Source organism: Amphiura filiformis, chromosome 18 (genome assembly GCF_039555335.1).
Source record: "Amphiura filiformis chromosome 18, Afil_fr2py, whole genome shotgun sequence".
Classification (NCBI taxonomy): domain Eukaryota; kingdom Metazoa; phylum Echinodermata; class Ophiuroidea; order Amphilepidida; family Amphiuridae; genus Amphiura; species Amphiura filiformis.
Window position 1 is genome coordinate 57,326,776 of NC_092645.1, and position 144,179 is coordinate 57,470,954.

Consider the following 144,179-nt stretch of genomic DNA (forward strand, 5'->3'; position numbering starts at 1 on the left):
GAAAAGTATACCAAAACCACAATTTAGAAAGACGAATGTTACAAATTATAAAACACGGTTTCATCCTATCAATTAAGTAGTATTCATTTTAACATTAATAAAAGAAAGTACGCTTACATGGTTTATACTCTTAGAAAAAAAAATCAAAAGGGTTCTAAAGTATCCTCATGAGGAACCATACACTTGAAAGCTCAAAAAGTTCCTGAAATTCAAGAACCATTTAGAGAACCATACCAAAAGGTTCGTGCTCGGAGTGACCACAGATCACTCCGAGCACATAGGAAATTGGACATAGCCTATGTTTCTTAAATGTTAACAAAATATTTTGCAAAAATGATTGCCAAAAATATTTTACAAAAACATTTTTAAAATGTTGATATTGTAGTGTTTTTCATTTAAAAACGTTTTCATGGTATATATAACATGACATTTAAATCCCGGGATTTAAATGCTGTTAAAACGTTTTGACCAAAACCCAAGACATGTGTGGGGAATAGTATAGTTTGGGATTGATGGCTCTCTTTAAATAATTACACCCAGTATTATAATATTACATTACATCACAAACCATCAAAACTGCAAGTATGTTTAGGTTTAAAAACGTGTTGACAAATCAACTTTAAAGTGAAAGCCCCACTTTTGGTTCAAGTTCCTTGGGGAATTAGTCAAGGTTAAAATTTATCCATGTAAATTCTGTTCTGTCTGTCATCAAAGTAACAGGTGTATTGTCAGTTCTTCTGTGGAGAACTGGGCAAGTGGGGCTTCTTGTCTAAGAAACGTGTTTCTGACACAAACCGCTTCACAAAATGGTCTTAATAGATCTAGAAAGAATCATGTTTTGGAAGAAAAAATTGGTAATCTAAAGTCAAACGAGTTCTGTACTATTATAACATTTGTGGTTGTAGGGTTTATAATTTTTGTTTTGAAAACTACAATCCCGGTCAAAATTGTTGGAACATTTTAGCATGGGTAGGCCTACTTCAAATATGCCCCTCATTCCCCGATCAATTTTGGCAGTTGTTTTTTTGGTCATGCACCCCCAGAGACATCCAACATTGATGGTGGGGCAGGCAGGGGGGTTTGTATAGTAGGAAACGGTACACGGTCCAGACTCCACACCAAAGCACCGATTCCAAAGAAAGTATAACGGAAATAAAAACAGTTCTACTTTTACACAAATGTTCCAATTACTTTTGCGAGAAATTTGTTCTTCATCATAAAACGAAGCATACCTCTATCTAAGTCTTCTCAGGCAGATACATCTAATGGGAAAATCCCTCAATCATTAGGAAACGAATTTGGAGAAACCCTTCTGTTTAATAATAAAATACTATGCTGAGCCACCAGCCTGGGTGACTCACGCTCCAGTAATTTCAGATGATTGAGCTCAGTAATACATCAAAGAATGTCTTCCACTGAAAACAAATAGATAATCAGCTTATCGGATTAAAAGCTTAGAGGGACGGTCTTGCTGCTCAGCGAGTGTTTGTAATTATCAGAAGGTTTTCTCCAAATTCATTCTCTAATGATGGGGTCTTGACAATAGGCTAAGTTCGTATATGCTTACAAGGATAGACCTAAACCAAAGATGTGGAAGACTTATTCTTCTCATTTGTATAGAAACGTTAAAAATTATAAGTATAAAACTTTTATCATTTATAATAATATTACCTATAAGTTACATTATTATGTGGTATGTAATATTAAAGGATGACTCCAACACACAGTGTCCAATAAACAGGCGTCTAAATACATTTTAGATTGCATCTACAGATTGCATTATGTTCCCACTATATGCAGTTGAAAAAACAAAACAAATGTTTTGAAATAAAATAACAAAAGCTTAGAGTACTATAAGACGAATTATACTAGTTTTATGCCGCAATGGGCTTTATAATTCCATTTCAGTATACTAGAGTACTATTTACTTCATGGTCACGTCCGGGACATTCCACACTCGCCCACACACCTCCACCTCCAATACCGGTACGGATATGTTTGTTTGTTCGTGACTCTTTACTATTACATGGTATACATTTGTTTGCGAGATGTTTACTTCCTTGGTTTGTCCACATTGTCTTCGAATTCCTTCTTGTAGTTACCAGGAGGTTTGTAAAAACCAACCACAATAACTTTGCCTTCTTTGGTGATTGCTTTGCCGGCTCCAAACTCTTTGGAACCCTTCCACACCATCTGAGTGAATTGGCCTGTTTGGTAGGTAAGAATATATAGAAGTTAAATGATGGTCCGACTGAACGAACCTTGAGGAACTCTTGGTTATAAAATTGACGTTTTTATACGCTGGAAAGACGGACGCCAAATTCTATGGAACTCTTCCACGTTAACTCCTTATTATAAATGTTAGGTTTGTCATTGTGATCCTTCCTTCATTCCTTCCTTGTTCCATCCCTCTCTGACCCTCCCACCACTCACTCACTCTCCCTCCCTCCCTCCCCCTCTCTTCTCCATCCCTCCCCCTCTCCCTCTATCTTTCTTTCCTCTTTCTTTCTTTCTTTTTTTGTCTTTCTTTCTTATCTTTCTTATCTTTCTTATCTTTCTTATCTTTCTTATCTTTCTTTCTTTCTTTCTTTTTTTCTTATCTTTCTTATCTTTCTTATCTTTCTTTCTTTCTTTCTTTCTTTCCCTCTTTCTTTCTTTCTTTCTTTCTTTCTTTCTTTCTTTTCCTTTTCTTTCCTAACATGATATCCAGCAACCAACTAACCTGCTCCATTCGTAAATCCTGGCTTCTTGAAGTCATATTTCTCCCTTTGTTTGTACCATAATTCAGCTGCTTGCTCACCTGTGAATAACGTGAAACGTTCAAGTATATATACTTTTAACTTTGTGTGGGGAAGCGCGATGGGGTTGGCATTGTATAATGATGTTTACCGTATAAAAACCTCAATGTTATTATTTTGCCTGAGCAATACGAAAAGGTATAGAACAACAGTTAAAAATAATAATTCGAGGCCATCTGTAAAAAAGATCGTGAGCACATTACGATAATTATGCCCCCAATATAAAAATAATGGCTTTCATTTTAACCATTATTTTGTTAAACCGCTATTTTTATTTTGAGATATTAATGAATTTATCAAAACACTTTTCGGAGATCACTACCTTAATGGTCCCAACCCTTAAAATACAAGCTCATCTATAACAGATCATTTTTATCCTATACTTAAGAATTGATCTAGCCGAATCTCATTGGCTGGATCTCATTATAATTTGGTTTGAACAAAGATGTGCCTCCAAGAATATGAAAGTGGACCCATACTTATTACTTACCATAAATCAGATAATTGTTCAAAAATATTGGACACTGACATTTTCATACCGGAATCCTGCATTTTTTGGCCAAATTTAAAACAATTTCACCTCTTTATAGCATAATAATAGAAAAGGGGCCATTATTATACCAAAGGCCCCAAAATGAGGGCCATATTTGTGACACGTCCCTGTATATGGTTATTCTAAATCTTAATATCGTAACATAAAAGGAACGAGTTTGCAATCCATTCCTAATATGCAACATAAAACACGTAAACAACGCCCGCTTGATAAAACTCATATAAGTTTACCTGAAAAATCAAAGGAGGCGCTATTGTAATGCATAGCAATGTTCTCCCCAACGTCGGAATTATCACTGTTCTTGAATTCTCCCTTCTTGGCAAGATGAGCTGCCCAATCTTGTGCTCGCTCCTGCAAGTCCTTGGAGCGTTTTAGTGGTTCGGCGTTATGTTTTTCCCTGATCTTATTTTGGGCTTTTAGAAGATCTCTGCGGAATTCCCTTAGATCTTTCGGAGATACGTCAGGTTCGTCCAGCTTGAGTGCCTCAACCTGCCGTCAACATTGAAAAAAGTCAATTATTAACATAACGTATCTCTGGTATGAACGTTTCGACAGTATTTTGTGGCACATGAGAGCACATCAGACATCGAATTGAATTCTGAATACGAGGAATGTCCTTCTGATATCCAATAATTTAGATCAGTTTTTTTGAAATTCGCGATGTAATACAAATTTGATGACAAATTATTAAAATTTGATATTTTTAAAATGTTTGATATCTAACAGTCCTCGAAGTAAACTTTCTAAATCTAATGATATGTAGCTGGGATGAAAAGCTGACGATCAATTTAAAATTTTGACCTTTCATATTGAAGATATGGATTTTTCCCCCAAAAGACCTATTTTGTCTTAGTGTTTTTGGGAAAAATCCATATCCGGGGGGCACTTAACACAAATGACCATACGCGGGTATGCTCCCCCGGAAAGACCTCCCTTTTTGGATTTCGCAGCTCCGAAAGACCCCTTAAATTTGACCAACATCTGAACAATAGAGCTCCGAAAGACCCTTGATTTTAATAATTTCAGCTCTAAAAGACACCAAAATTGCTCATTCCTCATATTTTTGGTTTTTTCAGGCGATTTTCAACCAAAAAGCCAAGAAAGACCCTTGATTTTGACTGTTCGCAGCTCCAAAAGTCCCTATTTTACTTGTTCGCAGCCCGGTTCGCAGCTCCAAAAGACCCCCTTTTACCGGTACGCATTCAGCTCCCAAAGACACACCACCTCAAAATTCCGGGAGAACATACCCACCAAAATTTTTCGATGTGCCCCCCCCCCCCCGAACTTCAATACGAAAGGTCAATATTTTCAATTGATCTTCTGCTTTTCATCCCCGCTACATTCCCTTTAAGTACATATATCATTAGATTATAAAATCTACATCATACGTACATACCCCACCCCTTAACATAACTATTCCCATCCTCCCTCGAAAAAAATCCTGATACCGCAACTGACCCTAAACAAACAAACCTTAACGCTCGAAAATAATTCCTGCAATTGAACGTAGAACTGTAACACTGCAAAACGGCTGACGGATAACATTTTTAAACACGTGTTTATTTGGAGGCGTTAAGAATACGATTAAAACTAAAACACGTTTATAGCGATAGTTTAATATTTTAACATATTTTGGAGTGTTTATTACCTCTTTTTTTTGACAAATTTGACATTTTACAAAGCACTGTTTACTTTATGAACCTAAAGCAGTTGTTATTTAAAATACCGAACTTGTGTAAAATTTCACCAACCTTTTTCTAAACATTGAAAAAGTTAATTTGGGTAAGGTTTTAAAACAACAAATTTTGCCGTAATACATATACTTGATTCATACTGACAACCACATCCCCACTCCGTCCCCACCGCACCACACCACACCACACCACACCATACCCACCCACCAATTTGTTTATAAGTTTCGATATATACCTTTTTAACCGTCACCTGGATCTTCTTTTCCGTTTTGATCTTATGCTATATATATATATAGATGACAAACAAAGAAACAAACAATTATAGATACACACGAATTAAGCTACAGACAAGTACATTGTGAGGTGGAGAAACAAAACGTTACCATGGTTACGGGGTAAGAACATTAAATTGTTGACCTTGTCCCAAACATCGTCGTCATCGTCGTCGTCGTCATCATCATCATCAGACCGGTTGCCCAAAATCGACAAAAATGTCCACTTTTCAGGGTGAACATAAAAAAATTTACCCAAGAAGGTTCAAATTAGAAAGAAAAATTAACAAAAGGACCACTTTTTCATGTTAAACTGTTCAAAATAGACCGAATACCATGTAATGTAATGTAATGTAATGTAATGTAATGTAATGTATGTAATGTAAGCAAAACTAAAAAGGTCCACATTATAAATTTCGCATTCCCCTACATAAAATCCTGGCTACGGGCCTCATCATCATCATCATCATCATCATCATCATCATCATCTTCATCATCATCATCATCATCATCATCATCTGATTGGTTACATTACATACCGTAGTCTTTCTATCATCGTCACTGCTACTGCTGCTGGAGCTACTGGAGTCTCGTCGAGCACCACCGCCTTTCGAAGCTTTCTTTATATGTAACATAAAGGAAAATGAATTATAATTGATGACCGAATTAAAAAGACTACCGGTAGTTTGCGTATGACGTCAGACGCAAAATAGTCTTTTTAATTCGGTCTGCACCATATTCGGTAATTATACGCGGTCTTCAATTATAAAAAATTACAAGAAATCACAAAACCACTCGCATGAACACTCTCCTATATCAGACGCATAATGGCGTTGTTCTTTCTTTCTCTGCTTCTCAAATGTTTTCTCATATTTTGAAATTGTATTAAAAGTATATAGATAAGGCCAAACAAAATTAATTCTTTGTCTCACGTTACCCGCGCGCGTTGGTAAAATTATCGTCAAATTCCCGCAAAATTCAGATTGTTTAAAATCATTTTTTAGAAGACAACTGGAAAGCGAGTCTACATCAACATGATCGTCTCGCTCCAGTCGAGTTTTGCTTGTTTCTTTACTGTAAGGTGCGCTTCAGACTCCGTATTGTACGTGCAATATTGTATGTACAATATTTTTCGTGACGTCAAAAAGTATTGCACGTACAATAAAAAGTATGTACCGGGAAAATATATATTTTGCCACAATCATTGGTTGCTTAATTGATACGGAGTTGCCAAATTTCTAAGAGTGGTAAATTTAGTGCAGTGTTCGTGCACGGAATGATGAACATCTTTTTATGTCTTCTTGTATTCAACTGTACTTGAATTATTATATAATCAATGGGCACCTTTAAAGTTAATAATATTAATACTGATATTAATATAAAAAAATATTAAAATTGTAATGATAATATAAATGGCACATTCAGTTCTTATTCATTTATTTATTTATTTATAGATTTATTTATTTAGGCCTATTTGTTTATTTATTTATTTATTTATTTATTTATTTATTTATTTATTTATTGATTGATTGATTGATTAATTACTGATTGATTAATTGATTTAGAGATTCATTTATATTTAGTCATATATTGATTTAGTCAGTTTCTTAAGTATTATTTGTAGGCCTATGTATTTATTCTGGTTTTGATTTGATTGATATTGATATTTTTATTATTTTTTTAAGTTTTGGCATAGCATTTGTTACATTATAACACGTTGTGTTATGAATTTGCAACACCTTTTTACATGTTGATATAGGTGAGGCATGTTATGATGGTGTAGGTTATAGGCCTACCTATGATCATCACAATACATCCATAAACGTGTTAATGCAGTAACCTTAGCTTTATAGGGGCACGGGGGCCCCCCCCCCCCCCAATTGATCTGAATTTTGGAAAATCCATAGGAAAACTGCCAAAAACGGCTTGTGTCCCTCCCCTCATCAGACCCGGATGCAACGCCTTCTATACTTTTCATTAATTATAGGCCTATTAATAGTAATGCGTTGAGATTTTAAAAGTAATATCCGCCTTTATTTCTTTCTTTTTGAAATGATATACTCGTTACAAAAACAAATCAGCATGGAAAACATTTTTTTTTCGTCAGAGGCAGATATTTGGTCTAATCAGTGTAAGCTACAAAATAGACGATCTTTTAAAATCATTTTTAAATGGCTTTTTTTTCAACCTTATTGTTTGTATTTGTAATGTTCACACAATCTGACAATGTCATAACTTATACCTAATGTGAATCGTGCTTATAGGACAACGATTTTGAATTAAACATGTTAATTGTGATATCTTAATTCCCCTAGAACACCACAGTTAAGCGTCCGAAATTGTAAGTGGGTTTTCTTTTATTTTACCTCATTATTTCGTTAAAATTACTCGAAAACCCTCCTAAGAGTTGTTACTAATAAATATTTCAAAATTTTGGGCAAAGAATAGCCAAATAGTTGACAGAAATCGTATATTTGCACCAATATTTGATTGAAATCGTATATTAGCATTACCGTCCCTTCGTGGCTTTATTGCAAGCCAAAGTGCTGCTAAATGTGAAACGAGATTACTTGAAATATATATTTCAGAGTTGAAAGAGTTGAACATATTTCTGAAATATGTCTCTCTGATTGGTTGATTGTCAAGAGGATTACGGCATCCTCAAAGCCTCTTGCTGTAATTCTCTATTCGATATCTATTATAGGACCGATCTTTTGAAATCCATACAACCGTGTCAAATGAAATAGTCTCGAATCATAATTTGTGCACGATACAACGTTGATAGGCCTACCGTACGTCAGATTTCGGAATTTTATTGAAAATAGGCATAAATTACATTGAACAGGTTGAATGCTGGCAAAAGTAGACAAAATAACTATGGGTCGAATTTACATTAATCAGTGTCCTGGGCCTGGGTAACATTTAAGACTCCTTCGCATTCTAAAACAATACTTCACCAAATGTCCTTGCTTTCATTTTCTCATTTAATTTGTTTTAATTTTAATTAATTTCTTTATCCACTGGCTCTGTGGTAAATCCGGCGGTATTGCCAAATATTTCTCGTCCGTTATCCGTGTTAATCTATTTATTTATTAAAATCCTGTAATCACATGTATAGGCCTAGTGTATTTGATAACAAAGTTGTTTTTATTTTTGATTGGAATTTGGGGCTCCATAGATTTACAAGTGGTCTGTTTTTACACGATTTCATATATAAAATATGTTTGGGCATGGCGGAATTAGTATATGATTAAAAATAGACATACTCTTAGGCCCCTTTTTTAATGTTTGTACATTATTAATATTAATATTAATATTACTGTACAAAATGCAAACGAATGTATATATATTTGATTGTTTTGTAAACATTAAATTTGATGTTTACTCATAATTATGTCTGGAAAGTCAGGGATAAAACTAAGGAGTATCGGTATTTAGTTTCCTGGGAAAGTGGATCAGATGAGCAGTGAGTAAAAACATTCCCTCTAAATGTTTATTTTATTTTTATTTGTTAATGAATTTATTAGGCCTACTGGTAAAGTGCAGAAAAAAACCCAAACGCACTCTAGGATGTTTCATCAGCAGCAGTAGAAATTTCTCTTGCATAGATTTTCGGGTGACCTCGCTTGGATTTAGCAAACAATGAACCGTCAGGGTTATAGCGCGTTATTTAATCTGATTCAACTCGTCGTGGCACGTATATTTATTGGACGTGCAATACTTTTTGACGTCACGAAAAATATTGTACATACAATATTGCACGTACAATAAGGAGTCTGAAGCGCACCTAAATGTTACGCGATCACAAAATGCCATGTTAGAGGTTGATATCGTGACTAGCCTCTACACTGTAAAAAGGGTGTCTTGCAAATAAACACGTCTTAAATTTGACGTGTCTTTATCTGGTATCTTTTCCCAAGACACGTCAAACCACATAGCGTCTTCTCCCTAGACATGTCTTAATTACACATATATTATTCTGTGTCATGACTCATCATAGCAAACATGTCTTGACAGAAGACACAACACACATGTTCATTTGGAGACGCGTCTTGGACCAAGTTGCCAGTCCTACTTGATGCCTGAGATCAAGACACTAAATAAGACATGTCTATCTTTAGACATGTTGTAGATCACGTCTTAAAACCAGTGTGTCTTGAATGGAGACATATCACACGCGACCAAATGGAGACGCGTCTTGGAAGAAGTTACCAGTCCAACTTGACGCATGGATTAATGTTGTAGAACACGTCTTAAAACCAGTGTGTCTTGAATGGAGACATATCACACGCGACCAATTGGAGACGCGTCTTGGAAGAAGTTACCAGTCCAACTTGACGCATGGATTAATGTTGTAGAACACGTCTTAAAACCAGTGTGTCTTGAATGGAGACATATCACACGCGACCAATCGGAAACGCGTCTTGGAAGAAGTTACCAGTCCAACTTGACGCATGGATTAATGTTGTAGAACACGTCTTAAAACCAGTGTGTCTTGAATGGAGACATATCACACGCGACCAATTGGAGACGTGTCTTGGAAGAAGTTACCAGTCCAACTTGACGCATGAATTAATGTTGTAGAACACGTCTTAAAACCAGTGTGTCTTGAATGGAGACATATCACACGCGACCAATTGGAGACCAATTGGAGACGCGTCTTGGAAGAAGCCAATATAGGTTATCACACCAATTTTGGTAACAAATTTGGTAATAATTGGGTAACAAATAATTATTGTGAAGAGTACTAGTGTTTGGAGGACCTCCTCTAAATCCTAAATATTATACTATGTTGAAATAATAGGAAACAAAACCGTGGATGATAAAACGCAGGGCAAACGCTATTTAACACCACGGATTAAATATTTTTAAGGAAATACACAAGAATTTTCGGCACTTTCTTTTTTAAGACCATACTTTTAAAGGAAGTGTCCGGCAATCACAACATTATGTCTTATATGTTAGAAAAATAATTATCAAGCACGAATCACATGGTTTTATTTAAAACAAAGTCATATTAACCTTAAAATCGAATAAAAACAGCCATCTCTCAACACGCGATATTCAAAATTCCCGCGCCGAAATTGTCTAGAGCAATGACGTCCTAAAAATTCAATGAACCCTGACGACAAATGAGCACAAATAACCATGACGTCACTGCTCTAGAAAATTTCGGCGCGGGAATTTTGAATATCGCGTGTTGAGAGATGGCTGTTTTTATTCGTTTTTATGGTTAATATGACATTGTTTTAAATAAAACCATGTGATTCATGCTTGATAATTATTTTTCTAACATATAAGACATAATGTTGTGATTGCCGGACACTTCCTTTAAAGATAACTTTAAAGTACGTGTCACCGTGCTATCAAAATACACTTGATGGCTATTCAACACCACGATGATGAGTTGTAGTGTTCCTCTCTTAGCGCGAAGCGGGCAAGAGATGATACATAAGCTAAGACATGTCTTTTTGCAAAAGATATCTTTGGCAAAGACATGTCTTTGGGGAAGACATGATGTACCCAAGACATGTCTCTTTAATTACATGTCTCAAAACTGGCTTCACAAGACCTGTTTTGGATACAAACGTGTCTTATAAAAGTGGTGTCTTGAATGAAGACATGATGTACCCAAGACATGTCTTTATAATTACATGTCTCAAAACCGGCTTCATAAGACCTGTTTTGAATATAAACGCGTCTCAAAACCGGCTTCATAATAATAATAATAATAATGGAGCGTATTTATAACGCGCAAAAATCATCAAAAAGATCTCAGGGCGCGAAAACAAAAAAGAACCAAAGGACACACAGTGAAACACAAAAACCTTAGGAATCAGGGAAAGCATGTTGGAAAAAATGAGTTTTAGACTACATTTGAATTGAGCAAGAGAAGTGATATTGCGGATGTTGTTGGGAAGGGAATTCCAAGCTACAGGGGCAGCATAACGAAAGGAACGCATACCGGCAGATGATAAATTAACACGCGGGGTCCTGAGTAGCTTTTCAGATGATGAACGGAGGGAGCGTTGAGGAACATAAGTACAGAGAACCGCGGAGAGGTAAGACGGAAGGGTACCCTCAAAGTGCCGGTATGCAAACACACATAATTTAAACTGAATCCGGAATTTTATGGGTAGCCAATGAAGCTCATAAAGTATGGGGGTGATGTGATCATATTTACGTTTTTTAACAATGAGCCGGGCGGCAGAGTTTTGGATCCTCTGGAGGCGGAGAATTTGATCAGAAGTGATACCAGCCAAAGTGGAATTACAGAAATCAAGGCGAGACATGATAAGAGAGTTAACAAGACACGACGTCGCTTTCTCAGACAAATATGGACGGATTGTGCCAAGTTGTCTTAAAGATAAATAAAGAGAGCGACATATATCACTTATATGGTCAGACATGGACAGCGTTTGGTCCAGCCGAACACCGAGGTATTTAACAGATTGTTGGAAAGATATGTCAGAATTCAAAATCTGGATGGTATCATCTTCTTCTCTGTCAACTTGTTTTATGCGAGAGGACGTACCAAAAGTTTGTTGCTATTCATCCAACTCAAGATGGAACTAATACAGTTTTGAATGGAAGATATGGTGAGCTCAAAGTTTATTGGGGTGTCAGATTGCGAGACTTCCGTGTCGTCGGCGTACTTGTGGAAATTACATTTGTGCATTATAATGATGTCGGATAAAGGTTGAGAATAAAGAGTGAATAAAACCGGCCCAAGTACGGAACCTTGAGGGACTCCGTACTGTAATGGAAATGGGTCCGAAACCACTCCATTAATATTAACAGATTGAAACCTCTCAGTCACGTATGAAGTGAACCACTCAAGTACAACTCCTTGGACACCGAAAGTGGTCGCCAGCCGCTCAATGAGAATAGAATGGTCAAGCGTATCGAACGCGGCGCTGAGGTCAAGGAGAGCCACAAGAGAAACTTTTTCACATCGGTGTTGTTAAGAAGGCCGTCCAAGACACTCAGCACCGCGGTCTCCACGCTATGGCCTTTTCTATACGCGGATTGGTGAACTTCAATAAGATCATTGTCAAAGAGGTGTTTTTGGAGCTGTTTAAGGACGACCTTTTCAAGAACTTTAGAAATAAAAGGTAAGTTAGAAACTGGCCGAAAGTTCTTAAGACAGTTATTATCAAGACCGGACTTTTTAAGGATGGGTACAACAATAGCACGCTTAAACTGAATAGGAACAATACCACTCATAAGGGACTTATTGATAGTATAAGTAATCAAAGGAACAAGATCAACAAAGCACTGTTTCACAAGATACGTTGGAAGTGGGTCTAATAAGCAACCCTTTGTTGGCATACTATGGACCAGCTCAGAAATCTCATCTTCAGTGACAGGATCAAAGTGATCGAAAACAGGACCCTCAAAAGCAGTAAAAGATGGTGGCAAACACTGACAAGAATCAAGTTTATCCCTTAGATGCCGGATTTTGTCTGCAAAGAATTTGCAGAAGACTTGCGGGAGATCACTAGGAGCAACATTATTTGGAAGCACTGAGGTTTGAGATTTTCTGAGAAGGTCATTTGCAATTGTGAATAGCTGCTTTGTGGAAGATGCAGCTGAGTCAATTTTGTCCGCAAAGTATTGCCTCTTAGCATTAGTAACACACTTATTAGCATTATTCCTCGAACTTATGTACAATTCTTTATGAACAGTCAATTCAGTTTTCCTCCAGAGCCGTTCAGCACGCCTTTTCTCACGTCTTGCATCCCTCACTTCAGTCGTCAACCAAGGAGCCGATGCACGATCCCTCACCTGCCGAGTAGTCAGGGGTGCGTGTTGGTCAAGAACTAGTTGCAGACCAGTATTGTAGGCGTCAACAAGACCACATACATCCAAGTTGGGTGATCTGGAAAGAACACTGGCAGTCAGTCCAGCAACATCAGGCTTTAGATTGTCAAAGTTAACTGCTCGCAAATTACGCGAGGTCACCGAGCGTCTACTAGGCGTATGTCTAGAAACATCAAAGTGACCAAAAACAGCAAAATGATCGGACAAACCAGGAAACTTCAACACGTCATCGTACTTGGTAACGCATCTGTCATTCCGCACAACCACCCAGTCCAGGATACCATTGAGCTTATGAGTAGGCTTGTCGACATGCTGAGAGTAGCCAAAATCAGTTAAAATCGAAATTGTGCGTCTGACTTCAGAATCAGTTGGAACTTCATAATGGAGATTGAAGTCCCCAGTAAAGGATACATCGACCTTCAAACTAGCGTAAGATGATAAAAGGTCAGTAAATTCAGACAAGAAAGTTGGAAAGTTAACTCTAGTATGTTTAACAAGATGTTCACCAGGGTGCAGTCTATACAAGCACACACATATGATGGAAACTTGGTGAATGGACAGTTTTAGTTCCACGCTTTCAAAGGAGGTGTAATCAAGGTGAGTGAGAGTGATCATATTAGATAAAGATTCTCTCACAATGATGGCAATACCACCTCCCAGGCTCCACGAGGAAAGAATGACAGTTAAATCCGTGAGGGGTCATAAAACTCATATATGGCTCATCGCCTTTCTCATACAGCCAAGTTTCTGTTAACATTACAAGATCCAGATTATTATCAGTTATGATTTCAGCAATGTCCGTGGCTATCTGACGACATGACTGAGCATTAAAGCACATCCACTTTATGTGACGGGTGTTTGAAACCGGGGAAGCAGCAGGAGGGGAAACCAATGATATATCTTTGCGCGTACCCCCTCTCCTACCTCTGTGGGTGCGGCGACGTCTTAAGTGAAGTGATTGAATATGGTGGAGAAGCGGGGTAGAAATAGTATATGGGGGGCAGCATAGGTTTATGAGTTCGTCACGCTGGTATTTTATTGTACGATTAGTATCCAGTTCAGTAGAATCAGTTTCAGGACAACTTTCAGGACCTGGGTTTGGATTTACGTCCCCAGCCACTAAAATATCTGGCTGAAAAGTTGCCGATGTATTACTGTAGTAACAAGCATGTGATCCTGAGAACTTCAAACGATGATATAATTTAGCATTGTCCTCATAATGAACAGAGCAAGGTAGGCCTATACTCTCATGCACATTAATCAGCAGCAAGGACAACAAGATAATGTATCCCATAGCTGAGTAGTTCCAGTCAATGCAAACAATTGATGAACAATTGATGAATCAAGTACTCACAGATGATGCAAACAGGAGATTATATTGATTTGATGAAAAGGTCCAATCCAATAGTGGAGTACAGTATCCTATATGCTGTGATAGGTAATGGTTAAGCTTACAGAAGTGAGTTGAGTAATGAGGTAGAAAAGTCCAAAATGAAAAATCTATGAAGAAAATGAAGAATTTTGCAGTCCAACTTGCTCAGGATAGTCAAGATGAAATACCCAATCCTCAGGTTACAAATGTAAAATAGTCACACTGCGATAAACAGCACAAATAAGCAACAAAATACAGAGCTGGAGAGGCTGCATGTCACCATGCGCACATCATCCATCAAAGACCTGTCTTGAATATAAACGCGTCTCAAAACCGGCTTCATGAGACCTGTCTTGTTTTGTGTCTTCTGCCAAGACACAATTTTTACAGTGTACACAATGCTTCCCGTTCTCCCTACCGTCCCTTCGGCGAGAGTGACAGGCGGAAACAAGACTAATAGCGACAAGCTGAGAATACTATCTCGGGTGGATTTTAATTTTTTTTCTGCCGATTTTTTCAACTTCTTTTCCTTTTTTTGTGCCAAATATGGCGTCAGATACAGCTATATTGCGGGTTAAGATACTGTATAAAAACAATTCAATCGGATGGGTTCTGCATCGATCAGAGCAAAAGCAAATGTATACTTTTGCCGAAATTCTACAGCAAATTTTTGATGGACAAAATCCATGTGTTAAAGAATTCAAAGGATTGAACTTGAAAGTTCAGCAGCGGAATTAAAAAAAAAAAAAAAGCCTCATTCCGCATTGAATTTTTGAAGTCAAAAGTAACGTGAGACGAACAATTAATTTTCTTTGGCCTAAAATACATTGTATTTTATCTACTTTTGTATAAAATATAACTAGTTCTGTCTGTGTTTGTGTATATATTAATTATTATGCTTATGCTAATTGCTATGTCATGTATGTTTGTGTTTGAAATACGTAACACAATGTACCTTTGTTTTTGGGCTTGGTGAGCGATCACGACCACTCCTCGGGAAAACATTGTCTGCATAATCTCCGCGCATATTTCCTGGTGGTTTGTACTGGGCCACTAAAATCACTTTATTTTCTTTGGTGATGGCTTTACCTACGCCGAATTCTTTGGAACCTTTCCATACAAGCTGAGTAAAGTGGCCTGTGGATAAAAAAAGACAACAGGTGTTACTTGTTGGACCGATTGCGCGATCCTTGCGGAACACCTAATTGTTTTTAACGCTATTGAAACCGCTAAACAGCCCCTAAATATATTAACTCATTGTTTTATATATTCAATGTAACAGAGTACTCTTATGGTTCATATTATAAATGCACCATGGAGGAGAGCGGACGTCTAAATTTAATTTACATCTATTTACCTGAGTCTTGGCTAAATGCGGCCTTCTTGTAGTCGTATTTACTCGCTCCTTCGATGTACCATTGATCAGTGGCTTGCTTACCTAATAAGGGTGAAAAGTGTATTGCAATAATAATCTGCCATGCCCTTCCAAGTAAAAACACAGTTAGGAATGAAATCAAAACTCGACCGGTGGTTGGCCGTCGGTTCCGAGCGGTTCCGAGCGGTTCCGTCCACATGGAACGGAGTTCGACCGCCAATCAACCGGCGGTCGAGTTTATATTTCATACCTTAATTCATTACGCAGAGAAATGTCACGGCTCTATTATTTCACATCAGGAACAAACCTGGACTGTGCCGGGGCTCGAACTCGTATCGCCACACACCAATGCATAGGAATCGAACCCCAACCGGTTGGGCTAATTTGAGTGCATAACACAAGTCGAGCAAGTTCTAACTTGCTTTGGGTGTCCAAATGGCTCACCTAAAGAGACTCATTTAAAAGCTTCGATGATCAAGATCAGCAAATTGAGCAAAAATACTTATTAAATTCTGCGGGCAAGTTGAAATACTGACGGGCAAGTTGGAACTCATAGCGGCAAAGGTCAATTCTGTGCTATTGGGAAAGTTGATTAAAAAGCGTGATACCTAGTGGAAAGTTTGGCCAAATTAAATTAACTCCCTTCTTAAATTGTTGTATGAATGTATTATTGTCTACTTACCGGAATATTCGGTAGTTGCTGATGAATAATGCATGGCAATGTTTTCCCCGACGCCGTACGTGCCACTGGTTTTTAAAGGCTGATCTTTCGAAGCTAGTTGCTCGGCCCAGTCTTGAGCTGACTTACAAAGTTCGTCGGACATCTTCAATGCTGGTGACTAAAATATTCAAAACGATAGGTCATTCACGAGACACTTGTATAAACAGAAGCGTATACTGGGGGGACTTGGGCGCGAGCCCCCGGGATAAAAACAGGGGCAGCAAAAAGGAAGTGGTGGTAGAAGAAAAAGGGGCGGCAAAAAGAATTATTATTTTAAACATGTTAAAAAAAAATTATCAACAATTTAAAAATTGTTAAACAAATGGGATTATACATTAAACTTTTTGTAAGCTGGAATATGATCTACAATGCAATGCATGGATCTTACACAGGTGGGACAAAGGTCATGTTGACAACATGATGGAGCATACTTTAGCTGTTAGAGATCATTTAGAGAAGATTTTAACAAAGGTTAATGGATGGGTCATATTCCACCTTATTCTGGATCGACAGACTTTCAATCATTGATCAAAAATCAATCGATCACCGGTTACTTGTTCTATTTCCCCGTTTACTTGACATTTTCGTCTCTGACACTGATATTAACCTATGACCTGCTGGCGTACCTTGTGCTTCTTCCTGTAGTTATTATGATGTTCTAGAGTCTCTTTTTGGAATTTCTTGAGTTCAGATTTGCTGACTGTGGGAGCTGGAGTGTCAGCTTTCTTGTCCTTCTTTTTGAAAAGTCCGCCCTGGAAAAGGAAAATGATGACAATAATACCCGGTTCTCAACTTGAAACCGGTTTCCTATATACCTCAAATGACCGGTGTTAGGGGGAAAACTAATAAGACAGAAATAACAACAGACTCGCACATTTGCACAAAGTTACTTGCCCAAACTTGCACAAGTTGCCGAATTTCGACTTCTAACTTTTTCAATTTCTTTTCTAACTTGTGCAATTAAAGCTTTTGGTACATATTTGCGCACTTTTACGTAACTTTGTTGAAATATCAAGTTGATATAATTAAAATCTATTCAACTGGACTATTTGTTTGCTGGCGACGTTTCACATCTATCCTATCCTGGATGCTTCCTCAAGCCGTCTGATTTTTCGGCTGCGATTGGTCATGTTGGTCAGAAATCAGACGGCTTGAGGAAGCATCCAGGATAGGATGTGAAACGTCGCCAGTCAAAAAAATAGTACGGCCAGTTGACTAGATTTTAATTATATCAACTTGATATTTTATATACCTGGATGACCGAGAATATACACAAATATAACTTTGTTGACAGTTTCTGTTTTCATCCTTGCGCAACCTATATCTGCTTAAAGCAAAGTTTGTACAACTTAGGGTACCTTTGGCCGACTTAGGTAATTGTTGTCGTTTTGTGGATTTTTTTCTGTGATTTTGGGCATCTGAATATCAAAATAAACCAACTCTAATTAATATACGCACCTTCTTTTTTTTCTCGTCGTCACTGGAACTGCTAGAGTCTCGCTTTGCGCCTTTCTTAATGTCGTCACTTTTATGTATCTACACGCACGTGATGTATCGGTCAGGAAAATATGCAGGAGCAAAAAAAAATAATACAAGAACTTTCAAGCTAAATAAGAGTATATCATACAATTTAATTAAAGAGTCTTTGGGCACATTCACATAACGTGTATGAGTGTATATCGTGTCTTTTTTTTTTTTTTAAGAGACGTGTTAAAAGACGCGTCTTCAGCAATAGTAACCAAAAACTATATGGAAAGTGTCCATTGCGACACGATTATGGCACGCACGAGAGAAACATGACTTTTCGACGATAAACCAGGTTTTTTGATCGATGAACCAAGTACCTCGGTTTGAGAAGCAAAGTTTTTTGATAAACTTGGTTTCTTGGCCGAGAAACCTGGTTTTTCGATCGAAGAACCAGGTTTCTTAAAACCTTGCTTACCAAGTTAAAAAAACAAAACAAACCTTGCTAATCGAATTTGATAAACCAGATTTTTCAATTTGGAAAACTAAGTTTATTAACCCTAAGTTACCCTCCTGATACTACAAAATACTACTTGATATATGCGCTGTTCGTGCGTGCATCCCACGTGGTGTGATGACGCAATCGCCCTAAGTGATATATAGGCACGGTTTCCCTGGCCAGCGAAGCCCAAGACCCGTGGCAAAGAATCCCACCCAGAGCAAACAACTTCTTTCTTTCTTTTCTCTCTTTATTCTTTCCTTCATTCCCTTCCCGTCGCCAAAATGCCCTTAGGCGGTTAGGGTTAATAGTGAAAAGCAAGGATTTTGAAAAACTTGGTTTGTTCGTCAAGAAACCTGGTTTATCGCTCAAAAACAGTGTTTTCGGCGATAAAAATCTGTTTTTCTTTTCTATCGTGCATACGTGACACACACGAATAGACCTTAAAATGCGATTCTGATTTATCAACTTATCCGCAGTATCCATGAATCATACACAGATTTGAGGTCAAAGATCATTAAGGGGTAACTTCCAGTATAAAACCAAATACCTTCATTCCCTTCAAAAAATTTATCAGCCAAGAAAAACACAGCACAGTGACGGTATATTCACACATACATACCCAGGATATGGTTAGATCCGTTTCTGTGGTGTGGTGCACAGCTGGCCCGCCTAGATTTCAAAGTGCCCAAAAATTTTCTAAAAAATGACATTTCAATGAAAATGCTACACCGTAGTTTTGTTTAATCAAAAATTAATTTCATACATTTACGGTGCCCAACATCCTATAACAGAAGCCATGCGAACCTTTCACCTTAAACGAAGACATATTTTCTGAAGCCAGTTTTACACAATGTTCAGGAAATAACATGCGGCCCATACTATAAAAAGGACACGACCACTAATGTACGCAAAGTCACGCCTCTGTGCAATTGAGGCACATAAAAGTCACAGATGCCAATCGTTTGTAAGATGTGTTATTGAAGCCAGTGTATCTCTTGGTTAAGTTGTATCTTTAATAGATAGGGTTTTGGTTTTGGTAAATTCGTTTTAATAACATTAAATATAAAAACGTTAATTATAACGTTTTGTATGAAAATACACTACAACAACATTAATTTTTTTAAATATTGTCAAAATGTTATTTTAAAATGTTTTTTATTCAGATGTCAAAATATTTGCAGTAAGTTATCAAAAAACGCGTTTGAATGTTATGAAAACCTTTTTAACCCTTTATAGGCCTATATCCTTTATATAACCTGACATTTAAAGGTTTGCTGGCAACCTTTTCTAACTTTGTGTGAACAATATGGTAAACGTTTTTTGTTTGCTGGGTTATTGGAATTTGTTTTTGAAAGTTGGTATTAACCCTGGAATTATGGAAATTTAGAGTATATAAAAGTATATGTTCAGAATGCATAGACTTGATAAATCCATCTGTGAGGTCAAATTTGGGTAAAAATGCTCAGGTTTGGAGAAAATCCCCCAAAATCGAATTTTTTTTACCACATTTTTTCGGACAACGTAACAAAAAAATTAATGAGTAAAAACGTTAAAAAAAGACTAAACTAGATATAAATATCTAGGACCTGTTTGTTTGTTTGTTTTGTTTGACCAACTATGATTTTTTAAACCAACTTTGAGTAATTTTCACCAAAAAAATGGTTGCAAAAATGGCTCAATTTTTCAAAAAAATAATTAAAAAGCCTGATTATCATTGGTTATCATCCAAATTTCAAACATTTTTGATCAAGTAGATCAAAGTAAAAAACCCATTAGTACTAGATATTTATATGTTTTTTATATATTTTTATATGAATTTAAGAAAATTTTGCTAATAATTTTTTGTTACGATGTCTGAAAAAAATTGGGGCCCCCCCCCAAAAAAAAATCGATTTTGGGATTTTCTCTCCAAAACGGATGAGCCAACTGTTTTATGCCCGATGACTTTTTTATTGACCTATCCGTCGCTTTAAAAAACAATTTATATAAATTATACATACATTTTTTGACATTTTTGTTGGGATAAGCTATTCCAGTTGAAATATGGAAGACATGACCTTAATCTCACACACATGGAGTGTAGATTCAGGTAACACACTCTCTGTGTGGAAGATTAAGGTCATGTCTTTCATCATGGGTGTGTGGATTTCAACTACATGTACATGTACTAGTATATAGAATAGCCGTTGATACACACCTTTGCTTTCACTGCTGGGCTAGGTGGGCGGTACCCGTCATCCCGTGGAAAGACATTGCGGTCAAACTGTCCCTGGAAATTCCCTGGTGGGTTGTATTGGGCGACTACTATCACTTTGTTTTCTTTAGTGATGGCTTTGCCTATGCCGAATTCCTTTGTATTTTTCCACACCATTTGAGTAAAATAAGCTGTGAAAAAAAAGATACAGATAATTGTCGGACCGATTGCACGACCCTTGAGGTACACCGTAATCTTATAATACAATCCTAATTCTTTGCAAATTACTTGGCGTGCTCTAGGTTATGGTTTTGGCTTTGTGGAATTATATATCATTCCTTACCATCTAAGTGGAATACGCCGCGGGGAAAAGATTACAAATCAATTGTTGGACCGATTGCGTGATCCTTGAGGAACACCTCGTTATATTATAAAACACGTTATTTAAAGCTCTGTCAATAACATTTTAGGCGTCATTATTGGCGAACTTTTAGAGTAACGTTTACTCAACAAAGTTAACTATTGCATAGTACTCAACGTGGGGTAAAAAATCGTAAAATTCATGCAACGTTTTTGCGGTGTAGAAACTTGACACTTACCTGTTTTCTGTCCAAATTCTGGCTTCTTGAAGTTGTACTCACGCATCCCGGTGTACCAGGTTTCAGCGCATTCCTTACCTGAAGAGAAAGGGAGAGAAAAAACACGCAGGAGGAAGATTAAAAGTGAATAAGTTTAGAATCAAGTTTGACACCATGCAGAGATTCAGTTTTAGAGATTTTTCATCATTTTGGCAATTCTCATTATAAGTTTTCGGCCTTCATGGCCCTACAGGGCTTTATTTTAAAGTCAAGTCAGTAGCTAAAAACACCTCAAACCTACCTTCAAAGACCTATAGAATTTACCTCGGGCCTAACATCCGATCTTGAGGAACACACACAGCTCTACTTACCGGAGTATTCGGTTGATTTTTTATCGGCCCTCGTTACCCTACTGGAGATCACTTTATTTCAAAGACAAGTCAGTAACTAAAAACACCTCGCACAGATTTCCATTTATCTTCAAAGATCTAGAATTTACCTGGGGACCAACATCCGATCTTGAGGAACACACACGGCTATACTTACCAGAGTATTCGGTTGATGCAGATGAATAGTGCATGCCAACATTCTCACCGACGTCGGTTCTGCCACTGGTTTTAAATTGATTTTTCTTGGCCAGTTCTTGAGCCCATTCTTGGGCTGACTTGCAAAGGTCGTCAGACATCTTCATGGCTGATACCTACAGGTGTATATTCAACCAAATATTTTCAATGCAAGGGATATTGAGAGATTTTTTGTACCATTACATTCCGAGTACACTACTGTGATATTTTGTCCGCACGATATACTCGTGCGATACACTCTTTTCATTCACCTGTGTAGGGACACGCTTGTGCATAAAATAGGGGAACGTTTTAGCATAACAAAAGAGCAAGCTCCGAAGTCCAGTGTAAAACTACGGAGTGTGAAACTGTCTGATTTACATAACAAGGAACACATTTTTCAAAGCCAACGCCCTTTATAGCAAGTTAGTGCTCATCTGGTTTCTCATGGAACATTTTGTCAAACTGCACCACCAAGAGATCAACAAACATATAGGCCGATACGCGATTTGATCATAATATCTCATGTCTGCTTCATAAAACATTGGAATTAAATATGTGAATGTAAATTGAGTTATCCCTGCATCAACCACTAGCGTACGTAGGTTAAGCATGTTTTATAAATTGATTCGACTCGCTGGCACGATAATAAAAATATGGACGTACAGCTATATGCTTGTTTAAAAAAATGCACAAATCTGAATTTGATTAATTTTAGGGTCACGGTAGACTATGCCATAGTCGAATTTTATTAAAAATATGTTATTATTAGTCATGATGAACCCATTCCGTTGAACTCAAAATTATACTGATGTTTATTAAAATCAAAGTATTCACTAGTAAAATGGTCATAAAGAGTTAAAAATATCAGATGATTAGTGACAATAAAAGTAATTGAATGCAACATTATCTTGCATAATTATAATGGCTCACTTTAATACTGAACAATTCTGATTTTGGAATCTACCAGTTTATTGATAGCGAACCCGAAAATTCGACTATGAACTTTGAATTGTAAGCAGAACTTTACCCCTGGACTTTGCTCTCTAAAAACACACTGTCAAGCATACTTGTTTATCAGTCCATTAACCACAAGTACGCGCTAGATGTTTGATGAGAGATTAACTTTCGCGTCAACACAAAAGCGCCGCAAATACCACAGACAGTTGTGTACGGTGTAGTTAATGGTAATGGCGCGGGCCCAGAAGATTTAAACCATAGCGAGATATGGGCGACCAATCACAAGGCAGATCCATTTAAAGATGCATTACATCATGGTTAATTTTAGTTAGGCCAGAAATTGGCCTAACTCTCCATAGAGTCCCGTGTTAAAAATCTTAACCGCAAGGCAAAGTCAGTAGTCTACTTGGGAAGCTAACAAAGAGAGGGAGTAGGGTGACTGAAAAGATCAGATGTGAAAATCTATCAATTGTGCACACATTAATTAAATCAGAGTTTTAAGCTTAAATACAATATCCAGAGTATGTACAATGGGCAAGTGGACTACGGGGTAGTCTAGGGTCACGGTGTCATGGTTGGCAAATTACTGAAAATAAACCATGTATTTGGATGAATAAGATATACTCCATTTTTTTTGATATTTTACTAGCCAATTACACTGCAAATTTAGCTTGATCCAAATTATGTTGTGTCAAATAAATAATTAGGCAAAATGTAACATATTTGGGTTACAATTTATCCATCATCGGCTGGCTTGAAGCAAACAATTTGTTAACTTGTTTACTTTGTAATTTTAAACTGTTGATTTTTGACCCAACATTTGGTCATTTTTGTAAAACGATTTTGCAGTGTATATGAAGTATGCACAATTCGACTGGTTATGCCTCAATCAACCCGTATTCACTCGCAATTTATATAGTTTCTATTTTGCCGACGCTTTCCTCAAAACAAAACAAAAACACTTTGTCCTTTTTAAAGGCAATTCTTGTTGAATAAACATTTTCATTGGCAACGAGAGAAGCCACCGGGAGGAGCCTAGCCATCTGCTTGGCGAGTGTTCATAAATACTTTGGTGTGGGGAGGGGGTCGGAAATATACGGAGGGGGTCTGAACAAATTTAGCAAAGAAAATGGGTCGATTTTAGGTTTTCCTTTTCCTTGTTATACTATATGATCGCATATTATAGTATTGGAGTAAATCTCACCTTGTCCGACTATACGGACAGAAAGCCTATAATAGGGTTGATGCCTACAGGGTTGATTTTTTTTGTAAATCTTCGTATAGGGGGTTGGGGTCAGTAATATTTTGACATCAAGTTCCAGATTCTCCAAACCCCATATTTGGAACCCCCAAAGTATTTTTGAACACTCCCTATAAATGAGCGTAGGTGTTCGGCGTAGGTGGCAGTTATATTTGAATAAAGCTAATCCACCTTAATTTGTTAGTTGACCTGAATAAAATATTTGCTTTGTTCGATAAATAGACGACGAAAGTTCATGATTACACGATACAAGAGATAACATTTTGACAGACAGTGCAATAAAATACACCATAGCCCATTGGCGTAGCCAGGGGGCTGGGGGATAGAGCTCCCCCTACTTTTCAGAGATAAAATGGGGACGGCAAAGAGTTAAGATGTCCTTAAAATGAATGGGGAAGGGCATTTCGAGATATGTCCATTTGTAACCAACAGGCGAGTCAGTTAGTAAGCAATCTAGTAAGGTAGCTGGTAAGCTAGTAACATAGGCATATATGCTTATATAGGCCGATACCATTTCATGGTTAAGCAAAAGTTGATGATACCTCGGACCCAGCAAACACAAAACATTTTACAGAATATGTTTAAATGTCAGGTTAAATAAAGGTAAAGTACGGTTTTCTTAACAATTATTAGTGCGAAGTAATTATTCATCATGCACCTCGTACGGCCTGTTCTGTTATACACTTTCAAAATAGGATCAGTTCAGTTAGCTTCGCCCCATCCGTATCAGTCTCGATTTCAAAGCATTTCAAATGCTGAAATTGCTTATGGTCAATATAAATTGATATCAAGATTGATATCGTGTTAATGTAAAGTTCAAACGTTCAGAGTGAATATCTCACAGTGTTACAAATATGCAATTCATACGTGGAAAATATCACATCCTCGCACACCGACATCGCCTAGCTAGTATTACTTGGTGCGGTAGAGATACTAACATTAATACCCGGGATCGATACACGTAAATGTGCTATGCACGATTTGATATTCAGACGAAAATCTTTGGATACCGGTGTAAAAATGATGAATATCTCCCGTAATTTATTTAGTCTAAAGAAGCCAGATTTGGTTCCTTGCACTTGAATATATATGTTGAACGGATATGATAGTCGTTAGCTTGCGTCTTGAGAAAGAAGCTTGCGTCTTGAACTCAAAAACTGACAATAATTCTGATTTTATATGTGCCGAATTATTATAGCGCAGTGTAGGCCAATCGTGGAAGTAGTCTAAAAGCATATGACCTATGGCGTATGCTAACTCACACACAGCGAGGTCAGTCACCGGGCTATTGTCAGTAGCCTTAGTCAGACGTCCTTCGGCCCATTATGCGTCTCAAAACTATTAAACAGGTCGGAACAAAATGGCCATGCGTGGCTGTGGATTCAACCTACCATGGCGATTTCTGCCATGAAGATATCGGGGCGATGACACTGTGCCTCCCCTGTTTGGTTAAGTTTTTCTGCCTCCGCAGGAGGTAGTATGCTTTGAAATTTACACCTAAAATGCCGCACATTGCGCGGCATGTAGGCCGATTGTACAAATTTATATTCTGACAAGTACTCTAATTTCCGCCCAATATCGAAAGCCCAATATATATCCACCACCTCTTTGCGCCATACATAAATTCGCCTATCGCCATTTCCGAATGTTCAAAAAGGTAATCACGCTTCCTCAGCATGTGCAATAAATTAGCATTAAAATTATTAATCTTATTCTATAGGGATTCTAGAAACACCTAGCACGTGGCGCCAATGGTGCGGGTCTATCAAGCTCATGAATTATGCATTAGACTTTTTTTAAACTCATATATTGTATAATTGAAGACCGAATTAAAAAGACTAGCTTGCGTATGCCGTCCTGTCAACCAGACCAAAAATGCCATACTGCGCAGGTCAGCAACCAATCACAGCGCGCCTTTGTCCTGACGTCAGACGCAAACTAGTATTTTTTAATTCGGTATTTAATTATGGATTGTAGCCTCATCACATCAGCAATATCGTAGAAATCAAGTCGGACAACCGTTATGCTGTGTGTGGCAATGGGAATACACATTAAACAAGGTTTAATTTCATGATTACATGAAACCTGATTATCAATGGAAAAACTTTGGCTGGAGAAGTTGAAGAGCCGTTCATGGCGACACTTTGGATGTGATAATTTGACATCATGGATTGTTTTGTGCAAAATTGGAGGTATTTTTGCGGCGAGTCAGCAGACCGACTGACATGCAGGCTAGCATGCTAGGCTCGACTACTAGGCCTCAATCATCGTGTCTACATCATAATAATAGTTCACACCCGCTGGACAGCAGGAAGAATGTTTATAACTTACATTTCAATACAATCATGTTACTTTTATCTTGAACTTGGAAGAAACTGATTTCAATAACAATTTCAATATTGCAAACTCATGACCATCAGTGACAGTGACCATACATTACACTAAACAGTGAGATCCGTGCCGGTTTATGACTAGAAAGTAGAATGGATTATTTATTTCTGTTCATTTTGATATCAACATTTAAATGGTAAGTTCATGAGTTTGACCTCAATGTCAAATCTACATTGTATGTCGCACAATTATGTGTTGTGCATGACTGAGTGCATGATGCTAGCATATGACTAGTCTAGGGCTAGACCCGGTGCTAGCAAACTGATTTCAATAACAATTTCAATATTGCAAACTCATGACCATATACCATCAGTGACCATACATGACACTAAACAGTGAGATCCGTGCCGGTTTATGACTAGAAAGTAGAATGGATTATTTATTTCTGTTCATCTTGATATCAACATTTAAATGGTAAGTTCATGAGTTTGACCTCAATTAAAATACAAAACAGAACCCGTGTCAAATCTACATTGTATGTCGCACAGTTATGTGTAGTACATGACTGAGTGCATGATGCTAGCATGACTAGTAGCTACTAGTCTAGGGCTAGGCCCGGGGCTAGTCCTTTACTAGCCCTTGCCAGTTGGCAGTATCTGGAAAACACTCCTCCGACACAGCGCTAGTCCAAATCTAAAAAACACTCTGCCAGTCCGAAACTGAAAACCACTGCGCTAGTCCGAATTTGCAAAACATGGCGCTATTCCGAATCTGAATTTAGGAAACACTGCGCTAGTCCGATATTCGGACTAGCGCCGTAATTTCAGATTCGGACCAGCGCTGTGATTTTCAGATTCGGACTACCGCTTTGGTTTTCTGCAGTTTCGGACTGACGAAGTGTTTTCCAGACTCGGACTAGCGCAGTGTATTTCGGACTAGGACTGTTAAAGTGTTTTTAGATTCGGACTAGCGGTGTGTCGGACTGTTGCAGTGGTGTTCAAATTTGCCAAATGCATCCATGGGTTTTATATCTTATTTTGTAGCCTATCTGAAAATTTTACTTTGCATAATTCTTGCATATATAATTAGAAAATAAGGCCTACCTGACAACATTGCATAACAAAAATAAAAGAAAGTTGTTGCCAACGACTTGGTTTCGCTCCATTTTGACAGGCCATATTTTGGTAACCGAATATCCGATTAAAATAAAATTTTCAGTCGTGTATTAGGAGAAAATGGACTCACATATTTTAATCAGACAAAAATCTATATCCAATAGCGGTACCTTAAAAAAGATTAAAGCTAGCATTAAAAAAAAAAAAAATATAGTTGTGTTGCCCTCAACCGTCCTACCCTAAATCCTGAAAACTCAGGGTCGCAATTTTTTTTTTTTTTTTTTTTTGAATGATAATTTTTACAGATTTGTTCAAAAACTCAATGTTTTTCACTTAAAATTAATATTTTATTGTAAGACTAGTCTTTAATTGTTGTCTAACAGGTATCCAGAAGTCAAAATTGACAAATGTCCCCTAATTGAACAAGCATTATTTAATATTTGAGGGGATTTTTAAAAACTGAAGGTTTAAAAAAAAAAAAATAAAAAAAAAATAATAATCCGACCGTCCTACCCAAATTTCCCATTTTTCCACTTGAGGGCAACACAACAATATTTTTTTTGGCCTTATAAGTATCTCCTTAACTAATAACAAAAGGTGTCCACTGGTATCTTGGAGGCATTGTCTTTTTTAAAGACATTTCTTGTTTGAATCCAAGTCCATTGGCCAATGCATGTATGTTATCACATGGACCTGTATAAACTGGTCGTATAGGCCTAGTCATGAGAATCCAATACATGTGGCAATATGTTCATTCTCTGAAGCAAATAGCAATATATATTTTTTAATGGTTCAGGTATAGCCTACCTGTTAAATTATAGTCTCTCGAACAAAGCTTTAAAAACTATTAAAATAATTTTGTAGTAAAAAGTACAAATGTGCACTCATGATAAAATTAAAATCACGTAAATGATATCCGGAATGATATATAGTCTTTGCAATATATTTGTTAGGTACAGTCAATATTCTATTCCCGCCATCATTGTATAAGATGTCATTTTAAAGGAAGTAAACAATTCTTTAATTTAATTAAAATTTACATTTACATTTTCGAAGGCAACTGTCGTTTTGATGTACCCAGGCGATTTATAGTGTTGCCATATTTATAGTGACTCCACTTTGGTGACCCCACTTAATAGTGGATTTTACCACCACATTACAATTAATGAAATTCTAGTTATTATAATCATTTGATTTCAGGAGGAACTATATCTTCAAGATTTCCTTAAAGGGACATTCATAAATATATATCAATCAAAAACACCTTTAGAATATTTACGAATGATGCAATTTATACGTATCCTTTCAGTTTTCTTCATATTTTGTCGATATTTCTGATTAAGAGAAAATGGTTTAAGGGTATTATTAACCTTTTAAGCGACTTCAGACAATTTTACATATATAATTGATCCTCGTCGGATCTAAGTCCCTTTAATGCGTGAAACACCACAAAATGTTATTTGATAGCATATGCAATGTATTCTAGATGTGTAGGCAGGGGACATTTTTAAAGTGGGGTCACCAAAAACTGGGTCACCTAAGACTGACACTACTATTAATTCATTAATTAATCTTGTCTGGTGTCGTTTTCAAAACTACTCCTAATGCACATATAAATTTTATGAGCAGGAATATTTCTGTTAATATTTGGATAGATCGTTAATTCTACATTAATAATATTTTTATTCATCCTGGAAGCAGGCATTTTGTCTAGATACATGTTGCGAGCACAGCGAGTAGGAAAATTTACATAAGCGTTTCCGTAGTGTTTTCCTAAGCCTTTTCAGAGCGTTTTATTTAAATGGCGCCCCATGAATGTTTGCAAAAAATCGCTTTCCCCACTCTCGGCTTGCCAAAAATTGCTTCCCCTCCCCCCCCCCATTTCACCCTCCCCAGGGCTCATAATTATTACACAGCCCCTTAGATATAGAACAATTCAGAATTCCAGTGTCGACGTGGTACATCCCCGTGCAATTTTAAGACCCCCCCCCCCCTAGAAATTGTGCGACCAATTCTACCACATACAGAACATGTTTGAGCACCCAATTTATAAACTTTTGACATTTTTTGTGCGCGGTTTGGTGTGTCATCATAGTTCTATTGACGAGCGATTTCTTGTCAACTTTTGAGATGCATATTGTTGAAACTTTGGCAACTCTGTTTTATGTAAAAAAAAGACACGAAGAGTCATGTCAAGGCAAAGTTCAAACGTGCAGATTGTCTCGAGGAGTGCCTAAATGTTATTCATACATGTGGAATTCCATCTTTGGAATAATATGTTGGCCTTTTCTCTCACATGTTTCTTTCCCACGCATATTGCTCAAATTCGAATTTTCACATTGGCCACACGCACACAATTCATGTATGCAGTTTCGGTTTAAGTTTGAGTTTAATTGCCACATATTCACGAGTTTAAGGGGGGTACTACACCCCTGGCCAATTTTGTGCCTATTTTTGCATTTTTCTCAAAAATTATAGCGCATTGGTGACAAGTAAGATATGTATATTATAGGGGCAAGAACTACAACTGCTGCACTGAAAATTCAGCAACTCAAGTCAAGTAGTTATTGATTTATTGATCAAATATTGGTTTTCCTCATTTTTGACTGTAACTCCACAACTGTTGTCTGTGCTGAAATAAAATTTCCAGTGCAGTAGTTGTAGTCCTTGCCCCTATAATATACATATCTTACTTGTCACCAATACGCTATAATTTTTGAGAAAAATGCAAAAACAGGCACAAAATTTGGCAGGGGTGTAGTACCCCCTTAATAGAACGTAGGTGTATCATTAGCCCAATAAGAACAAAGATTACATTTCTGTTGCTCTGCAAACATGCCAAACAACTAAACTGGCTTGTCCAAAAGTAAAAACCAACAGTTATTTTCTGCAACAATAATGGGCCGCAATGCGCTAACCTTAACCCTAACCCTAGCCCTAACCCTAACCCCAACCTTAAATACCCTAAATCCTAACCAACTCAAAATCTAAAGGTTAGGTGCATTGTGGCCCATTGGTTGCAGACCCATGGTTGCAGAAAGTTTTTGCAACCATAATGGGCCACATACCCCTATACTTATAGGGTTATGGTTATCGTTTGAGTTTAGGGTTATTGTTAGGTTTATGGTTAGGATTTAGGTTATTGTTAGGGTTAGGGTTTGGATTTAGGCAGTGGCGACGGTATGGGGGCATAGGAAAGTGTACTCTCCCCCCATGCCCCCAAGTAAAATACAAAATTACGAAAATGGCAAATTTTGTGCAAAATTTGTTGATTTTGCCCCCCTCCCTTGAAATTCAATCCTCAAAAAAAAAAAACTTTTCTGGTGCCGCCACTGGGTTTAGGGTTAGGGTTAGGGCTCATAGTTAGTGTATTATATTACGGACCATTTATATGGTTGCAAAAAATACGCCCGTTGCTCTGGTCAATTTGTAAAAGCTCTATAGTTTGAAAACGGTCAACAAAGGCCTGAATAATATTTTGTTTTCAAAAACTGTCAAATAATGTAAGCCATATATTATATTTTTATGTTATACTGCATCGTGAATATTAGACGAATATTATATATTTTCTGTAAAATATTAGGCCTTTTATTGACTATAAATGTTTATATTTGTATAAACAGTAAAACAGTTCAATTACCCACATCAGATTTCCTTTACAATACTTTTAGTCGTCTCTCTTGTAATATAATACGGTTTCATATATGACTGGCTTTTTGGATCATGGGACTCTAGCTCTGTATTTAAAGGGAACATGATTTTATGTTTACATGGAGTTTGAAGTAGGCCTTTCGTGCATTGACTATACGAAGTATAAGTGAATTGGTATAATAATTACAATTCATATTTTCATTTTACAGTCACACACTTTTCATCCTGATATTTTACACCTCCATATTATTCTCAACCAGAAAAGCCGTTTGGATTTACTAAGTATGCGCTTTAGGTGTTCGATAAAGCATGGTGATTGCGTGCATACAAATAAACAAAACTCTTTACTCATTCTTTTGAAGTTTTTTGAGGTGTTGATTGTCGTGGGTGGAATTCGCTCGATGGAATCTCAATTCTATCAGCAGCAACTTCTTCTGGTTGAGTTGTGATCAGTTGATCGTATTTTGATATGTCGATTTTATTTATTAGAATCCACACTTCATATTTGAATACAATACAAAATACTTCAACGAGGTCAAATCATGTTTTGATATTTTCGAACTGAAAAAGGAAAACTTTGTTTACCAACTTATTTATATACAGACTTTGCGGTTGTAGTTTCAACATTACACATACATTTTGTATCACTTTACTACAGGGAAACTGAGCCATTCCATAAACAAAGGCGATTTTAAATACCCTATATTTTTCCCGAGAAATTCAACCACAGGGCTCTTTACAAGATAAACAAACTACAAATGAAGACCTGAGCGCAAGAAGACCGTAAGTCCACTTGGCCCCTCAACATGTATACACTAAAGTTGCGTATAGTTTCGTATATAGTTTGGTAATGTTTTATACATGTTCAGGGGCCAAAACAAATCTTTCATAACCTTTCATGATGTTTTCACCCTGGAACATGTATTAAACATTATAAAACTCTATGAAACTATACGTAACTTTAGTGTATACATGTTGAGGGGCCAAGTGGACTTACGGTCTTCTTGCGCTCAGGTCTTCAAATTTAAAATTACAATCATTTTTAAGCTACGGTAATTTTAAATGTAGGCCTACGGTTTTTTATTTTGACCATAAATTTAGCACTTTTTAGCGAAATATTAAATGTAAAATAACATGGTATACCAGATTAAAAACAAACATCAGTTCAGGCCCATACTGTACAGTTTGTCAGGAGTAATCATGAAAAAATGATCGGAAACCGAGCAAAGAACTACGAAACAAAGTAAAACAGGCAACATGAAATTCATTGCATGCACATGGCACGAAATTGCACATGACATGACATAATAGGAATACCTGGAATTCGACACTTTCTGCAAAACAAATGGAATTCTAATAATTATTGGTTATGGGAAATAAAGCTGAGAAATTCAAGCAATTCAAGCCTTTACAAAATCTGAATAAAATAACATAAATATTGGCACTTCAGAGTCAAATCGCCGGTACTTCACCATACAGTATACACTCTAAATTACAAGGATTTAAAAATAAATCCTTAAGACTGTAGTTAGGGACCAATCAATTTAAAATAAATCTTATAGATTTGAATTATAAATCTAAAAGATTTAATTTTAAATCTTAAAGATTTAGTTTTAAATCTAACACTTGATTGGTCCCTAATCACAGTCCCTTGGGATTTAGAGTGTACCCATTGTAATGGTTGGGGTTGGCATCAATTTGACAGTACTTTATAATAGCATCAGATAATGTTTTTTCCACAACTTGGTCCTTTTGATGGTTCAAGTCAGTCGAAATTTGGTAAAATGTTTCCAATATTTTAAGGCAAGTATAACGTAATGTACAAAATGTCAAGACCATTGGTGTCTTACCTTGTGTTTCTTTCGGTAATCATTGTGATGTTCAAGGCATTCCTTTTGGAATTTCTTAAGTTCAGATCGGCTGACTTTAGGCAGGCCTCCCTGGAAAATGAAAACAATAGGCTAACAATTATCAATTCTGCACACAGTAACATTACAAGTACGGTACGATCGTATGTGGCTTACACGAAGCGATATCAAAATGGGAAATCCCCATCTTTCCTGGAAGGTAAACATTTGCTCTGTTTCGGACGTGGAACATATTCATGTTTTACGCTTAAAAACGTTCGTATATTTATTTGTTTATCTGTTATTTATTTATTTATTTATTTATTCATTTATTGTTTTATTTATTTATTTATTTATTTATTTATTGATTGATTGATTGATTGATTGATTGATTGATTGATTGATTGATTGATTGATTGATTGATTTTAGTATAATTGTACCACTATTTCAATTATAGTTTCTTATAAGAACCATCTGCGCGTATAGAACATGCAAAAAATGATGCACTAGAGAATACCCTCCCATAATGGTAAAAGCAACATTGTATTGTTAACATGGGAAGCCGTACTCCAGAGGACGGAACAACCAGCATCCCATGTTCATTATCATATAATACTACATTTAATTGGGGGAAATTGTAGTTTGCACTGATTTATTAACAAAATGAGCAACCGAAGATTCATTGCATGCCAAAGATCACATTTTTTCTATTAATATTGAAGTCGAAATGTGGATATTCTAGCGAGGCCATATAAAAGGTGGTTGTGTAAAACTTCGACATATTTCAGTCACCATATCGCGTATCGTCACGTACATCATCGACAACTAATTTGTCTGACTTGCGATTGACGATCCAAAGGTTACAGGGCTTCCTTCCCGAGTAAAATCATCGCATCTGCTATGGTAATTACTAAGTAGATAATGCCTTTTACTTTAGTAGATAATGCCTTTTACTTTAGTATCGGCTTGATTAAAACATCAGAAATATCTTACTTCAAAGTTAAAACCTATATATGTTCCCGTATGTGCTATGTTATTTATTTGTAGATAGTGTAGTTTTATTATGGGAGCAGGTTGCTTAATGCTCTGCGTGCTAGCCATAGGCTTCAGCATAAAAAGCCCAAGTTTTGAGATATTTTCTTAAAATATCAAGAGCTATCACGAGAAGCACTGGACCAATGCTGGGCTTGTTTGTACTTGGTCAAGAAAATGTAAAATTCTAAAAAATCTGTAATTTTTTCATTTTTTTAAAAACTTGTCGTCTGAAGTCGACACTCGCGTGGAGAGGTTAAAAAAGTATCGGCTGTGTTATATAGATAGGGCATACTGCATTATTATTTGGGAATGCAGCAAATCCCGGGCAGCAAATAAGGGCTAATCCATTTAAAGTCCACACTCCCCCTATGAAAGATTTTGGAAATATCTTGCACAAAGGGAGTATGAATTTCAAATAGAATTAGCGCATTAGTCAACTCTATTTGAAACTCACCCTCCCTCTGTGGACACGGTGGAAGTCTGTGGAAGATTCAGGTTTAATCTTTCTCAGAGGATGTATGAAATTCAAATGGAAGTTATGGAACTGCCTAATGTGGTTATTCATTTTGAAATTCATACTCCCCCTGTGGAAGATATGTTCATACCCTTCCTCAGGAGTAGTGTTGATTTTAAATGGAATATACCAATACAACGTCGCGTTGGCGTGTGAAAACGAAATGAATGCACAATCAAGACGTGACAAATAACTTGGCATTGTGGTTCATGGTTCATTTAGTAATTCTTCAAAAAGTAGAAATATAATAAAAACAGGGCAAGTGAGTAAAGGTTAGACTAGTCTATGAAATGAAAGAACCCGATGTCTATTTATACACAAGCGATTTCGTCGTAACCATGGTAACGGGAATATGGAAACTTTAAAGGTGTGTTATGTAGGCCTATGGCTCGTCGTCGTCGTTATCACCCCCTGACGTCATCAACATCATTATCGTCATCGTCATCATCATCATCATCATCATCATCATCATCATCATCATCATCACCACCACCATCATCATCATTTAATTACGCACCTTCTTTTTGGAGTCATCATCACTACTGCTGCTGGAACTGGAATCCCTTCTAGCTTTCCTCATGTTGCTGGGTTAGCCTGTCAGGAAATTATGTTGTAAACCAATAAGTATAAAAGAAACATGTATTTGCATTCAAAAAATTATTCAAAAAACCTATACCTAAACAATGCATTACCATAGTGATCATGGTGATTCAATTAAAGAGCCTTATTAGCATGAAGATAGGAGGTATCAGTCCCTTAGCCATGATAGAAGTGGCTGTACAATTTTCCATTTTTTTCCGGCCATGAGAGGCAAAGTTAAATCGGGGGTGGGGGTCTGAAAAATTTGCATTTTATTGGCCCAAAAGATGATTTTTGGTTCTGACTGGGGAAGGGAGAAAAGCTCAAGTTTGGGGGAATGCCCCTGCGCCTCCTCCTCCCCCCTCCCAGTGCTGACACTGCACTGCCTATGTCAGCTCTTTTCGTGAAAGATGTAAGGTAACGGACTGACGGGATTCCTACTAATTTGCATTTTATTGCCCCCCAAAAGTGGCTGAAACAACGGAAATGGGACATTTTGACAAAAAGCGGCCCTCCCCCGGATTGATGCAATGAAGTTGAATCTGCCACAGGTGTCTATGATGCGCTCATGAGCGTCATAGGATTTCTCTCTTATCTGACACTTCCCCCTGCTGCTTCCCCCTCTTGCTAATAACTGGAGAACGCCACTGATGGTTTGGCATAGTATACACAATCAGCCATTGGTTCGAAGCCAGGGTTCATTTTAACGCATTGTATTGTCTATGACATTATTTGACTTGACTAATGTTATTACAATTCCATGGCAAACATGAATGAGCCTTTAAGCATGTTCGCCAAACACACCCAGCAAATATGTATACAGATATTACAAATGCTATTCCGCAATCTGCGCATCTATATGACCTGGATTGAGGACACATTTGGTTCGAACCGAATCATTAAATTTTAACAACTTACCTTTTCAGCAAGGGCGGTAATATCCAATGTTTAAATTATTCCAAAATTAATCCACACAATTCGTGTAATCAGCACCGTATCTCAAACACACCCTATCCACCCGAAACATATGGCAAAACTGCGATGTGTCGACGTAGATGACCCGACACGAGTGTTAGTGCATTTTATATATGAGTCAACATCATTTGTTGAGTATTAACCATATTCTATTATTTATCCTGGCGTAAATGACACGCACTGATTAAATAAACTGGCAGAACACGAAAAGGACTTTGGTTTATTTATTTATGGTACTGTGCACATAAGTCCAAAAGAGCTTAAGAGTATGCTGTATGCGTCTAACGTCAATGTCATGTTCATTAAGGCTATTCGGATGTAATGGGAGTAAAAGCAATTCCCCAGGGGTCTGTGTGGGTATATACGATTCGTATGCTTGTAGGGGGGTGCTTGTAAGCGGTCCCAAAAGAGGACATACAGTGTGATGCATATTTCAGAACCGTGGACATACAACAAACGAGGACGTCCACGGTTTCAGGACAGGTGCAAGGAAGTTGCAAGTAGCCAAATATTGCTATATCGAGTATGACCACCTTGAAGGTATCACCACATGTTTGGGAAGGGTGTCGGAAACAGCTTGCCCATTATTAGTCAGAAGGTCATTAGACCGAAAAGGGTCAATTTAAAGTTAGCGTTTATGGCATTTTAGGTTAGGATTAGTGCTATGGATAAGATTAGACATACTGCAGTTACTGTCCATTTTCCTATAGACGAATCCAACGAGCCAAGCCATGGTTAGGATTTGGTTGGCCAGGGACTGGGTCCCCGCAGCACCGAACTGACTGCCCAATTGGGTGGATCTAAACCGCTTAAAATTCGATGTTAGATTCTTTTGTGTTGTAAACTGTCCTCATTCTTTTGTCTACGTGTAACACGGGTGATAGAATGCAGTTTAAAATACCCTCCAAGGCCGCATCATTTCACATTTTAGGTGAGATGGAGCCGACGGGGACCCAAATATGGCTGCCATTGAGGTACTAGGAATGCGTTAAATTGGATTCGTCTATACACAATACACAGTGCTTTCACCATTGACGTTTTACCTCTACAAACAGTGTATGTTAGAGGTATAGGGCATCGCCTAGTTAACGTCACTGTGTGAAAACTAACCGGCCAATATTTGTTGTACTCTCTGAATTTCTAGAAAATATAGTTTTGTAACATGTCCTAAATTATTAACTAATTTAGATGTTTGGAAATATTCGTACTTTTGTGTTTTAGTAAGGAAGGACACGGCATGGCCTGCAAAATTCCCAGTGTAAATCTAAGTGACTATCCTCATTTTGTGGACCGCCCTCTTCCGAAGGGCATTAAAACTAAACTTGACGGATATTTTTGTACTTGCTGTCAATCAAGTATATAATGTATTACATGTAGGCTAAAAACTGAGTAGGTGGGGCATCTGCAAATGGTCGTATCCCCCTGATATGTAAATGACAGATAACAGCAAAAACAACTCCCAAATCTGTCCATAACTGTGGTCAGTGGAGAGAGTCGGGGGATTTCAAGTGGGTGATTATTGATTGGCAACTTGGCAAGTTACATTATTTGGGCATAAGTGCAGCCCACCATTCAATGTAGAGGATGGACTAGACTTTATCGATTGATTTTGCTGGAGTAATTTCCTGTTAACCAGGTTTAAGTACTGCAAAGGTCGAATCATGTTTGCTGTGCAGCATAACTACACTATGAGAAGTGGTTAAGGTTAGCATTCGGGTACGGATTAATGTTAGGAATATAGAGTGCAGTTTATAGTTAGTGTTAGGGTAATGATTATGGTTTATAACGTAAAGTTACTGGGTTTTCGCAACTTTCGGACTTACTATCGACCTGTAACGGTACGTCGATTGACTTCGGGGTGCCTTTCGGGAATTTCACGTCCACGGTTTGGTCGGGCGTGTGGGGTAGGTGTGGTGTGACGATGGGGGTAATTTGTGTGTGGCTGCAGCGGTGTGAATGCATCTCTTGACAAGTGGGGTGGGGATTTGGCCTGAATTGTCAAAAAGTGGCTTAAAAGACAAAACGGTTTACCAAGCAAATGACCAGGATTGACGCCTATGTGTGAGTGTTGCTCGCGTGTGTGGATGGGGTGGGGAATCGTTTTTATTTTCTGCAACCATATAATGGGCCGCAATACCCTCACCCTAACCCTATGAACCCTAACGCTATAAACCCTACCCTGTAAACCCTAACCCTAACCTAAACCCTAACCCTAAAGGTTATAGGTGTATTACGGCCCATTATATAGGGCTGCAGCGGCCCATATCATGTTTGCAGAAAGAAATTAAGCGATGGAAAGGCCGAAGGATGGGTGTGAATATGTGGAGTGTGTAGGCCTACGGTCACGGTAGGGGGGTGTGGGGTGGGGTGGGTGTGTGAGTGTTTGGAGGTGCGTGTTTCGTTGTGAGTTTGGGGTGTATAATAGTAGGTATGTCACAGTGGCTGCACAATAATTCTGTCATACTGTGCACGCATACATAACAGTGAATCAAAAAGCGCGCGGATCAAAGTTGGCCAATTTTTGAAAACATACATGTCAAAAACGATTTCCTCGTTATGTTTCATTGATCACAATAATTTGTCTTTTTAATATATGGTAGGTGAAACATTTCCTAAATCACTATCAACTCCGCCGAAATTAAACACTGCCTAGTATAAGAGTTAAGACCTGTTTTATGAAATTTTTTAGATCGTCCATAAATCAATAAATATAGGTCTCTCGAAATAGAGGACCTAGTACCACCGGTCTGAAATACCAGTGTTTGTTATCATGTATTTTTTTTCCTTGGACAATGAGTGAAACACTTCCCTATACACCAATCCGAGAAGCGTTGACTGTATTTGGCCCTCTATTGACGGACACACAGATGTACCAGAGCGGGAGATTTAATTCGTAATTCAATACTCATGATTGTGTATTGAAAATCACTGTTGTGTACAATTCCCGGGTACAATTCTGTATAGCACACAATAAATAATGGATGGAACCCCCGATCTCGGGACACCGCAGATTTACATCGGGGACACCGCAGTAATGGCGAAGTCGGATTGGTGTATACCAATTGAAAACTCGGTGCACTTAGGCAATTAACTGCAGTTTCTTTATTCAACATCACAGCAGGTTCATATTTGACAAAATCATGCTGTATGAATAAAACATAAATAAAACATTGAAAAAAGTAAAATTACATATGCCTAATTAACATAAGAATGGCATAAATATATAATTAGATGTAATTAGCTAATTTGCATAATTAATGACTTTTTGTGTATTTTTTGTTACCAAATGAAAGAACTTTGGGTACTTATGCGTGCAAAAAAAACCGCATCCTCATATCATGTACGGTTCTCTGTTGGCATTATTTTTGCATATTAATTAGCTGGACTTTGTCATTTTTTAAGCTTTTATTTGTCTGCAGATTGGTCAAAATGGCTACAATTGTATATTTGGTGGATTTATTACATTTATTCGAGGAGAGATTTTTTAATCTTGTTTTCTTTAACGAAGTCCGGAAAGATATGCAATTAATCTGTGATACTTAAATCAATGCTACCTTTTCAAGTAAGTGTCCGAATAAGTATTACAAATCCCAAAAATTACCATTTTGCCATTTATAGCAATTTGTGGCAGGTTTTCACCCGATTTCCGGGTATCTTCAAGTTGACGTTACATCACTTTGCATTATCCGATTTCAATTCTGTTTTTTGTTTTATGAAGCATTCATAACGATGATTCAATTAAAAGCGTCAAATAACATGTTTCTGCTGCGCTTATTTTTGGGGTGATATACCTAATAATAGGGGTGTATGAGTTGAATCCCGCTGTACACATGCGGTATATATAATGTTATGTGCAATAATTAATGTGTGCACCGCCCGGGTGGTGAATCTCCCCCTTTTCTTATAATGCCAAAAAAATACAAGATTTGGGGGAATCCCAATTAAAAACTTTAAAATGTGTCTAATCATGTGATGCGTCTGCAGCGAGCAAACAATTTCGCATATTTTGAACATTTCCTAACATCATGTTTCCAATTCAATACACCTTCTCAGCATGTTTAGGGCATAATATCGAAACGATGCGCAAATATCTGTGCCAAAAATAGCTAACTTTGAAACCCCTTCATTTGTCCTGCCAAAAATCATTGGCCCTGCCAAAAATCATTGGCCCCTTTTGTCCTGTCAAAATGTCTTTGCCCCCATTTTGGTCTCCCAAAAAATCTATGCCCCCTACCCCCTATAATTCACCATTCCTGGCGTACACATATACTTATTGCACCATTAAAGAGTGGTAAATGTCCTTTTTGTTGAAAACTACATTTTCGAGTGACTTTCATCCACATGTCCTTTATAGCGCTTTATGCCCAATAGTGACATTGGACAAGTTCGAGTGCATGATAAAATGGGTGTAAAGTGCAATTTGCTTGATAATTCATTGTAATTGATAATGTGAAAACTGCAGCCTGTTCAGCTATCTCAATCTCAATATCATTATCATGGTTAAAGTTTCTATTGTGCAGAAATTTGGGGATTCATTTCTACTGCATACTTTTAGGGCTCGGATAGCGACATTTTTTGACATTTACTCGAAGTAAATCTAATGATACTTAAAGTGTTTGTAGCTGGGAGGAAAAGCCGACCATCATATGAAAATGGTGACCTTTCGTATTGAAGATACACAGCCGTTTTCGCCAAACGTTTGTCAAACAATTGCCGAGCACAAACGTTTGTCAAACATTTTCGTAAACGCCTGTAAACGTTTGGCAAACGTTTTGATCGCTAAATGTTTGTCAAACGTTTGGCGAAAGCGGCTATGTATAGGCGTACATTTTCCCCCAAAGACCAAAATATAAATTTTAATATTTTGACATAAATTTTGTATTATATTGCGAATTTAAAAAAATTAAAATTATTTGATATCATCAGGACATCCCTCTTACACCCGTTTATGACCAAAATACACCAAATTAGTAAGAATATCATTAGAATAATTGTTCCTATTATGGTAACTTCTTAGGTAACTTTTTTACAGTGAAAACTTTCCTGCGTAAACAGATAATTCCTTTTTTGTGGCCATATGCGTAAACGAACGCTTATCCGACATCAGATCGCGCGTGTATACCAGCGCGTTGGTACGCACCAAAATATCCATGTACGCAATTAACTACGCATGGTGTCGCAGAAAAAATGCATTTTTGACCTATTTTGGTCAATTTACGCGAAAACAAGGTCCGGTACCCCCAAATTTTTTTTGCGCGATTTACAGAGCTTTTTATTTTTCATAACATATATAAAATTTAAAAAATTTTATCGATACAATTTTTTTCTACAACGCAAAAGGTTGTCTATATTGAGAAAATTGCTGATTTTGCCATTGAAGTGTACAGAGATTTTTGGATATGTACACCTCTTTTAAAACGGCTGTAGCTCAAAAGTGAGGTCCGGCACCCCCTGTTTTTTTTACTGATTTATTATCTACACATATTAATGTACAAAATATGTCAATTTAAAAAAATTTGATCGAATGGTTTAGTTACGACGGTAAACCCTTAAACAGGTTCGATTCCCTGCAGTGTCATCGAAGTGGGTCACAGGAGGCTGCCGAGGACTGGTGTTCTACCTACCTGGTCCTAAGTTAGCAGTCAGGTTATGGTTATCACTATAGAGAGGGAGGGGGAGGGGTCAGTGTAAATAGGGATTGTCAGTCACTGGACATCATCTTAAAACCATGATCATCATATATTCCACGGACTTAAATGACGCAATATAGTTCAAACCTTCATTTTGTAAGGTGTATTTTATTATCGTTTACATACATGCGAAGCAATATATACTAAAACATTCTCAATTATACTGTACTATAATAAAATAAGTACTTAATTATTGTTGGACATGTTTTTCTGTTGAAAGCTAAAATAAGAAAAACGCCAAATACCACAAGATGCTGCGCTTCCCTCCGGGTTCACACGCGCCTTTAGGATACTCTTATGCTGAGTGCCTTGAAAAGTGCTTAATGTTATCATATAGACAAATATCTAAGCTCCCCCCCCATTTCGTCAAAATTTGACACTTTTAAGAGGAAAATACCCTAAATGCGCCCAATTTATGTAAGTTGGTTGCATCATTTTTTGTGTCTGATGAAACCCACCAATAACTGGACATATGAGGGGCCATCGCTATCCAAAACTCCTGAAAATGCACCACAAAACTGCGGCACATACCCGTTACTACCAAATAGGGAGACCCCCAACCCCGGGTTCTGGCAGTTGGCCTTTTCATGTTATTAGTTCTGGCTGATACTGGTTTTAGTGCCTCTATTGTTAATTAAATCCGTGAAAAGGCGTGGTTTCCGTAATTGGGCGGGAGATGCTTTCATTTGATTGGTTAGTTGTGATATAACCCGCCCAAAAACTAATATATAAATGAATACGAATTACAATTGAGATGTTGAGATAAGACAATATAGATTTAACAACTCGGAACTTGAAAAGGCCACTACTTTTGCGGGGGAGGGGCTGTGTAACAAGATTAAATATTCTCTGAACGGAAATAAACATACTTCGTATGACTAAAATAGTACGAATATTAAGGAATGTTATAATCACTGGCACAATGACCTAAACAAAATATCTCGTCACTTTGACAAGTGTGAATATTTACAATTATTATACGACCACAAAATCATGTGCTGTGCCACAACAGAAAATAATGTGTTCCCGTGATGTATTGGTAAAATTATGCTAAATCACACGTGGAACATTGATATACTTTGCTGAATAGGATGGTAATTCTTGGAACACCAACAAAGTCAATTATCATGCATAATCAACCCATTTACCTCAAATCCCAAAGCAAGCCAATAATTTCTCAACTTTAATGTTATGTGCTGGTTTATAGAAACACTAAAAATAATGCATCAAGGGAAACTTTGATTCTCTGCTGCGGTGCTGAGCTATAATTGACCTTTTCGGCAAATCCCATAAGCCTTTGCGAGTACACCTGAGATGTCGTCATTTGACGTCCCGCCGATGCGCACATAAGTTTATCGAACATCGTTACTGCGCATTGTAAGTCGGTGTGACGTCAAATGACGATATCTCAGGTGTACTCGCAAAGGCTTCTGGGATTTACCAAAAAGTTCAATTGAAGACCGAATTAAAAATATGCGTATGACGTCCTGTCAACCAAACCAAAAATACTGTACTGCACAGGTCTGCAAACAATCACGCCGCGCCTTTTTGCCCTGACGCGTGACGTTAGACGCAAACTAGTCTTTTTAATTCTGCCTTGAATTATAATATATTTTTTGCTGAAAGACGAACTAAACCAAATAATGCCGAAATAATAAGAGCAAGCAAGAGCTATTACCAATGAGCACACAACGTATACCAATAAATACAGATACAAAATATATACCCCTGAAAATAGTATGACTATATACCGTATTATTTTACATAATAAAAGACAGAATGCTAGTGAAAATACCAGCAGTACCCGTGTTTACCTATTTTCTTTTTCAATGAGAGGAAATACGTTAATATTTCTATATTAAAGTTAAAATAATTATAAAACTTGAGAAGTAAAATCTTATTCCAAATACCAAATCTTCCCTCTTGAATGCTTTTTGCATTGGATTTAAACCAACGCTTAACACATGTTAATACCATGGTACGTACATTATAGTGTGTAATAATTAAGTTCCTTATCGGGATGTTCGGGAGCTCCGTGGATATTTACTAGATATCATAATAACCATGCACAAAACTGTTAACTTTTGATGGAGCGTTTCACCATTAATTCCCCGAACAGCCCAAGTATTCTTAAAATATTACATAATATACCCATTGAAAACCCCAGTCTCTTCCACGAGAGCGACACCATTTCTTATTTGTCACGGAAAAACACGTAACATAACCCCATTTTATACAAATTACCGACTAATAAAAAATCTACAACTTTTAATAAATAGATTTGGACATTTTATACAGATGAAAAAATTTGGCAATTAACTTAAACTTAATTATATTACTGTACTGGTTACTGTATCATTGGATTAAATTGAAGTGTTCAAATATTTTTTCCGAACAATGAACCTGATAATAAAACATGAACAAAAGAAAATTTATGTCGAAATATTATGGAATGTGGTTAAACCATTTCATTTATATCAGAGCTGAGCCAGTTACATTTTATGATTCATTACAATAATATACATATCTTTATGTAACTATAAAACATTTAAAGAATCAAATACATAATTTCTACCAATGATCAATACGCGTCCTGCACGCACGTACATGTACGTCTATTATACTTTCACACAGTGTTACACATTTCTGTTAATTAGCCATTACTTGAATTTATGTGTATATACTATATATATATTATATAGGGTAATTTTGTTAAGTCTTCGGTGTTCATCATGTTAGGCTGTGTGTTTATTTCAGATACATTTCTGCCACTTTTACCATACTAACAATTCTGGTTACATAACTCACAAAGAATGAGGTTGGTCATAAGGAAGGTAAGAGTTGCATATAGTTTCAAGCACGAAGATGTTTGTTTGTTCGTGACACTTTACTATACTAGTATAATAGTATAACTATTTGTTTGTTTGCGATATGTTTACTACTTCTCATTTTCTACATTTTCTTCAAATTGCCTCATAACGTTTCCAGCTGGTTTATAAAAGCCAACCAGAATAACCTTGCCTTCTTTGGTGATCGCTTTCCCCGCGCCAAACTCTTTGGAGTCTTTCCATACCATCTGCGTAAAATGACCTGCGTGGTGAAATATAAAGAGTTTTAAAGTTGGTCCAATTGAACGAACCCTGAGGAACTCCTGATTATGATTGATGATTAATAAATGAATATTTATTGCCTGTTATGCAAATTTGACAATGCCAAAGCGCATGCATGCGATTGGCTTTTCTGCAAAAGCGATAAAGTATAAATTTAGACTGACACAAGATGATCATAGTAAGTTAGCAAACGAGAACCAAAACAAAAGAGAAATTAATTTCTTCGTTCTTCTACTCTCTGGCTTGGTTTGTCATTTTTACTTCTTCCAAAATTTAAATTTAAAAAGTCGGTTGTGTTCATCGTTATTTCATTACTACGAAACTAGAAACTTAAGAACACTTTTCTTTAACTGCTGTTGAATTTCTTTTAAGAATAACAATAACAAACTTGACACGGCTTTGTGACAAAGAGTAAAGTCGGTTGTGTTCATCGTTATTTCATTACTACGAAACTAGAAACTTAAGAACACTTTTCTTTAACTGCTGTTGAATTTCTTTTAAGAATAACAATAACAAACTTGACACGGCTTTGTGACAAAGAGTCATCTACATACCTGCACCAGAAGTAAATCCTGGTTTCCCGAAGTCGTATTTCTCTTTTTGTTTGTACCACATTTCAGCTGTCTGGTCCCCTGTGGTAATAATGGAACAAAGAAAAGTGAATAATGTTAATGTGGATTCAGAACCGGATTCAATTGGAACCGGACCTACTACTACAACCAATATACAGTATTTCGCGTGGAATAAGATGAAATGTTTAGATTAGTTTTGTTCATTTTGAAAAAATCGCTTTCTTAAGGGATCTAGAATGAGCGTTTATTGCGTTTCGACAGTATTTTTTGTGGGACATGAGAGCACCTCAGACCTATCGAATTGCATTCTGAATACGAAGCATTTCTTTCTGATATCAAATAATTTAAATTTGTTGAAAATCACAATATAATACAAATTGTATGACAAATTATAAAAATTTGATATTTTTCAAATTTTGATCCTCGAAGTAATTATATAAATCTAATGATATATTTTAAAGTGTATGTAGCTGGGAGGAAAAGCCGACGGTCAATTGAACATTTTGACCTTTCATATTGAAGATATGGATTTTTTCCCCAAAAAGACCTAACTTTTGTTGGTGTTTTTGGAAAAAAATCCATATATTCAATACGAAAGGTCAAAATTTTCAATTGATCGTCGGCTTTTCATCCCACCTACATACACTTTAAGTATAAATCATTAGATTTATAAAGTTTACTTCAAGTACTGTTAAATATCAAAAATATCAATTTTTAATGATTTGCCATAAAATGTGTATTAAATTGCGAATTTCAAAAATCAAAATTATTTGATATCAGAAGGACATTCTTCGTATTCAGAATGCAATTCGATATGTCTGATGTGCTCTAATGTCCCAAAATAAATACTGTCCAAACGTTCATACCCATTCCCTTAAAGGTAATAATGGAAAAAGAAAAGTGAATAATATCAATGTGGATTGAGAACCAGGACTTGTATTTTTCTCATAATCCTGTAATATTTTAGGCCTGAATTATGTTCCGTTTTGAGGTTTATGAACAAAATTGATAGCCTCATCCTAAGCGTTCTATGAGCCACTGTGATACACGTTTTTGCGTCTAATGTCAAAAACCGGTGGAGCAATTTAAATCAAAACTTGGAATCAGATATAGATTTGTTTGGTGATATGCCTCAATGTAAGGAACAAAACAATCACAAACATCGGACCACCATCTTTAAAAAATGTGCCAATAGCACATTGCAGTGACTTGCACCGTACCATATCCTGAACTCGGTATTAGGTCCTATGTATACGTATTATAATCTCTTATTTTAAACACGACTGGACGGAGTAAACTAACAACAACTTTGCATAATTAAGTTTCCATTTTCTCAAAAAGCTGTCGACTATGTATTGAAATTAATGATAGCAGTAAGGACACCATCGATAAAAAGGACACTAACCTGAAAAATCAGTGGTGGCGCTATTGTAATGCATAGCGATGTTCTCTCCGACATCCGACTCGCCGCTATTTTTGAACAAGTCTTCTTTGGCAAGATGGGCGGCCCAATCCTGGGCTCTCTTTTCTAACTCCTTGGAATGTTTCAGTGGTTTGGCATTGTGTTTCTTTCTTAGCTTGTTGTGAGCTTCTAGAAGATCTTTCTGATATGTTTTTACATCTTTTGGACACAGATCGGGTTCGTCTAGTTTTACTGCATTAATCTGTTGACGAGATAGCAAAAGTAAAACTAAATGTACAACAATTTAGGAATCATTGTGAATATTATCCAAGCCGCAAATAGTTTGTGCTCATCAAACTGTTATTTTTGTATAAAGCATAATGATACAGCATTGTAGAAAACATATCCGTGTAAAGATTCATCACCTGCTACATATTCTTCTTGTTTTAAAGATTGAACATGCACGCATACACATTGTACACCTAAACACACGTTCATAACCCTATAACACACACACCCCAACTATACCCCATCACATCCTACCCTCCCCTACACCCACCCACTGCACACCCACAGCCCCGGAAACCTCCGATACAAGCTAATACACATCATACCCACCCACACCCGACCAGCAGATACTGATTTACCTTTTTGACTGTCACGTCCATCTTCTTGTCAGTTTCGCTCCTCGGTGGTTCCTCAACCACATACTGAGTTGTACGGACTACACGAGTTACCTGAAACCAACCAAAATTATCAGATTATATGACGTGAATTAATATCTTATCAGTTAAATATAAAATAAATATAAATAGTTAAATTTGAAAACAACATAATTTGGAAGGGTGCGACAAGGGTGTCTCTGAATACCGTTGCTTTTTGCAATGAGTGTCGACAAACTTCCAAGAAGCGATTCATCAGCTGAGCTGACGATACACTTCGCATCGTCGCTGTTGTTGATAAATCGTAGGAAAATATGCTCATTAAAGGCGCTATCAAACAATGAGTTGTAGGAATTGCTTACAAGTGAAAAATAAGTCAATAAAATGGTGAAGAAAACGGCATTGTTTATCCATTCAAATGCATGTAGCTACAAGTTGCAGTTCGGACAAATTCGCCCAACATTGTCCAAAATGTGACACTGACTTTAACCTTATTTTGTCGTTTTTAGTCTTATCACTTACAAGGTATGTTAGCACACCCATTTGTTTTACAAAAAGGTGAATATCTGATTTTTGATGATCATTAAGATTTTCGGATGCAGCGGAACATTGATAATGTTTTTTTCCGTTTGGTAGAAAAGTTAACATTGTCATAATTTAACTTTAGAAACGAGTGAAAAACAAACATGACAATTACAAAAGTAAATAGTTAAATAATAATTGATATCTAAATTAACGATACTAGAAATATTTTAATCTTATAAATAGGGGAATGTTGTATGTTTGTGAGTTTGTTTGTGGGTATATCCACGCAAAAGCTCCGTCAGTTTCAATCCAAATGGCGCCAAATTCATACGGGAAATCGAGGAATATACGGGAACGTGCTTAAAAAAGGGAACGTGCTTAGAACGTGCTTAGAACCAGGGCTTGAATTGATAAGGCGTGATACTTCTGGCGAGATGTCACAAGACAATTCTCAAAAAATTAATAAAATATATTTGATATTAATCCGCGATGTTATAAGGCCCACCTATTACGAGCTGATCAAACTATAACTCGCAACTACTAAATTATTGGGGAATGTCCAAAAAGACAAACCCGTATTTAGAAGGGGGTCACATTGGGTTTTCCCAGTAGATGAGTATAAAGTACGCACCTTTGATGGCGATTCTGGTGCTGGCGGAACGAACCCATCGTCCCTTGGAAAAACATTATCTTCATATTGTCCGATTACATTTCCTGGTGGTTTGTACTGCCCAACTAGTATCACTTTGTTTTCTCTAGTGATGGCCTTGCCTATGCCAAATTCTTTGGACGCTTTCCATACCATCTGAGTAAAATGACCTGCGAGAAAAGAGACAAAAGTTTTTAATTGTTGGGCCGATTGAGCGATCCCAGAGGTACACCATTATGATGCCTTCTATCGTCTAACCTTTTTGATTTGTTACCAAAGGCGCAGTCTTAACTCATGTTACATTTGACTTCCAATCCTCTTCTTCTTCTTGTCAATATATTTGAGGCCAAATGCCTAAACGGATCTAAGCCCAAACGCCTCTACAGAGAAGGCTCTATAAAGGCAATTGACATCCTACCCGTTGCCAACAAGGAGAGAAAAGAAACAATCAACAAAACTGTTCTATTACCTGTGCCGTTACTAAATCCAGGCTTCTTGAAGTCATAATTACGCAGCTCGGCATACCAGTGGTCGGAACATTCCTTACCTAAATCGGAAAAAGAATAAAATGTTTACTTATAGTAAAACACTTATGGTACTGTATGTCACGCATCAGAATCTAGAGCGCATTGCCAGCTCGATCGATAATTATCGATCGAGCTGGCAAGATGACTGTAAAATAAAAGTATACCCTTTTGGTGTAAATTTGGTGTAAATAATGACAAATGTATACATACCGGGCATAAATACACCATTCTCACATGTAGTCACCGTTTTCTTTCAATATTACAGTAAAATCGGAGCCAGAGATAAAAAAAAAGATACTAATTTGCATATGACGTCACATGGCAATCAAACTCGGAAAGGATAAAGTTTTCGTGTTGTCGTTATGATGAGTTCCTGAACGCGTCGGTATAAATATGGCATACAAACCATCTGAAAAGTTGGGTCTTGGAAATTGAAAATTTTCTTTCCTGAAGGCATGCACATGTTATGTAAAGAACGTGGTTCCTATATAGACCGAGTGGACTTTGGTCTCTTCTGCGCATTAAGCTGCGACAACTATCACAACTCTGATCGTCACATAGTGCATCCACTCTTCACCCAACTAAAGGCCATAATCATAATCTACTTACCAGAATATGCAGTAGTTGCAGATGAAAAGTGCATAGCAACGTTCTCGCCGATATCGGACCTGTCACTGTGTTCAAACAGGTCGTTTTGGGCTAGATGTTCCGCCCAACTTTGCGCCGACTTGCAAAGGTCCTCCGACATCTTCATTACTTCTACCTTTAATAGAAAAGTTAAAACAATGAAGTGGTGCTTATCTTGCGTAGATCTAAGGTTTTAAGCTCGCCGGCTTCTAAAGTTTACAAAGTTTTAAGTCCTTGTAAACTTTTTATAAGAGTACGGCGATCATTTTCTGTGTTTGGTTCTGTGCAGTAAGAATGACAAAATTAATGAATGAACACAGCTGACGAACAGTAGTACACTACGTGACGCGGAAATTAATCCAAATCATTCCTGATTTGTTGGTATATTTCCGATAACATCTTTATTTGAACAAATATGGCTTTAAAACTTTCGACGGAAACAAATGAAGAAACATTTTATAATTTACCCTGCAAATATTTTCGGTAACGACCAGTTAACCATCACGATAGGCTAGTAAATGGCTGATTGTCTTCACACACCTGGATGGTATGGTGTTTGAAGACTTTCGTAATTTTTCGAAAGATCTCGGCCTTGCCCCCACCCCAACTGGTTACGCTACTCCATATTCTCCTATATATTCCCCTTATTAAGTGAAAGCTTACCTTGTGTTTCTTGCGGTATTCATTATGGTGTTGCAGACATTCCTTCTGAAAATTCTTGACTTCATTTTTGTCGACTTTGGGAACGTCACCTTTCTTATTCTTCTTTTTGAAAAGACCACGCTAAAAATAATAATAAAAAAATAATATAAAATACAACATTTAAGTAAGATCATATATGTTTTCCAAGGGGCTATTCCAGTTGAAATCCATACCCATGGGATAGACATGACCTTAATCTCCCACACAACATGCACAAGGAGTGTGAATTTCAAATGAGTTTAATACAGGAATGGGTGACTCCATTTGAAATCTACACCCCCTGTGTGTGAGACAAAGGTCATGTCTTCTATAGGGGGTACGGTGTATGGATTTCAACTGGAATAACCCAATATTACGACGACGTTATATCTGCCTTAAGGTTGGTCTGAACCCTGGAATTATGGAAACTTTCGGGCCTCATAACTTCTAAATTGTTGGTCTAAAGTATATAAAAGTATTTAGAATGGCAAAGACTTGATAAGTTCATCTGTGAGGTCAAATTTGGCCAAAATGCCATTTTGGCCCAAAATCTAAAATAACGGTTTTGGCCCACTTTTTTCGTGCATCCTAACCAAAATATTCTTGGGCCAAAATTTTTTTTTCATTAATTTTTAAAAACTAGATCAAAATATCTAGGACCCGTTGTTTCATTTTTTTGAATTTCGACCATCTTTGAGAAATTTGCACCAAAATGGTCAAAAAATGCCGATTTTTCAAAAAAATCAGAAAAAAGCCCGATTTTGGCCCAAATTTCAAATATTTTTGGTGAAATTGGTCAAAATTCAAAAAAATGAAAAAACGGGTCCTCGATATTTTGATCTAGTTTTTAAAAATTAATTTAAAAAAAAATGTTGGCCCAAGAATTTTTTTGTTACGATGCACGAAAAGAAGTGGGCCAAAAACCGTTATTTTTGGGATTTGGGGCCAAAAATGGCATGTTGGCCCAAATTTGACCTCACAGATGAACTTATCAGTCTTTGCCAGTCTAAATATGTATACTTTTATATACTTTAGACCAACAATTTAGAAGTTATGAGGCCCGAAAGTTTCCATAATTCCAGGGTTCAGACCAACCTTAACAAATTGTGCGTTTTTTACTTCACAACTTGAATCCCTCCTGAGAGGTTCTATTTGCCTCTGAGATTGAACATAGCTAGTATAGAGGCAGTATATGAATTAGATTCCAGAATCATGGGAAATACTATTTCAACCTTTTTCAGTTTGATGAAGTCCGAGACACATCTGACAAAAGCTCGACCAAGGGATAGCAGATTGCCAGGGGCTGTAAAACCAAAAGCCCATGCTATCTACTGAAGATAGTTTTGTGTTAATTATTTCACATATATTATTTTCAGTTGTGGATTTAAGTCCATTAATAAAGCTCGTGCAATCTAATATAAATAGACATCTGATAGTAACACTAAAGCCATTGTTATCTATACTGAAGGGAGCATGTGTTGATTACAGTCAAGTCCACGCTATCTACTGAAGATATCATTGTGTTAATTACATTACAATAAAGACCAAACTATCTACTGAAGATATCATTGTGTTAATTACATTACAATAAAGACCAAACTATCTACTGAAGATATCAGTGTTAATTACATTACAATAAAGACCAAACTATCTACTGAAGATAGCATTGTGTTAATTACATTACAATAAAGATCAAGCTATCTACTGAAGATAGCATTGTGCTAATCACACGCAGTACAGCCCATTTTATACACTGTAGATAGTATTTTGTTAACTGCATTTTAAGCCAGTTGTGTTATTTACATTTATAAAGCCCACGCTATCTACCGTAGATAGTATTTTGTTAACAACATTTAAACCAATGGTGTTAATTGCATATGCACCCTCAACTGAAATATTCTCATTTTCTATACATTCTCAAATTGACCTTCAATTTCGCATCTACTAATTCCAGTTGTGCTATCTGCTGAAGATAGCATTGTAGAAATTATGCTAAACTCTATAAGCTATCTACTAAAGATAGCATTGTGCTAATTACATTTCAGCCCATTCTATCTACTGTGGATAGCATTTTGTTAACTGCATTTTAAACCAGTTGTGTTATTTACATTTATTAAGCCCACGCTATCTACCGTAGATAGCATTTTGTTTTTAAACCAATGTTAATTATTTTAAACCGTTAACTGAAATATTCTCAGTTTGACCTTCACTTTTGCATCTGTTATTACCAGGTGTGCTATCTACAGAAGACAGCACTGTAGAAATTATGCTTAACTCCAAGCTATCTACTGAAGATAGCATTTGTATTATTAACACTAACGACCAGGTTATCTATTGTGAAATGCGTGTACTAAATTTACCTTTTATGATAGATAAAAATGAATTGATTGCAAGCATACCAGACATTGCTTGAATCACTTAACAATGATATTTTAAAAAGATTGGGTCAAATGAAATCACTGTGCATGCTGTACCAAAATGATTGTTACCAAACAGTGTTCAATGTTATAAAACTATAAATTCTGGTCATTTTAAGTGGATCCAATGTTGAAATTGTAAGAAGCACCAGGATTGTCATTAATAGTACATCCAATGGGTATACAATCATGTTGATACAGCCTGGTCCCAGCCAGCCAGCGACACGAGCTATATATAATTAAAGGGACGCCAGACTGGAAATACCAGGCTGGACAATCCCTAATTTAATGATACGATGTAGAATCGTGATAATACAAAGGGGTTCTAAAACATGTAAAATGAAATGCACATACTACATGCAAGAGTCAGAACCAGAAGAGTCACTAAAGATATGGTGACCTGATCACCTGATTGTAATACATGGTGCTTTCTAACCTCACATTGAAGCCCATCACCCAAACATTCTTATTCCAAATTTTAGGTTAAATTGCTCGGTTTGGATTCTCGAAGTAACCAAGTGTATGGCTGACTGTGACCAATAGAACAGCATGACTTCCGGAGTGTTTTTAGTATACCGTCTAAACGAAACGTATTTCAAGCTTAATAATATTTCACGTGAGTGATTAGAAAAATAAAGCTTTCATTTGATACCAAAATCTGCATTTTTATGAGCTAACATAGGATGATACTGTCAATCGGGAGACATACAACATGGAATGAATGAAGTACAGATGAAGATATGCAAAAATGCAAAATTCAGGCAGATTAATGATAAGAAAAACCCAATGAATGCCATCACCATCATTGTAGTTTTAGATTATGACGAAGGATATGTCCCGGGTAGGGTTGGGATTTTCGGGTAATTTTGTGCCCGGGTACCCGTTTATTTTTCGGGCGGGTACCCGGGTACCCGAAATTTAAAAAAAAAACATTTTTTTTTTTTTTTTAAATTTCGGGTATCCGGGCATGGAATTCCTGCCCGGGTACTCGGCTACCCGGGCGGGACTCGAATTCCCGGGACTCGGTCCCTACCTTAGTCCCGGGATATGTTTAATACAGCACACTTACCAAGTTACATCAATGAATACGATGTTGTCAAGCATGATGGATGATGGGATGCATGCAAATAAATAAAACAAATGTCACATTATTTCTATACATTATATGAGAGCAATATAGCAGACATATTAGCCGAGTATAGTCGATTCAATGTCCCGGTGAATGTTACATACGCTTTTCTAAATTAGGAATCGCCAACTACAGTAATTTGGTCTAAAACACTATATATAATATACGCAGATCAATCCAAATCTAGCAGTTCATGACCATATCCAGTGTGGTCTTTGTAAAAAACATGGGGGTCTAAGTATTTTTCATGTTCAGTGGCGTATCAGTGTCAGTTGTCCGAAGGGGGCGGATACAAAAAATCTCGGTGGGCGTCATTTTGGTCCTGTGTTACTGTCAATTGTACACTATTATAGTATTGTTACCCAAAATTAAGGTGGAATATTGTGTTTACATGCATGGCCAATTTTCAAATTTACACTAGGGGATGGGTATGGGTTGAAATTTTCTTTGGGGTTTGGTTTTAGGGCAGTTGAAATTTTCTTTGGGGGGGGGGGTGAGTTAGCAAACCAACTCATTTAGGGGTTCATTCAAGCCTCCGCAAAGACCACACTGGTCATTTAATCTTATTGGCAATGTCTGACGTTCAATATGATTATCTACATGTTTGGTGAATTTACCTATTCAAATAGACGAAGTCTAATTTCATACTTCTTACAGTATTAAAAAATTAATTTACAAATTTACTTTCAAATACGCCGTACTTTGCTAATGATGTCGATTTAATTTTATGAGAACACTCAGTGACCGGAAAATGTGCGTTATAATTTATAGCCTATATAAAATGCATTCATATCATCAGTCTATACGTAAAGCACACTTTCCGGTCATTGGATATTCTCACAAAGTAAAATCATCATTTTTGTCATCGTCATAGTCGTCTCTTCCATAGGCGTAGATCCGGGGGGGGGGGGAATCCTCCCCCGAATATTTTGCAAGGGGGATGGTCCATACAATCATCCCCCCAATGTTGACGCCTGTATGTGGGTTTCTGACCAAATTAGCCTCATATTTGGACATTTTAGCCCACAAAGCCCAATTTATTCCACTTTTGCACAATATTTCATCAGTTTAGCTTCAAAATGGCAAAATTTGTCGCGCGCATTTGTACCATAAACTAATTATGTCGCCAAAATGTGCCGGATTCACTATATTTCAAGAAATGTTTTCCAACCCAATCACCCATGGCAAAAAGAAATCTACGCCGCTGGTCTCTCCTCCTCCTCCTCCTCATCATCACCATCGTCATTAACATCACCATGACCATCATCATCATCATCGTCGTCATCGTCATCATCATACGCACCTTCCCACCATCAGCACTTCCAGCACCGCCTTTCTTCATGTCGCCGCCGCCTACTGGAAATATGTTATCCTTGTACCTGCCTGCAATGTTACCTGTAACGAGCAATAAAAAAGACATAGTGTCGACAAAAGTAAACAAGAGCCAACTATATTATAATTAATTAAAAATAAAGAATCAAATTGAATGTTGTGAAATTTATTGTCATTAATAGCTGATGTCTATAGTCTCACGTTTGCATTTCACTCATTAGACTAATGAATTGAGTGTAAAGCAGTATGCAGACTCCGAGTATTAGACGTACAATATTGTATGCAACATATCTACGTTATTTAATCTATTGCCATTCTATTTCCAGTAATGTTTAAGTTCTAACGAATGTTTGATGACGTAAAATCGATAATATGTTACGTATAATATCTGGTAGAAATATATATATCGATTTTACATCATCAAACATTCGTTAGAACTTAAACATTACTGGAAATAGAATGGCAATAGATTAAATAACGTAGATATGTTACATACAATATTGTACGTCTAATAAAAAGTCTGCATACTGCTTTAGGCTGTCTGTCAGTTCAAAATACTGTAATTTCTGTACATAGTCATTAGGATAACACGACGAACGCTTTTCCAATATTACCTTCTGTATTATGATTTTATAAGAATATCCTACTTAAATTTAAAAAAAAATCCAATCCTGTATCAGACACCTTAATTATACACATACTTTTCTCTTTTCTGGCTAGTAATAAAATTGTATAAAGTGGCATGGTACAACTTTTCTTAAGTTTAGCCAAACTTTTCTTCTGTTGCCTTACACCATGTTGAACTTACCTGGTGGCTTGTAGTTACCAACGATGATTATTTTCCCTGAGTTAGTGATAGCCTTCCCAATTCCAAGCTCTTTACTGTCCTTCCAAACAACCTGAGAGAAATGACCTGTGGTGACGAGACAAAAAGTTTTACAGTTTGGGCCGACAGAACGATCCTTGTGGAACACCAAATTATTACCCCGTGAATTGGTTTATTTAAACAATGAATAATTATTTCACAAATAATATTATTTTCTCTAAACTAGTAATCTCCTTTCAAATCCAAACTCTTTACTGTCCTTCCAAACAACTTGAATGAAATGGCCTCTGGTGACGAGACAAAAAGTTTTACAGTTTGGGCCAACCGAACGAACCTTGCGGAACACCAAATTATTATCCCATTAAAGTACACATTTTGGTTTATTCAAGCAATTGTGATTCAATGAATAATTCAAATAATGGCAAATACCCTATAATATTATTTTTCCCTGAGCTAATGATCACTTTTCCAATCCCAAACTCTTTACTGTCCTTCCAAACAACTTGAAAGAAATGACCTGTGGTAACGAGACAGGAAGTTTTTTAGTTTGGGCCAACAGTACGAGCCTTGTGGAAGACCAAATCCCGTTAATTTACACATATTGACTTCTTTCAAGCAATTCGTGATTCGTTGAATAATTCTTTCACAAATAATGATGGCAAATATCATATTTATGTTTGATTATTTTCCCTGCGCTATAATAATCACCTTTCAATCCCAAACTCTTTACTGTCCTTTCAAACATCATGAATGAAATTACCTGTGGTGATGATTTAGAGAGTTTTACAATTGGGCCGACAGAACGAACCTTGCGGAACACCAAATTATTATGTAATATTGATTAATTCTTTCAAAAATAATACCAAAAATTCTACCAATACCAAACTCTTTGCTGACCTTCCGAACAACCCGAGTGAAATGATTTGATTACGAGGCGAAAAGTTATACAGTTTGGGCCAACAGAACGAACCTTGCGGAACACCAAATTATCACCCATTATAAAATATACACATTTTTGGCTTCTCTCAAACATTCATGATTCGTGCAATAATTCTTTCACAGATGAAGGCGACAATTCTGCAATATTAATGTTTGACATTTGACCTTCAAGCAAAATAGAATCAAAAACACAATTACTCATACATTTTGATGGATTTCATATGCCACGTTAAATGTTTTGTTGTTAAGAAACAAAGATCACTAACCCATTCTTTTATACTCGCAAAACAGAATTAAACTTACCAGTCCCTGATTTAAATGCTGGATTTTTGAAGTCAAACTTGGCAATTTCAGCGTACCAAAAGTCTGTAACTTCTTGACCTATAATCAGAAAGAACAAAGCAAAGCATTATAATTGATTGTTTTCCAGCATTCTGTCAATAACGTCTTGGAACTCTGAATCGCATCCCATATACATTATTATAATACACATGACACCTATTATATCTCCACGTATATTTCCTTTTGGTACACGATGATGTGAATCAGCCAGTTAATTCTTATTGATAATTCCATCTCCGTATTTTTTCCAGAGCATTCTGTCGGGATTACCGTTGCTGTTTAGGCAAACGTTATTTAGCACCTTAACCATTTGAGATGATTTGATGAAATATGCGAAACCTCTACAAGACGCAGCTGACCTACTATTTGTGTTTACATTATATTCCGACACTTGCCGAAACTCCCTGGCTGTACGTAATGTGTAGTATATAAATGTGTGCCAGTCTGAATACTTAATCGGTGGTTGTGTAGGTTTAATACCATCTATGCCTGCGAAATAGTCATCCAAAAAGGCAAACATATGAATTCCACATTTCACTTTATTGCCCAATAGGCTTTCTTTCATATAGGCCTACACCAGTTTACTCCGGAACTTTCACACCTTAAAGCTACTCTGAAAACGTCTGAAGATACGTCGCCCAGGGTATATCCATATTTGGCTCTGTGAACTCAAAATGCCATACATAAGTGCATGGTAGATCATTATATACCTCAAATTAAAAGTACATCAAAATATATCCAAAATGCTCAGTAATTCATCACAACATTTTATGTTCAGGCCACGAACAAAATGATGTTATAAAAATAGCAGAAATGGTTAAAGCAACTCTGTCGTAAAATTTGTCGCAACTCTGCCGTAAAATATATGTCATTCATCAAACCCTGTTGGATTCATCGCACAAAATAAAACAAATAGAAAATTACATGACAAATATCACATAATGAGGTCACGTGACACAATAATTGCGATAATTTGATAATTATTCCGTAAATTATCAAAATTGCATCATATTTTATTCACCAACCTTGCAGCTGTAACCACTGATGAAAATAAACATGTGTCTGTGTTGCGTCGTTCTATAGATGTGATATGTCTGTGGATGCGTAGGCTATATGAAAAGTCTCTCTCTTATATAATTCCTGTGCGAGACCCACATTTAATCAAGATTCTCCAGGGTGATGCATATCAACATCCAGTTAAGGTGGCGCTCATCAAAACATCGGTATGTCATGGGTTTTTTGGCATTCGTTTTGTGAAAGGGTATACATAAAAAAAAATATTATAAAAAAAAATGGTGATGCCACTGAGATATACATTAAAATCGTTTCACTTAAATAAAAGTAGAAGCGCAGTGCATCTCACTCGTAACATTAAGGGGTGGGGCAATGGAAATACTAGCGCATCTTGGTCCAACTTTACAACATTATCGCAGCTGCAGGGATTCGAACTTACGACATTGAGCTACCTCACGATTCGACGCCTTTTACTTCTACGTCACCAAGTTCATACACCGTAGGAGTGATTTTGGGAACAGTGGTATACATGTAACGCTGACCCCAAAACTCAAAATTCTAACTAAATACAAAAGGTTTGCATTGACGCATTTATATTAAAAGCAACATAGAAAGTTGCTGTTTGTTTTGGTAGTGGGTAGCCTATCCCGTAAAATCCATAAAAACACCAACCCTTCACCCCTCCTCCAAAAGGTCTAGTTGCTCTTTTTAAAAAAAGAAGAGCAAAACATTTAAAAAATGTACAATACAGAAAAGGCTTAAGTGATCGGTATCACTTTAATATGTTCCGGATTTGTGACGCACTTAGTAATGCGATTATTAACGTATGAACAGAGTTACAAGGTGTCCCAATTTTATAATTCCATCTACACATTGCTATCCCAGCCAATCTATAGCAAGACATGTAAATAAATACATGATTTTCTACCATCTTAAGGGAAGGGGTATGAACGTTTGGACAGTATTTATTGTGGGACATGAGAGCACATCAGACATATCGAATTGCATTCTGAATACGAAGAATGTCCTTCTGATATCAAATAATTTTGATTTTTGAAATTGCAATGTAATACATATTTTATGGCAAATCATTAAAAATTGATATTTTTGATATTTAACAATACTCAAAGTAAACTTTATAAATCTGATGATATGTACTTAAAGTGTATGTAGGTGGGATGAAAAGCCGACGATCAATTGAAAATTTTGACCTTTCGTATTGAAGATATGGATTTTTTTCCAAAAACACCAAAAAAAAAATAGGTCTTTTTGGGAAAAAAATTCCTCCCAGTTACATACACTTTAAGAATATATCATTAAATTTATCGAATTTACTTCGAGGACGGTTATATATCAAAAATGTGAAAAATATCAACTTTTAATAATTTGTCATAAAATTTGTATTATACCGTGAATTTCTAAAAATATCAGAAAGACATTCTTCGTATTCAGAATGTAATTCAATATGTCTGATGTGCTCTCATGTCTCACAAAAACCTCTGTCGAAACGACCAAAACGCTCATTCCAGATCCCTTAAGTTTAGAATTGTTTAATAAAAAAAGATATACTCGTATTCTATACGGATACTACGGCGTAAACAGCATTGGAATGGGATGCTGTACTCAGAGGACAGAACATCCAATATCCGATTTTTATACCGACATCCTAAGAGCTAAATATAAGTATTAGATGTTAAGGTTATAGGGCAAGGGTTATGATTAGGGTATAAAGGATTAAGATTGGGGCAGGGTTAAATATGGCGAGTGGCACTTTGTGCACTATAGTAAACTGCACTCCTCTGACCGCCTCAATATCACTATAATTATGCATCATATGAATGTGTATTTTAATTACGACAGGTAACCAATATTATACCATATTTCCAGTATACATCACTCAAGCAAATATAATTCGGCCTTATCATTGTACTATATTTTCACACGCTTGATGGGGAGCGGTTTAATTGATAATAAAGCACATCAATATTCACGGACAGGCGGACAGAATTGAGGATGCAAGGTGAGATGGAAATAGGCTAAAATAATGGACCATTCTTTAAATTTGCATATTAATTTACGTGTTAATATCGAATACAAAAAGGGCTTGAAAATATCGTGAGGAAACTTTTGTGATTTGCTAAATTTTCGCCAAGGCACAACCAACTAATAGTGATATAAAATTGGATCGGTTGAGCCCATATTTATTGGTCGAGCTATGAGTTTTAAAATATTGGACGAGACGTAGTCGAGTCCAATATTTTAAAACTCATAGCGAGACCAATAAATATTGGGCGTAAAGCATCCAATTTTATCATTATTATGTGTTGGATCCAATATTATCACAACTTGGATCCATCAAAACATAATAATGTCTTTTATTGTACACTCTAAGTCATACTCTTCATTCTTTTGAATACAATCCCACTCTTTAGTTTTGATCAGATATACTGTTCATTTTGATTAGGTTTATTACGCATTATCACTTTGAACCGACAATCTTATCAAAATGAATAGTTTCCGTTTTATTTTAACAAGTAACTATTCAAAATGACAAGATCCTCGACTTATTATTTGACACAATTATCCATTTCATTTTGATATAGGATTCTATTTTATCCCCCTCTGACAAGACAAACCATTCAAATTTGATCATTTAGGTTATAGGCCCTAAACTTATCAAATTTGATAAATTGGTCACTTTTGACAAGAATCTATATATTCATTCTATAATAATTACAAGATCACTATTTTAAATGACACCTTGCAAGACATCTTATCAAATTTGAATAGTTTCTTGTCATTTTGATGAGAATATCCCGGAGAATATCCGAGTGATTTTGAAGAAAAATCTGTTATGTCCCCATCTGAATAGTATCCCTTGTCAAATTTGACAATATTCAAAAATGAGTAGATCGTTTTAAGAGTTAATTTTAGGTTGTTCCTCTGAATCATATTTTGAGTTTATTCATCTAAACGATTTCCAAACACACATAGCCTATTTATATACTTGTACAATGTGCATGTACTGCCAATACACGAATGCAACATTACAATTTGACGAGTGATTTCTCCACGACTGTTAATAAATCACAACACATGAAATCAAAGCAATTGTTCAGGCCTAAATTAGTCGGTCTGAAACACGTCAAATTATACGCACCAGGAATAATACGCTCATCTACGAGTGCGCTGTTCTTTAACCCTAACATGCTTGCACATTAATTGAATGACCCGTTAATATGTTAGGTACAAAAACTCCTATTCCGGAACTTGAGGTCAACTTTTGAGCTATGATTGTTGGATAGGAGTCAATGAACTGCGCCGTTTTGAATGTGACCGTTTCGCTCATAGTGTCGGTTGTCTTCAGTACTCTGATCTACACCAGATAGAATAATATTGCGAATTGCCTATCTTAATAACAATATATAGATTTCAGTATTGACTTTAAATGATATTGATTTTGAAATTTAATATTTTGTGAACTGATCCATAACTATATGAGATATTATAAAGTGTCTGCATTATACATTGTTAAGGTAACTTTGAAGGGTAAAACAGTATCATGAATCGTGTTCGACAATTTATGCCGCAAATTAGACCGTTCTCCATCAAACTATTCCAAAACAATTGAGTCCTAAACTAAAAATACAATATGTATCAGTAACCACCGAGTCAAATGAACATTTGAACGACATAATAAACACTCACCCACCCCATCCACACACCCCACGTACCGTACACCCCCGGGCCTGGGCATACACCCATGGACAATCGACAACCTACATACAAATACATTCTGATAATGTTGTCAGACATCCTTTAAACTGAGACTAATAATTATTAGTGTCAGCTTTAAAATAACGGGGAGCACATTTTTGATTAAAGACGACCCCGGAAACGGTAAGACGACTTAAATGTTTTGTTACAAAATATATAGAGTACAGGTGCTCGTCCGAAAGCACACGTACCATATCTACAACCACCACCCTAACCACCTCACGAACCCAACCGCAATACCCTACCGACCCAACACCACCACCACAACCCCAAACAGAAAAGTGAAATTGCCGCAAAAAGTGGGAATTTACGTAATTTTGTTTTTTAATCTCAAAAGTGGGGGGGGCAAACCTGGGGGCAAGAAAATATTGGCAAATCCCCCTTGTCCCCCCCCGTAGCGCCGCCACTGCCCCCCAAACACACAGTTGCAAGGTGGTTAAAATGTGGAATCGGTTAAGTCTGCAGTATCATGAGTATAGTATAATTTTCTCGTCCAGCACTGTCCATTGCATTAACCAGTTTGACATTTTCCACGTGCAGCAACATAACACGCACTTCATTTCCCAGTCACAATTGCAACTAATATAGTTTTAATTAAAGGTAACAACATGTCCTTCCAATTTCGCAATAAACATTATCCCTCATCGCACAATTAAGAGTTATTTGTGATGCATGATATCAATCAAATTGATGAAAGAAATAGATCTGGACATTTATAGTGGACTTAAGTGGTATATCTCAAAGCGCTTGAAAATCGGGTAGTTACTGGTCAAGATAAGAATGACTTATTTTGGTTACAGCCCTACTCCAACTGTGCCCGGTACCCAGTAATACTCAAAACCACTCCTCGTGAAAGACAACGCAATACTACTCACCAAATGGCTATAATACCAACACATTATCCAATACTAATATAATGGTAAAATGGATATAAATCTCATAAAAGGGAATATTATCCAATGGATTCGATACCAATACCATAGGCTTGGTTGTAGTCACGATTTGAGGCAATATGATAAATTATTAATATTGCTCACATGCAGCATAATGAAAGTTCATTTTGATTTTCTACAGTAGCCTCTAGGCCTCTGGGACTGTAGCATAATTTATTTATACGCCATGCTCGTGAATATTACCGAGACAGCTCATGTAGGCAAAGAAGAATCTGCCGTTAAAGGGGTACAATATCCTAAAGACAAATTTCATTACGTTGCAACCCCCTTTAAGTTTTAAGCAATTTCTCTTGGCAGCTTTTAAGCTGTCAAGAGAAAACTTAAGAGTTTCCTCATTTTCCTGTCCCTAGGCCTGAGATGACTAATGTATCAATTTGTCATACATCACATGACAATAAAGGACCCAGGTGGGCATGTACACCAGATGAACAGGTGCAGCTTTCCGTGTGACCTTGACCTGCGGCAAATAGCTGTCAAATGTTGACAGCTGGTAACAGGTGTCATGCTGATATCAAAGTAAGATGTAAGATACGATGAATTGTTTTAGGAATCTATAATGTAATGTTGCAAGTGCTGTGTTGGTATGAATCTTGGCCAGAACAGGCAGCATTACGTAATAAGTTGTCGAGCAAAGATCCTGGGAAGATATTAAGGGTTGCCATCACCAAGGAATTAGAATTAGGGTTGTAGGCCTACGGATGATGGTTTAAATTAGGATTTGTGCTGGGAGTAGCCGGAAGAATTAAGGTTAGAATTAGGAGACATCTGTGTTGAGATCAGCATAACGCTTTAATGGTTTAGAGATTTATAGGCTGTATTTGTTATTCCAAGCCTACACCTCATGTCAGTTTTCCTTCCTATAAATTTTAAACACACCCATGTAGTATTCATTGATCCAGACTTAGTAGATTGTAATAGGTCTGTCACACTTCGACGGACTGGATCAACGTACATCACCGAATAAAAAACATTTTATTCGGTGGAAAAATCACCAGTCCGGCAGAAGATTCGGTGGGATTTTGGGTCCGATTCCCGTTCGCCTCTCTATGCGTTGTGGCCGCTAATAATCCTGCAGGCGTCTTATATTCGATCGTTCAACGTCCGACAAATGACCGGATTTGGGGGTCAACGTCCGACAAATGACCGGATTTGGGGTCCGATTCCCGTTCGTCTCTCTATGCGTTGTGGCCGCTAATAATCCTGCAGGCGTTTTATATTCAATCGTTCAACGTCCGACAAATGACCGGCGAATCCGTCGCATGTGGCACCAACAGGGACGTCCACCCTATCAGAAAAGTGGGGAGGAGAGGGTGTTTGAGAGGGTTTTGACCCCTTAGAGGCAGTGACGTAGCAAGCACTTTTTCAGAGGGTGAACAAAGTGGGGAAAGACAACTTTTAAGGGGAAAACTTTGACGAAAATGGTCAAATATTGGCTAATAAGTACAAAAGGGCTACAAATCTGATATATCAGGGCAACCAGCGTCCGGGGGCAATAGAGGTGAGAAACCTTTAGACAATGAAGGCCCAATTGAAGCCATTTGTCATTTTTTGGATCAATTTTAACACTGTTATTGGGTACTATTTTAGTTTGAAACAGCCGCAAATTGGTGAAAGAAAGCCTAATTGAAGCCATTGAAAAGTTTTCACCATTATTGTATAATATAAACAATTGTTTTAAAAATAACACGTGGATGTCCATAGCAGAAGCAAAAAGGAAGACTTGTCCATTTTTCAAAATGAAGGTCCAATTGAAGCCATTTGCATGGGGACTTTAGGGCCTATTTACATTATTAGGCCTAGGCCTATTGTGTAAACATTTAGTTTTAAAATGGAAAATTTGGAAAATTGTTTTGGTGCATCATTTTTACACTATTATTGCCTTAAACAAAAAGCAAAGAAGGCCCGAACTGAATTTGCAAAATTTAAAATGTTACACTGCTCCACTGACACTTAGATATAAGACTTCAGACTCGTAATTTCAGGTAAAGCATGCGTGGATTGATATGTTATGTTAAAGTCAGTAATAGACCTAAGTCCGTCTTAAATACTGACTTTGGTGACAAAATGTCACGGGCCCTACATATCGACGGGCCGGCAGTAATTTTCACAGGCTTTTGGGCCAATGAACCACATTTAAGCACTGCCTATAATAATCACAGGCCTATACTTAGGCTTACTACTATCCTGGGCCTACTCAATAACGTACAATTTAACCTTTTCCATGTTTTCTCTTTTTTTTCTTTCTTGTCAATCACTAAAACTGGTAGGAATTTGATATTGCGTGCTCTACCCTTCAGAAAGTGCCCTCCCTCAATACTACTTACATGCATAGGCCTACTAAATTACGTGCAATTTAACTTTTTCTCTTCTCTTCTCTCAATTTTTCTCACTTTCTTTTCTTTTTTTCTCTCCTTTCCCCCTTTTTTCTACTTGTCAGTCACTAAAGTACTGGGGGAATATGATATTGCGTCACACACCCTTCAGAAAGTCCCCCCCCCATCCCATGATCGATGCACATGTTCGCCATAGGCCTACATCCGGCATAAGCGCCTGCGAAACCTTGCAAACACCTGCGGTATATAAACGAAAGAATAACGAACAAACCCAGGGTATATATACAGAACAGTACGAACACACATCGGACAACTTCCGAACACGTGTATCCGGCACACTCCGTTTCAAGGTTTGTGCATGCACAAAACTTGAAACGTATTGTCGACGGACTAAACAAACATCACCTAACACGAAACGCATTTGGCGGATAATAGCAGGACATATGAAGAACATAAAACGAACATTGACGAACACTAACGGATTTGCTAAAATACCATCCGTTTCTTATACGGAAGACCGATCCGGTGTAGTGTGACACTAAGACGGTTTGGGTCAACGTACATCACCGAATGCAAAAATATGCTATCCGGTGGTGAAGGCCTCACAGGAACGTATTTGCAACGAACACGGGCCGAGTGCAACGAGAACGAACATGAACGAAAGAAGAGCGAACAAACTCCGGCAATATGCAGCACCATCGAACACACATCGGATAAATACTGAACATGTGTATTCGGTACACTCCGTTTCAAGTTTTGTGCATGCACAAAACTTGCCGACGGGACTTCACGAACATCACCTCACACGAACCGCATTTGGCGGGTGATAGGAGGACATAAAAAGAACATAAAACGATCATTGACGAACAACAACGGATTTACTAAAATACCATCCGTTTCTTGTACGGAAGACCTATTCGGTGTAGTGTGACAGGCGCATAATATTTACTTGACTTGAGGCGGATAGCGTAGATTGCATCCAAGCCCATACATTTGAAAGAGGTGATTTAATAGAAGGTACCGTATATCGCAATATGTGTAGCTATGACATCATGAAAGACATAATTCACTTGTTCTAAACCTAGCATTATTATATAAGAGATAAATCAAATTCAGTGTTATTTCATATCCCAGCAATCCACGTGGTACGTGCAAATTATCAGCATGTTTTTCAAACACACATGCCCTATTTATACCATTGCATTTGTAATATTGCAATGGCTGCGTCCATTATATCTTGAAGGACACCATTGGTTCGAAGCCTGTCAGTGTTACGTAATAACCTATACCTTTTTACAAAATAAGTCAAAGTCAATTTTATCAATTTTATCTTATTTACGAATATATTTCATGTGGTACGTATATATCATCAGCATGTTTATCAAACACATACGCGTTATATACCATTTCAATTACATAATAGTGAAATCTGCGGCCATATCAGGACACCACTTGTTCGAAACCTATCATAATTACGTAACATCCTACCTTTTCGCCAAATTAGTGAAATCCAATGTTATATTATATCCCAATATATACCATTTGGTTGCATGTTATCAGCACGTTTGGTAAGTCAAACACACCCGGCATATACATAATTATATATTTAATATTGGACTACACCAGTAACGTCAGGATGACCTGCGTTAAGGGTACATTGCCACAGTCAATATATTGAGTGTTTGGAAATGGGTTAGTACTAAAAAGGCTGCCACTTCAACTTGACCATTTTGACGCACGGACCTGTTCATTTATTAGGGTCTATTTATATAGCAGGGCAAAATTTATAATTGGTTGTAGAATATTTTAATATTATTTGGTTTCGTAAATATTAACTGTTACAGGTTGTTGTTATTGCTGGTAGTTGCTGGTTGTTGGTATTGCCAGTGTTGATCTGGATACCAATTGTGAGGTTGTTTGGATTACCATTAAAATCAAAGGTACCAAGGATCTCATAATTGGATCTTTTTACAGATTCCATAAGTTTGGTTCTGCACCCGAGTATTTTAACGCTTTGCGCGAGTCGCTTGATAAAATCAAAAGCACCAGTAATGGTATGATCATTTTGGGGGGAGATTTTAATCTCCCGAGCGTGAATTGGGATCTCATGTCTGTTGATCCTGGTGGGTCGTATGTAAACCTCTCCCGGCAGATGATTGATATTGCCAGTGATTTTGGTTTGGAACAGGTAGTGCGTGGACCCACTAGGAAAAACAATACATTAGACCTCCTATTCACCTCTAATCCCACCCTTGTTGAGAGGTCTTGGATAGTGCCGGGATAAGTGACCATGATGGTATTCCAGTTATAATTGTGAGCACTAAACCCAAATATATAAAACAAAATCCCCGCAAGGTTTTTATGTACCACAAAGCGGACGATGCTGCTTTGAAATGTCATTTAAAAATTGGTCTAACCAATTTGTTAACTCTGTTTCACCTGACACCAGTGTCAATACTTTGTATGATGAATTCCAGCATGCTATTAATGAATCTATGGACATGTTTATTCCTTCCAAGATCGTTACTAAGCGTAACACATCACCCTGGATAAACACCAGAGTCAGGCGTTTACAAAAACGTAAACAGCGTGCCTACAATTCCCATCGTAGGTTAAATACCACCACCAGTTATGAGAACTTCAATGATGCCAGAAAAGCGGCAAACAAGACAACTAGGAACGCATACAGGAGATATATCAAAAATATTTGTGGTGAATCAACAAAAAAATTCTATGGTTTTATTAAGAGCCTCAAGGTTGATTCAATTGGTATCCCAGCCCTTATGAGAAATGGCAAATTAGAATCTGACAACCAGTCAAAAGCTGAGATCCTCAATGAACAGTTTTGTTCAGTTTTTACTCAAGAACACCCTGAGGTTCCCATGTTGGATGATTCTAATATCCCACCCATGCCTGATATTGTCATTTCTGAAGCAGGTGTCTTCAAGCTTCTCAGTGAATTAGACCCTAATAAAGCATCAGGTCCTGATGGGATCTCTGCCAGAATTTTAAAATTGGCAGCAGAGGAGCTTGCCTCACCCCTCTCCATTATTTTCCAGAAATCTCTGGACAGTGGAGAAGTACCTGTTTCTTGGCTGAGAGCCAACATCACGCCCATTTTTAAAAAAGGAGACAGAACACACCCAGCTAATTACCGCCCCATTTCATTAACTTCCATCACTAGCAAGATCCTTGAACACATCATGCACTCCAACATTATGCATCATCTCAACAAACATACAATACTCACTGACAAACAACATGGTTTCCGTCAAAAGCACTCTTGCGAAACTCAACTCATCCTCACAATACAAGACCTGGCAAGTTCTCTCGACAATAAGTCCCAGGTAGACATGATCATTATGGATTTCTCCAAAGCTTTTGACGTAGTCCCCACAACAAACTCATCACTAAATTACACAGATACGGCATACAAAACACCACATTGACCTGGATCAGTAGCTTCCTCAAGCACCGTACTCAGAGAGTTGTCGTCAGCGGCGAGAAATCGGCCTGGTCTAACGTTCTTTCTGGCGTCCCTCAGGGTACGGTGCTGGGGCCGCTACTGTTCCTGGTCTACATCAATGACCTTCCCGACAACATCCATTCATCCGTCCGTCTATTTGCAGACGACTGCATCATTTACCGTGAAATAGCAAATGAGTTTGACGCTCGCACTCTTCAGGAAGATTTGCATACACTTGGGGAATAGGGGAAAAAGTGGGAAATGAAATTCAATTGCCAAAAATGTTTTGTTATGACTTTAACTCATGCTAGAGCTCCTAAGCAGTTTTCTTACACACTCAGCGGTGTCACATTGTCTGTTGTTAGTAATCATCCATATCTTGGTGTATCCATATCCAACAAACTAAACTGGAACAGTCATATTCAAAATATCTGTGCAAAAGCAAACCGTTCATTAGGCTTCATAAAACGTAATCTTTATTCATGTAACCAATCCACCAAACTTACAGCATACAGATCACTAGTCCGGCCGCAAGTTGAATATTCCTCATCCGTCTGGGATCCGCACACAAAAAGAACATAGACCAGCTGGAGAGAGTGCAGAAAAGAGCGGCACGATTCATCCTCAATGATTATAAATCTAAATCTCCCGGTTGTGCGACCCAGATGGTCAAAGATCTGGAACTAGAACCACTCAGCACCAGGAGGAAGGCTAGAAGACTCTGCGTATTCCAGCAAGCAAGACTAGGCGACCTGTCCCTGCCCATCGGAAACCTTCTACAGCCCGTCCAGCGGCAGTCGCGGCATCATCATCCAGAATCCTATTCAACCATATCAGCCAACAAAGACTGTTACAAAAACTCATTTATACCAAAGACAATACGTGATTGGAACTCTCTTCCACCTCACCTAATCAGTATCACAAAACCGGAACCCTTCAAAACAGCAGTAACAAAATATCTAAGCAACCAAGACTAAGCAAGAATTTCAAAAACCACAGCGCAGATCACACATCCTGGCCGTTTGTCTCCATCTTGGAGTGTTGGACAGTACCAAACTCAAGACTCAAGACTGCTGCTGCTGCTGTTCATTCTTTCTTTGTTGTTGTTTGTTTATTTGTTGCAGCGGAACTATTCTCCGCACCTCCCTGTCCCATACGCTTACCATATGGTTTTGACCTAAACTAAATCTTTTGGACTATATCTCTCTAATACAAAAGAGTGACAAGAGTAAGCGAAAACATTTTGGTGTAGTAAATTTCACTTCAGGGGGACTGTGACAGCTATACTGTTCACCCTCAAAACCATCACAAAAATTCACACTTTTCAGACTGATTTTCACTCCTTATATCATTATAGAGAATGACTTTTCACTCTTCTGTAACTGAAGACACGAGATAGACATTATATGGGATTCTATTACCCCCACGACCCATTATTCAAAATCGCGCGCTGTGATTTGTTGAAACGCGTCACGTGACAGACCATTAATTAGCGATAAAGTGTCAAGGGCAACGAACTTTATGTTCTTCTATCATCACAGCGCAGAGCAGAGCGCACAGCACACCTGCTTATGTAGGGGAGAATGGAATGTCAGGGGTGGGTTATTGTATGTGCATACCTGCTTATAGGGGAGAATGGAATGTTAGGTTGTGTTATTGGAATGTGCATACGCTTTGGCTACGCGTATGCGCACCACCTTGAGGTAAACAACTTGAAATATTTGGCTAAAAAATTTGATATTTTCTCTTTAAATCACACTATTTTGTGGTAATAGAATAGAAATAAAGGGTGCAGCATTATCCTTTACAAGCAAATAATGTGTCCTCGGCAGTAAAAACGTTTAAATAATGGGTTCGGCTGCGCCTCACCCATTATTTACGTTTTTACTGCCTCGGACACATTATTTTCGTGTAAAGGATCATGCATTACCCTTTATTTCTTAAGTAAGATGCATACAGTGACATAGAATAACTCGCCTCTGGTGTATGAGGTGCCCGGTTCAAACCTTTGCGGATACACTTGTTTCGGATATTGACTAATGAGATGAAATCTTGTGGCAAGGAATTGAGATTGCCGAATAGCAACGTTAGCATATGTGATGCGATCAAGCAAAATCAGTCGGAACTCGGAAATATAAAATTTTCAGTTTCTTATCGTATAGTAAAAAGCATTTACAGAGCTGCATTTTGCAGAAATCCCCATTGAAATTGAACAACCAGTTCCAAAGATATGAGCAATTAAAGAGTTTCCAAAACAAAAGAAAACAAAAGGAAATATTTCCTTTGTATGGCTATATCTCAAAATCAATATTTCCGAGTTCCGACTGATTTTGCTTGATCGCATCACATATGACCTATTACCATTTGCATTATGACTTTAATATTTACTCAATACAGAATAATCAACATTGACTGATCAAATAGCCTAGTACGAGCACGTACGTATAGAACTTGCCTATTGGCATGAACGTAAGTCCAGTCATGTTAATGAGAGCCATTTGGAGAGCATTTCCATGATTAGAAGTTAGCATCATGTTTTTGTGTTGGTGCGTGGGGTATGTACGGAAAGCCCACTGTACAGTAATTCAAAAATCCAAGTTTTTCGATTGAAAACCAAGTTTTTCGCCGATAAACCAAGTTTTTAATCGGAAAACTTGATTTTTCACTGAAAAAACTTGGTCTCGATCAAAAATCGACGTTTTTCACTGATAAACTTGGTTTTTCACTTTCACCGATATACTTTTTTTTCGATTGTGCATTGAGCCTTTCATAGAGTTGTCCGTAAAATGAATGAATGTTAAATGTATTGTGCATTATCTTTGTGGCAACAGCAATATAGGACGCTAGTGTACACTTTCCTGACTTGGGTTCTCCCCAAACTTTACACAGGGCCAAACAGGGCTGAACATGACGGTCCTCGTATCAAAGTAAGTAAAGCAATGACACCACTATATGTGATGCGATCAAGCAAAATCAGTCGGAACTCGGCAATAATAAATTTTCAGTTTCTTACAGGATAGTAATAAACATTTACAAAGCTGGATTTTGCAGAAAACCCCATTGAAATTGAACAACCAGTTCCAAAGATATGAGCAATTAAAGAGTTTCCAAAACAAGAAGAAACAAAAGGAAATATTTCCTTTATTTGGCTATATCTCAAAATCAATATTTCCGAGTTCCGACTGATTTTGCTTGATCGCATCACATATGTGAATACATATTAGACGACGGTTCACATCCATATGTCCTTTTAGATGGTGACATAAACAAGTTCACAGTCACAGATAAATGTGTGTAATCTACATTTATTTGATTGATAAAAGAGGCATCGCAATTAAGGATGGAAAGACTGTGCAGCTTTCTCATACACGATTCTGCATAGAATTCTTTCAGAATCCCCATGCATTATTTTTTTGTTATTCCTCTACCCAGACCAATCCATACTCATCCAAATCAAAATCATCTGTCTATCTATAAAACGTACCAATAATATTCGCTGAAGGTAAATCCCATCTTTAAATTCTCTACACGTCTCAAAGAGGATGTCGTTAAATCGCGAAGTGGCATTATGGCACTTTCATATTATAGGTTTTGTCGTTTAACTTCTGTTTATTTTATGAGCTTTTTGATTAACTTACATGGGAAGGCTCCTGTTCTAAATTTTCATTTTGTTCAATCTGAATGTTTTTGAGATTATTTTGTTTAATTAATGAGTGTATTTGTTTATTTGCCATTATTAACGACGCCATCTGCCATAAAAAAAAATACAAGCCCATGAAAAATCGACTGTCTTTGACAATAAAAGATCACTCAGATTGTCCTTGCACAAAGTTTATATTCATGCTTTGAAAATGTGAAAGCTTTGTACAACTAAAACAAGGAGTTGATTGACCTTGGCCTTGGTGTTTCATCCTATATATCGCACAGTAACGATATGACCCAAATAAAGACCTGTCGCCTTAAACCAGATTCGACAGTTTGATGAAACTGTTTTATTTTTACGTACCTGAGTAATCCGGTTTATCGGATGAGTAATGCATGCAAATGTTTTCACCAAATGCATGATTCTCGCTATGTTTAAACGCGTTTGTTGAGGCCAGATGATCAGCCCACTTCTGAGCATGGGAGTTCAACTCTTCGTTCAGCTTCAAGTGTGGTACCCCATGCTTGTCCCTGGCTTTGTTATGAGCTACCAGGGATTCCTTCTGGAATGCTTTCATGTCTCCCAATTTCCCCTTCCGGGACATTTTGCTTTCTAAAAAAAAAAGCGACAAAAAAGTCGTTAACATAATATTGTCAACAACATGATGTTCAAGAGCAGCATTCATCATCCCCATGTATGCTTGTCTTCGCTGTAAGTTGCGAGAGCTTCGAAAGCTATCATGATCATGTCTCCCAATTTTCCCTCCCGGGACATTTTGCAGAAAAGAGGAACAAGCATTTACTTTCAATGGTCAATAGACAGATCAGAGAGCAGAATTCGTCACCCGTGCTTGTCTATTTGTGGTTTGTTAAACTGTTGCGACTGGTGAAATCTTTTTGCTGAAGATCCCGTATTCAGCGTAGCGATGCGAAGGGGTACATGATTTCTTTGGAAGATCTTTTCAAATGAACCCTCGCTTGCCATCAAGGACCTTTCTGAGGTAAGAATTACGCTACGTTACGTTACATTACAATACATTGCATTACGTTATGGTACGTAATTTACATTGCACTATTACCCAGTACATTACGTTATGTTACAATGTTATACATTACATTGTAAGATGTACTTTACATTACATTAGAATACATCATATATCATGACATTACATTTTGTACATCGTAACTTTTACATTACAAAAGAATAATGTTAATGATGTCCTTAACAAGTTAACATCAAACTCGTAGCGCTGCTTACCAATATTATATGGAAACTTCAAGCAAGAAAATAGCAACTGAATTAACCTGATTAAATACCGAAAAAGAACAAATAAAAACACGTTATACAGCAAATTTTATCATGTTCAATCGCTATGATATGTACTTACTTAAGTTACTGAGGAAATTCATTTTGACTTGAATTTGATTCAACCTTCGTACCACTTGAAACGACGAAGTACTTATTTCACTCCTCTTCTTAATGAAACGCTTAGCCCACATTTAAGAACCAAAGGCAATATATAAATGAAACTATCAGCCTTGCATTTGATGCAATACAATAATCGCATCTTGACATTGATACGCATCCTTTCTTATGAGAAATGACATTGTTTAAATCTGACAAGAAATGATCCGAAATATCAATACACATGTCACTTCGCGTTTCAGAGGATGGAATGATACTATCCCAGAATGCTTCGCAGATTTAATGGCAAAAGTCTTGTCAAAAAGTACTTTTAAAGCGATCTTATAATTGGCCTACACCAATTACTCAAGGAAAAGAAAATTGCATGCAGTTGGATATGATTGGATAAGTTTGGATAGTTGGATAAGTTGCAATTGGCAATGATTTAAAGGTAGATGATCTGATTGACAGCCCCCCCCACCCCCCCCCCCCCACCCCACACACACACATCTAGAGAAAGCTCATCGTTTTAGTATGAAAATAAACCTGATATGGGCCATTGTGATGTTTTGCTTGCAATGTAACACTTTATAAATACTTCTAAGTGTTTATTTCCGTACTTTACATGTACAAGTTTAGGAGGTGTTGTTTACGATTTGATTTGATGTTTACTAAGGTATGGCGAGTGTGGCCTTCAGCACGTAAAATTGGGAAAGCTATTTAGCATAACAAAGGGCTAGTTTCCGATACACTGTTGAGGAACTTAAGTGGTTATTTGCATATAGTAAATACATTATTAAATCACGGCGAGATGTAAATTGGGTGATGATGTCAGCTCATTAAAGTTTGTCAATCGATGTATTGCAACTTGTTGTAATGGCTCATTTATAAGGGTTTATTTTGCAAGGGACTATGGGTAAGCCTATATAGATCGTGCTTCATGGAATTATGTTTACAGATAAATGAATGAATCGGTCACTGCAAATTACAAATCATAATCAATGTAATATAAGACTTCCCATCAATCATTGCAATCATAATATCAGTAGGTCAAAACTAAATTCTCACCAAAGTTTCTCCGATTGTGGTTGTGATGATCATGATTTGTAATTTAGTTTGGTGCACTCTAAACACGAGTGTTACCATGGTTACGGATAACATTTTTTTACATTTCAGCACGTTTATAAATGTGTTTTACACGTAAAAGAATAGGAGGCGTTGCTAACCATTAACACTCACGTTTACATGTGTATTTTCAACAAAATATGTTGGAGCGTCAATAATTAGTGGTAAAAAACGTGTTATGGTGTTAATCGTATAAGCAACGCTTCCTATTCAAGTTTAAAGTATAATAAACATGTTGAAATGTCATCTGTGTATAACACTTGTGTGTGTTAGGGTGTTAAAGGGTCTATTTTAAAGATTTCATCGACGCCAGTAAAAACATGCCTTTTCATTTCGTGTTCAGGACAACAGATATCAGGTTGGCATATATATATTGGCCGAATAGTAGCTAATACTAGTGCTGGATGACAGTTTGTCTAATATCACAGCCTTTGACCGTTGACTGTTGACTTAACGTGTGACCGTATTTATCATATAACAACTTTTGTGTGACCATAATCATAATATTATGTCGGTCCGTGTCACGTCACTTCCGGTTGATGATGTTCGAGTGAAAACAAGTCCCTGATTCGATTTTTGTTGATGATTTCTGTCATTGGTGTAATGTAAATTTCGACCGCAAATAGTCAGTGGAATCAAACAACCGTTTCTAAGTCTTCAGAGTGGAAGAAACTTACTTGATTTACCGTTTATATACTGACAAACTTAAAATTAGATTCCATGGTCGAGTATCGTTTTTTCCGAAATTGAAGGTCACTCCAGCAACATCGCTATGTAGCCTCCTTCACAGACGGTTTCTGTTGTTCATAACAAACCACGAGCCTCATGCAGATTGGGCTCGAGACTAGAGATAGCCCGGATGTCCGACCGACAGAATAAATAATAAATATTGTATTAAAATTATTTTAGTCAAATTTACACAGTCTTAATTCATAATATCAAAGAATTAGCACTGATTTTGATCAATTCCTGTTTGAGGGCGTAGTACATATCTGGAAACGAAAACAGAATTGAAGATTCATATTTCAGAAGATAATAAAAGAATCAAGTACCGTACTCATGGTACTTATAATTGCAATTTTACCCGCAATACATACCATGGTCGACAGAAATGACATTATTCAACTGCGGGTAGGGAAAAAATGCACTTCGAATTTATAAACATTATTGTTGTAAGTCATTTATACTTACCAATCAATTTCAGTTTACTTTGTCGTATCACAAGTTCACAAAAAGCAAATTATTGTCTTCCAAAAATTCAACATAATATCCTATGTTATTTCATCGATGATAGTCATTCATATTCCGTAGGACCTACTTCAAAGGTTTTAATGCTTTAAACTCATCTCTAGCATTTTGTCTAGTCAGGCATTGATAGCAACAAACCGATATTATTCCCAAGGATCGCTTTGCAAACATTATTAAAATATAAACCTTCTACAAACAATGTATCATTCGGACACTGTTTCTGAAGTCTTTTTATGATCGAATGAATATTCATTAGGACAAGGTCCAGTTTTTGTTAATTAATACTTGAGACAATTCGTGTCTTAGACTTGTAAACCTGAGATTCATTGATGTCCTTATCAGTAAGTCACAAAATCAAGATCTAAGCCTTCTTGTATTCAATTTTCAAATACGCCAATACATGATAAAAATAAAAACAAATAGATATATAGGCTATACAGTTATTATAATTTTTCAAATGCGCATAAATTTAAATACATATTTGGACTTTTTAGGGTAAAAAAAACGGCTTCTGAAGACATACCTTTTCCCCAATGTGTATAGTTTATTGTTGTTGTTTTTTTATTTTGTATTCCTTGTATTTTGTTTTAGAGCAAAAGCGCTGTGTTATTTGTAGAGCGCTAGAGAAATGTGCTAATAATAATAAAAGCAATAATAAGGTCAAATTTGCGTAAACTAGGCACCCTATTGGTTATATTTTTTGTTTATTTTTTAAATTGCTTTATTTCATTATTTTAGATTTTAGACTGATGCAAAAGGACGCTGTTAAAACGTGTTCACAGCGAACACCACCGCAGAAGAAAATTAGTCCGATTAAGGCATGGCGCTGTCTATAATCATGATAATTGTCTGTAAAGTTGGAGCAACAAAACTTCTGAAGGAGCTGGATACCCCGGCCCTAATAAATAAAATAAATTGACAGTCTCCTTTTGACAATAATTGTTTCAAGTATACATGTATGGAGAAATGCAATATATTTTTATCATGCATTTTATCAATGAATATCTCGAATATAATCAGAACAATTTAAGGAAGTCATGTGTTGCGAACTTTGCGATGAGATCGAAATTGAAACTAGAGTGCAGGAACTTGTTTAGTGATGTCGTGATTGTTTTTATATGAAATATAATATTATTGCACTCTCAATGTTTGTTATAGACAATTCATAATTCATAAGCATATGACGAATGGATATTATTAATTTGTTATTACAGTCAAATTAATTAATTTTACTGGCTAATTATTGTCCGGCGGTGCCAAACTTTGGTTCATCTATATAATTGAATGATATTCAACTGTTAGGTGAAATTGGGCGCTCCTATTTAAAATCCACACAACCCCTGTGGAAGATTTTGGAAATATCTTCCACAGGGGGAAGGGGTATGAATTCCAAATGGAATGAACACATTAGGCAGCTCCATATGAATTTCATACACCCTCCCCGGGACACCCTCTGACATGTCTGAGAAAGATTAAACATGAATCGCCCACATATTGGGAGGGCGAGTTTCAAAAAGAGTCGGTACATGTTGGCATGTACGAATGTGTAACTATAATAAGTTCATACGCGCTGGTATATAAATACTTCACAATTAAAACAAATTTACAGCACAAATCTGAGCTAAATCTGTAATATATTACCTTGGTGTTCTGGCTGCAACTTCCTGCCCTGTTGTTGGGGAAGCGTCCTCTGATGACCTGCTGACGTCAGGTCTGATGAGGGCGGCATGCGCCATTAATGTTCGGCAATTCCATTTCTTGATAATTACTTGATAGTGGTCATCATAGGGGGGTACCGACCATGATTGGGGGACCAGGTCTGATGGGGGCACATGCCGTTTCTCGGTAATTTTCCTATGGGATTTTTTTAAAATTTTCTATCGAGGGGGGGGCACTTTCCCCCGTGCCCTACGACGTTACGTCACGTCCGATCCTTCCACAAGCAATCTTATGTTTATCAAGTGATATAGGGGCCTACGTATTTCACTCCTAATTCCGTAAATAGGCCTATACATATTTGTAGATAATTTTAATTACCAACAAATAAGTTTTAATTTTAATTTTAATTAAAAAAAGAAAGAAAGAAAACCACATAGCGGCGTAGCGCAAGGCCCGCTGCCTCTTGTGAAAAGTCCCCCCCCCCTCCTCTGAAATAGTCCTGGGCTATGCCACTGAAACCATAGGTCCCACGCTTTGGTTTCATCGAATGGCTGCCTTATGCCGTTTTTTAAATAATTATTATTCCATCTTCTCTTCTCTTTTCTCTTCTCTTTGTAAGTTTCTTCTCTCTGCAGTATAAATTTGATTCTAATATCATATTCGGTATTTTCGTGAACCCTCCTTTCATTTTTAACTCCATGATCATACCTGTACCAGAGAGTTGATATTCTTGAGAAGGCACTCTATTCACGTGGTTTCTTTTCCAACGCTAAAAGATCACGAATTTTGGTGGTTTGCAAATGAAAAGTGTCCGCACTATCGATTGATTACGTAACTGTTATGAATAATGTATTAGGTTTTCAATGCAATCGCCTCGACCCATCAATACATATTATCTGTATTTATCAAAGTACTTGGAATAGCAATCTGGTGAGTTCACTGAACTACGCCCTAATACTGATGGAGTTTTAATGGCGTTTAATGGCGCTAATCCTCTCCATACACAGATGAACAAATACAATAGGAGAAGGTCAACACATATGACCTCCTATATGACATGTACAACAACCTGAATATCATAAAGATCAGTGTTCGGTTGTGCATATGAACTGCATATTTACAATACTAAATATTAGTCGTTATATATTATGCCAAATATTGGTATTATGACAACACGGTATATGCATTGTACATAAAACAACTAATAGATCCTGCTATCATGGCGTCAGGTCATTGGTTCATCATATCCCGTATGTTTCTTAAAATTCATTCATATTTGAGACAAATTTCTGTGCCCATTTTATAGGCGTACAGGTGGATCCGGTTTTTTGGTCATTTTCATTTCTTTTTGATGAAAGAATTAAGGTTTTCCACTGCACGGAGGCCACTATGTGATACTAATTTAATGCTATTTGTAAATGAATGCGGATTCCCGGTTGTTGTTTTTCCACAGTGTGACAACTGTCCACCCATCCAGACAACATCATAACATAATAAAACGTCTGTATTTGTACGATGAGTAAATATTAAACTGAACTTTGCCTTGGAACATTGTGTAAGACGGTGTAAGATTTTGTGGGCGCCCTCAACATTATTATCCTCTTTGTATCCGTAAATGACTGTGTGAATTCTATGAAGACTACTTATACATAGGGTCATATCCATGGACACAAGTAACGATAATTGACAACACGATACGCGACTGTATTTAGGGGCTAAGCACTAATAATTAATAATGCCGGGTAGGGCCTACTCCTGGGCGACTCGTGTGGGCAAGGACGCTTAGGACGGTGACCAAATGAGTCCCAAATGTCACCGGGGTGGGGGGGGGGGCACTCAAGTATGATAGTGTAGGCCTAAACGCATGACTTTTTAAACACCCCTAAAACGAGTTTTACCCTACCAGCAAATTTAGGATCAATAGGCCTAAGCTAACTTAATACACTAAAGGAAGTTTTGGATGAGAAAACGGACATTTTGATGAGACAACGGCCAAAATGGTGAGAATTTAAATTTTCTCCCCGGATTTTCTCATTCTTTTGGATGAGAAACTTCCTGGTGTGTGTGTCAATCATTATTGTCTTATTAAAACTGGTGAAAATTGGTAATCCCCGCTGAGCTCAAAATAAACATTATTATTTTGTCATCCAAAAGAAGAATGAGAAAATTAAATTCTCATCAGTGGCCGTTTCTCATCGAAATGTCCGTTTTCTAATCCAAAACTTCCTCTCAGTACCGATAGGCCTATAGCACATGTTAATGACGCAAAGACAGTTGTGGTAACACCATGGTCGCAGAAGCTCAAAAACAGATAGTAATGAAACCAGTTTTTATTTTCCTTGCTCTAGCGAATTCACAGAGAAGGTGTTTCTAGTACAATACAGCGTCGGACTCTAGCTGAGAGCGTAGCCTAAGTCCAAACGGACTCCAAGAAGGGCTCTCCATACACAAATGAACAAACACAAAGGAAGGTAGTCTCCTCCGTGACCAGCTTGATTTCGATGGAGCGAAAACAAATTGGCTGCAGAGGAGACGGGTAATTTTGCCATGCAAATGAGGTGAGTGTCATCCCCCTGGTATAGGTCTACTCATAAGTAAAAATGGTAAAAGTGTAAAGTTACGGAGCCTTAATATTAATAATTATAGGCCTATATGCTAGACTATCTAGATACAAGTAATTTATTAAAATTATTTGTATCTCGGTGGTTAGCCTGCTCCGGTCACTGGATGTTAAAACCACATTCAATACTATAATGTATTTATATAGGCCTACCTGTAGTCTCAGTGACCACCATATTTTCTCGTCCACTGTTCTGCTTCTGTTTGTTAAGTGTAAGTGACCAAATTGCGACACGACCACGTCGAGGACTTTCTTGTGAATTACTCTTGATACTCAGTTGAAAACTCATCAAAACTTTGTTGAAAACCTATGTGATACATTAGTAAGTACGACTATATAGGCCTAGTCTCTCACACTGTATCGCCATTACAGGTAAACTAACAAGCTTGACAGCATACAGCAGTGGTCTTTTAACCAAGGGTTTATTTTGGGAGTCTACTGAACCATTACACTATACAATACAAATAATAACGATTTACCATATTTTGACTGTTCGATAGGTCAGCTTAATACCTTTTGTCCTTCACTATATTTTCGTGGGGATGTTACACTGCACTTACACGAGCATGAGGGTTAATTTTTCCGAAAATAATCTTGATAACTATATTTTCATGATTAAACACTACTCACTAGCCATGAAACCTTTTAGAAACAAACGTAATTTTTGTCAAAACGACACTTTTTCACGCGATCATGGAAATTATACAAAAAGAAATTACTCCTCGGCCTCTCTTTCTTACTTTTCTTTTCATTCATTTTTAATATCCTTCTTTTACTTAATTAGTTAATTAGTTAATTAATTTATTTATTTATTTATTTATTTATTTATTTATTTATTTATTTATTTATTTATTTATTTATTTATTTATTTATTTTATTTATTTATTTATTTATTTATTTATTTATTTATTTATTTATTTATTTATTTATTTATTTATTTATTTATTTATTTATTTATTTTTTATTTTTATTTTTTTTTTTTTGTATTTAATTTTGTATTTTATTTGATCTTATTTTATTTTATTTTATTTTATTTTATTTTATTTTATTTTATTTTATCCTTATTTATTTTATTTTATTTCCCGTTGGGTAGATATTGGGTCATACACACAAAATATTCACACGTATACGATTAGCTTATGATCTGTAGGCGGCAAAAATGTCATTGTGATGTGTCGGCTTTTGGTTTTGTCATTTTTGAGCATACAAACATCTATTATCTTTGCACGGTTGGAAAATCACAATCCGCTGAACTTTTTAACAAAAACATGGAGTTGAAGGTTATCTGGCAACTATTAGTCTATCTGTGAAATCGTATGGAAACTGTACTGCTGCGATGCTAAATCCAAATGTAGCTTTTTATCACAACAAAAAAAAAAAAAAAAACCCATAATTTTCTTTTAAATTAAGATCAAAGTTGAATACTCTATCATGCTTGAATTAATACAATTTGAAACAAGTTTTTTTCGTTTATATATTTTTTCCTTTTCGTCCAGTTTCTAGTCTGTCCAGAAAGACCTATAGCCGTGACGGCGTGGATTGTCGTACTAACGCACTGGGTCTTTTCTTGACGGACTACCACTTCCCGGTTTCACTTTGACATACTGCACAAGTTAAAATGTATTGTGAAGCTTCATTTTCCAAACACTGAACTTTTAGCAAAGTCAATTTTGACAAAATGGTGCATAATGCTTAGATTTAACCGAGTAACCTACTAAATTATATCAGTACATGTATGTGTAGGCCAACATACCTTTAATAAGTCCTTTTGAGAGTCCGTTTCAGAACCGGTTTTGTTTTACTTCTAATGAGATGGCCAGAGAGAACAAGAGAAACACTGTCAGTCCAAACCACTGTTAATGATATCAGGTGGCATTTATGATACTTCGTTGTGGTCTAAAGTGTGCTGAGGCCTCTTGTTACAACAAATACCATAGCAGATGTCATATCACAGTGTTGTACATTTTAAATAACATTGTTTTTAATGAGTAATTTGTACGTATGTCCGATTAATGTTTGATGACATTTCATATTTAATTATATAGCATTAATATTTCAATTAAGTTATCGATAGAGATCAATTACGTAATTAAGCATTCTAAGGAGTGGAGTCAACAAGTATGTGCTATTCCGGTTGACACCCTGTACCCCTATGAAAGATATGATATTAATCTCCGTTCATTTTGTTAATTAGAATTAATTCGAGCACGATTCAATTATGTCAGTAGCTATCTCAACTTCGCATATCCTATCGCAGAGCTTGTCATCCGATATTTAATTGACTAATTATCGTCATATTTTATCTTTGACAGATGACATAAAACATAATTGAATTACAATAGTTTCTTCTTATATTTTATCATATTCTTCACCACCACCACCACCACCACCACCACCACCACCACCACCCACCCACCCACCCACCCACCCACCGCCACCACCACCACCATAATTATCATCATCGCCATATCATCACCATCATTTGAGGCAATATTTCCAACAAAACATAACATCCTTTTTTGCGGGTAATTACATACTAATGTAGACTTACCAGTCCTTGGATATCCTCACAAAATAAATATTTTAACTCATGTATACGCCCTTCTCAATTGTTAAACACATGGGATGGTTTATAGCTAATGCACATATCAGTCCGTTTGATATATTCGCTTTCCAATCCCTTTCCTGGTATTCAAAGGTAAGTCAAGCTGAAATAACCGCTGAGATTTTTTTACATCTTCGTATTTCTCTCTCTTTCAAGGTCAATTATGTTGACAATGCTACAGGCAGCGTTGATGTGCAAGCCTTAGGTAATGTATGTATATATTTTAAGTTTCCTTTTTCTATAAAAAAAACAATTGAGGGGAAAGATTATGTGACCTTAATGGCTAAGTGTATATATTTTTGTTTAATTTTTGTTTTTAATTTGTTGCATTTGAATTTATTAATTTATTTTATTCATAAATTAGTTAAATGTTATTGTATTTAGAAAAAAATACATATGATTATTTATTTATTTATTTATTTATTTATTTATTTATTTATTTATTTATTTATTTATTTATTTATTTATTATTTATATATTTATATATTTATTTATTTATTTATTTATTTATATTTATTTATTAAATTATTAAATAATTTAGTTATTTATTAAATTATTAAGTTATTTATTTATTTAAGACTTTATTTATTTGCTTATTTATTTATTTGTTTATTTATTTTGATATTATTTATTTATTTATTTATTTATTTATTTATTTATTTATCTTTTATTTATCTTTTATTTATTTATTTATCTATTTATTTAACTTTAAATTATCTATTCACTTATTTTTATAAATCTGTATATCAATTTAATATGTTTTAATCTGTAATTACCATAGTGATATTTGTGCTGCTTCATAATATGTAGTCTAAGCCATCAAATAATTTACTTTATCAAAGACAATGCATAATTTTGTCTATTTATTAATGTATCTGTTGTTTTATCATTATGTAAACATATAACCTACATGTACAAATTTGCAGCTGGTGTATGCAGGACACCAGAATTCAACCCATGAACTGACCACGTATATGTACGTTGCATTGAAATAATTCCCTTAATGTCTCATAGCCTTTTTTTTTTAATCCAATTAAAAAAAACACCCAAAAGACTCTACTTTTAGAGGTAAGTAAATTAAGTATAAACCCATCTCCCTTCGATAGCCCATGTCCACTTCGCTCGCAAAATTCCTTTCTGTAATACCGTCCTACGGTTTAATGAGGAAGCAAAACACGATTGGTTAATCAATTAACAACCGAGGGAGTGATTTTGAACTTGGGAATCTCCCATCTAAAGATGACCCAGTAAACCAAGAAGGTGATGCGGGCATCTTTCTACATGACCTGATTCATTGGGAGCTGTAATTATTATAACAGGTTGTTGCTATCAAGTTATAGGTTTCCTGCTTAATATTTATATAGTATTCTTTTCGGCATACAGGTTGTATCAAAAAGATTAATACCCATACCGTAAACGTTCGCCTAATGGCGCCCCTGGGCTCCTTTGCCTTGGGGTAAATTTTATATACAAATAGAGAGCTCCCTCCTCTTAAAATCCTAACAAGAATTAAGGGTATGTGCACTTATTTGCTGGTGGGATTTTTATGGGAGGGCACTTTTAGTTTGTGTCTAAAATTCCAGTTATGTCAAGGAAGTCTATAACGCCATTAGGAGAACGTTTACGGTATACATGTATGAGTTCCAATTTTATTTGAGAGCTTAATTTATCTTTAGTATTTTGGAAGTGTCCCATATTTTGTGCTCATTAATCGAAATCGGGTTTGTCACATTGTATCTCATTTAGTGGGGTCGGGTCACATACGATCATGGAAGCGATGTATTTTACAAGATGCAAGATTGATCTTCATCCTTTTCTCACTTTTCAATCTTCTCCTTTCCTTTATTCCCTTCCTTGACAGCTATTTGTTCAGGTTATACATCATTTTTCTTCAATAAAAAACCCTTATTTTTATTTTCACTTTTTTTAAACATTCTTTTCCTTTTCTTGATATTTTTTGTCTTCCCTTTTCCAGATTTTTTCACTCGCTTTACTTCGCTATATTTTCATTTTATATACAATCTTTGAATTTCCCCTTTGCATACATTTCTTCTGTAGATATTAATCATGTTAATTGTATAATTAAGCCTTTCAAATGTTCAAACCAAACTCTAAAACCAGTCCTATCGTTTTTATTTTTCAATTTTATCCTTGTGTAAGTTGATATTTTCCTGTAAATAAAACCACGGAAGTGACATGTAAGCTGCAGACAGAATGAAGATCTTTCGTCACACTACCACCTGACGTCCCAGCAAACACAAAACGTTTTCGACATCGTTCGCAAAAGGTTATAAAAGGTTGTCAGAAAACGTTTAAATGTCGGGTTATATAAAGGGTATATTAAGAGTATAAAACGGTTTCATAACCTTAAAAAACATTTTTTGATAATCTACTGCTCAGCAAACAAAAATGTTTTACAGAAAACATTTAAATGTCGGGTTATATAAAGGGTATAAAAACGTTTTGATAACATTCCAAAAATATTCTTGAAAACTTGATACAAAACATTCTAAACAGAATGTTATTTTGGGGTTGATAAAATATTTTGCGACAAATGTTTGCCCTAAATATTTGCAATAACGTTTTAAAAACGTTTTCATGACCTTTATATAACCCGACATTTAAATGTTATTAAAATGTTTTGAAAAAACCATTTTAAGAACATTGCTGTGTTTGCTGGGTTCAAATATTTTAACATAATGTCATTTAAGTATTAACAAAATATTTGGCAAAAATGTTTGCAAAAATAGTTTACAATAACATTTTTGAAAACATTTAAAAATATTGTTGTAGTGTGTTTTCATACAAAACGTTTTAAAACGTTATCATGACCTTTATATAACCCGACATTTTAATGTTATTAAAACGTGTTTACCTAAACCAAAAGCCAAAATATAACTTATTTAAAACGTTTTTAAAACGTTTTTGTGTTTGCTGGGGTGGTATCAGCTTTATAACGTCAAAGTTTGGGAATTGCTTTCATGTATTAAAAGGAACATACATGTAATAAGTACATATCCTTCAAACGCCCTAAACCTATATCCTGGATTTTTTTTACGTGTTTTTACAATACTACTATACTTGAACAAGTAATATTGAGGATAGTCCGAATAACAACCCCATCACCACTTGTTCTCCATCAAAATTTAGATTTTGGTATCAGTGGAAAGCACCATATTTTTCTTAAAATATTAGGGCTAAAAGATGTTTTGTTTGGATTTGGACCATCCACATTTAAAAAAAAACCCTGACCAGTAGCACTGGGAATCTATCAGTGCAGTATCTCCTTTTATGACACATCTTTCTTTATGATGTTTGAATACATGGTATAACAATAACACAGAACATTCGTCTAAAAAAGCACAATTTTTCATTAAAATTATAAATTAATTGAACATAAATTATTTAATGACGCATTTATTACGGTTAATTGGTGATCTGTTTACCGTATTGGGCTATTCCAGTTGAAATCCATACACCCCCTGTAGAAGACATGACTTTAATCTCCCACACAGGGAGTGTGAATTTCAAGTGGGGTTATCTGAATGGGCAACTCCATTTGAAATTCACACTCCATGTGTGGATGATTAAGGTCCTGTCTTCCATAGGGGTGTATGGATTTCAAATGGAATGTCCTATTTATTTTGCAGGTCAACTTTGTTGCCTGGCACTGCAGAAACAAAGATCGATATTTACGTTCGAATATTATGGTAGTTATTTCAACAAATAGATTTCAGTTGTTCATAGCAAGGTTGGTATTGATTGGGAATTGTGACAATAAATGGAATTTTATTGATATTCGTCGCAAATTTCATTCATAGAAAGCATTAAATACAAATGTATTAATTTTGTTTTTTATAGAAATCACGAACAAATAAAATTGTTTTAGGCAATTAGAATTTGCGTGTGCAGAGTGCTGTCTACTGAAGATAGCAACACACATATTGCTTCAAGTTTAAATTTATAATTTCCAGTCTTCACGATTTTGTTTTGTTTTTATACTGCTTTTTTTTTTGTCTGTTTATCTGATTTTTACCAATTTTAAAAATAATATCAATTTTTGCTCATCTCCTCTCTCGGAAATATACAATAATAAGGTACAATAATAATGATAATATAAATAACACCTTGTATCGATCGGGTGCCTGTAGGAATAGAAAAATAGCAAAAATGGGATCTAAAAAATGGGATAAAAAGGAAAGTATAGCCAATGGACAAATATAATGATTATTTGCTTATGTTCATCATTTTGCTTAGCTCCTCTCTCGGAAATCAGCTATAATAATAACACCCTTAGACATCGCGTGACTAGTATCAACAGTGCGTTAATAATATAAATTGAATTGAGTTACATAAAAGGCAAAGTACCTTTACTGCTTGTATGCTATAGAACGCCATAGTACCAATAGGGAAAATCACCGAATTATTGTCATGACAATAAGTACATTATCCGCCCAGGTGACATTTAGATTGTTAGTAAGGTGAAAGAAAATGTGGAAAAATATCATCACACATGTTGTGCGCAACCTTCTTACACAAAATATATTGTATAATGTTCAAATGTTGTAACATTGTGTTGAATTTCATAATAATGTATTAATTGTTGTCGAAACAGGGTAATAATTCATTGCCACCACTTGTCCAGAATGGTTGTTTATTATAGTTGCTGTCATTTTGATTAATTTTATCGCAAAATAATTGTCTTTAGCTGCACTATTACGTATATGCAGTGGATAATAAATTGCTCTATAAAGTATTGCTATTAAAATGTACCAATAGATCATTATCGTAACCACTTGTTCAGGTTGGTTGTTTATTATTATTGCTTTCAATGCTATTCATTTTATCACAAAATTGTCGCTGGCTACATTACTGAGCAATATTGCTTAATGGCCAATGGACAATAAAGGGGCAATTAGGCCAGAAAGTAAAAATAAATGACATTATAATCATGGCAACACAGTAAAGTCACCAAACACCGCATAACAACCCGAGTGCACCAGACCATGCAGCCAACAGTGCTTTAACGATTTTGAAAAAAAAAAATTACATTTCTTGGTCGATCCTTCATGTAATTATTTCGTGTAATCTAATCCTAACTCTAACCCTAATCCTAACCCTAACCCTAAGCCTAATCCTAATCATAACCCTAATCATAACCCTAACCCTAATCCTAACCCTAATCCTAACCCTAAACTAACCATAACTCTAACCCTAACCCTAACCCTAATTTCGTGTAAAATTACATGAAGGAATAACCCATTTCTTGGTCAAAACTGGACAAAAATTATTAAAACAAGACTTTTTCACCCATAACCCAAATGTATTGAATGAAGTGATAAGCCATAAATATTAATTATCCAGTGTCATTGTGTTCTACACACAAAGTATGAAGTTTCTATTTTAGTTGCAAAGGAATAGCTAGTTAAAATGTAACATTTTTGGGGTTAAATTTTTTTTAGAAAAATCCTTAAATAGCGTTACCGTTGCCATGGAAACGGAACGCACTGGTTACAAATTTGACAACATAGCAGAAAAGACCCTCCACGTAAAGTTGCTATCTTCAGTAGATAACGCTTCCCAGCAAACACTAACATTAGTGCTTGATAATGATTTTTCTTACATAATAAGGCATAGGCTAATGTTGTGATTTCCGGAGACTCTCCGTTAAGTATTACTGCCATTGTGAATTTTGCACACAAAAATGAAACATTCAGAAACCAACTCACCTAAGCGTCGCCTTAAATCGAAGCCAGAGAAGATATATCAGAGTGTGAACAAAATTGATGTTACAAAATTAAACAGTGCAAGCATTACTTGAGCGGTAATATTAATCATATACTCCGTGGACTGTGTCGTTATTGTGTTTACATTGCTCTGTAGATAATCTGTTAAGTGGTTCTATGATTAATTGCATCATATGATGTTACATTGATTTATCATAAGATTTTAAGTAAATACTTCAGTCCATGTCGAAACAGATTGAGTGTACACCCACCCTCTTGGATTTTGCTCTCCTTTGGCTCAGGGGTACCTTTCATGGATCCCTAGGTGAGGTCACAAGAAAAAAATTCAAATTCCATTTCGTTTGCGAATGGCGGGCAATCAAAGTTTGGCGACCTCGACCAAAATTGTGAATTTAAGGGGTCCAAATGACAAAGTGCTCTCTTTGAGTGTCACTTTCATCTGAATTGAATCAGTTGTGATCCTCTTTTTGAATGTGGTCACTCACTGGCTGTGTCTGAAATACCTAATGCCAAAAAGATAGATTGCGGAATTTCGTTGGGATTTCAGAGGGGGTCAAAATCAGCACTTCGTACTGTTCAATCAAATTATCTTGATTTTGAAGGACCCATGATAATGTCACAGTGCACTTATAGGTCCTAATTATGTTCAGAATGGATTAACCATATGCCAATGTCTATGAGCAATTAAAAAAAAAGGGAAATTTCTAGACCCCTACAGAATTTTAGGCCACCCCTAAAGTGGTTCAGCCACAAATGGCACTTAAAGTCGGCAAATTTTGACCCCTAATAACTTTAGGTGTACACCAGATATGAATTTCTAGTCTTTTGCATCTGAAAGAATGTAGTTTAATGTTACTAGGAACATAAGATTTGTTTTGTATTTTTGTGTTTTAGTATTAAGTTGACGCTTTCAAAAATAGTCATTTTTGCCTAACATACCATGCATACAGGATACGGTACAAAATGCCAATTTTAGTATGATATTTTTTTATATTTTTGATCACTTTATAGCCATTTGTATTATTTATCCTGATATTTCAAGTTGCTCTTGAGTCAAGTAATAAGAAAAAACTACTTTCTAATCCTCTGTATGGATTTTTAAGGGGGTCAAAAATGCACTTCCTGGCAACGATGCACATGCAAAGTACAGTTTATGGGGGTCAAATTTTCAGAATGCTCCCAATTATGTCAAGTAATATATCAAATTACTAGTATGGTCATGAGGATTCCAAAAATGTATAGTTTGTTATGAACAGACCTTTCAGGAGGGCGCTATGACGAAAAATGTTCATAGGTCAACGACCTTTTGAAAGTATCAAAACACAAAAAATACAAAACAAATCTTATGTTCCTAGTAAAATTAGACTACATTCTTTCAGATGCAAAAGACTAGAAATTCATATCTGGTGTACACCTAAAGTTATTAGGTGTCAAAATTTGCCGATTTTAAGCGCCATTTGTGGCTGAACCACTTTAGGGGGGCCTAAAATTGTGTAGGGGGTCTAGAAATTTCTCTTTTTTTGAATTGCTCATTGACATTGGCACATGGTTAATCCATTCTGAACATAATTAGGACCTATAAGTGCACTGTGGCATTATCATGGGTCCTTCAAAATCAAAGATAATTTGATTGAACAGTATGAAGTGCTGATTTTGAAAAGCACTGAAATCCCAACGAAATTCCGAAATCAATCTTTTTTGGCATTAGGCATTTCAGACACAGCCAGTGAGTGACCACATTCAAAAAGAGGGTCACAACTGATTTAATTAAGAAGAAAATGCCTCTCAAAGAGACCGCTTTGTCATTTGGACACCTTAAATTCCCAATTTTGGTCAAGGTCGCCAAACTTAGATGGCCCGCCATTCGGAAACGAAATTGAATTTTAATTTTTTTCTTGTGACCTCACCTAGGGGTCCATGAAAGGTACCCCTGAGCCAAAGGAGAGCATAATCCAAGAGGGTGGGTGTACACTCAGTCTGTTTTGACATGGACTGACCCTATTGTACATTGTACTGTGTAAAGACTATTTTAAGAACCACAATAGCAATGTCCAAAATGAGCTATTTGACCATAAAAGTCAATCTTAGTTCATTCGGTTCATTGTCTTTTGGTACAACCAGAGACATGTACCAATTCTACATAATATGGTTTTTGACTTAATCGAAGAACTATCTCTCCTTCTCTCCCCCTCCCTTCCCCTCTCTTTCCCCCATCCTCCTCACTCTTTCTCTCCCCCTCTTCTCTTTCTCTCTTAGCTCTGTTCTATAGCTATCAATAGTACCAAATGCTTGTAAAAAGTTCAAAGACAAATGGTTTTTAATCATTGTAAAATATTTCAGTTAAATCGTTTAGGAAGTTTTAATTTTCCTTCTATATAAAAACATTTGTAAAAGTATAGACGAACCTGACTTTTGCATAGCTTTTTATCTAATGATGGTTAATAATTATGGCATTAATAACTGTCAAGTGTGTTGATCAAAAGATCTTGCATGACTAGCCCAAAGGTGGGCTTAACCAACTTTCGTTATACATGAATCATTTGCTGCTATCATAATATCCTGTAAACATGGTAAATACGCTTTGCCACAAACAAAGGTATAAGAGTCTCCTCAAATTGGCATATGTATTAAGAGCCACTCGACGAATTAGCGTACATAGGAATGTTTTATGTGTTAAATTGAAATGAAGAAAGTAAGCATTTTTAAATCTTTTAAATTTTTAAAGTTCTTTGTAAACGAGTAATGGTTAAAACCATTACTCGTTTACAAAGAACTGTTCATGATATGTGAATTATTCTAACTTACATGACAGCGAGATTCTCAAAGATGCAATTTTTCAGTTTTCCGCCCAGTAGCTATACGTGAATTATATTAACGAGATTAAATCTGATTTGACCCAGAACACTAATTTCATTAATAATTTCATAAGGCCATCAAATTATTTAAATGAAGATATCATCATTAGCATGCCTCTTAAAGGGAAATACAGGGCTCAATATAAATAAGATACTCGTTCCTATGCAAGACTGTTGGCAAAATTCGTGTTATTATAAGAACATCTCAATAGCCAATTATGCGCCTTTCTGTTATCGTTAATTTAAGATAATTGCTGACTGAAATTGGGAAATTGAATGAAAAAGCACTAGTTTTGAGCACTGCATATTAAAAGGAGTGTTTCATGATCATAGTATCCTCATTTTATGACATTTTAAGCAGATATCCACGAAAAAAGCTTAGTCCCAACATTTCAGTTGATTCCGATTTTGCGTTTGCAAGTTATGCATGATTAATGTGTATTACACTGCCCCATAGACAATGTGTTGTAATTTCGTTCTTGTGTACCAGAACTAATTCAAATTTCACGGTAGTTATTAATCTGCAAGATTTTTTTTTTTGTATACATAAACATTATGTAGCCAGAGATTTCCTGTGGTATTAAAAATCTCAATTTTTTTGGAGAAATGTGGGGGGGGGGTGTGACGCTGTGGATCACGAAATGCCCTTTTAATTTGCTTCATTGATGTAGGGCTTTGCCTATGTCAAAACGGAAATGTTTCAACATACATATAATAATTGCACTCTTAGAAAAAGGGTTCTTGGCTGTCCTGTATGTATAATCGTCAAAAGAAAAGGGTCTTGAATGGAAAAAAAAACCTCTCAAAATGGTTCTTTGTGGCCTGTCAGAAACCATCATCTAAAATAGTTATTTATATAACCTTTTCCAGAACCTTTTCGGTTGTTCGTAGAACTATTTAATGTTATACATACAGGACATATTTCAAGAACCTTTTTACTTGGATCCATTTTTTTCTAATAATAATTTAATTCCTTTAAATTCTGTAGACCTAATCAGTGTTTTCATACAATTTTCTATACCAGTTAACCATCATTTTTTGTTTGAATTGTTTTTCAAACTGTTTGAATTCAAATTTTACTGAAACTAATATCACGATTGTGAATAATTTCTCAAGCATTGCAATTTTCCCGGGGTCTTTAAAAACATACAATAAATGCAAAATAAAAATCGATTTAGCAAAAGCGTCGCGGGACCTGTACATCTTTTACCATATTAGCGAGTCAAGTATAAATGTAAACAGCCAGTCAACATCAAAAAATTACTTTTGTATGAAAGCACAAAGGCAATGTACTTTTATAATGGTAGGCTTAATACCGGTATGTAAATGAATAGAAAATATTGGGAATAAAACATTATACTTTCACCATACCACCGAGAAGCCATTGCCATTCTTCGAGGCACGGATCTGTAGAGTTATAAGTTTTCTAATAAAACCTTTTGCATTTTTTAACCCTAATGGGCAAATTACGCACAGGTTGTTCAACTTTATACAAAAATGTAACAATAGCAAGTAATACCGGTGAATGAATCCAAATTTGTTTTTATATAGGAACCATTTTCGCGCGCTTTTCATCTGAAAGAAAAAATAAGAAAAGAGGGAAATACATATAAAACAGTTTCTTTCTTTCTTTTGGGCGTGATTAATGTTGCTGTCTTCAGTAGATAACGCGTTGAAGAAAACATATTTCTGACCAAACCTCATAACTCCAATAGCTACTAGGGTACCTGCAGGGAATATGGGACCATTAAGGACGTTTAGCTTATATGCATAAAAACTAAAGAAGATATGCCCACAAGCGATTGTTATGATGAACAACCTGTCCTTTAAGATTAATAAAACAGGCAATGTTACATTGTTTTTATGTTTGTTTGGACGCTATGACGTCAAAATGACGTCATCGTCAAGTGTCCCATATTACCTGCATGTGCAGGTAATATGGGACACTGTGTTATCTCTATGGTGAAAATCAAAAAGTTCAGAAAATCAATCTTTTGTTCTAAAAACATTTTTGTTACATGATTTTGAATGTTAAATGCAAATTTCTACAAGAAAATTCAATTTTCTAAATAGTTTTGCTTTTCGCATTGACAATGCACACAATTTCCTATGTGTCCCATATTACCTGCACCAATTCAGTTGAAAATCAGAGAAAATAATCATTTACAAAAGGAAAGTGCCACTTGTCAGTGGAATTTTACCTGCTGATAAGCTTAACCCATCACCTAAAGATCATAAAAATGACAAATGCCCCCTCAGTACCAGAGTTTTTGGATACACAATCATAAAATGTGACGTCATTGATTTTATATCAGGCCAAAAAAAACGACATAATTTTTGGGCAATTTCACTCTTTTGGCATTGATTTCCAAGAGTTTGATACACAGACTCCAAAACTGCATTTCTAGAAGCACAATTGATGTCTCTAAACACTTAACAAATCAACTTAAAGTGTTTACCTTCTCTAAGCTACTTTTTGTTAAAATGAAAACAGTTGTCCCATATTACCTGCTGTCCCATATTACCTGCAGCTACCCTATGTGTTAAATATACAATATGATATATTGTTTAGTACATATTTAACACATAGCAGCTATTGGAGTTACGAGGTTTTACCAGAACAGTGACGATATATGACGATATATGGTAGAAAAGAACGGAATTATACAAAGGAAGAAAGAAAAACAGAAATACACGTAAACAAAGAAATGAGAAAATGGGTTAATACAACGTGTGAAGGTTATCCTTAACACGTATTTTATATTACCATGACAACCGGGCCAGTTAATACCAGATTTATTGCATACTTAGGATTTGACTAAAAATAGTACAAAATATAAGAGCTGTTATTCCATCTGTTTTAATGCAATTCATTCCGTATACACCAAACTGTGCAGATTAGCGTAGAAGAGACGTATCAAATATTAAGCAAGAACATACTGCAATATTTACGTTTTTTGTGCACAAATAATTCATAAGTTACCATGCAGGTACATTTATCAATTCGTATAAATATACGGCCTACAATAATAATTTATTTAATTTAATTAATAAAAACCATTCGTTATTTTATTTAGATATTAAAAACCATTCGTAATAGGTAAACTGATGCTAAATCATTTAAATAATAAAATTTCCCAAACATATTAGGTTTCGGGAGATGAACACGTCAAAGAAAAAGCCAACCAGCAGATTTTGCAGCAACTACATGTATGTTTAACATTTTGCACATACCAGCATCCAATAAGTCTTTAATTGATTGCAAAATGATAATTAGTCACGATATTCGAATTGGAAAATATAAACATTATCTAGAACTGCAATCATACATCGTTATATTACCTGACTTGTACTAAATTCGTGCACAAAAGTCATAATGAGACTATATTAAATACATTTACATTCAAATCCGTGGTTTTATTAATGTTAATATATAACGTAGCACTAGCAGCCGATATTAATGAGCTAAATAATATGAGCGGCGCTGTGTAGCTTCTGGAAAAGAGCTTTTTGGCGCTAAAGGAGTAGATGCTAATGTGAATGTCAAATACAAAATTACAACATGTCAAATTGTGCGTACAATGTATGAATATATCGTAAAATGTACAGAAACCAGTGGTTGTGCATATACAAATTGTAATGCATAATGCTAATGTAAAAGCAGCTAAATGTTTTCAATTTCGCCGCATTTTTGTCCTTAAATAAAATCGTAGGCAAGGTAAGCTTACAATTTCATAATAATGGTTCTATGACAAACATTGGGTACAAACAAATCTCGTATTTGCTTAGCAATATGTAAAAAATATTACATTTTTTTGTCAAAAATCACGCAAATTTGATAGTATTTTGGCAACGAAAAACGTATTGGTCATAGCTGTGAACTGAACAGCCGATAATATTGATACAACAATTACGTGTAAACATAACACGACCTGACAGATCGCACACTACATCTATCAAGCACCGTACCTTATTGACAATATTAATAGCATCATCATAATTCATTCTACTGTACACTTACCAGTTTAAAATACAGCCCTTAAAATTTGCAGATGTAGTAAAATCACAAAACTCGCTTAAGATGAGGTGGAGAGAAGATGATAATTTAAGAGCAAAAATGATCCTATTTCTTCATCACTGATTGACCAGTGAGTGACCTTGGAATATAGACCACTCAGCGTTCGGAATCAGCTGACGATACAATGGTGAATATAGCATTAACCTTCACTTTGCTGTACTGATAGTGGATGTGGCCCAATCGATCATGATAAGCTTCTTCTGAAAATGATTATGTTTTGGTGTAAGCAATTTCTTTGCCGGATTTTGCTTGACTTTTAAGTAAATTATTGTTAAATATAAAACAGGAAACGTAACTTTTAGCGTGCGCTATTGAAAGTTGTCATAAATAAATTACGATCACGAATATTTTGTTCTGGTTTTTTGTTTACCTACCTCGAATAACCAGTTAACTGCTGCGCGTATTGCGTTGATTAGCGACATAAATATCAACTCTGTTGTCGTTTACCAAACAATTGAATCACTATTAAACGTTTAATTTATAATTAACTGAACAAAATTCAATATGTCAAGGCAATGATAATACTACAAACATGTTGTAACAATTATGGTATCAGGAGGTACGTGTTCATTATTTTTTCGACATTATTAAGTGAGTCGATATTTTTTTTAATAGAACGCATTCAAAACAAAATAATTAATGCCCATTGAAAATGTGTTTTCCCCAATAAGACAATTATGGGAAATCCTGTTAGAATAAAATTGGATGAACTACTCATTAAAGGGACATAAACATGATAAATGATAAATAAAACAGTGCTATAATAATTATTATCCGATGAAATGGCGTTTCTTTGCTACTTCACCAAGACACCTGTAAATGTATAACACAATAATATTGGTTCTACTGCATGGTTTATACATACAGAACATCTGGGGGTTCGTTCTAGAAAATTAAAAGAACTCCAAAATGGTTCTTTCTGGCCTTTACAGAACCTATTTTAGTTCCATATAGAACTTAATATACCTTTTAGGTTCTACTTGGAACTTTTTTCTAAGAGTATATTTTACTTCAAAAGAAGAAGAAAAACCAACACAGGATCACTTAAAGTGGGAAATTTTAGACATTGTTTTGTATTGTATCTTTAAAAGTAATGATGATAAGTACATAAAAGTATACATTTCCAGAAAGGAAATTATGCAAGGAATTCAACTGGTTCGGCAGATTTCTGCAAAAATGAGCAGTTTTTGAGAAAAGCGCCAAATGTCCTTGCCATCTTTTTTCGTCCACCATACCAACTTACCTTAAACTTCCAAAACGATGAAAATTGAATAGGGCTTACAATATGTCCCAAAGACACAAACTTCGAAATTTATGAAATTGTTTTTATACCTTAAAATATCCCAAGGTTTGGTCAAAATTTAAAAAAAAGTCAAAATTTGATCCTTTTTAACCCATATTTTTTAAATGAAGAAAAACAAAATCTAAAATTTTCGAAAACCGTTTCTAAGTTTGTGTAATTGGATTCCTTGCATCATTCCCTTTCTGAAAATGTATACTTTTATGTATCTATCATCATTACTTATAAAGTTACAATACAAAACAATGTCTAAAATTTCTCATTTAGAGTGATCCTGTATGTCCCCTTTAGCATACCGTTAACAGAAAAAAAAAGTGTTAATTTTGACCTATATATTTGTGCCATGTGTCCAGTCTCAATCAAGTGATGTATTTTTACCACAACCTCATTTTTACGATGCACTCTGCTTTGAATTATTATGCACGAGTCACGCATCAATTTTTAAAAAAGATGATTTTATTTTAATTTCTATAAACTAAATGCGAAATATCATTTCGGTGATGATTTTTTGTTGTTATAAGATTATTTTCAAATGCACACACAAAAAAAAAGTTTTGAAATAAACATTGACCAATCGATTGTAGCTCAGTTTATATGCAAAAGTACTAATATTTTAGTCGATTATATCGCTACAAACATGTGTATTTTATTTTTTATTTAAGTTGAAACGTAAAATTGTCTTTTTCGACAGGGACAGGGGGCGACATTTTGCTTTGCAGGTGGGCTAACTGCAATTCGACATTAGAAGATAGATTAAACATAAAATATAGTGACAGCAGTAGTGTGATATCAGCAGTGGATAGTCATAATTGTGGATGAAGTAGTGTACTATCAGCAGTAGATAGTAGTGTGTTATCAGCAGTAGTATTGGATGAAGTAATGTGCTATCAGTAGTAGGTAGTGGATGAAGTAGTCTACTGCTACAAATATCGCTAAAACATGTGTATTTTATTTTTTATTTAAGTTGAAACGTAAAGATTGTCTTTTTCGACAGGGACAGGGGGCGACATTTTGCTTTGCAGGTGGGCTAACTTCAATTCGACATTAGAAGATAGATTAAACATAAAATATAGTGACAGCAGTAGGTATAGTGATGAAGTAATGTGCATTGTGCAACCGGTGTTAGATATAGTTGATGAAGTCATGATGTTATCAGCAGTAGATAGTTAATGAAGTAGTGTGCTATCAGCAGTAGATATTGGATGAAGTAATTTGCTATCAGCAGTAGATAGTGGATGAAGTAGTGTGATATCAGCAGTGGATAGTCATAATTGTGGATGCAGTAGTGTACTATCAGCAGTAGTAATGTGCTATCAGCAGTAGATAGTGGATGAAGTAGTGTGATATCAGCAGTGGATAGTCATAATTGGGGATGAAGTAGTGTACTATCAGCAGTAGATAGTAGCGTGTTATCAGCAGTAGATATTGGATGAAGTAATGTGCATCAGCAGTAGATAGTGGATGAAGTAGTGTGATATCAGCAGTGGATAGTTATAATTGTGGATGAAGTAGTGTGCTATCAACAGTAGATAGTAGTGTGCTATCAGCAGTAGATATTGGATAAAGTAATGTGCTACCATAATTATGGACGAAGTAGTGTACTAGTTACCAGTAGTAGGTAGTGGATGAAGTAGTGTGAAGTAGTTTTCTATCAACAGTAGGTAGCGGACGAAGTATAGTGTGCTATCAGCAGTAGATAGCGGATGAAGTAGTGTGTTATCAACAGTGGATAGTGAATGAAGTAATGTGCTATCAGCAGTAGAAAGTGGAAAAAGTAGTGTGCTATCAGCAGTAGATAGTGGAGGAAGTAGTGTGCTATCAGCAGTAGATAGTGGAAAAAGTAATATGCTATCAGCAGTAGATAGTGGATGAAGTAGTGTGCTATCAGCAGAAGATAGTGGATGAAGTAGTGTGCTATCAGCAGTAGATAGTGAATGAAGTAGTGTGCTATCAGCAGTAGATAGTGGAAAAAGTAATATGCTATCAGCAGTGGATAGTGGATGAAGTAGTGTGCTATCAGCAGTATATAGTGGATGAAGTAGTGTGCTATCAGCAGAAGATAGTGGATGAAGTAGTGTGATATCAGCAGTAGATAGTGGAAAAAGTAATATGCTATCAGCAGTGGATAGTGGATGAAGTAGTGTGCTATCAGCAGTAGATAGTGGATGAAGTAGTGTGCTATCACCAGTAGATAGTAGATGAAGTAGTGTGCTATCAGCAGTAGATAGTGGATGAAGTAGTGTGCTATCAGCAGTAGATAGTGGATGAAGTAGTGTGATATCAGCAGTAGATAGTGGAAAAAGTAATATGCTATCAGCAGTAGATAGTGGATGAAGTAGTGTGCTATCAGCAGAAGATAGTGGATGAAGTAGTGTGATATCAGCAGTAGATAGTGGAAAAAGTAATATGCTATCAGCAGTGGATAGTGGATGAAGTAGTGTGCTATCAGCAGTAGATAGTGGATGAAGTAGTGTGCTATCAGCAGTAGATAGTGGATGAAGTAGTGTGCTATCAGCAGTAGATAGTGGATGAAGTAGTGTGCTATCAGCAGTAGATAGTGGATGAAGTAGTGTGCTATCAGCAGTAGATCGTGGATGAAGTAGTGTGCTATCAGCAGTAGATAGTGGATGAAGTAGTGTGCTATCAGCAGTAGATAGTGGAAAAAGTAATATGCTATCAGCAGTGGATAGTGGATGAAGTAGTGTGCTATCAGCAGTAGATAGTGGATGAAGTAGTGTGCTATCAGCAGTAGATAGTGGATGAAGTAGTGTGCTATCAGTAGTAGATAGTGGATGAAGTAGTGTGCTATCAGCAGTAGATAGTGGATGAAGTAGTGTGCTATCAGCAGTAGATAGTGGATGAAGTAGTGTGCTATCAGCAGTAGAAAGTGGATGAAGTAGTGTGCTATCAGCAGTAGATAGTGGAAAAAGTAATATGCTATCAGCAGTGGATAGTGGATGAAGTAGTGTGCTATCAGCAGTAGAAAGTGGATGAAGTAGTGTGCTATCAGCAGTAGATAGTGGATGAAGTAGTGTGCTATCAGCAGTAGATAGTGGATGAAGTAGTGTGCTATCAGCAGTAGATAGTGGATGAAGTAGTGTGCTATCAGCAGTAGATAGTGGATGAAGTAGTGTGCTATCAGCAGTAGATTGTGGATGAAGTAGTGTGCTATCAGCAGTAGATAGTGGATGAAGTAGTGTGCTATCAGCAGTAGATAGTGGAAGAAGTAGTGTGCTATCAGCAGTAGATAGTGGAAAAAGTAATATGCTATCAGCAGTAGATAGTGGATGAAGTAGTGTGCTATCAGCAGTAGATAGTGGAAAAAGTAGTGTGCTATCAGCAGTGGATAGTGGATGAAGTAGTGTGCTATCAGCAGTAGATAGTGGAGGAAGTAGTGTGCTATCAGCAGTAGATAGTGGATGAAGTAGTGTGCTATCAGCAGTAGATAGTGGATGAAGTAGTGTGCTATCAGCAGTAGATAGTGGATGAAGTAGTGTGCTATCAGCAGTAGATAGTGGATGAAGTAGTGTGCTATCAGCAGTATATATAGTGGATGAAGTAGTGTGCTATCAGCAGTTGATAGTGGATGAAGTAGTGTGCTATCAGCAGTAGATAGTGAATGAAGTAGTGTGTTATCAGCAGTAGATAGCAGATAAAGTAGTGTGCTCTCAACAGTAGGTAGTGGATGAAGTAGTGTTCTATCAACAGTAGGTAGCGGACGAAGTAGTGTGCTATCAGCAGTAGATATGATGAAATAGTGTGCTATCAGCAGTAGAGATGATGAAATAGTGTGCTATCAGCAGTAGATATGATGAAATAGTGTGCTATCAGCAGTAGATATGATGAAATAGTGTGCTATCAGCAGTAGATATGTTGAAATAGTGTGCTATCAGCAGTAGATATGATGAAATAGTGTGCTATCAGCAGTAGATATGATGAAATAGTGTGCTATCAGCAGTAGATATGATGAAGTAGTGTGCTATCAGCAGTAGATATGATGAAGTAGTGTGCTATCAGCAGTAGATATGATGAAATAGTGTGCTATCAGCAGTAGAGATGATGAAATAGTGTGCTATCAGCAGTAGATATGATGAAATAGTGTGCTATCAGCAGTAGATATGATGAAATAGTGTGCTATCAGCAGTAGATATGTTGAAATAGTGTGCTATCAGCAGTAGATATGATGAAATAGTGTGCTATCAGCAGTAGATATGATGAAATAGTGTGCTATCAGCAGTAGATATGATGAAGTAGTGTGCTATCAGCAGTAGATATGATGAAGTAGTGTGCTATCAGCAGTAGATAGTTGATGAAGCAGTGTGCTATCAGCAGTAGATAGTTGATGAAGTAGTGTGCTATCAGCAGTAGATAGTTGATGAAGTAGTGTGCTATCAGTAGTAGCTATGATGAAGTGGTGTGCTATCAGCTGTAGATAGTTGATAAAGTAGTGTGCTATCAGCAGTATATATGATGAAGTAGTGTGCTATCAGCAGTATATATGATGAAGTAGTGTGCTATCAGCAGTATATATGATGAAGTAGTGTGCTATCAGCAGTATATATGATGAAGTAGTGTGCTATCAGCAGTATATATATGATGAAGTAGTGTGCTATCAGCAGTATATATGATGAAGTAGTGTGCTATCAGCAGTATATATGATGAAGTAGTGTGCTATCAGCAGTATATAGTGGAAAAAGTAATATGCTATCAGCAGTAGATAGTGGATGAAGTAGTGTGCTATCAGCAGTAGATAGTGGAAAAAGTAGTGTGCTATCAGCAGTGGATAGTGGATGAAGTAGTGTGCTATCAGCAGTATATATAGTGGATGAAGTAGTGTGCTATCAGCAGTAGATAGTGGAAAAAGTAATATGCTATCAGCAGTAGATAGTGGATGAAGTAGTGTGCTATCAGCAGTAGATAGTGGAAAAAGTAGTGTGCTATCAGCAGTGGATAGTGGATGAAGTAGTGTGCTATCAGCAGTAGATAGTGGAGGAAGTAGTGTGCTATCAGCAGTAGATAGTGGATGAAGTAGTGTGCTATCAGCAGTAGATAGTGGATGAAGTAGTGTGCTATCAGCAGTAGATAGTGGATGAAGTAGTGTGCTATCAGCAGTAGATAGTGGATGAAGTAGTGTGCTATCAGCAGTATATATAGTGGATGAAGTAGTGTGCTATCAGCAGTTGATAGTGGATGAAGTAGTGTGCTATCAGCAGTAGATAGTGAATGAAGTAGTGTGTTATCAGCAGTAGATAGCAGATAAAGTAGTGTGCTCTCAACAGTAGGTAGTGGATGAAGTAGTGTTCTATCAACAGTAGGTAGCGGACGAAGTAGTGTGCTATCAGCAGTAGATATGATGAAATAGTGTGCTATCAGCAGTAGAGATGATGAAATAGTGTGCTATCAGCAGTAGATATGATGAAATAGTGTGCTATCAGCAGTAGATATGATGAAATAGTGTGCTATCAGCAGTAGATATGTTGAAATAGTGTGCTATCAGCAGTAGATATGATGAAATAGTGTGCTATCAGCAGTAGATATGATGAAATAGTGTGCTATCAGCAGTAGATATGATGAAGTAGTGTGCTATCAGCAGTAGATATGATGAAGTAGTGTGCTATCAGCAGTAGATATGATGAAATAGTGTGCTATCAGCAGTAGAGATGATGAAATAGTGTGCTATCAGCAGTAGATATGATGAAATAGTGTGCTATCAGCAGTAGATATGATGAAATAGTGTGCTATCAGCAGTAGATATGTTGAAATAGTGTGCTATCAGCAGTAGATATGATGAAATAGTGTGCTATCAGCAGTAGATATGATGAAATAGTGTGCTATCAGCAGTAGATATGATGAAGTAGTGTGCTATCAGCAGTAGATATGATGAAGTAGTGTGCTATCAGCAGTAGATAGTTGATGAAGCAGTGTGCTATCAGCAGTAGATAGTTGATGAAGTAGTGTGCTATCAGCAGTAGATAGTTGATGAAGTAGTGTGCTATCAGTAGTAGCTATGATGAAGTGGTGTGCTATCAGCTGTAGATAGTTGATAAAGTAGTGTGCTATCAGCAGTATATATGATGAAGTAGTGTGCTATCAGCAGTATATATGATGAAGTAGTGTGCTATCAGCAGTATATATGATGAAGTAGTGTGCTATCAGCAGTATATATGATGAAGTAGTGTGCTATCAGCAGTATATATGATGAAGTAGTGTGCTATCAGCAGTATATATGATGAAGTAGTGTGCTATCAGCAGTATATATGATGAAGTAGTGTGCTATCAGCAGTATATATGATGAAGTAGTGTGCTATCAGCAGTATATATGATGAAGTAGTGTGCTATCAGCAGTATATAGGATGAAGTAGTGTGCTATCAGCAGTATATAGGATGAAGTAGTGTGCTATCAGCAGTATATATGATGAAGTAGTGTGCTATCAGCAGTATATATGAAGTAGTGTGCTATCAGCAGTATATATGATGAAGTAGTGTGCTATCAGCAGTATATATGATGAAGTAGTGTGCTATCAGCAGTATATATGATGAAGTAGTGTGCTATCAGCAGTATATATGATGAAGTAGTGTGCTATCAGCAGTATATATGATGAAGTAGTGTGCTATCAGCAGTATATATGATGAAGTAGTGTGCTATCAGCAGTATATATGATGAAGTAGTGTGCTATCAGCAGTATATATGATGAAGTAGTGTGCTATCAGCAGTATATATGATGAAGTAGTGTGCTATCAGCAGTATATATGATGAAGTAGTGTGCTATCAGCAGTATATATGATGAAGTAGTGTGCTATCAGCAGTATATATGATGAAGTAGTGTGCTATCAGCAGTATATATGATGAAGTAGTGTGCTATCAGCAGTATATATGATGAAGTAGTGTGCTATCAGCAGTATATATGATGAAGTAGTGTGCTATCAGCAGTATATATGATGAAGTAGTGTGCTATCAGCAGTATATATGATGAAGTAGTGTGCTATCAGCAGTATATATGATGAAGTAGTGTGCTATCAGCAGTATATATGATGAAGTAGTGTGCTATCAGCAGTATATATGATGAAGTAGTGTGCTATCAGCAGTATATATGATGAAGTAGTGTGCTATCAGCAGTATATATGATGAAGTAGTGTGCTATCAGCAGTATATATGATGAAGTAGTGTGCTATCAGCAGTATATATGATGAAGTAGTGTGCTATCAGCAGTATATATGATGAAGTAGTGTGCTATTAGTGTGCTATCAGCAGTATATATGATGAAGTAGTGTGCTATTAGTGTGCTATCAGCAGTATATATGATGAAGTAGTGTGCTATCAGCAGTAGATAGTGGATGAAGTAGTGTGCTATCAGCAGTAGATACTGGAAAAAGTAATATGCTATCAGCAGTGGATAGTGGATGAAGTAGTGTGCTATCAGCAGTAGATAGTGGATGAAGTAGTGTGCTATCAGCAGTAGATAGTGGATGAAGTAGTGTGCTATCAGCAGTAGATAGTGGATGAAGTAGTGTGCTATCAGCAGTAGATAGTGGATGAAGTAGTGTGCTATCAGCAGTAGATAGTGGATGAAGTAGTGTGCTATCAGCAGTAGATAGTGGATGAAGTAGTGTGCTATCAGCAGTAGATAGTGGATGAAGTAGTGTGCTATCAGCAGTAGATAGTGGATGAAGTAGTGTGCTATCAGCAGTAGATAGTGGATGAAGTAGTGTGCTATCAGCAGTAGATAGTGGATGAAGTAGTGTGCTATCAGCAGTAGATAGTGGATGAAGTAGTGTGCTATCAGCAGTAGATAGTGGAAAAAGTAATATGCTATCAGCAGTAGATATACTATCAGCAGTAGATAGCAGATAAAGTACACTGTAAATACAGTGCTTAGGATTTAAACACTTGCAAGTAAACTAAACACGTTTAAAGTCTAAGCACAAGTATTTTTTGTGTTTAAATCTGTGATACATCTTTATTCTACATGTTTAGATTGCACACATTTGAAGTTCTAAACAGTTGGTAAATATTTACGTGTTTCGAAGTTTGATACTTCCAGTTACATGTTTAGGATTTAAATGCATCGTGAATACATGAAAAAAATGTAAACACAAAATAGCTAAACGTTTTGTAGAAAACATGTTTACAGTTTTGACGCCTATTCAAAAGATGCTCGTCAAACTGTAGGACACCCGCTTCGAAGAGTAACACTTCCAGTTACATGTTTAGGATTTAAACACGTCCATGTTTTAAATAGCGCGGTTTTGTCCCACGTGACATAAAAGAACAATTTCGATTGGTCAATCAGACGCAGCTCGCAGACGATTTTGACAAAATTCGATCTTTTGTGCCGTAGCCGAGAAGGAAGCAATACGCATTTTGTATCTTCAATCAAAATGGACAATCCTTTCATTAATTTGCTCGGAAAAGAATGGTCATCTATGGAAGAATATGACGAGAGACAAGCAGAGTATTTGGGGAAGATGTTGGAGAGGTATTGAAAGGTAGACGGCTTATTTATTGTTATTTTCATGATTTCATATGAACGCACACGTACCCGGGACTCACCATTACATGGTGATTAAGCTTAACAAATAACAATCATCTAGCATGTTAGCATGTTGTTAGCATGTTGTTAGCATTTTGGATGCTTTTGGACAATGTAGGAATTACGTCAGTATTGTGTGACGATTTAATTCTCGGACAGGCTGAACGCAACAGCGAAGATTAAGATGATTGTTATTTGTTAAGCTTAATCATCATGATCATAATCATGTAATGGCGAGTCCCGGGTACGTGTGCGATCATATGAAATCATGAAAATAACAATAAATAAGCCGTCTTACTTTTCAATACCTCTCCAACATCTTCCCCAAATACTCTGCTTGTCTCACTCCATACCTCTTACATAAATGACCATTCTTTTCCGAGCAAATTAATGAAAGGATTTTCCATTTTGACTGAAGATACAAAATGCACAGCATGTAAACATGTTTAAATCCAAAACACAAATCAATCTAAACGCATCATAAGGCTAAACACATTTTACTGTTTCAAACCTAAATGATTGTCAATCTAAACATGTTTAAACTCTAAACAGGAGTGCCCTAAACATAAAATTGACCTAAACGTTACAAAATGGGGACGAGATCGGTGTTTAGATTTCGTGTTTAAGGTTTAAACACTGTATTTACAGTGTAGTGTGCTATCAGCAGTAGATAGTGGAAAAAGTAATGTGCTATCAGCAGTAGATAGTGGAAGAAGTAGTGTGCTATCAGCAGTAGATAGTGGAAAAAGTAATGTGCTATCAGCAGTAGATAGTGGATGAAGTAGTGTGCTATCAGCAGTAGATAGTGGAAAAAGTAGTGTGCTATCAGCAGTGGATAGTGGATGAAGTAGTGTGCTATCAGCAGTAGATAGTGGAGGAAGTAGTGTGCTATCAGCAGTAGATAGTGGATGAAGTAGTGTGCTATCAGCAGTAGATAGTGGATGAAGTAGTGTGCTATCAGCAGTAGATAGTGGATGAAGTAGTGTGCTATCAGCAGTAGATAGATGGATGAAGTAGTGTGCTATCAGCAGTAGATATGATGAAGTAGTGTGCTATCAGCAGTAGATATGATGAAATAGTGTGCTATCAGCAGTAGAGATGATGAAATAGTGTGCTATCAGCAGTAGATATGATGAAATAGTGTGCTATCAGCAGTAGATATGATGAAATAGTGTGCTATCAGCAGTAGATATGATGAAGTAGTGTGCTATCAGCAGTAGATATGATGAAATAGTGTGCTATCAGCAGTAGATATGATGAAAGTAGTGTGCTATCAGCAGTAGATATGATGAAGTAGTGTGCTATCAGCAGTAGATAGTTGATGAAGTAGTGTGCTATCAGCAGTAGATAGTTGATGAAGCAGTGTGCTATCAGCAGTAGATAGTTGATGAAGCAGTGTGCTATCAGCAGTAGATAGTTGATGAAGTAGTGTGCTATCAGCAGTAGATAGTTGATGAAGTAGTGTGCTATCGGCAGTAGATAGTTGATGAAGTAGTGTGCTATCAGCAGTATATATGATGAAGTAGTGTGCTATCAGCAGTATATATGATGAAGTAGTGTGCTATCAGCAGTATATATGATGAAGTAGTGTGCTATCAGCAGTATATATGATGAAGTAGTGTGCTATCAGCAGTATATATGATGAAGTAGTGTGCTATCAGCAGTATATATGATGAAGTAGTGTGCTATCAGCAGTATATATGATGAAGTAGTGTGCTATCAGCAGTATATATGATGAAGTAGTGTGCTATCAGCAGTATATATGATGAAGTAGTGTGCTATCAGCAGTATATATGATGAAGTAGTGTGCTATCAGCAGTATATATGATGAAGTAGTGTGCTATCAGCAGTATATATGATGAAGTAGTGTGCTATCAGCAGTATATATGATGAAGTAGTGTGCTATCAGCAGTATATATGATGAAGTAGTGTGCTATCAGCAGTATATATGATGAAGTAGGGTGCTATCAGCAGTATATATGATGAAGTAGTGTGCTATCAGCAGTATATATGATGAAGTAGTGTGCTATCAGCAGTATATATGATGAAGTAGTGTGCTATCAGCAGTATATATGATGAAGTAGTGTGCTATCAGCAGTATATATGATGAAGTAGTGTGCTATCAGCAGTATATATGATGAAGTAGTGTGCTATCAGCAGTATATATGATGAAGTAGTGTGCTATCAGCAGTATATATGACGAAGTAGTGTGCTATCAGCAGTATATATGATGAAGTAGTGTGCTATCAGCAGTATATATGATGAAGTAGTGTGCTATCAGCAGTATATATGATGAAGTAGTGTGCTATCAGCAGTATATATGATGAAGTAGTGTGCTATCAGCAGTATATATGATGAAGTAGTGTGCTATCAGCAGTATATATGATGAAGTAGTGTGCTATCAGCAGTATATATGATGAAGTAGTGTGCTATCAGCAGTATATATGATGAAGTAGTGTGCTATCAGCAGTATATATGATGAAGTAGTGTGCTATCAGCAGTATATATGATGAAGTAGTGTGCTATCAGCAGTATATATGATGAAGTAGTGTGCTATCAGCAGTATATATGATGAAGTAGTGTGCTATCAGCAGTATATATGATGAAGTAGTGTGCTATCAGCTGTATATATGATGAAGTAGTGTGCTATCAGCAGTATATATGATGAAGTAGTGTGCTATCAGCAGTATATATGATGAAGTAGTGTGCTATCAGCAGTATATATGATGAAGTAGTGTGCTATCAGCAGTATATATGATGAAGTAGTGTGCTATCAGCAGTATATATGATGAAGTAGTGTGCTATCAGCAGTATATATGATGAAGTAGTGTGCTATCAGCAGTATATATGATGAAAGAAGTAGTATATATGTGCTATCAGCAGTATATATGATGAAGTAGTGTGCTATCAGCAGTATATATGATGAAGTAGTGTGCTATCAGCAGTATATATGATGAAGTAGTGTGCTATCAGCAGTATATATGATGAAGTAGTGTGCTATCAGCAGTATATATGATGAAGTAGTGTGCTATCAGCAGTATATATGATGAAGTAGTGTGCTATCAGCAGTATATATGATGAAGTAGTGTGCTATCAGCAGTATATATGATGAAGTAGTGTGCTATCAGCAGTATATATGATGAAGTAGTGTGCTATCAGCAGTATATATGATGAAGTAGTGTGCTATCAGCAGTATATATGATGAAGTAGTGTGCTATCAGCAGTATATATGATGAAGTAGTGTGCTATCAGCAGTATATATGATGAAGTAGTGTGCTATCAGCAGTATATAGGATGAAGTAGTGTGCTATCAGCAGTATATAGGATGAAGTAGTGTGCTATCAGCAGTATATAGGATGAAGTAGTGTGCTATCAGCAGTATATATGAAGTAGTGTGCTATCAGCAGTATATATGACGAAGTAGTGTGCTATCAGCAGTATATATGACGAAGTAGTGTGCTATCAGCAGTATATATGACGAAGTAGTGTGCTATCAGCAGTATATATGACGAAGTAGTGTGCTATCAGCAGTATATATGACGAAGTAGTGTGCTATCAGCAGTATATATGACGAAGTAGTGTGCTATCAGCAGTATATATGACGAAGTAGTGTGCTATCAGCAGTATATATGACGAAGTAGTGTGCTATCAGCAGTATATATGATGAAGTAGTGTGCTATCAGCAGTATATATGATGAAGTAGTGTGCTATCAGCAGTATATATGATGAAGTAGTGTGCTATCAGCAGTATATATGATGAAGTAGTGTGCTATCAGCAGTATATATGATGAAGTAGTGTGCTATCAGCAGTATATATGATGAAGTAGTGTGCTATCAGCAGTATATATGATGAAGTAGTGTGCTATCAGCAGTATATATGATGAAGTAGTGTGCTATCAGCAGTATATATGATGAAGTAGTGTGCTATCAGCAGTATATATGATGAAGTAGTGTGCTATCAGCAGTATATATGACGAAGTAGTGTGCTATCAGCAGTATATATGACGAAGTAGTGTGCTATCAGCAGTATATATGACGAAGTAGTGTGCTATCAGCAGTATATATGACGAAGTAGTGTGCTATCAGCAGTATATATGACGAAGTAGTGTGCTATCAGCAGTATATATGACGAAGTAGTGTGCTATCAGCAGTATATATGATGAAGTAGTGTGCTATCAGCAGTATATATGATGAAGAAGTAGTGTGCTATCAGCAGTATATATGATGAAGTAGTGTGCTATCAGCAGTATATATGATGAAGTAGTGTGCTATCAGCAGTATATATGATGAAGTAGTGTGCTATCAGCAGTATATATGATGAAGTAGTGTGCTATCAGCAGTATATATGATGAAGTAGTGTGCTATCAGCAGTATATATGATGAAGTAGTGTGCTATCAGCAGTATATATGATGAAGTAGTGTGCTATCAGCAGTATATATGATGAAGTAGTGTGCTATCAGCAGTATATATGATGAAGTAGTGTGCTATCAGCAGTATATATGATGAAGTAGTGTGCTATCAGCAGTATATATGATGAAGTAGTGTGCTATCAGCAGCAGTAGATAGTGAATGAAGTAGTGTGCCATCAGCAGTAGATAGTTGATGAAGTAGTGTGCTATCAGCAGTATATATGATGAAGTAGTGTGCTATCAGCAGTAATATGATGAAGTAGTGTGCTATCAGCAGTAATATGATGAAGTAGTGTGCTATCAGCAGTAATATGATGAAGTAGTGTGCTATCAGCAGTAGATAGTTGATAAAGTAGTGTGTTATCAGCAGTATATATGATGAAGTAGTGTGCTATCAGCAGTAGATAGTGAATGAAGTAGTGTGCTATCAGCAGTAGATAGTGGATGAATTAGTGTGCTATCAGCAGTAGATATGATGAAGTAGTGTGCTATCAGCAGTAGATAGTTGATGAAGTAGTGTGCTATCAGCAGTAGAGAGTGGATGAAGTAGTGTGTTATCAACCGTAGATAGTGGATGAAGTAGTGTACTATCAGCAGTAGATAGTGGATGAAGTAGTGTGCTATCAGCAGTTTATAGTGAATGAACTAGTGTGCTATCAGCAGTAGATAGTGGATGAAGTAGTGTGCTATCAGCAGTAGATATGATGAAGTAGTGTGCTATCGCAGCAGAAGATATGATGAAGCAGTGTGCTATCAGCAGTAGATAGTGGATGTGCTACCAGCAGTAGATATACGGTAGTGGATGAAGTAGTGTGCTATCAGCAGTAGATAGTGGAACGAGCCGTAAAGACTCAAGGCCAAATACACCTTTTGCCATCAGTTCTCACACTCATGGATACAGCACCTTAGGAATGAAAACAGAAAATGCCAAAAGAAAAGCAGTGGAAACAAGCCATCATTCTGAGAGAGCAATATGATCCCAGACTATGACACCTAATTACATTTATAATAATCTCAGAATAAATTCCTATTGTAAAAATATCGTTGTCCTCTTAAAAATATAAGATTTAAGTCCTCCAATATGTCTCAACTGCAAAAGAGAACATTAGCTTAGAATTCAAAGCTCGTGTTCTGCGCTGCTTGTGGTGAATTTGCCACACTTTTAATGAGTGGGTCGTAAAAGAGCAAAGAAAAGAGACCTTAATATCGGGCCTGTAAAAGGCAAAGAAAATATACCTTAATGGGCCCGTAAAAAGAAAAAGAGCCCTTATAGTGGGCCTGTAACAAGCAAAGAAGAGATACTTTAATGGGCCCGTAAACAGCAAATTATTATAGCTATTATTATGACAATTCTTATATTTCTATGAATTACCTTTATTTTACTGGTATGCAGGTTAGTGGTACGTTACTGGTGAGTGCATGCAGTTACACAGTATTATTTTTTGTTACAGTGTTACCGTTTAATTTATAATTGAAACGTAATAAATACGCTTACATACCTAACAAATTATGCATACACATCGTGGGGATATGCAAACCACTGGAGCTCCCTCAGCAATGTTCATCATGTTCATCGGTAACATCCTACCATTGCCTGGCAACTTTGAACGAATATGGCTTCAAAACCCAATCTCCAGTTGACTGCCCGGCACCTTGGCAGAAGCAGCGGTTTAACCGCGTTCTATATTGGTGTGAACATTAGAAACCAAACCGCTCTTGAAGAATCGGCGGTCGGCAGTCTACCGGCGGTTGACTTTTAACGCCAACCCAATCCCGGATCTCAAAACTGGTATTGTTATGTGCCCCCAAAATATTCCATAATATTCATGTATTTTGTCATCAGACATTAGTTTTCACTTGTTTTGATATTTATCTCCATTTGTTTGTACATGGAATATTCTAGAATGCTAATGATTAAAGTGATCAAGAAAGTCATATCTAGTGGAGGTTTCTGGAAACATTTGGATAGTACTATAATGACCCTGAAGCTTCTGGAATACTAGTGGTGGCGCTATTACAGTAACCACTTATGCACACTAATGAAACCTGATTGGTTTGTGTTGAGGTAATGTGTTATTTTTAGAACTGATGTATACCATGTATACTGACTAATGAGTGATTGGCTTGGGGTGATGTAAGGATCTATTTTAAGAAATAAAGTAATGTGCCATATACGGGATGATTAAATGTTGTAATATGCCATAAATATATAGTTCAGATTATTCTAGAAGGGTAAGAAATGGTATATCAAGCCTGGACATGAAATGATTTAGAGAAGCTGTATGAAGTTCTAAGAGGGAACTCTGTGAAATTTATGTTAGCCAGTAGTGGTACATAGTTACCATAATTGAAGTCTTCAAACTTCGGTTCGCGGTTCTTGTGTTGGAGGATAAAATACGCCAAAGGCGGTAGTGGAGCAAATAGCAGACTGAAACATAGGCGTAGATCCGGGGGGTGGGGTGGGGGATGGGGGGATAAATCCCCCCCCAATATTTTGCCAGGGGGGATGGTCCATACAATCATCCCCCCATGTTGAGACCTGTATATGGGTTTCTGACCAAATTAACCTCATATTTGGCCATTTTTGGCAAATTTTCCGCGCTACGCGCAAATTTATCCCGCTTTTGCACCATATTTCATTAATTTAGCTTCAGAATGGCAAACATTTTCGCGCGCTTCGCGCGCATTTGTTCAATGAACTTAATCTGTCGCCAAAGAGTGCTGGTTTTTTCCAACCCCATCCCCCCAATGTCAAAAAGAAATCTACGCTACTGGACTGAAATATCTCCATCATCGAACTGTGGTATTTTGCTGGACTAACATAGTGTTTTATCTGACTGTCAAGTGGAGCAAAAAGCTTGCTCAAGAGATCTCACAAGAGAGGAAGACATTTGAAAAGCACTAGCGTAGCAGCTAGGATAGTGAAAACATAGTCATCAGGACTTTGGACTGAGATTGTGGTAAACCATGGGGTTACCTTGGGTGGACAGGATCTTGGACATTGCCGGATCCTGGATCAAGAACTGAGACCATCAAAAGAATCTCATCAGATCTTCAGCTAATCAAGATCACCAGGCTTAGATAAGTAATCGCGGTAAAAAGATATCTGTGTAATATTTATAAGTTTAATTATTGTATGATTCTGTATTATTATTTGATTGACAGCCATACTGCACTAATTAATAAATAATAATCATTTTGTTGATTAATAAATAGTGTGTTTAGGTGTTTGCTGTTCAGTAAACTCGGAAGCAGGTGATTTTGGCCTGGGTCATTTTAGTGACCATAACAGTATAAATAGGCTACTCCTCACAGATCGTGCCCTGATAAAACCGGCGTTCAACTATTGTCAACACATTTCAAAGTCCACAACTATCAAGAAAGGCGCATCCACATTCTCATGCCTAGTAATCAAAGTTCGGTGATTTGTGAGTTCACCGTGCATGCATACAAACGAGCGACCAAAGAAACGCTCTTTTTTTGTCACAGTATTTTGTATGTATATTACAAAACAAAATGGCAGAAACAACTGATCCCCTGGCTAGTATTAGATTACAGGTAGTACCACCGGCTGACCAACCTAATTTAAGAAAAAGCAGGAGACGCCTAGAAAAAACAAAAATTGTTACACTTTTCATTTTTGTCACATTCGTTGCTTTCATTTACGGTACAAGCTCAATTTCGGTCACACGCGATTTTCGACCGCCTGTTATAATTCAAAGACAGCATCCGCACGATTTAAATAACACTACAGTGCGCCTCGACGGATTGAACTCTCCATCTATACACTCGAGCCAACCATATTCCGATTCATGGCTTCCAGCATTCAATGCTTTCAAATACTTGAATGGAATTTACACATTGTCTTCGAATCCGTGGATTCATTCAGATTCAGGAAGTATGGGCACAACAAGCGCAGAAACGTCGTATTACAAATTACTTAATCCAACGGACATTAAAGTTGGTGATATAATACATTTTGCTGTCACAGTACAAGATGCTAATGAGAGAAAGCGTGTAGGAGGTGGTGACTTCTGGTTTGCTACTCTTTCTTCTGACAAGAACCCTAAAGCAAGCACTGCAGGCAAGATCGTAGACTATGACAACGGGACATATAGTGTTTACTTTGTCGCAGCTTGGAATGGATCTGCCGAAGTCAACATTTCTTTAGTTCATCATGCTGATGCTATAAAATTCCTTGATACTCTTTGGGAAACCCAACGTCTTGAATGGACAGCTTCATATAACATTGATAATAAAGTAGCCAACACATCTTGCTTTACTTTAACATCCGGAATAAGTACATGGAATAATATGTGTGAATATCCAAATCCAAATGCACTTGGAAAAACTAGTTTTATGTGCGAAAAACGAAGTGGATTTCCTTGCTCTTCGCTGGTTTATGCAAGCACTAGCACAATGAACCAAAAGAACATGATTGATAATATGAAACGACTTTTGAAAGGTCATGAAGACTTATTTGGAATATCAAACGGTTCTTGGAACGCTTATCAACCTCTACGTTCTGGTCCGAAACAGATAGAAATCAAAGGACATGGACATTTAGTGCCACCCATCGATTTGCCTTTCTGTGGTCCTAACATAGAAATACCTATAAGTGATGGGTTTTGGCTTGATGGAATCTGGACATCTTTTAAGTGTAAAAAACCTAGCCTGGACGTCCAATATATTGGAGAATGTTTGAGAAATAAAGAAATATATCTACTAGGTGATTCTACTATAAGACAATGGGGAAATGTATTGGTTCCATTAATGGCTGGTCATCGTATTGATAATGTGCACGGGACTGAGACAAATAAGTTTGTAAAACACCACGTTAAAGCCTATAATTTCACATTGACATTCCATTTCCACCAGTTACAAATTGCTACAGTTTACCCACAAGAACTTCCTGAATATGAGGTTGACGTGATAGATTCTTTAAGAAGTCCTGAATGCAATTATGTCATAGTCTTTGATGCTGGTTTTCATTACGTTCAGTGGTCAAGAGAAGCTTATAAAGACCGCCTTCTGCACCTTCGTGCTGCATCCATGCAGTTACTTACAAGATGTCCAGATGTACCGATTGTTTTCAAAGGACTGCATCCTCGAGATCATCCCTATGACGTTTACATGAATGTTGCAATTAGTGACTATATAATTCATGAAATGCTAAAACTCACGCGACACATTTTCAATCAACCAGGAATACAGATTTATTTGTTGGAAACGTGGGACTTGGCTCTTTCTTACCCGTCCGCAAATGCAGTCCATATGCCACACCATACTGAGAAAGAAGAGGAGATCGCCATGTTTTTGTCATATGCCTGCCATATGAAAAGAATAAAATAGGCTATTGGAACATACTCATGCTTTTTGTATTAGATGCATTCAAGAAACATCTGGTTGGAATATTGGACTTTTGGTCAACTTTCATTTGCAGCATATTTTACGAGTTGACATTTGAACCGATCAACCGAAAAGTCCAGGAAGGCAAGTTTTCCTTCTTTGATAGGTTCTTGGGTGAACTTGATGTGCTCATTCACTTGATTGATATGTTCGAAGAAGGGGGTCAGCTGATCTTTCTTTAGCTTCACCCAAGTATCGTCGACGTAGCGAAACCAGTGCGTTGGTGGCGTACCAGTGAACGAATCTAGAGCTGTGCGTTCAAACTGTTCCTTGAACAAATTAACCACGGTCGGTGACATAGGTGAACCCATCGCGCAACCATGGCGTTGTCTATTAAATGTTACAGATGAAATAGGTAGTCATGGTAGTGGTCAAACACAGTTCCAGTAATCCGCACACTTGTGATGCGCTAAGGTCTGTTTTATCCTTCCAGGTTTTGTCCTTCCCTAAACAAATGCGTACGACATCTACCTTTTCCTTGGGTGGTACACATGTAAACAGTGCCGACACATCATGAAGTTATAGTCTCCTTGTCATGTATCTGTATGTCCTAAATCTTATTGACAAAGTCCTGTGAATTGATGATGTGATGCTCTGACTTCCCAGCCAGAGGGCCCATTATATACGCAACATGTTTGGCTACATTGTATGTAACTGAATCCACACTACTGATAATCGGTTTCAGTACAGTGGAGCATGTTCTGTATGAATCTTGGGAAGACCGTAAATTTTGGCACTGATTTACCAGGATACAATCTATGATACAAAAGGCGATCTATTACTTGTATGAGTTCTTCCAAGTTGTTGCAAATTATCGAGGGTTCAGATAGGTGGTGGCCGCATTGCATTCCCTAAATTCAGTAAATTTTCATCGTCAACCGTGTAATTGAATGGGATTATTTTGAAATTTTAAAACGCTTGAAATATCACAAACAAATAGGTCTATGTTGATAAATAATATTTATACAAGCTAAAACCGTTGGGGTTCGATAATGAACCCCACAAAACTAACGAGTATATTGGAAAATGCCATACGGCCGGGCGGTTTCACAAGTTGCCGGCTCGATCATGTCATCCGCCGCCTGGGTTCAGAACTAGAAAGCCGTAACTCACTATGCCCAGCTCTCACAAAATGAGCATAAAGTTGGCTCATTGCTTTGGTCTTCAAAAATCAACATTTCCTCCACGATGTCTTTTGTTTTCTATTGAATTTGTACATGATTAATGGACTGTATCTTCTATAGTCCCTGGCAACTGTATGCGCATTTTGTGGGAACAGGTGATTGTGAGTTTAGGCTTTCTGGCTACCAACCCTCGTTATCAATGACCTTCTATCTATAACTGCTGGGGTAGCCTTTCAGAAATTATGCTTTTGTGTCGCTCAAAAGTTTTCATACTTACTCATGGTACTCAGGTTTGTCTAAAACTATACATTGCAACGGCCTTTATCGGCAGGCAAGATTATGATGTCATCATCTTTGTCGAGTGTTCTAGTAGCTTCCCGTTGCTGTTTACTGAGGTTGGAATTGGGAACCTTAGCGTTGGTAAGAAAATAGTTACCTATCAGCGTCAGCTGTCAAGTTAGCTCAACCGATAAGGCGTTCTACTGTGGTGCGAGATGTTGCGGGTTCGAACCCTGGCTGTGGTATAGTACACTCTCATGTAAAAAATTTGAGTTAGCTTGAATTTCCCCTGGACAATGAACTTACAGCTAATTGTTTCGTTGTAACCCGTACGAAACTCAGGGAGCTAATCAATTGGTCAATTGTGGAATGTTTAGGGTGTGCGCTTCTAAGCAGCAAAGTCCCCAAGCTGTTGTTAAATGGTTTATGGAATGATGTATACCTGTGTGAGTACTACAATGTGATTAGACCATACGACCATGTGACTTTTGCAACTTGAGTAAGCTGTATTTTCTTCTCAAACAATAATACAAATGTTTTCTATATTTACCCGCTGTAAGTTTGTGTTTCAATTAATGATCGATCACAATTTATAAGACTTCCTTGGCAGAGAAGTGGTTTATTTTGGCGATATTTGTGGGGGAAATCATCATAATATGAAAATTGTAAGAAATCCCTTTAGAATAATAATTGGATCAGCTGATCATCAAATGTATATAAATGTTAAATAAAACAAGTGCTAGAATTATATTATCCTGTAAAATGACGTTTTGTTAATACTTAACCAAGACACCTGTATTATGTATAAGACTTACAATTTTTCACAAGGTCATTGACTGTTGCTTAGCAACTTTTTTTAGTTTTTGACTTTTGACGATCTGATAACTGACAAGAAATCAACTGGCAACTCAGTTGCTAAGCAGCAGTCAACATCAGCTGTATACAGATCGTCATTACAACAATAGCATCGATAAAGGAAACTGACAGTTTCCGAAACGTCTGCAAGTAAGTGGGTATTTTATTGGACTAGTCGTAAGAAATCACAACTAACAATTCTAGTGTTTAGAGTAGAGTATTGAAGTAATCATGTGTGCAATTTTTGTTCATTTTTATGGAGAGGATTTTAAGATATGACCTTGTGAAAAATTTTAAGTTTCTTTTTGAGGCCAGTTTATATTGTTCTAGGGCTGTTACATACAGAACATCTGGTAGTGCTAGTGGTTCTAGCCCGGGGTTCTTGCAAATTTAAAGAACTCAAAATGGTTGTTTCTAGGGTACATGCCACAAAATAGCTTCCCATAGACTTTACGTGCAAAATAGGGGTCACGTTTTAGGCTATAAGTCGAGTTACGTCTTACTTTGAAATATATATTTGATATCATCTTTATAATCAGAACAAAATTCTGCATAACATATCTGAAAATGACACCATATTTTAGGTCTACTTTTTGAGAAAAATAGCGCTATATAAAAGACCCGATTTTCCCGTGTTTACGTCCGACTGCTAACCGCGTTTTGACCTCGTGTGTTCATGCGCTCATCATCGTAAACATCACTCAAATTTTCGCGTTTTCTGTTCAAATTAGTAGAGATCACATTCACAAGTTCTAGCAAAACACGATTTGCAACACTCAAATTGTTAATATTGTACCGATTTTGCACATTTTTAAGGTAAAGTTGGGACTAGAGTCGTAATAAACTTTTACCGGAAACCGCTTCACACGCGGATTTAGTGGCATGCACCCTTGAAGAGGCTAAAACATCGTTTTTAGGCCTTGAAAATGATTTTGTTATCTTTTTCACTGCATTTTGAATTAATTGTAAGAAATTGTGGGTTATTTTCTTTCATACTTTAGACAGGATGTCGATTTCAAGCACAAGCATGATAGCCGACAATTGCCATTTTTCGTCATTTTGACGCACATGAATGCACAATGGTTGCTGATTTGCTATTTTCATGAAGATATTAATTGATGTTAAGAGTAAACGTTCTTTAAACATCTTTAACAAGTGCATAACTTCAAAATTAAAACATTCTCAGTACCTGCAGAATATTTAAAAAGACAAGAAATGTCAATCAAGTAGGCCTACCCCCCCCCTTCAGCGTCACTTTTAACCCGTTTTGTCCAAAAAGCAAATGTAATGAATGGCTAGGCCTATTTGAAATTAAATATTAATATAAATTAAACTTTGAATGTTATAACAATTTAAAATACTGGACAGTGGTATAAATAAAGCAAACTAGAAACTTAAATATCTTAAATCTAATATTTTATGTAATTTTATTAAAATTGAAGGCCAAAACTTGAGTTTAAGTGACAAAAAATTGGTTAAAAATAACAATGAAATTGAAAAACTTCTTTGTAATTTAAACACCAATAAAAATGTTTTCAATATTTTGAAACTCTTCTTTATTCATATCAAAAGGTTTCAAACTTCTACCAAAATCGGAACTTTTATTAAATTGGAAATAAAAGCAGGCCTATTCGCGGCAAACGCACATACAGCGAAAAACCTGGCGGCGTCCATGAACGCGCTTGTTGATGTCCCTCCTCTTTTCTTCGCGTGCATTTTAAATAGATAAAGACGCGCGGAAAACGCATGGAATTGCTCCTTAAAGGGTACATGCCACAAAATAGCTTCCCATAGACTTTACGTGCAAAATAGGGGTCACGTTTTAGGCTATAAGTCGAGTTACGTCTTACTTTGAAATATATATTTGATATCATCTTAATCAGAACAAAATTCTGCATAACATATCTGAAAATGACACCATATTTTAGGTCTACTTTTTGAGAAAAATAGCGCTATATAAAAGACCCGATTTTCCCGTGTTTACGTCCGACTGCTAACCGCGTTTTGACCTCGTGTGTTCATGCGCTCATCATCGTAAACATCACTCAAATTTTCGCGTTTTCTGTTCAAATTAGTAGAGATCACATTCACAAGTTCTAGCAAAACACGATTTGCAACACTAAAATTGTTAATATTGTACCGATTTTGCACATTTTTTATGCAAAGTTGGGACTATAGTCGTGATAAACTTTTACCGGAAACCGCTTCACACGCGGATTTAGTGGCATGCACCCTCTAGTCTTTACAGAACTTTTTCATGCCAAAAATGGTTCTTTCTGGCCATCACAGAGTCTATTTTAGTTCTTGTGGGTTTTATGTATAGGACTGCTTAAGAACTCTTTTAGGTTCTACTTGGAACCTTTATATTTAGTATTTATATACGTACATGAAAGCGAAGTTAAGGTTGATTTATATCGTTTACAAAATCATTGTATTCAATATTGTTATTTAAGTTGAACGTAAAGACTTGCTTTTTTGACAGGGACAGGGGGCGACATTTTGATTTGCAAGTAGGCCCTAGGCTAGCTTCAATTCAACATTAGAAGATAGATTAAACATAGTTTATATTATCTTTCTCGAGTCAGTTAGTTAGATATTGTTTTTATTATATCTCTAAATGAAATGATGAGAAGTATATAAAAGTATATATTTTCAGAAAGGAAATGATGCAAGGAATTCAACTAGCATAACAGATTTCTGCTCAAAATTTACTGACTCGAGGAAAGTATACGGACTAGGTAAGTGATAAAGTAATGTGCAACCGGCATTAGATATAGTTGAGAAAGTCATGATGTTATCAGTAGTAGATAGTTGATGAAGTAGTGTGCTATCAGCAGTAGATACCGTAGTAGAAGAAGTAGTGTGCTATCAGCAGTAGATAGTAGAAGTAGTGTGCTATCAGCAGTAGATAGTTGATGAAGTAGTGTGCTATCAGCAGTAGATATTGGATGAAGTAATGTGCTATCAGCAGTATTATAGTCGATGAAGTAATGTGCTATCAGCAGTAGATAGTGGATGAAGTAATGTGGTAGTAGATAGTGGATGAAGTAGTGTGCTATCAGCAGTAGATAGTGGATGAAGTAATGTGCTATCAGCAGTAGATATTGGATGACGTAGTGTGCTATCAGCAGTAGATAGTGGATGAAGTAGTGTGCTATCAGCAGTAGATAGTGGATGAAGTAATGTGCTATCAGCAGTAGATTGGATGAAGTAATGTGCTATCAGCAGTAGATAGTGGTGAAGTAGTGTGCTATCAGCAGTAGATAGTGGATGAAGTAATGTGCTATCAGCAGTAGATTGGATGAAGTAATGTGCTGTCAGCAGTAGATAGTGGATGAAGTAGTGTGCTATGAGCAGTAGATAGTGGATGAAGTAGTGTGCTATGAGCAGTAGATAGTGGATGAAGTAGTGTGCTATGAGCAGTAGATAGTGGATGAAGTAGTGTGCTATCAGCAGTAGTTATGATGAAGTAGTGTGCTATGAGCAGTAGATAGTGGATGAAGTAGTGTGCTATGAGCAGTAGATAGTGGATGAATTAGTGTGCTATGAGCAGTAGATAGTGGATGAAGTAGTGTGCTATCAGCAGTAGTTATGATGAAGTAGTGTGCTATCAGCAGTAGTTATGATGAAGTAGTGTGCTATGAGCAGTAGATAGTGGATGAAGTAGTGTGCTGAAGTAGTGTGCTATGAGCAGTAGATAGTGGATGCAGTAGTGTGCTATCAGCAGTAGATAGTGGATGAAGTAGTGTGCTATGAGCAGTAGATAGTGGATGAAGTAGTGTGCTGTCAGCAGTAGATAGTGGATGAAGTAATGTGATATCAGCAGTAGATAGTGGATGAAGTAGTGTGCTATGAGCAGTACATACTGGACAAAGTAGTGTATCAGCAGTATGAAGTAGTTGTTACGAGCCGTAAAGACTAAAGACTAAATACACCTTTCCCATCAGTTCTCACACTACAGCACCTTGGGAATGACAACAGAAAATGCCACAAGAGAAGCAGTAGACACAGGCCATCATTCTGAGAAAGCAATGATTGCAGAGTGTGACACCTAAGTACAATTATTTCAGAAATATTCTTATTGTAAAAATATCGTTGTCCTCTTAAAAAAAAGATTTGAGACCTCTACCATGAAAAATATATCTCAACTACAAAAGAGAGAATTAGCTTAGAGTTCAAATCTCGTGTTCAGCGCTGCTTGTGGTGAGTTTGTCACACTGCTAACGCCCTCGTCAGGTACATTTTTAAATTAAAAATCAAATTGTTGTATGCCATAGGGGGCGGAAAAAAATAATCGGGAACTCTTCTATAATTATGAAAAACTGTGATTAGAGGGAATTTGTAAACCTTTACATTCACCATATGTCTTATTAATGTACGCATGGGATCTGATCTATATAGTGAAGGGAAAAAGTTGGACAGTAATCTTGTTCTATTGTGAACCATAATCTGCATCGTCGGAGATTCATATGAATTTCATACGAAAATGAAGCTTAGATCCCCCAGGACGCCAAATATGGGAGACACAAGTCAAAACACGCATAGAAATATCTCTACAGTTGATTTTGTATAGGCCACTCAATAGGCCTACACATTCCATATTTGGAATACTGAGGGTCCATGCCTTTTTTTTATTATTATGATTCTTATTTTTGAGGATGCATTACTCAAAAAGTCAGATTTTTCCTTGACCAGTACTTTATCTTTAACCTGTTTAAGATCATTTTATTACTCTTCTGTAATAGGGTGTGCACCTAAGTTCCGGACTACAAAAATTTAGCCAAATAGTGATTCCTCAGTTTACTACCAAACTACATAAAATGATACGAATTACGATGGATCACATGTAGGTTTATTGTTGTTGATATATTTATTCAAGCCATTAAGCGTACATGTATAGCAACTTATTTTCTTCACTCTAAGTAAATAAACAGTATCTGCTTTGGGTATCGCTTGCCTTTAACTTTGGGAATAGTGATTAAAATATTTACCTCACAAAAGAAATATCAATATACAGTGAACACTCTTAGAAAAGAAAGTCCCCTTGAAAAACCTTTTTTTTTTTTTTTTTCGGGAGAACCCTTGGAGGTTCTTAGGAAGAACCATAAAAGGAGCTTACGACACACCGTGGAACCTTTTTGGTGTTATGAAAGTCATTTAGAGTTTTTTGGTTCTCCAAAGGCTCTAAATTTAAGTCATTTAGAACTTTTTGGTTGTCCAAAGGTTCTAATTTTTTAAGAACCTGAAGGGTTGAATAGAGAGGTTCCCACTAGAACCTCCAAATTCAAAAGGGGCTCATGAAAATCTAAGAACTTTTGTAGAACCATTAAAAGTTATGCATTGGATTCAGAGAACCAATAAAAGTTCTTCAGATTGCCTTAAGACCCTTTTTGGTTCTTCTAAGAAACATTCTCCTGAGAGGAAAAAAGGTTCCTTTGGAACTTCCTTTTCTAACAGTCTATCCGCTAAGTAGGGAAGTTTACTTGAAGATACTGCATTTAGGCCGTATAAAATTAATGTTTTGGTTCTCGTCCCCTCCCTCCTCAATTTCTGGGATTTGTCAGATTTTTTTTTTTTATAGATTTTTCAATTATTTTAGACTTTGGAATGATTTATTAATTTTTCATACATATAAATAAGTTTATTAGAGAACAAGGATCACTTCCAAGTCTTTTTGTGGTACTCTAGGGGGTTTATTCCTCAGAATCTCACAAAAAAAAAAAAAAAAGTGCCTCATCGTTTCCTCGAGCACTGTTGGAAAAGACCGAAAACTACTGACAATGCTGATTTTACATTGAAAAAAAAACACCTCCCTCCCTCATAAATTCATGAAAATCCTCTGGACGAGAACCAAAATATTAATTTTATATGGCCTTATAGTGGCTGATTAAAAACACCTGTCTCCAAGTAAGAAGGCAATATCGGATATGTTGTGTATGACTGCAGGTATACTGCACTCTAAAAAAAATTTAAAACTAGTAAAAATTACCCAAATGCTGCATAAAAAGGGGACAGAGCAACAAAATGAGTAAATAGAATTAAATATTGATTATTTTTTTACTCAATATGAGTTCTATTTAATCAACATTGAGTTCAATTCACTCATTTTGTAGCTCTGTTCAGTTTTGTACTCAACAGTTGAGTAATGATTTTTTGCAGTGTGAGTTCGTACTCGGCAGGACATCTTAATTGGATAGCCTATACATTAAGGGGGTCGATCTTTTGTGCGTAATTATAAAGGGCCAGGGGATTCACTCTATCATTAAAAAAATTATTTGAAGAAGTCAAAGAGCCCTAGAAATAAAAACTGTAGTGTAATTCGCGCCAGATACAATTTCTTTATACGACAAAAATTAATTTTTGTAATCGATCAAAAAACGAACGTTTTATATCAATTTTAAATTTAGCCTGAATCTGTAAATATGGTACCTCTCGCCCTTTTTTGAGTCAACCATTATGCAGCAAACCATTGTTGAAGCTATTTCACATACATGTACAAAACATTCTAGAGAAAGACTGGGGACATATAGTGTTGAAATATCTTTTGTTGATTTCGAATGATAATGTCATGAAGTCGTAAATTTTAAGCTCAAATTCCTAAAACCAAAACAAAACATTGCGACGCAGATTATTCCCGACTTACGCAATTTCATCATCACATCAGTGTCTTTATTATTTTTTGAAACCTTTCCCAAACGTTCGTGCTATTTATGCATAAAACGGCTAATCTATCTTTACAAAACGCGTCTTTTTTAGTAAACAAAAGGCTAAAGATGGCATTATGAGATTTATCTTTTATCATTACACTCCATCGCTCAACTGCCACGGTGGCCGAGCGGTAAAGCGCTAGACGCGTAATCGAAGGAAGTTTAGAATCGCTGGTTCGAGTCCCAACAAAGCCCGTGGAAACTTTTCTTTCTTCAAAATTCATGATCGCATTCCGAAATGAGTCACTTGTCGGTAAATCATGTCTCGTATCCTTAAAGGTGAACATCATTGAAAATAAAGTTATATATCAATGGAAAGCTTATGATATCAGGATATTAAAAATAATTTTTTCCGATTTTTTTGATGGCCAATAAAGCTGAAAAATTAAAAAATTAATGAAGTTTTGGTCTTTTTAAGGCGCCCAAAAAGCACCCAAATCAATCGTCTTTGACCTTGAGAATGCTCGTGACGTAAGCTCAGGGTTCGCAGTCACGTGATCCTACTCGGAAACATGTAAACAAGACTTGCTTCCTGTACTTTGCAAGCTGCCCGGCAAGTCTGATTTTCACAATAAAGCTTGAAATGAGAAGAATCTTCAAGTTGCTGATTCCTTCTATATATTAAGAAATAATAGAATTATTGTCAACACGAAAATGTTCCGTAAATTTTGACAAAATCAGTCATAACTGGCTGGGTATAACTGGGTAATTGAGTTTGAATTTCGCGCTGGGATCAATTCCATGCGCAAATGATTGCTGCTACCTTATACCGTTCATGTCATGGACTGAATAAACATGATCGAATAACAAATTAAATAACTTGTTTGTGACATTCCCTATTCTTGATTCATTTTAAAATATCTGATTTTTAAAAATATCGTCTTGTAGTAATCAAAAAATTAATAAAAAAACCCGCCGATTTCATCAAATCCAGCCCATAAAGGTTTTCATATTTAGCGCATTGCGGTAATACATTCTTCCGGTACATTCTTTCCACGCAATCACGATTGAAAGAAACAGATACTTTATTATAAAATAAATACAATTTAGGCTTAGTAGACCGTTATTTGATGGAATTCTGAAATCTGAATAAAATTAAAATATTGTCACTTGTGTCACGAATCTTTTAATGATACTACAATCAGTGTACTGAAAAAGTGAAACATTCATGTTTTATGGATTACCGAACACGATGCGTAAATTGCTGCTTTTATGCTGAAGAAATTAACACGCAGCCGCGCCGATCAAGGTGGGCAAACACAGCGACTCGCTTCGTCTCTCCGGCAGCACAAGTTTGCGCCGTGTTTCAGCAGATTTGATCAATCATTCCCTTATATTTGGAACATTTACAGGAATAAATTTTGCTGATGAAGTAGCAATAAGTTGGAAATATCAGAATGTGAATATCAAATCGGTCATTTTGTCTGCAAGTACAGTACGTACAGTCGCGGATACGGAACACTCGGCGACTGAGACTCAGTCATAGTCAGTCACTGTACTGAGTTCACCCCGCCCCGTATGTATCTACGAGTTCGCCTATCATACATGACCGAGGTTGTTAAGTTAAGAAATAATTAAAAAATCCCGTACATGTACCTTATTCTATTCCTTCATTTTCTCATTGTGATAAGTTCATCTCAACTTGGTGTGACGATCTGAACTGGTAGCACTAGCAGTTATTTTTTGCTATCTGTTTTCATTCCGGTTCTTCGGCGAATCTTCGCTCTTCGTGCTTTACTGTAATATTCCCTGCATATCGTGGATGGCTTGGCCTATCCCAAATCACCCCGGCCAGCACTTTTTCCCATTTTTTAATCCACACACTTTATTCAGGAACTTCATTCTTGATTTGATCATGATATTTCCTTCATGTTATTTTTATTTTATTGAAGATATTTTTCATGTAAAGTAAGTTGACAATGACTGAGTTCGTGCATTGGCCCGATGCATGCCACAGTAATGCATGGACATTGTGTTTACAATCAAACCCGGAAGTAACTGTGTGTCCCCGTGCTGACGTCATCATCGAAAGCGCCCAATTTGAACGATTTCGTTTTGTATTTTAGGGGGGGTGCCAATATCCAATCTTTGCATGGAGATTATGTCTATCCTGGTGCGTTAGGCAAATAAAAAATATTCTTTTCTGCTTCCTGGCATCATAAGCTTTCCATTGATATATAACTTTATTTTCAATGAGGTTCACCTTTAAGAAAGCATGTTACACATCTTTATCGACGACACAAAATATGGACTATGTTTTATGAGGTTCTTATGGTGTTAGTGGCAAAACTTGCAAATTCAATATGTCAAAATCGACATCTTTTGAAAACATCAATAAAGTGATAAGCGTCTGTTAACCATCTGTACATTTCGAATATGTACACTGTTAATATACAGGATTATACTGGTATTTTTTTTACCAACGTAGACCCAACTATAGACAATTACTCTATATAATTGGCACCTCCCTGCCGTTGATGAGGTTGATCATAAAGGCAACGAATGCAATGTTAAGAATGGTATGACATAATTATTTCGTTATTTTATAATCATATTCACCCCATCAACGACAGGAAGGTGCCAATTATAAGAATGATATTAAACACAGCCAAAAAAGAAAGTCTCCAGTAGTTCCATCCCCATTTAATCAGAGTCTGATAAGTTTATGGCAAAATAAGTTATATAATAGTTTTCTATACACTTTTCTTCAAACGTTGATACCAAATTTGATATAAAAAGTTTAATCATCATGAGCATAGGAGCCGTTGTTTGGAAATTCGTGCAATTTTAAAAATGACAAATTACGAATTGACCACGCAAAATCCAATGCATGGTATCAGCTTATTATGTGGCCTGAAGCAACCCGTACAGGAATCATTGCACACTTGCCTGCGCACAATTGAAAGAGCAGGGTATTTGATTTGCATTTTGACATGCATGGGTAAACCTTTAACCTGCCGGTCTATTCAGGCGACGTAATTCTTGGCACTCACGCTAGCTCTGCTACGTGATACAATTCCCTGTGTCATTTTTAAAATTGCGCGAATTTCCAAACAACGGTTTCTATGCTCACGATGATTAAACTTTTGATATCAAATTTGGTATCAACCTTTGAAGGAAAGTGTATAGAAAACTATCATATAAATTATTTTGCCATAAACTCATCAGACTCTGATTAAATGGGGATGGAACTACTGGAGACTTTCTTTTTTGGCTGTGTTTATATGAACAACTCCACTTTTGGGTGAAAAACATTCCACTGAAAATTACACAACATTATATTAACCAACAGTTGTTCATAGATTGCCCAACATTGGGTAAAAATATCAAGCGTTTCAACAGTATATCATAAACGTTCGCCTAATGGCGCTATGGGCTCCCTTGACATAACTGGAATTTTAGACACAAACTAAAAGTGCCCTCTCATAAAAATCCCACCAGCAAATAAGGGCACGTACCCTTAATTCTTGTTGGAACTTTTAGAAGAGGGAGCTCTCTATTTGTACATGAAATTTACCCCAAGGCAAAGGAGCCCAGGTGCGCCATTAGGGGAACGTTTACGGTACTGTGCACTGTGTACTATCTTGTCATCAAACGTCTTGCCGAAATCGCAATTATAATAATTACGGTACATCCAATCAGTAGTATCCGGCCCCATCTAGGGAAGTAAGGGGTGCCGTCTTCATCGTCATTCTCATCTGTATTTTCTAGTCCTTTACACGGATCGAGCTCGTCGAATACGTTATTGTTTTGCTCCCTCGGTCTTTCATCATTGTCGCTATCCCCGGCATAGTCTTCTCTTTCTAATGATGATGCTGAAGACTCGGATTCATCTGCATCGTAGCTTTCTTGTGTTACTTGCAGAAAAAGTCTGCGCGTGGCTTCATTTCGCTCAAGAATTCTGCGCGTGGCTACATTTTGCTCAAGTAGTGTTGCTCCAATATGATCGAGCCTTACTAAAGCTTTGTAGAGCTTGATTATTCCATCTTCGCCGGGATATTTACAGAAGTGGAGATTCAAGACGGTTTCTGCGTGATTTGTTGACGAAGAGCTTGTCGAAATGGAACTGTATTCTATGCCAAGCTCGGGATCCCCCATTAAACCCATCCAACCGCAGTAATTATCTACTTCCACGTTGAGTTGTTGAGTTATTTGCTCGAAGAGAACAGATGGCAGCGGGGCAAAGAACTTTGTGTTCCTGGATGTCAAAGTACTTGTAGAAATCTACAAAATTAATAGAAGAAGAAAAAACATGTTCTTGTCAGTGAATCTTAAATAACACACTTCGTTGAAAAATAATTGTCCATAATTTGTAATACAAAACATCAGGAGAGGACATTAACTGGGAATTATGGTTTATGGACGTTGCGACAGTGATTGCCTTATCGGTCATGTTCGCCAATTATGCACGGGGTCTACTCGTCAGTCCGAAACACCGTCTGTCCGAACTCCCGTCAGTCCGAAAACCCGTTAGGGTTAGGGATAGGGTAAGGGTTAGGATATAACCTAACGGATTTTCGGACCGACGGGAGTTCGGATTGACAGTGTTTCGGACAGAAGGAGTGTCCCCTTATACACGATCACTGACGATAGTCCCTTTCTCCTCCATAAGCGCTCAGTGCCTTAACCGAGGACATAAAGTAAGTATGGGCTGTTGCATATCGAAAGCTTACAGTAAGCTTTCGATAGCTTTCCAGTAAGTTACTGGCTTACAACAGTTTCAGTGTGAGAAATAATATTATGAATTTAGCGCTCCGTAAATGCATAATGGCGGGTCAATGTTGTCTTTCAACACAATATATATACGAACGCTGCACAACACCCTGCACAAAATTATACGAGGGCTGGGGGTAGCAAGAGCCTCGAGGCCCTTGGACTTCGTCCACCTGTTCTAAAAAGAGTGTATACATGCTACGTTCTTCGCTGGAGTTCCACCTATACAACATTAGAATAGATTGAAATGTGCAGCTTTTTCAGAATTTGTAGATGGTTGTAGAACAAAACCAATATTTGGTATCTGGATTGGGATCAGAATCGGTGAGAAAACTTTTCTTACGCAAATATGATAGAAGATAAAACATCCAGGTATGACAGCACTTTACATAGAATGTTTTAGAGAACTAATGACCCTCTGGCTCTCAATTCAGCATTAGATTGGCTGGATCCACGAGCAATTCCCCCGTCTGTCATTTAAAGCATTATTTATACGTACAGAGGCATCCTACGAACCTCGCTCACATCAAGGTTTTTTGCAACCTGAAATGTCACCGCCTGTCCTTTTGGTGGTTGCTGAGCCGTCACCTTGCAATGAACGCCTCTGGGACTCTGTGGTTCTTGGTGCGGCGTTTCTTCTGCGGATAGGCTGAACGTACGAGACGGCGGTACAGGTGTGGTCTCACTCCATAATTCATCGAAGTCTAATGCCTATTTGGAAACAATAAACGATATTGTCGTTTAATATAATGATAACTTAAAGGATCCGGATGACTTAAAAAATGAGATGGATAACAGACATCGTTTTGAAATAACACTTTATTTTATTTTATTTATTACGGGAGCCCGACTTATGTGGAGAGCCATTACGGGAACCCGACTTGTGTGGAGAGCCAATTATAGGAGGGCCATTACGGGAGCCCGAATTGTGTAGAGAGTCATTACGGGAGCCCGACTTGTGTGGAGAGCCATTACGGGAACCCGACTTGTGTGGAGAGTCATTACGGGAGTCAGACTTGTCTGGAGAGCCAATTATAGGAGAGCCCTAAATGGAGCCCGAATGGTGTAAAGAGCAAATATACGGGAGCCCAACTTGTGTGGAGAGCCAATAGGATCCCGACTTGTGTGGCCCCAACTTGAATGTGTGGGGAGCCACGGGAGCCCAACATATATGCGCAACAAGATGTATTCGATTTCTTTATTATTACTTTTTTGCAACTTTCATGGAAACCTCAGTTGTATGGAAACTCTTTTTTTTCGAATACCATCTTTTTGTGATTTTTTGCCGTTTGCGCTTTTGTGTAAAAACACGTGTTCCGCAATATTCCAAAGAATAATGGTTACGGGACTGTTACGGCCATCACGCTATTCCTGTGCCATATATTAGGCTCATTACCATGACTACTTGTTTATCCGAATTATAAGAATAAACATCCCACAAAATTTAATACAATTATTAAAGGCAATGGAATAATATTGATATATCATGCCTAATCTGACGAAATTCAATCTTGATCGTAATGATCTTCAGAACTATAGATCCATTGCGAACCTTATGTTCATCTTCAAGGTGCTGAAAAGAGTTGATGCTTCTCAGCTAAAGACTTAACTGCAAAGCAAAGACCTATTTTCTAATGCCTAATCAGCTTACTGCTGCCGTCATTCGACTGAGACTACCTTATTGTGAGTCCAAAACGATCTACTCCTCGCCATCGGCAAGGACAAGAAGACCTTTTAGACTTATCAGTAGCCTTTGATACAATAGATCACGGTGTCTTGTTTCAGCGATTGAAGGACAACTCAGAGGAACTGTTCTGAATTGGTTTGTTTCGTACCTGGGAAATCGTGTTCAATCCGTTGGGGTTGAAGATACTATTTCTGATGCGTTTCCACTCAGTGCCATGGGGAGTTCCACAAGGGTCGGTCAAAGGACCTTTAGACTTGTAATATACAGGCCCTTTAAGCTTTATCAATGTGTACACATGTATCCAATTTACTGATTATCTCTTCCTGCTGTGAAAATTGGAGGTGCTGAAATACAGTCTTCCTCTTCTGCTAAAGACCTTGGTTTCAATTAGTACTTTACAGATGAAACAACACATTGGCGAGGTCAGGAAATACTGGGATCAGAGCTCCACCGAGCGCCTTGTTCATGCCTTTATATCCTCTCGCTTAGACTGCAACAATAGTCTCTTTACGGTTTACCATCTTGTGATATTGCACCTCTTCAACGTATCCAAAATGCAGCAGCAAGACTTGTTACTCTTACCAAGCGCAGTGACCACGCATCAGAGATACGACATTATGTAAATTTTGCATTAGAGCTACGAAAGTATGTGAAATTCAGTTGTGGGTGACCTTGTCCCAATTTTGAGAATACGACGCAGATACGACAGTATGTGAAATGCAAATTTTAAAATCCAACATAATTTATGACGCAATTACCTAATTAATATCTCACTAATTAGACCATATTTAGTCTTAAAATTTGGTGTAACTCGAAAAAGTAAAAAATGTGAGATACGATAGTATGCGAGCGACGTTTTGTCCTGTAGAGTGCCACATTTTGTTTCCCCGCGTTAAATTGATCATGCTTATACCATTATTACCTGTTTTCTGTCAGCTCTTGATATGGTCCATCCCTTCTTTACATCTGATACTTCCACTATGACATCCTTGCCCGTACCTTTGATCTTCAGCTGACGCATGGCGTCAAGTTGTACACCACTGAGCCTATGTTCGTCGTTTTGATTAGCTACAAAACAAACGGAAACACATACCAATACCATGGTTAAGAAACAGTTTAACTGATGAAACTTCAGGGATTAGGACTATTTTCGCGGTCACCAGCTCTTACGCTCTAGGCTTGACTCATTCACCTTGCGTATCCGCTCTGCGGCCTGGGTATTATGATCGGGCCTTTTTTTTAAAAGGGGTGGGGCGGAGCTTTGTAGTGATGGATAACCTGTGATCACCAAAACTAATGGAGAAAATGCGATCACTGCTGGGCCTCGCGCCATTATAGGATATAGGATCTATGATCTGATGATGTAGGCATCATCTACTAAGCCCATGAAGTGGCAATAGATGGATAGCATGTCAAGTTGCCACCTGCGTCAAACCCATTGCACTGCCAACCCTAGCTTCCTGTAAAGATAGTGATTTTACCAGTATTTGATTTTACGTCTTATCTGAAAATCAGCTTCCCTATTTTTTGTTCATCACGAATTTTAAATCCCAAACTCACTGCTTCTGACGCTGGTGTGTCTTGCCAAGCTCGGACTCGAAAATCGTATGTGTCATCACAATCCCGATAAATGCTACCATACACACACATCTTCATTAGCTTCTCGCTTGGATTGGAGCTCGATTTCGATGATCCTCCGACAGCATACTTGCAGAAATGATCGATCGACAACTTGACATCGCTGTTCCCTATGAAATGCAGCCCATCTTTTGTTATGTCCTTCCAATCGCGGTCATGACGCGTTTTTGTCATAACAAGAATGTCCCAGTTTTCTCGTCTGCCAGCGCAGTGCGGTATCGTCAACATAAGTGGTCGTTCGAATTTGAGCCCTTCCGGCCCGCACCGTACGATTAAAGAAAGTAACGCCGTTGACTTTGTGCCTTTCTCTCTTCCTTTATCTAAGTAAAGGTATATTAGTTCCTTCTTGTTGGGCGTGATTGCACCTGGTGGAATGAACATGGAAACAGTTGTATTTGGGATGGAAAGGTAACCGCCACGATCATCGAATAGCCCTTCTGCAAAGTCGAATGCATGGAAAACCGAATTGATTTTCTCTTCATCAGAAAGAGCTGCGAGTTGCTGCTCACAATCCTGTCGTAGGTTAGATAATCTGTCGTCAGTTGCTCTTACAGATTGCACTGTTATATCCTCTGACTGAATGGGTTCTGCAATTTGATGATAAAATATGGATAAAGTGTTTGTTTCAAAGTGAGCAAGAAGTGACCAGTACACCAAGTCAAGAGCCACAGAATGGATGGATATCAACTAATGTCGCCACAAAATGTCATTACTTACCTTCTTCCACTCCATGGCCTTCGGCATTAATTTTTTAAAAATCAAAAACTTCCACGTATAAAAATATTGTGGATTCAAGTAGCGATTGTTTGTGATCGTAATCAGCTATAGCTTCGGCTATAATTATAAATACCCACGTGACCCACGGGCGCGACATACGAAGACCACCAACTGTGACCAAATCTTCATGCTATTGACCACTACAGACAATGATAGGAACTTCTTAGGTCAATATTATCAAAGTTAAGTAATAACTTAAATAGGAAATTTATTACACATTGGGGGATTTGATATGTTATGAAAACAACATTTTGAAAGTATCTGCCGACGGAAAAAATATTTATTGACGGAAACGTTTACAATAATCACAAAGTTGAACAAAGTTGACAATTTTGTTGCACGACCTGGTGTCGCTTACCGCCTTTTCATTTAAATAAAGGACAGTAAAACCACCCACTGTACCGAAGGTCACTTCCAGACTTCCCGTCTACAAGCTGTTATGGCTTGTGGAGCCGTTTGATGGCATGTAGAACTGTATTCATTTTTAAGCAAAGTTGAACACGGGTGGCGCTATTTATCTTAAACCTTGTTTGCATCTTTAGTAGAGGTAGACACTTGTATTATGGCATTAAAATATCATAAAAATGAGTAACATATAGCAAGCAAACTTTTTATCATGGAATGAAAGGAATAACTCATGTTATTGGGTTAAATTAAATCTGAAATATATGTAAATAGCGCCCTCAATGTTCACACAAATATACAATTTATTGAATAAAAATTACAACAAAAAAGATGACAAATTTGATAAGGAAAAGAAAAGTTAAAATAGCTAAAAGATATATGTGTATATCAACGTGATATATGTTGGTATTGCAAAGGTCTAGAATGGAATATTATGTAATGTTTTGTTAGAAATATTCATAAATGGTCACATCAAATAACCGTTGGAGGTGGTCACGTGCGTATTATAAATATATTGGAAGCACACTGGTAATGGTGGTTGGATAATGGTGAGGATAGTGCTGGATGTGTCGTGATGGTGTTGATGTTGATGTGGTGGTGGTGATGGGTACGATGTTTTAATGTTATTATTGCTACTGCCAGTGACTCCTGGCTCCTGCTGCAGCTGTTGTTGTTGTTCCGAAGTTGCTAGTGTTGTTGCCGTTGTTGTCGTAGTTATTTTTGTTGTTTGTTGTTGTTGTAGTGGTGGTGGCGGTGGCACAATGTGGCAACTGTTACAGTAGTGATCTTTGCGGTGTTGGTTTGTGTTGGGAGCAGCCATTGCTTGGAGGGGGCAGTGGTGAGGTGAGAATACTGAATTTGTAGCTGTGCTGAAAAATATAAACTTTATTACCTTTGGCATGGCGCTGCTTGTCTGACATAACTTCCGCTGTTACCGAGACGTCTTCGGTATGTGTTGGTGGTGGGAACGTTGTTGTTGGTATCGGTGTTGCAGTTGGTTGGCGATGTTTCTGTGACATAGCTTTCACGGTTGACAAGACTTCGTTGATATGTGGTCTTTTATGTCGTTCTTGAGCCCAGCATGCTTCTATCAATGCCCGCAACTCACTGTTGCAGCAGCTGTCTGAGATCTTTGGTCTTTTTTGTTCTTTGACAACTGCTGCCACGATATCTACAGCGTCCATTCCTGCAAAAGGAGTTTCTCTTGTGGTACATTCCCAGTAGAAAACGCCGAGCGAATAGATGTCAGATGGCTTGGTGACCTTTTCTTCTTCAAGTACTTCTGGTGCTTTCCATGCAAACGATTGTTCGAATATAACACCTGCCGTAGTAGACATTGTAGGACTATTGATAGTTTCTTCTGTTCTTTCTGCAAACCCGAATCCAGAAAGCTTAAGGACTCCATTATCATTGATGAAGAAGTTGCTGGCACGGATATCCCTGTGAACAACTGAGGGTTTATGAAGTTCGTGGATATATTCAACTGCACTTGCAGATTGCTGCATCCAGGAGAGTAATAGATCCGTTTGAAGTGGAGTGTTTGGGATGGATTTCAAGCGAACGTGGAGGGATTCTGTGGAAACACTTTCGTGGAAAATCCTGTATATGTCTTTATATGCATCTTCAAAATTCCCAACGCACTTAAGAATATTGTCATGACGCAATCCTTCGATAATTGTTAGCTCTCGTTGATAAGCACGCTTTCGTTTGATGCGAGTTGGGTGGTCGAATATCTTAGCAATCGCTGGTATGTGATCACCATCTCGCGTCTCCAATACAACCGGCACTAATGTGGAATGCCCTAATTTTCTTAAAATTCCAGAATCGTTCCAGCTCCTAATGAATGGACTATAACCTCCTTCCACTGCCATGGTTGCTGAAGTTATTGTACAAAGCGGTTCTACTAGAAATAATAAACAGATAAGAAGTAAATTATGAATAAAACATGATAAAGTAATCTATCAAAATCTTAGTGTTCCATTACTTTTTTATCATCTGCCCTGCATACACTGAAAGCCAAACTGGAGCATGGAGTCAGGGTGAATCTAAAAGCAGAGTTCAGTCATAATTTGTTGACTCCGCCACCGTTGATGATTCTACACAGGAGTCATTTGACTCCCAATGTGGAGTCATTTTAGACATAGAGTAGTGGCTGGACTTTGCTTTTACAACCATGGCCAAAATGTGTTGGGACACTTATAGAAAACGTACACTATATTATGGCCTTATTTCCGTTAGTGTTAACGTGATAAAGTGGAGGTTTCTTTGGTGACAAGCCTAAACCCTTTCCTAACACCCCAACCCTCCCCCTTCCCCACCAATCAATATTGGGTACCACTAGGCGCGTGTGACCAAAAAGGTAGGATTCAACATTGATCGGGGAGTGGAGGCTTATTTACATTACCCTATCAAACCGTCCCAACACTTATGGCCAGCATTGTAGAGCAACCCAGACTCCATTAAAGCCATATTATAACATTTGCTGAAAAGAACGCCCTCAAAAATTTTTTAAATTCAGGTTTTTACACGATTGTTATGTACTTTAGTAAACAAAGATTCTCTGCAAAAAAACCGCCGGATTCAGCGTTTTATTATTACGATAGAAATGTTACTCGAACGCGTATGAGATGTCAACACACCCCTACGTACACGGCGTGCGGGACACACACAGAAACGCCACAGGATCGTACCATATTACAACCGCCGGAGTAACATGCATTGGCGCTAGTTGTAAATTCCAATTTTCTTTGCTTTACCTCACTTGTTTGGCTCAAAATTAAAAGGGGACATATCTGACAGTAAATGCTAAATTTTTTATTAAAAATGAATACTAATCTATTTTTAAAGAAATGTTATAATATGGCTTTAAATCAGCCAGTGAGGGGAACATATCATGGTGTGAACAATTCATCACAGTTTCAAAAATTTAAGTTTACTATTATTAGCTTTATCTCACCGTTAGGTTAAAATTCTCCTGTGGAATTCAGCTCAAGACCAAGTTAGCCTACAGCATGAATATGATGAATATACCGCATCATATTGTCCAAATACCCATACATTATACGCCATGTGAATGACCAGCATGCTAAACAGCAGAAAACTGCAGCATAGTGCCAAAATCGCTGCTACTACCTCAGCAATACACTGTATACCGCGTCGATGACTCGGAATGTAGAGTCAATTGACTCCACGGGTAAAGTCAATTGATTCTGTAGTGAAAGTCAGGTCCGACTCCTTTTGAGAACCAGTGCTAGTTTACTCCACTTTGAGAGTCACTTGACTCCATTCTGGCTATCGGTGTAGAGGATTAAAATTAAAATGTTGCACATTTCTTGCGAGTGACTGTAAAGTTTTTAATAATTACAAGACGTATTCATGAATCGATTTTTACCGACTCGACATAAACTCAACCCAGAAAGTATCGAAACGATTATAGATGGTCAGATATATCGGGAACTGAAATATATAGCAAAAACTTAGTTAAAGCCATATTATAACATTTCTTTAAAAATAGATTAGTATTTATTTTCCATAAAATGGTAGCTTTTACTGTCAGATATGTTCCCTTTTAATTTTGAGCCGAACAAGTGAGGTAAAGCAAAGAAAATTGGAATTTACTACTAGCGCCAATGCATGTTACTCCGGCGGTTGTTGTAATATGGTACGATCCTCTGGCATGTGTGTGTGTGTCACGCGCGCCGTGAACGTAGGGGTGTGTTGACATCGAATACGCGTTCGACTAATATTTCCATCGTAATAATAAAACGCTGATTCAGGCGGTTTATTCAAAATCTCGGATTTTGACAAAACTATAGCACTGAAGTCTTGGTTTTTGCAGAGAATCTTTGTTTACTAAAGTACATTACAATCGTGCAAAACCTGAATTTAAAATTTTTTTGAGGGCGTTCTCCTCCGCAAATGTTATAATATGGCTTTAATGTATGTCAAGCGCAGCTTTCTCCTGCGCATTTTGATACCTCTTTCGCTGCTCTATGGCTTCAAGTCGGATTGTGAAAGTTGCACTTAGCTCCTATTCAAGCCAAGGAAAGATAAGACATCCTGTGCAGAGTATACGACGACAAATCCAGGCAGTGATGTGATGGTGGGCACACCAAGTATTGCGATGTCAGCAGAAAGAGTTCATGAGATATGTCAGAGATAAGTAAAGGGTAGCAAGTCGAAGGAGTAAAATAAAGTTCATGGTTAAGTAAACAGAGCACATCGGTGTCCTTTTGTCTTGATTTTGTGTGTGGGGGTGTGTGAGTGGGGGTATGTACACGACGAACGCATTTGGCTTGAATAGGAGCTAAGTACAACTTTCAAAAATCCGACTCGAAGCCACTCAAGCGCCCATAACTCGACCAGATGATATCGTAGAGCAACAAAAGAGGTATCAAAATGCGTAGGAGAAAGCTGCGCTTTATATACATTAAATAAATGTTTGCTATATATTTCAGTTCCCGATATATCTGACCATCTATAATCGTTTCAATACTTTCTGGGTTGAGCTTATTAAACCTGCGTTAACTTGTACTGAACTACACTATGTTATATCCACAAAAATTAGATCAGTAGGTTTGTTATAACGCAGAACCCCTTCCTCCCCTATACTGAAACGAACCTGTTTTTTTTTTTCAGAGAATGTTTGAAATATAATGTATCTACTAGAAAATAAGCGATTTGTGCCCTGTTGCAAAATGCTCTGACTCCCCTCTGGCTTGAGGAGGGAACCCTACGCTCATGAATAGAACAAAATAATATTGCTACACTTACATAATACATACCTCAATATTATGATTTATCCATGTACATCATGGGGTCATGAAATATAAACCACTGGAGCTCCCTGGCTGCAATGTTCATCTATGACAAGCATCTAAAGCTGGACTCTATACCTGACGAGTTATTTAAACAAAGATCACACATCAGATCGTGCCCTGATAAAAGGGCGTTCAACTCTGGTCAAAAGTACATCATTGGATCATTTCAAAGTCCACCTTTGAAGCTATCGTCAGTTGTGCTGAGCCGATTTGTGTTCACGCTCCTTCGACACACTAAAATCAAACTTTTTTTTAGTGACTAAGGATCACAAGTCGGCTGGGACCGAGACTAATTGCCTGCCAATCAAAACTACGCGTAGTATGGAGATTGTGTATGGATAGCGTGGAAAGAATACTGCTTTGAAGAAGTACAGCTTATTAGGTCCAATTAAACGAAATGGCTTCTGCTCAGATTGCTGGAATTGACTCTTACGAGTTTGATGAAAATGCCGACAAATTGGATGACGGTGAGCTATCAAATAAGAAAGAAATCGGTGCTGGTGGCTCTGGTCAAATATTTACCGCAACATTAACTTGTCGTCGGAAAAACATAACGGGTATGGACGTTGTTGTTAAACGTGTAACTACAGATTTGAAAACGACAAAGAAACCTCTAAATGAAATTCAACTACTCAAATATTTGGCTGGTCATCAACATATTATACAATTGTTTGGTGTTTATCATAGGCCAAGTTCCACAGATTATGACATAGTAATCGAGTATGGAACCAGAGGTTCGCTTGACAAATATCTTAAAAGTTTGAAAACGAGTGAGCTGCAGTTAAGTGAAAAACGACGTCGGCAATGGATGATGGAATCGGCAAAAGCTATTGAGCACCTTCATGACATGAATGTGGTTCATCTCGACATTAAATCGGGAAATTTTATAATAACTAAGGATTTTGTATTAAAACTTTGTGATTTTGACATAAGTGTGTACATTGGTGGTTCGGGTAAGCTGCCGACGGCTAAAGTAAAAGGCACGTGGGCATATATGGCACCTGACTTATACAAAGAGTGCCAAATAGCTTTCTCACTTGATATATATTCTTACGGGATGACGATGTGGGAAATGTGGTCGCAAGATGTACCGTTTGAAGGCAAATCTGCATCTCAAATTATGCTATTGGTCCCTGACAATGAAAGGCCTATAATACCAACAGATATGCCGTTGGTAATACAAACTCTTATTGAGAAATGTTGGGACGGAGATAACAGACGGAGGCCAAGCATTAAGCAAATTTTAGAAATCTTGGATATCATGACGTCTAGAATTTCTGAAGAAGGTACGTTAACAGATATTCTCTTAAAATGAAAATGGTGTTGGTTTCAACATTTCACAGAAAGGAACATGTTTCAATGGTCATGATTATTAACACGGTTAAAGCCATAATATGCGATTTGTGTAAAGAATAGATTTCTATTTAAATGTTACTTTTCACTGATCACATTGTCCCCCTTTTAATTTCGAAAAATCTAAATTGGTGTGTATGATATGCTCTCGGGTCCCACAAAATATTGTCAAATACAAATTGGTGCACAAAAAGTCTATGTAAAATAGTGCAACTTTTTTGGCTGGATTATAAATGGCTGTATTCCTCATATCAGTAAAATTGTTAAAAGGCAGCAACAATACCCAATTAATCACATGATGCCGGACTAAATCAGCCACGGTTCCAAACATTGAATCAAGAGAATTGATCAAGTAGTTTTTAGAGTAGGCTACACCAACATTTCTAAGAGGGAACTTAAATATATTATATTGTTATTTATTTCAGAGAAAACAGCGACATTGCAGAGATCGGTGCGAAAATTAGGTTGGCATTCAAAATGTAAGTTTTCATAGTGTTTATGATGGAAAATGTTTTTATCCCCCTGGCTTTAGCCACAAAGGGGTATTGTGATAGTATATTGACTATCATCTGTGAGTAGGGGTGGACTTTTAAGTTATAACAGTGTCCTGGAGTAGTGTGTTCCATTTTGGATATACCGGTAGGTTTGTATTTTTTCTAATATTTTCTCGCACATTAACCTATGTATCACACACAAGTTGCAAGTCTTTTCAAGACCATCTAAGGTAATATGAGTTCAAACTTGAAAATATTGTTGAATTTTCAATTCATTTACCAATTATATCCTGCGATGAAATGTAGTGAAAGCAGATATCAATATATTTCACAAACTTTGAAGGTAATTTCAAGGTCATCAGGGCCAGGGTCATATAACTACGTACAAATTGTTGGAATTTTCATAAGACTTGGTTGAGTTGTTAAGCACTGGGTGCCAATTTTTCAAGGTCATCAGAGGTCATTTGATGTCTAATAAGTAAAGATTGTTGGATTTTCATGAACGTTAGTGGAAATGATCAACAATTGAAAGTCAACATTTTATAACGTCATCATTCAACATGTTCAAGGTCACCGGAGGTCATAAATAAAAGATGGTTGTACTTTAATGAAACTTTAAATTTTACTAAGTACTAAAAAAGTCAGACCCATAACAAGCAACACGGTATCAACGGATACGTGCGCCGACGGATTAAAGAGATAATGTTGAGCTTTCTTCAGGTTATGACTCTGACTTCTTTAGTCCTGAAGAAGCTTTAAGAAGACAAGAGCCACACATAGTAGTTTGAAGTTCATGGAGTCACACTGCATGGAATCACATACAACATGTACAAACGCTTGACAACCTTTTCAATCCGACGGCTCATCCGTTAATGTTGTAGTATAAAAGTTTTGTTAATTGCTTGAATCAAGGTCAAAATTATGCAAGGTCATTTCGATGTCATCAGAGATCAAATAAGTAGGCCTACCGGTTCATATTGTTGCTTTTTCATAAAACTTGGTGGAAATGACTATTTGACTTAAAAGTTCCTTAATAACCAGGCTCCATGCTTATAACTCCAGGGGGATTTTCAAAATATGTAGGGCGGACTAGGGCCTGCTTGTGTGGGGGTCTTTGCAAATAAAGTGCATGCGCTTGCTTTACTATAATTTGTGATCCATCGCGGCAAAATGTGGTATAAGTCGCAAGGTTCAATTTTCAGACATAAGGTAGGCCTACTGTGCTGAAATTTGCAGCGTTTTCCTTCAAAATTTGAGTTTCCGAAATATTTCACCATCTTTAAAATGGCACAAAATATTTGAAAAAAAAAGCATGACTCCCAGGGCATGACTGTGTAATACTAATAAATACAGATTTGAAAATATTTGGGACACCATGAACATGATGAATAAGTCAACAAAACAACGTTTCATATATACCGGTAGGTTTTAACGGTTGTTTAACAATGGACTATTTTTTACACAGATCGGCGTGATGTCGGTACGGAAGCTGCTGATGGACATCTTGTCAACGCTCCTGGTCCACACAGCTATAAATTCGTTGCAGAAGAATCACAATCAGGACGTTCTCATGGTACATTGGGCACAGGATCTGTCTCGGGAAGACTTGTGCAGGTACGGCAACTTAAACCCATGTATAAAATACCTCTTCCAAACTCAATGTGCAGTGTCACTTCATCTGCTGTTAATGATCTACTTGCTGTGAGCCATGCTACTCTTTATGGTGGTGATTTTGTAGTGTTGTATCACAAGAGAAATGGACAGTATGAAGAAAAAAGACGTTTAGATCTGCAGGATAGCGAACGGTGTCAGAGTGTAGTGTTTCTTCCTGATGGTAAGGTATGGGTTTTGACAGAGAAGGGTATTCTAGTGTATGATTCAACAGGTGAATACGAAAAGATCATAACGCCAACGGGACTTCCTCTCATAGAAATGGATCGTTATTATTTATACTACATGCATGGTAATATGCACGGTGCAATATACAAGAACACAATAGAATCGATGACAGAATTTGACAACACGAACTATAAATTACATTGTCGTAACCCCTTCACACAGAGAGATGAAAGGCTCCATTCACTAGCGGTTATATATCGCGAACGGCAATATTTGTATTTCGATTTGAATCCACGTATGACAATCTCTGATGACGGCAATAAAGTATTTATATGGTCCAGTCAAAGGAATGAAATCACAACACTTGATAGTACTGGAAGAGTCTTATCAACACTACGTGTACGTGGTTTTGATAATATACGACCAGATATTTTCCCTGACTCTATTACCATGGTAGGGTTAAGGGATACTCATGCAGCATTGACACATATGAAAGACATGGACTCGATACACCGCTGGTTAGTGACAGTGTCAATGGTGAATATTGAAACAGGACAGGTCACGAAGACAATCCCAATAAGTTGTTTGAGTGCAATTTGCTATGATAAGAAAACGGACTGCCTGTTAGTTGGTCGAATTACCGTAGTTATAGATGAGAATCGACATTCGCATGATGATTCTTCAGTCTGTGGTTCAATTGAGCAATATTGCTGGAGGTCTGGCACGAAGATTGCAACAATAGAACAGGGTTGTTACTTACCACTTCTAACTGGCATTGCTATAACACCAGATAACATGCTTGCAGTCCTTGATAAAGAGTCTCTTAAACTGTATAAAATGATTTAAATCAGTAATGGTTCAATGTCATGTCTCTGCATTAGTTTTGTCAAATGAAATAATGTTTCTCGTCCCGGTCACCTCCTTATCTCTCCTATTTTTCATTTTTGCTGTTTTGGAAAAAAAATCGGTTTGATAAATAATTATAATATTAGAGAAAACCTTTAATTGGCCCAGTGAGTAATGACATGCCATTATTTTCTATTTGTTTCTATCATTTTTCTGGGCCAATTTTCCAAGATTGTAAAGGGTAAATTTTAAGAAGGATGGTCCGATTTTATCACATGCTATTTCCGCTTTAGTTGAATGACCTTGACACCCACTACCTGTAAAGGTTTCTACCAGTATCCATTGATGTGAGAGCCAACAATACGCGGATTTAGGGTTTCTCTACCGGAAGTCAATTTGTGCCGAAATTCCTTCCTACAATGCAATAAGCGTTTTGCATAACAATAGATACAGTTCGGAGGTTAATCAATAATCTTCGTTATGCAATACACATATTGCATTGTAGGAAGGAATTTCGACACAAATTGACTTCCGGTAGAGAAACCCTAAATCCACGTATTTGCTCTTGAAGGTCTCATAGAATACTCTGTGAATAACACGTGGATTAGTCCACTTATGATGATACATTAAAATCCAAAAAATATGAATTTTCAACTAATACCAAAATCCCCATTTTGATGGAGAAATTTGAGGATGAGGCTGTTGATTGGACCGTCCTCCGTACGTATAAAGGAGATTGCAAACCCGTCCGTACTTATTTGTTACAAAATTTGTCAGTTGCGAGAAAAAATCTTTCAACTGTCTATTGCTTGCAAATCTGTAAATGACACAGACTGCGGATCTATTGATAACCAAA

The 144,179-nt window shown here is 36.8% G+C and overlaps 3 protein-coding genes across 6 annotated transcripts; 1 reads left to right on the forward strand and 2 right to left on the reverse strand.

Annotated features, from left to right (window-relative positions):
• Positions 1 to 725: 725 nt before the first annotated feature.
• On the reverse strand, positions 726 to 36,367 carry LOC140138844 (uncharacterized). The gene is made up of 16 exons (XM_072160615.1): positions 36,123 to 36,367; positions 35,143 to 35,219; positions 33,079 to 33,168; positions 21,894 to 22,047; positions 21,369 to 21,446; positions 20,773 to 20,960; positions 18,068 to 18,145; positions 17,236 to 17,361; positions 16,571 to 16,727; positions 15,871 to 15,951; positions 15,469 to 15,650; positions 5,857 to 5,937; positions 5,281 to 5,325; positions 3,582 to 3,840; positions 2,723 to 2,800; positions 726 to 2,207 (listed from the first exon to the last, which is right to left on the reverse strand). Exons 2-16 carry the CDS (start codon positions 35,203 to 35,205, stop codon positions 2,053 to 2,055), a joined length of 1,815 nt encoding a protein of 604 aa, XP_072016716.1. The 5' UTR covers positions 35,206 to 35,219; positions 36,123 to 36,367; the 3' UTR covers positions 726 to 2,052.
• A 6,152-nt stretch (positions 36,368 to 42,519) lies between these two features.
• Positions 42,520 to 96,158, reverse strand: LOC140138845 (uncharacterized). 4 transcript variants are annotated; one of them, XM_072160617.1, is made up of 13 exons: positions 96,080 to 96,158; positions 73,159 to 73,407; positions 57,571 to 57,648; positions 56,311 to 56,415; positions 55,474 to 55,565; positions 50,607 to 50,705; positions 49,926 to 50,079; positions 49,259 to 49,336; positions 48,772 to 48,959; positions 47,601 to 47,690; positions 46,957 to 47,215; positions 45,534 to 45,611; positions 42,520 to 44,959 (listed from the first exon to the last, which is right to left on the reverse strand). In XM_072160617.1, the coding sequence occupies exons 2-13, from the start codon at positions 73,397 to 73,399 to the stop codon at positions 44,808 to 44,810; spliced, it is 1,614 nt and encodes a 537-aa protein (XP_072016718.1). In that variant the 5' UTR covers positions 73,400 to 73,407; positions 96,080 to 96,158; the 3' UTR covers positions 42,520 to 44,807. The 4 variants fall into 4 exon arrangements, with proteins under 4 accessions (XP_072016718.1, XP_072016719.1, XP_072016717.1 ...); XM_072160618.1 differs by lacking the exon at positions 96,080 to 96,158 and adding an exon at positions 82,605 to 82,685; XM_072160616.1 differs by lacking the exon at positions 96,080 to 96,158 and adding an exon at positions 81,005 to 81,173.
• Positions 96,159 to 114,245: 18,087 nt separating this feature from the next.
• Positions 114,246 to 115,729, forward strand: LOC140139248 (NXPE family member 1-like). Its single transcript, XM_072161028.1, has one exon. The coding sequence runs from the start codon at positions 114,278 to 114,280 to the stop codon at positions 115,727 to 115,729; it is 1,452 nt and encodes a 483-aa protein (XP_072017129.1). The 5' UTR covers positions 114,246 to 114,277.
• The last annotated feature ends 28,450 nt before the right edge of the window (positions 115,730 to 144,179 follow it).

Excerpts from the sequence above, each read along its gene's own strand:
- LOC140139248 (XM_072161028.1), top strand. The coding sequence starts at position 114,278 with ATGGGCACAACAAGCGCAGAAACGTCGTATTACAAATTACTTAATCCA.
- LOC140138844 (XM_072160615.1), bottom strand. The coding sequence starts at position 35,205 with ATGAGGAAAGCTAGAAGGGATTCCAGTTCCAGCAGCAGTAGTGATGAT. Across the intron at positions 33,169-35,142 it reads ATGATGACTCCAAAAAGAAG|GGAGGCCTGCCTAAAGTCAG; the intron begins GTGCGTAATTAA and ends TTCATTTTCCAG. Across the intron at positions 15,952-16,570 it reads AGCAACTACCGAATATTCCG|GTAAGCAAGCCACTGATCAA; the intron begins GTAAGTAGACAA and ends CACCCTTATTAG.
- LOC140138845 (XM_072160616.1), bottom strand. The coding sequence starts at position 81,140 with ATGAGTTTTCAACTGAGTATCAAGAGTAATTCACAAGAAAGTCCTCGA. Across the intron at positions 50,080-50,606 it reads AATACCGCAAGAAACACAAG|GTAGAAGTAATGAAGATGTC; the intron begins GTAAGCTTTCAC and ends TTTCTATTAAAG. Across the intron at positions 47,691-48,771 it reads CACCAGAATCGCCATCAAAG|GTAACTCGTGTAGTCCGTAC; the intron begins GTGCGTACTTTA and ends GGTTGGTTTCAG.